This window comes from Ursus americanus, chromosome 21, assembly GCF_024610735.1.
Source record: "Ursus americanus isolate L20-20 chromosome 21, mUrsAme1.1.p, whole genome shotgun sequence".
Classification (NCBI taxonomy): Eukaryota; Metazoa; Chordata; class Mammalia; order Carnivora; family Ursidae; genus Ursus; species Ursus americanus.
In genome coordinates, this window is record NC_142147.1 from 53,360,644 (window position 1) to 53,482,539 (window position 121,896).

General features: G+C 41.4%; 6 protein-coding genes across 21 annotated transcripts; 1 reads left to right on the forward strand and 5 right to left on the reverse strand.

Annotated features, from left to right (window-relative positions):
* Positions 1 to 13,229: 13,229 nt before the first annotated feature.
* LOC123778004 (uncharacterized) lies at positions 13,230 to 27,904 on the reverse strand. The gene is made up of 6 exons (XM_045775142.2): positions 26,885 to 27,904; positions 25,902 to 26,016; positions 19,932 to 20,057; positions 17,051 to 17,177; positions 16,685 to 16,774; positions 13,230 to 15,998 (listed from the first exon to the last, which is right to left on the reverse strand). The coding sequence occupies exons 3-6, from the start codon at positions 19,953 to 19,955 to the stop codon at positions 14,158 to 14,160; spliced, it is 2,082 nt and encodes a 693-aa protein (XP_045631098.1). The 5' UTR covers positions 19,956 to 20,057; positions 25,902 to 26,016; positions 26,885 to 27,904; the 3' UTR covers positions 13,230 to 14,157.
* Positions 27,905 to 30,744: 2,840 nt separating this feature from the next.
* Positions 30,745 to 36,989, reverse strand: LOC123778053 (uncharacterized). Its single transcript, XM_087871181.1, has 2 exons — positions 36,897 to 36,989; positions 30,745 to 34,510 (listed from the first exon to the last, which is right to left on the reverse strand). The coding sequence occupies exons 1-2, from the start codon at positions 36,967 to 36,969 to the stop codon at positions 32,883 to 32,885; spliced, it is 1,701 nt and encodes a 566-aa protein (XP_087727307.1). The 5' UTR covers positions 36,970 to 36,989; the 3' UTR covers positions 30,745 to 32,882.
* Positions 36,990 to 45,920: 8,931 nt separating this feature from the next.
* ZNF577 (zinc finger protein 577) lies at positions 45,921 to 62,573 on the reverse strand. Of its 3 annotated transcripts, XM_087871194.1 has the most exons (7): positions 62,409 to 62,573; positions 61,324 to 61,414; positions 55,498 to 60,543; positions 54,351 to 54,553; positions 52,084 to 52,210; positions 51,719 to 51,814; positions 45,921 to 47,702 (listed from the first exon to the last, which is right to left on the reverse strand). In XM_087871194.1, the coding sequence occupies exons 4-7, from the start codon at positions 54,363 to 54,365 to the stop codon at positions 46,345 to 46,347; spliced, it is 1,596 nt and encodes a 531-aa protein (XP_087727320.1). In that variant the 5' UTR covers positions 54,366 to 54,553; positions 55,498 to 60,543; positions 61,324 to 61,414; positions 62,409 to 62,573; the 3' UTR covers positions 45,921 to 46,344. The 3 variants fall into 3 exon arrangements, with proteins under 3 accessions (XP_087727320.1, XP_045631173.1, XP_087727321.1); XM_045775217.2 differs by lacking the exon at positions 55,498 to 60,543; XM_087871195.1 differs by lacking the exons at positions 55,498 to 60,543; positions 61,324 to 61,414.
* Positions 62,574 to 62,619: 46 nt separating this feature from the next.
* ZNF613 (zinc finger protein 613) lies at positions 62,620 to 118,191 on the forward strand. 13 transcript variants are annotated; one of them, XM_087871163.1, is made up of 8 exons: positions 62,620 to 62,711; positions 64,282 to 64,408; positions 105,800 to 105,904; positions 107,595 to 107,751; positions 108,847 to 109,046; positions 110,293 to 110,463; positions 110,743 to 110,835; positions 115,718 to 118,191. In XM_087871163.1, exons 6-8 carry the CDS (start codon positions 110,325 to 110,327, stop codon positions 117,448 to 117,450), a joined length of 1,965 nt encoding a protein of 654 aa, XP_087727289.1. In that variant the 5' UTR covers positions 62,620 to 62,711; positions 64,282 to 64,408; positions 105,800 to 105,904; positions 107,595 to 107,751; positions 108,847 to 109,046; positions 110,293 to 110,324; the 3' UTR covers positions 117,451 to 118,191. The 13 variants fall into 13 exon arrangements, with proteins under 13 accessions (XP_087727289.1, XP_087727288.1, XP_087727296.1 ...); XM_087871165.1 differs by lacking the exon at positions 107,595 to 107,751 and adding an exon at positions 63,570 to 63,747 and having other exon boundaries at positions 62,628 to 62,711; XM_087871162.1 differs by lacking the exon at positions 107,595 to 107,751.
* On the reverse strand, positions 68,944 to 80,385 carry LOC123778045 (uncharacterized). Its single transcript, XM_045775210.2, is given in 5 exon segments — positions 68,944 to 70,228; positions 70,230 to 70,588; positions 76,835 to 76,936; positions 77,214 to 77,340; positions 80,302 to 80,385. Coding segments are annotated over 5 exon segments (1,926 nt in total). The 3' UTR covers positions 68,944 to 68,974.
* Positions 89,913 to 96,365, reverse strand: LOC123778046 (uncharacterized). Of its 2 annotated transcripts, XM_087871176.1 has the most exons (4): positions 96,185 to 96,365; positions 93,393 to 93,519; positions 93,007 to 93,099; positions 89,913 to 92,194 (listed from the first exon to the last, which is right to left on the reverse strand). In XM_087871176.1, exons 1-4 carry the CDS (start codon positions 96,197 to 96,199, stop codon positions 90,546 to 90,548), a joined length of 1,884 nt encoding a protein of 627 aa, XP_087727302.1. In that variant the 5' UTR covers positions 96,200 to 96,365; the 3' UTR covers positions 89,913 to 90,545. The 2 variants fall into 2 exon arrangements, with proteins under 2 accessions (XP_087727302.1, XP_045631167.2); XM_045775211.2 differs by lacking the exon at positions 96,185 to 96,365 and having other exon boundaries at positions 93,393 to 93,584.
* Positions 118,192 to 121,896: the final 3,705 nt, after the last annotated feature.

Sequence of the window (121,896 nt, forward strand, 5' to 3'; positions counted from 1 at the left end):
GATTTTTTATAACAAAACATCAGGAAAACACTAGGAAAAAAGCATATAATAAAATTTAATGCCCCTTAATGATGAAAACTCTTAGCAAATTAGGAATATAAGTAATCTGCCTTAATCTGAAAAATAGTATAAAACCTAAATAATAATAAACCTAATAATATAAAACCTAAAGCAAACATTATACTTAATGGTGAATTATTAAAAGTTTCTGCACTGAGACAATGAGACAAGGATGCCTATCACCATTTTTATTCAAATGGTACTGAAGATCCTAGCCAATGCAACTGGGCAACAAAAAGAAAAAAGAGGCAAAAATATTAGAAAGGAAGAAATTTATCATTGACAGAGGACATGATTTTGAATGTAGAAAATCCATAAGAATTATAAACTATTAGAATTCATAAATGAATTTCTCAATGGCACTGGCCATAGGATCAGTATTGATAAATCAACTGTATTTCATTTTTTTTTTTAAAGATTTTATTTATTTATTTGACAGAGATAGAGACAGCCAGCGAGAGAGGGAACACAAGCAGGGGGAGTGGGAGAGGAAGAAGCAGGCTCATAGCAGAGGAGCCTGATGTGGGGCTCGATCCCACAACGCCGGGATCACGCCCTGAGCCGAAGGCAGACGCTTAACCGTTGTGCCACCCAGGTGCCCCCCAACTGTATTTCATTTTTTAAAAAAGATTTATTTATTTACTCTAGAGAGAGGGAGAGAGAGAGAGCAGGGGAAGAGGGAGAGGGACAGAAGCAGATTCCCTGTTGAGAGGGGAGCCCAACACAAAGCTCGATCCCACAATCCTGAGGTCATGACCTGAGCCGAAACCAAGAGCTGCACGCTCAACTGACTGAGCCACCCAGGTGCCCCAATCAACTGTATTTCAATATACTAGTAGCCAACTACTAGCAAATGAAATTAAATAATACCATTCATAATTACAACAAAACAGCAAATGCCTAGAAATAATTCTTGAAAAAATTTGCAAGACCTCAATACTGAAAACCACAAAACTCTACTGAAACACATTAAAGAAAACATGAATGAATCCAAGAAAATACCACGTTCCTGGATTAGAAAATTCCATGATATAGGGGCACCTGGATGGCACAATTGTTTGAGCGTTTGACTCTTGGTTTTGGCTCAGATCATGATCTCATGGGTCATGGGATCAAGGCCTGTGTTGGGTTCTGTGCTCAGCAGGGAGTCTGCTTGAGATTCTCTCCCTCTGCCCCTCTCCCCACTTGTGTGCACACGCTCGCTCGCTCTCTCTCACCCCCTCTTTCTAAATAAATAAATTTTAAAAAATCTTAAAAAAGAGAAAATTCCACAGTATAAAAAGGTTGATTATCCCCGAAACTGATAGAGCCAAGCAACTCTGTATATCTGAGATTTCCTCCAATATCCTAGGAGGTGTTTTGTGGAAACTGACAAGCTGATTCTAAAATTTATAAGAAAATACTAAGGGCCAAAGCAACAAAGCAATGTGGAGAAGGGCCTGCAAGAGAGCAAGAACATTAGCAAGAAGAACAGTGAGGAGGCAGCTGCAGTGGTCCAAGTGACCTATGACAATGGCTCTGACTAGGGTGGTGCTGTGGAAATGAAGAATGACAGATCTGAGGACTCCTTTGTAAACAGAACCAACAGGATTTGCCCTCGGATGATGGGAAACACAGAGACCGATAAAAGTGTGAGAAATGGAGACAGGCCCATTGGCTTCTGTATTGTCTACAGCTGCTGTTGTGCTGTGTGGCAGAGTCGAGAAGTTGCAACTGAGGCTCTCTGGCCCACAAAGACTAATCATCTTACCCTTTACAGAAGTTTGCTGATCACTCATCTGAGAAGCCAGGAGAAGCTATTAACTGAAAGAGGGAAACTATGGAAGGAACAGGTTTCAGGTGAGATTAGGAGCTTGGTTTGGGAAACGATTAGCTGGACACACCTGTAGAGATGTGTACCTTAGAGATGTCAGGGAGTCAGTACGATACAGGAGGAGATGCTTACGGAAGAAGTGCAGGCTGGAGATATAAAGAGGAAGCCATCACCATACGAGTGCTGCTTAAACTATGACACTGGATGAGAACACTAAGGAGTGAGTACAAACAAAAAAGACGCAAGGAATGAGCCCTGAGACACTCTGGCTTTAAGATAAGAGGACGGGAGGGGCGCCTGGGTGGCACAGCGGTTAGGCGTCTGCCTTCGCTCAGGGCGTGATCCCGGTGATCCGGGATTGAGCCCCACATCAGGCTCTTCCGCTGTGAGCCTGCTTCTTCCTCTCCCACCCCCTGTGCTTGTGTTCCCTCTCTCGCTGGCTGTCTCTATCTCTGTCGAATAAATAAATAAAATCTTTAAAAAAAAAAAAAAGATAAGAGGACGGGAGACAAGACAAATGACAAAAAGAAGCTGAACCCTACAAGGGGCCAATAAGGCAGAAAATCCAGAGAGCACGGCATTCTGAACACCAAATGACAAGAGTATTTTAAGGAAGAAGTACCGACAATGCTAGATGTTGATGAAAGGTCCAGTAAAAACTGAGCGTGGGATTTAACAACATGAAGTCACTGGTGATCCTGATAAAAACCATTTTTGGAGGAAGGAGGAGATTAAAAGTTAACTGGAATGGGTTCAAATAAGAAAGGGAGGCGGGACTGGTGATACCGATTTTGGGCAACTCTTTTGGCTTTTGACGAAGACCTTGTGTCTAAGTGCCAGAAAGCATTTACTGACTGTGAGGAAATGTCTTAATGGAAAATGTACTTCGTAAAAAGGCCTGTTTCTCTTTTGATTACGGCTGCCATTAGCACCAGAGGAAAACTGGCAACTCCACTTGGAACCCCATGGTTTACATAGCAATGTTTCGACATTAAGCACTTTGAAGGACTCACCATCTGTATGTGCACCCATGCTCCACCCGGCTGCGTCTTAATCTTCTTTCTATGCCTCTTTCCCACCTGACTTTTACCATTTGTGTAGTGTTGCTCTTAATTACGTACATTCTAGAAATGTCCTCAAATCCTTTGGAAAGACAGCTCACCTGGGATTTGGTCATTTTTAGCTGCTCTCGGAAAATGGCCAGTGACTCCAACATCTGCTCAAATGACTTTTCCAGCTCTTCTCTGAATCTTGATAAGAGCTCTCTGGTCAAGAGAACCACCAGCGACAAGACACTGCTCGTTCAGGAACCTCTACCTCCTCCCATCATGGAATCTGTCTTTTCCCAGGTAGTGAGACCTGTGGATTTAAGGGGAATATTTACTTTAGATGGCATATCAACTACAGGCCCCGAATCTCTGCCTTTATTGCAGAGGACCTACCCTCACATAGAACTCTAGGCTGGGCCTTCTGTTAACTCTGATCAGGCTTCTGGGAACAAAAGTAACATTGAGTCTGACACCTTAAGTGGTTAGTTCAATCCAAAGGTTCTAGAAATAAAATGTCCAAGGCTGAGATGCTCTTAATATTCATAAATACATCCTACACGTACTTATGGATTGGTAACTTCCCTAGTTATTGTTACTGGACTTGAGTGCTTGCACCCAGCAATGGTGGAAATGAGGATGGACCCAAAATTTATTTTTTTTAAGATTTTATTTATTTATATGTTAGAGAGTGAGAGCACAGGCAGGGAGAGCAGTAGGCAGAGGGAGAAGCAGGCTCCCTGCTGAGCAGAGAGCCTAATTCGGGACTCGATCCCAGGACCCTGGGATCATGACCTGAGCTAACGCAGCTGCTTAACTAACTGAGCCACCCAGGTGTCCCTGGACCCAAAATTTAAAAGCACATGCCAGGCTCTATTGGGGCTTATGGTCAAGCACAAGGGAGGCAGCACAAAGGAAGGAATCCTTAGGCTGACTCCCTGAGGAGAGGTCAGGGAAAGTTTTTAAAGAAACTTCGGTGGAAAAAGCATGGAGAGGCAGAGATTTATTTATATCTGTACACTTAAAGGTCATGCCTCTTCATGTGCTGCATGTCTAACGTATTAAATCTCCACACACACACCCCACGTGATTTTTTAGTATTAAAATGAGGGTGAACGTCAGTGAAAGGTCAAATTGGGTAGCCATTGTGTCTCAGACTAGTTTGAACTGATCTGGGCTTGCTATTTGGCTGGTGCTTTGCTCTGCAAGAAAAGTGGTAATAGCCAGCAATGAGTTTCCCAGGAGCATAGACGCTTATTTTTGAGTTTTTGACTATATATTGAAATCTGCAACTTCAAAAGTATAGTCTATTGGGAAACATAATAACTAGTAGAAACTGAGTTTTGAGAACAACCCAAGAAAAGAAAATTACAGGCAAATATCATACATGAACACCAGTGATACTAGGCAAAGGAATCGTAAGTCAAATCCAGCAATGCAGAGAAAAGCTAATTTAGGATGTCATCATGGGTTTTATACCAGGAGTACAAAGTTGATTTATTTATATTTTTTTAAAGATTTATTTATTTATTTGAGAGAGAAAAAGAGAGCAGGGGGAGGGGAAGGAGAGGGAGAGAGAATCTCAAGCAGACTTGGTACTGGGCCTGACGCGGGGCCTGATCTCACAACCCTGAGATCAAGACCTGAGCTGAAACCAAGAGTTAGATGCTTAACTGACTGCACCACCCAGGCAACCCAGGAGTACAAAGTTGATTTAAAATCCTAGAGTCAATAAAGGTAATTCACAACAATCGAATAAGAAAAATCAAGATAACAAAAACATCTGAAAAAATTCAACTTACACTGATAACTAAAACAACAAAAAGAACAAAAATCTTAACAAAGTGGGACTAGAAGGAAACTTTCTTAGTCCAAAAAACAGTATTTATCAAAAAATCTACCTCAAATATCATACACTGAAAATTTTCCCCTACTGAGATCAAGAAGAAAAGGATGCCTACTAGCAGTATTTCCATTTTTCATTATATTGATTGTCCTGGCCAGGAAAAAACAAGGAAAAGAAAAAAAACCTGTAAGGATCGAAAAGATGAAACAGAACTGCAATAATTTGCCTTCGTTAGGATTGTTTACAAAGAAAAATTCAAAGACTTCGCAAATATATTAGTAAAACTAACAAAGTTTAATAACATAGCTAGATACATGATCAATATATAAAGTTTAATGCATTTCTATGTAGTAACAATAGCAATTGAAAATAAAGTTACTAAAAAAAATTTAACCATCTTTTTAAAAGTGTGCAAAATAAGTCACAGAATGTGAGAACATCTGCAACATATATCACCAACAAGGACTCGTATGTAGAAAATATAAAGAACTAACAAATCAATTTTTTTTAAGATTTTTTTTTTTTAATTTATTTGAAGAGAGAGAGACAGCCAGCAAGAGAGGGAACAGAAGCAGGGGGAGTGGGAGAGGAAGAAGCAGGCACATAGCGGAGGAGCCTGATGTGGGGCTCGATCTCATAACGCTGGGATAACGCCCTGAGCCAAAGGCAGACGCTTAACGACTGCGCCACCCAGGCGCCCCCTAACAAATCAATTTTTAAACAATGGGCAGATACAGGGCATCTGGCTGGCTCAGTTCGTAGGGCATGTAACTCAACCTCAGGGTTGTAAGTTCGAGCCCCACAATGGGTGTAGAGATTACTTAAAAATAAAATCTTAAAAAAATAAGGGGTACCTAGGTGGCTCAGTCGGTTGAGCGTCTGCCTTTGGCTCGGGTCATGAACTCAGGGTCCTGGGATCGAGCCCTACATTGGACTCCCTGCTCAGCAGGGAGTCTGCTTCTCCCTCTCCTTCTGCCCCTTTCTCTGCTCATGCCCTCTCTCTCTCTCAAATAAATAAATAAATAAAATCTTTTTTAAAAATCTTAAAATTAAAAATGGGCAGATAACCCAACAGAAACTGGGCAAAAGATTTGAAGAAGCATGTTATACAAATGAAATCCAACGTCCTTGAAACATAATAAAAGGGGCCCAGTCCTATTGATAATAAAGAAGATGTAAATTAAAACCACAGTAAGATACCACCACAATCCCAGTAGACGGACCAAAAGCAAAAGATCTGAAAATACAGAGGGTTGGCAAGGATTTAGAGCAAAATGAGCTTCCACACGCTGTTGATAGGGGTGCAAATTAGAAGAGCTCCTTCAAGAAAAACATGGTGTTAGCTAGTGAAGTTGACTGTTATGACCAAGCAACAAGTAAATATCTCAGAAAAACTTACGGAGACTAAACCAGGGTACGTATACCAGAATGTTCACAGTAACACAGTGCATAATAACCAAACATGAGAAACAATTCCAATGTCCATCCACAGTAAAATGGAAAAAAATTAACTGTGCCACATTAATAATATGAATGAATGAAATAAGAAACCAAAGATACATGTAATACAGATGAAGCTCATAAACATAATATTGAAGGAAAGAGGCAAGACACACAAAAATATAGCATGTGACTGTATGAACAGAAAGCAAATAAGAGAAACAGTTAAAAGTGCAACTGTCACCTACTGTTCCAGCTACTCTAGATGGAGTTCACTTAATGTTCACAGCCCTCAGAGTCACTATGAATTTAGTTTACACAAACGAGAAACTGGACACTCAGAGAGTTTAGGTAACTTTCCCAATGTTCTAGCTGGTATAATTGAGATATAAACCAAGACTTTAAAAATCCACATTCTTTCCACTAAAATCATTTGAAGATTTTGTGATTGCTTTCCTAAAAAATCTCGAGAGGAAAAAAAAAAAAAAAGGAAAAGTATGCATAATAATGAAAAATCAGCAATGGGCCCAGGAAGATTTTTTTTTAAGATTTATTTATTTATTTTTGAGAGAGAGAAAGAGAGAGTGAGTGCAAGCATGAGTGGGAGAAGGACAGAGGGAGAGAATCTTCAAGCAGACTCCCCAGTGAGCATGGAGCCCAATGCGGAGTTCAATCCCAGGACCCTGGGATCATGACCTGAGCTGAAGGCGGATGCTTAACCCACTGAGCCACTCAGGTGTTCCCAGATAGATATTTTAATTGCTTTTCTTCACAGAAAAATTAAAACAGAAGTCTAAATGGCAAAAAGAAGCACTTGCAATATAAGTAAAAATATAAGTATTAAAGACAAGATAAATATCCAGAACCTATATAATAAAACCAGAAAATTTTCTTGAGGAGCTGGAGAGAGAGAGACCAATTTGTATAAATATAAAATTATAGATTGTTCTGCCCAAATTTATGTATATTTTTAATGTGACACCAGGCAAAATTCCATAGTATAGCCACTTGATGGAATATTAAAAGTATTTTTTTAACTTTTAAAGAAGGATTTTAAAAAGAATATGGGAATGCATATATGATAAACTCAGTTTTAAGAAATTATTCAATTAATAACTTTTCAAAAAGCATAAAAATGCTAAAATAAAGGGGCTCCTGGATGGCTCAGTCAGTTAAGCATCTGACTCTTGATTTCATTCAGGTCATGATCTCATGGGTCCTGAAATGGAGCCCCAAGTCCCACCGGCGCTCAGTGGGGAGTCTGCTTGAGAATCTCTCTCTACTTCTCCCTCTGCCCTTCCCCCCCACTTGAGCAGTCTCTCTCTCTAATAAATAAATCTTTTTTTAAAAGCCTAAAATAAAAAACATAAGGAAAAGTTAACAATTGTTATCTCTAAGTAGCATATTTTGGGGAAACTGGCTTGTTTCTCCCTACCTGTTTCATGATCAACCAGAAAAGAAACACGCAAGTGAGATTTACAAAAACCCAAAGATAAAAGGCAGAAGCCACACCTTTCATAACACATATATTTTGCACATTAATTTAATCTAGTCACTTGAAAGTATTTTCATATTACATAGAACGAATAAGAAGAGAGTATGAGTTGGGGTCAAAGGAGAGTTGAAACAGCCCTTGCGTAGGTGACTGGGTATGATGGACCAAATTGTGTGTCAGCTATGAGAATCAAACCCCCAAAAAGCCTGTTCCCATTTTCTGAGCCGATGGAGTCAAATTTCTGAAAACCCCCTGCCCATCAAAATCTCCCCCAGTTCACACGTCTCAGACTTGTGCACAACCAGACAAGCTACTCAATTACAAACACAAACGAGGCTGTCCAACCACTCAAGCCCACACACTGCTATCTCATCCTGAAATAAGTCACCCCATTCAGGGACCCACCACATGCAGGTTATCGGACTCACATAGCCAACTAAACGCTGACCATCAGAAGTGCCCAAGGAGTAATCCCTAGCCCTCGCTGACCCCCTCCCGCGACACCTGCTCTCACACCCGAGCCACCTCTCCAGTCACTCATCACGGATCCTCCAGCCCACCGCCAAACGCCCGACACCCCCAGGCTGCCTTCATCAGTTAGGGACCCCACCACCGTCACTGAGCACTCGCTAAGCGCCGCACCTCCAAGCCAGCAACTGCAGACTCCTCAGCGCGCCACAGGAGGTTTAAAAGGACAGCACACACCACTTCCGCTTCCGGTCCCACACAGCGCCGACGGCTTCTCTCGTTCACTCCTGAGCAGGTGGAAGTAAAAGGCCGCATCCTTCCAAAGATTCGAACGTCGCCACTTGGCGAGTAGTACGGCCGCCCGCATTGATCGGCTTCACAATGGGAGCAGTCGTTTTGAAATAATGTGCGGGGTAGAAGCCTCCGCCGGCTTCTCCCGCTCTCGGTCTTGCTCCCTCGGGAAAGCCTTTCCCTACCGCACCTCTGCAGCACGCCGGGGCCGTTACGCATGCGCAGTGGCACGTCCAACCCGCCGCGCCTTCTCGGAGGCGGAGGGATTACCTCCAGCTGGGGAGGTGGTTGATCTTGCACTGGATCGCAGAATCCGGGAAGACCTCTGATGAAGGGCACGGGGCACAGTAGACATGTGCATTGAAGAGAAGTAACTCTAGGGTGTTGGAAGTAGAGGTCGTGGAAGAGGAGGCACCGGGGCCAGTAGAACCGGGAAGCAAACGTGAGGACAGGCCTGTGCGTGCCTGATCAGGTGAGGAAGAGGGACGAATGTCGGCCCGGGGGAGGAGGGGAGCCGGAGCTCAGCGGCAGGGGGCTTTGCAGGTGCAGAGGGCGGGGTCACAGAAGAGCGGAGGGTGAGGTGGGGGGACACTGTTGCGAATCCCAAACGCAGAAAAAGTTCAGAGGAGAGCTACTGCATTTCTGGAAGCATCTGGTGAGCTCTGCCAATCAAATTAACCAGCCCTACTCCAAACGCCAATCTGTTACACATCCTGGGAAATCAGAAAGCTAAAGTTATGTCATCAAAAAAATATATATATATATGCTTCACCTGAATGCCTCCAAACTATCTGTGGGTTGGAGATGGAGATGTCACATAAAGACCTTGCTTTTGAGTTCCTCTTCACACGGCTGAAGAGGATTTTTGTGAAACCCCAACGACAAAGTGGAGATCCATGCTCAAACGACTAGTCACGTTAATGTGACCTGCTGCCAGACCGCAGCAAAATGTCCTGGTATACACTTTTTTATTTTTTTAAGATTTTATTTGAGAGAGACCGAGATAGCAATAGAGATAGTGAGAGAGAGCAGGAGTGGGGAGGAGAGGGAGAAACAGGCTCCCCGCAGGGAGCCCCACCGCGTGCTCTGTCCCAGGACCCTGAGATCATGACCTGAGTCGAAGGGAGACGTTTAAGGACTGAGCCACCCAGCCGCCCCTGGTGTACACTTTTATAGCTCTTATCACTTAGGAAACCCCCAGTGTTTTAATTTCCACCATTTAATTTCTTAGGTTTGGTAATGATGTCATGATTATGCAGGGGATGCAATGATAATATAGAAGTAAGGTGTCGTAGTTATCTTTAATTTCAGATGATTCTGAAAGGATAAAGAGATAGATAACTAAATGGAAAATAGGTACATAACAAAATGGTGAATTTGCTGAATCTTTTTTATAGGTACATAGGGACCATTATTATTTAGATTTTCAACCTTCTTATACTTAAAAATTATTAGAATGCAAAGTTGGAAAAATGACAATTTCTTCTTTGACTCATGGAATATTTAGAATTGTTTCCTAATTTCCAAAATTATAGATTTCTAGCTAATTTTTGTCATTGACTTCTAAGTGTATGTGAGCTTAACAGAACATAATTGCACATTTAGTTCTTTGAAGTTTGTTGAAGTTTGCTTTATAGCCCATAACATGGCAAACATGGCAAACTTTGAGAAGAAGCGTTTGAAAATTCTGTGAATTTTGAGGATGTTGTATACAATACCTCCATTATACTGATTTTTATTAAGTATATTCAGAACTTTTATAAAAATTTTATCAGTTTCTTCTGTAATATACTGGCAGAAAGGGATTAAAATCTCCATGATTGTAAATTTGTCTCTTTTTATAAATCTTACATTTTTACTTTAGATAATTTGAGTCCCTGTCTAATGTATGAATTTAGCATTTCTTCCCATGATTACTGAGTGTCCCCTTACAGATTTTTTTCTTCTGATATTTAGTTGTACTAGTTTTGTCATGTTTAGTATTTGCATGAGATGTTTTTTCATAAAAGAAAATCCATTCTATATGTTTTATGTGGTTATTTCATTTAAAAAAAACCCAGTATTTTCATTTTATTTATCAAGTCTGACAAACTGTATATAAACCAGAGCATTTAATTCATTTACATTTAACTTACTAACAAATTTTTGTTTGATCCTACCTATATTTCGGCAGCTTATTGTTTCTTTATACTCTACTTTTTAGCCCTCTTTTGGGTTCATGATAATTTTTGATTTTTAGTCATTCTATTTTTGCACTTTACTTTTGCTTTGACTAATTGGAAGATATACACCCTGCTCCTAATCCTTAACGATTACTTTATTACTTTATTTATTTATTTATTTATTTTCCTTAATGATTACTTTAAACATGCATCCTGAACCATAACATACATTCTTAACAACACTCCAAGTTAATAACTTTATACTTCTTTAGGAAAATAGAAAGTACTTTACAACACTTTAATACAGGATACTTGCAATTTACATGCTGCTGTTGTCACGTAGTTCAAGTCTACGTAATTTTTAAAACAACACGATAGGATTATTTTTGCCTGTCATCTTTATTAAAGTTTACTACACTTTGACTATAATTACGTCACAGTGACAGGGTAAATTAATGTGAAGATAGCATGAATTAACTTTTATTACTATATATTTTAATTAATATTAATTATAGTTATTAATTGCTGTGCTGCCCTACCAAAGGATTACATAGCCCTTTCCTAAAGGCTTGGCCATGTGACTTTTTTTCAAGAAATGAATTGTGGGGGGAAGTAGAATGTATCACTGTCAGTCTTTAAGAGCCTGCAAATGGTTTGCCCTGTTGTCTTTTTCCTTTGCAGTAAGACACACAGGATTTCAAATGAACACTGCTCCTTCAGTCCGGGCTGTGAGGAAGACGTGGAGCCAATCTGTAGTCATTGTGTGGCACGAACTGAAAATACTATACTCCTGTAAACCACCACAATTGATAGGTTACTGATAGCAAGGCATTACGAAGCCTTTATTGACTGATACAGAACTGGTACCTAAAAGTGAGGTACCACCATAAAAATATAAAATGAATGCAGTGGGGGCACCTGGGTGGCTCAGTTGCTTGAGCAGTTTGAAGCCAGGCGGGGGTAAACTGTTACTAGGAGCTGAAAAGTTGGAGGCACATCTTACGTAGTGATAGGACATTTTGTAAAACACCGTTTTTACAAAATGACATGTCAAATGTCATTTGACAAAGGACATGTCACCTTTGACAACTTGGGTGATTCTAAATCAACCCATGGGCTTTGAATGAAGGGGATGGAAAACAAAATAATAGTCGCTTGCCTTGATGGCCATTCTCTGCAGGTGATGAGGAATTTCCATAAAGAGACGAGTTCAGAAAAGAATTAGCCAATTAGGAAGAGCTAAAATAAACATATCAGAAATTCCAATTATTTCAGGATGAGCAGATAACACATTAGGTCACAGCTCCATCTGGTAAAAGATAAGATTAAGGGCATTTTTGAGTGTAACAAAATTCAGCTAAAACTTCTTTGGCAATTTCGGATTAAGGTCCCTCCTAAACTCAGATGTAGTCTGTGCTCACTTCCTTTTTCTGTTTGGGTTAGCCTGTTGGTAGTACAAGACAGTCCCTCATATATCTGCTGTCCCAGCGGCAGGCACCATTGGTATAGGATGGAGGGTGTGTCTCAGATGTAAATGCTGACTTCTTCCTCAGTCTCCACTGTGGAGGCCTGACAAGTGTGAACACCTGCCTAAATAAATGTATCAGACCTGAAACTGAGACTCTCTCTATAGGTTTATATCCAAATTACTAGGTGTTATGAATTCTTTCCCTCCCTTCAAAAAAAAGTACGCTGACCTAACCTCCAGTACCTCAGAATGTGGCCGTATTTGGAAATGGAGTGTTTGCAGATGGAGTTAGTTTACGATGAAGTCCTGCAGTAGAGTGGGTCTCTCTAGTGACCGGTGGACTTATGAAGTGGCCACGTGATGACACAGAGGCACACAGGAGAAAAGCCTTCATCACAGATTGGAGGTCTGCAGCTGCAAGCGAAGGGATGACAAAAACTGCCCGCAGATCACCAGAAGCTAGGAAGAGGCAAGGAAGGATTTCCCAACAGGTTATAGAGGGAGCACGGCCCAGGTGACACCTTGATTTTATACTAGCCTCCAGACCAGAGACAATAAATTTCTGCTCTGTTGAGCCACTCAGTTTATAGTAGTTTGTAATGGCAGCCCTAGGAAGCTGATAAACTAGGTTTTATGAGAGAAAGCAGTGGGAAGCACATCTTACCATAGGTCTAAGCCACATTCCCCCTTTGAGCAATATCACCACCAAAGATTTTCATTTCTTTGAAAATGGCAGCTGCTTCCAATTTTTCAGAACTTCAGGGACAGAAGACTTGTGATTATTCATCACTCTCACATCTCAGTATTTTTTAAAGAGATTTTTAAGTAATCTCTACACCTAATGTGGGGCTCACACTCACAACCCCAAGATCAAGAGTCACATGCTCGGGGCACCTGGGTGGCTCAGTTGGTTAAGCATCTGGCTTCAGCTCAGGTTATGATCCAGGAGTCCTGGGATCAAGCCCCACATCAGGCTCCCTGCTCAGTGGGGAGCCTGCCTCTCCCTCTTCTCTGTCCCTCCCCCCTGCTCATGCTCTGTCAAGTAAATAAAATCTTTAAAACAAAAAAAAAAGTCACATGTTCCACTGACTGAGCCAGCCAGTCACCCCAAATCTCACTATTTTTAACGGATTTATTTTTACTGAGTGACAACCAGAAGACAATTTGTTTAAAAAAATTTATTATTCCAAAGGGCTAAAACTATTATCAGATCCACTTATGTACACCAGTAAAGAGTTTTTTTAAAAGTCTTAATATTAAGCCTAATGACTTCCCCTGCAATTTATAGGATATTAAAAAATTTACAATGTTGGTGTTTCTTGATGGATACTGCATATTACAAACAATTCTGTGGTATACAACTTTCCTTCATGACCTTGTGAAACCCAAAAATTACTATATACATGGACTACAAAAATAGACAGAAAGCAAATACATTCATCTTGGACCATTCTTCACTTCCTGTTTTGACTACCCAATATATTCAAACGTGAAACAAAGTGTCCTTTGGCATACTGAAGTTATTTGCTCTTCCTGACTACTTCATGTTATGTTTTCTATAAATAAATGGCAATGTGACAAGAGGAACGAAATTTTTGTTATAAAGTTTATACGTAAGCAACCTTTCCCAGCATCATCATACCACACTAATTCTCCTTAATAAGTGTTACCTGATGCACATTAACTTTCGACTCCATGCCAGAGGCATTCCTCATCGCAAGTCTTCAGTCATCTATTTTCTTTGGTATGAAAGCTCATTTGTTTGGAAGGCATTCCAGGATTCACAACATTTGTGAGGTCTTTTTTTTCCCCCACGGTGAAAACTATTAGATGACCATCAAAAACATCTGTTGCACTCAGCCTTCATTTCTGTGTGATGTATAATTGGATTTTCCATGTCAAGAAAAGATTTTTGACTTTTCACCTCTTTCATATGCCTTTCCCTAATGAAATGAGGCTACACTGGTAGTAGATAATTTTCTTATATTCACTGCATTTAAAAGATCTCTCTCCTGCATAAATTCTCTGAAACTGACACTGACCAAAAGTATCCTAACTTTCACAGCATTCATAGGGTGTGTCTTGTGTGATTTCTCTTGTATTCAGTGAGATCTGACATCTCACTGAAGTCTGTCCAGTGCTCACTGGGCTCCTGAGATTTCTTTCCAGCATGAATTTCCTCATGTGAAGTGAGAAAGAACTTGACAGAGAACGTTTTCCCACACTCATTACACTGATAAGGTTTCTGTCCTGCGTGACTTCTCTGATGGACACTGAGGTATGATTTCTCAAAAAAGGCTTTTCCACACTGAGTGCACTGATACGGTTTCTCTCCTGTGTGGCGTCTCTGATGTCTAATGAGCTGGGACTTCTGGTTGAAGATCTGACCACATGGAACACATCCATAGGGTTTCTCTCCGGTATGACACCGTTGATGGATAATAAGGTGGCTTTTTTGGCGGAAAGCTTTTCCACATTCATTGCACCCATGAGGTTTCTCTCCTGTATGAATCAGCTGATGTCTGCTGAGCATTGCCATACTGCTAAAGGCTTTTTGGCATTCAAGACACACAAAGGGTTTCTCTCCTGTATGTGTTCTCTGATGGACAATGAGCATTGCCTTCCGTATGAAAGCTTTTCCACATTCACTGCATTCATAGGGTTTCTCTCCCGTATGAGTTCGCTGATGGACAATGAGATGTGACTTGTCTATAAAAGCTTTTCCACAGTCACTGCATTCATAAGGCTTCTCTCCTGTATGAATTCTCTGATGTGTTATGAGGGATGACTTTTTATTAAAGGCTTTCCCACATTCCTTGCACTCATAAGGTTTCTCTCCTGTGTGAGTTCTTCGATGAACAATAAGCTGTGAATTGTCTATAAAAGCTTTTCCACATTCGCTGCATTCATAAGGCTTCTCTCCCGTATGGATTCTCTGATGTGTTATGAAGTGTGACTTTTTATTGAAGGCTTTCCCACATTCCTTGCATTCATAAGCTTTTCTTCCTGTATGATTCCTCTGATGTACAATAAGCTGTGACGTGTGTACAAAAGCTTTTCCGCACTCACTGCATTCATAAGGTTTCTCTCCTCTATGAATTCTCTGATGTACCAAGAGATGTGAGTTTTTATTGAAGGCTTTCCCGCATTCCTTGCATTCATACGATTTTTCTCCTGTGTGAGTTCGCTGGTGAACAGCAAGCTGAGACTTACTACAGAAGGTCTTCTCACATTCTCTACATCCATAGGGTCTGTCTCCTGTATGAGTTCTTTGATGGATAATCAGGTTTGACTTCTGCATAAAACCTTTCCCGCAATCACTACACTCAAAAGGTTTCTCTCCGGTATGTGTTCTATAATGCAATCTGAGCTTTGTCTTCTCCCTGTAAGCTTTTCCACACTCTTTGCATTCATAGGGTTTCTCTCCTGTATGAGTCCTGTGGTGGAGAATGAGATGATACTTTGTTCTGAAAGATTTTGGACACTCGATACATCCATACGGTTTCTCTCCTGTGTGAGTTCTCTGGTGTAGAGTGAGATGACATTTTGTACTGAAAGCTTTCTGACATTCAGGGCATCTGTACGGCTTCTCTCCTGTATGAGTTCTCTGGTGTATTATGAGCTTTGACTTATATCTGAAGGATTTTGGACACTCACTACATTCATAAGGTTTCCCTTCTGTATGAATTCTGTGATGTCTTTTAAGATTTTTCACCAGGCTGAAAGTCTTCACACAGAAATTATGTTCACTGTACTGGCCCTGAGTATGGCAGGTTTCATGGAGAGTATGGAAAAACGGTTTCCCATGGCTGTTTGGTTCATCAGAATTCATTTCTGCATAGTTTTTACTCTGGAATTTTGAATCTGACTTTAGTTTTATTCCTCTTGAGAAACATTGAAGGGGTCTTTCTACAAAAGGAACAAAGTTTTTGCTCAGAGAAAATATTTTTCCCAATGCCTCATTTTCACTATTTCCCTCCACAGATTCATCCTTCTCAATATTTTCCTGATACCAACCCTAAACTTGCCACAGTACTTCTAGGGGGAAAAAAATCGGTGATTCCTACCATTATGAAATGGGGGGGGATGGAATCTCAAGTCAATATCCAAAGAGAATGGAGAAACTGATACAGCAGGTGCACAATGTAAGTCAGAGATATGCAATAAAAGAAAGAGACAATAAGTAATGAACTGAAGACATGGTATCCTCAAACTTTGGAGGGAATCTATGAATATCTAAAAGCGTAACAGAAGAGCTATGCAAATATGGATATGATGTGGTGAAGGCAGGGTGTGTCTAACAAGCTGCAAAAGAAGAACTAAGCCAAAAAGGAAAGACCAAATGAAATAGGCCAAGATTTGACCCAGAGTAGATAAAAGGAGGCACATCTTCTGCTAGGTGGCTAGCAAATGAGTCATACATGGTGACAGAAGGAAACACCATTCACACTGATGACCTCTTTTCACTTGCTCTAAGTCACCTCTTAAGATTCAGACACTATGAGAAAAAAATGTTAAAATAACAAGGCTCCCAACACACCAATGATCAACTGTCACTTGGCTTCCACCAACTCCCACTGCCCTAGTGTACTCACCAGGACTACGCTGACTTGGGAATTCTCTCTCTACCATTCTTTGTTCTTTCTCCAAGTGGACCGTTGCTTCTGGCCTGGTGGCTTGATAACCTGTCAAGAGGTAATCCTAGAGAACTGAGCAGTATTAGGGCCTATGATGAAAAATTTAGTTTCAGGGAATAGACAGTACATCTAGCAAAACAGAAACTTTTCATTCAGAAAATGAAAGTAAGTACCGTCACTATTTGATCATAAAGAAAACAAGTTCTACCACCTACACAATTCCAAAATCACTAAGGATATCAGAGTACCCATAAATTCTATCAATGGGGGAAAAAAGGGCAATTAATGGGCTCATGGTGAGATATTTAGGGAAGTGGTCTTTACCCAATGACATTAGGTTGCTATAATTTTCCAACATCACCTCCCGGTAGAGGTTCCTCTGAACAGTGTCTAGTAGCTGCCATTCTTCCCAGGTGAAATCCACAGCCACATCACTGAATGACAACAAGCCCTGTAATAACATAATCCTTTTTAATCTGCAGTTAATATAATGGAATAAAATATAGAAGATATATAGGATATTATTCTGATTATTTTTACTATAGAAATTTGTAAACAAGTATTTCTCTATACCTAGTTTTGATTTATACTTTGCACGATAATAAATCTGTTAAAACTATCCTTTCTGCATTCTTTTATTTGTTTTTTTTTTTTTTTTTTAAGATTTTATTTATTTGTCAGAGAGAGAAAGAGAGAGAGCTAAGCAGGGGAAGCGGCAGGCAGAGCAGGTAGAACAGGCAGAGGGAGAAGCAGGCTCCCCGCTAAGCAGGGAGCCCAATGTGGGACCTGATCCCAGGACCCAGGATCATGACCTGAGCCAAAGGCAGTGGCTTAACCGACTGAGCCATCCAGGGGTCCCTTAAGATTTATTTATTTGAGAGAGAGCGAATTGGGGGAGGGGAGAGGGAGAGAGAGAATCTCAAGCAGACTCCCCTCTGAGCAGAGTGCCCAATGCGGGGCTTGATCTCACAACCCTGAGATCGTGACCTGAGCTGAACTCAAGAACTGGATGCTTAACTGAGCCACCTAGGCACGCCTCCTTTCTGCATTCTTCATTCACTTCTTCACTCATTAATTCACCCAATGTAAAATGTTGTTAAAACTTTACCCAAAAACCATCTGCAACCCACCTTAGAAGTATTTAATGTTTTTTGTTTTTTTTGTGGGGTTTTTAAAGATTTTATGTATTTATTTATCTGAGAGAGAGAGCACGAGCTGTGGGAGGGGCAGGGGGGAGGGAGAAGCAGACTCCCCGCCGAACAGGAAGCCTGACGCAGGGCTCTATTCCAGGACCCTGAAATCATGACCTGAGCCAAAGTCAGGCACTTAACTGACTGAGCCACCCAGGTGCCCCAGGAGCATTTAATGTTACCTACTATACACTGCAGTAAAAAAGGAAATAAAGCACAGTACTGACCAGGTAGCTTCTGATCTTGCAGAGTGGCAAGTACACTCCTTTACAGAGTTCATACATGGCAAGACATTAACAAGGGTTACAACAGAAGTATACTCAAGTTAAAATATGGGCGCAAGTAGGTGAGGAACTAATAGCTCTGAAGAAGAGGTCAAGCTGGACGAGGTACAGCATGTTTAGTGGTATGTTCCGTGGTACGAGCTGGAAGACATGGGAGCTGTGGGTCTTCCAGAGAAAGCATGTGTTAAAAGTGTTAAATACTGGGGCGCCTGGGTGGCTCAGTCGTTAAGCGTCTGCCTTCGGCTCAGGGCGTGATCCCGGCGTTCCGGGCTCGAGCCCCACATCAGGCTCTTCCGCTATGAGCCTGCTTCTCCCTCTCCCACTCCCCCTGCTTGTGTTCCCTCTCTCGCTGGCTGTCTCTATCTCTGTCGAATAAATAAATAAAATCTTTAAAAAAAAAAAAAAAGTGTTAAATACCATGCTGGGTTCAAAGGACTGCAAAAAGTTCAATGAAACAGAAGAGACCAAAGAGAACAGATGCCCAGGGTACAGGCAGCAACAGACCTTGGAGGAATTGCACAAATTTCCTGCAGACACTTGGTAGACACTGCAGTGCTTTTCATATACAAAAGTATGTTATGATCAGAACTGCCTTTTAGGGGGCACCTGGGTGGCTCAGTCGTTGGGCGTCTGCCTTCGGCTCAGGTCATGACCCCAGCGTCCTGGGATCAAACCCCACGTCGGGCTCCCTGCTCCGCTGCGAGCCTGCTTCTTCCTCTCCCACTCCCCCTGCTTGTGTTCCCTCTCTTGCTGGCTGGCTCTCTCTCTCTCTGTCAAATAAATAAATAAAATCTTTAAAAAAGAAAAAAAACCTGCCTTTTAGAAATTGTGCTATGTATTAAATCATGATACTCAAAAAAGCAAAAACAGAGCTCTTACTATGCGCTATATATTGTTGTAAACACTTTACATATGTTGACGCAACGATCTACACAATAACCCTTAGGTAGAAGTTACTCTTGTCTTTGGATAAGAGATTTTTAAAGTTTTCTACCTATGCCTTTTATATCTCCCACATTTCCTTAGAAAATGACCATTCACTGGGTCCACACTCTGGAGAAAAACAGAAGAGGAAGACCCATTAAAGACAGTTCTTCACATTTAATCTCTGGGAAATGGTTACTCAAAGTTCATGTGCTTCCTGCTTATATACACAGTAAATCTTATAACATGTTTTTATTCTCCTGTGATGGTTTCCAGTATTACCACAGAAATGTCTGCAACTCAGCTCTGGATCCTGCCACTTGTGTGGCAATGTTCCAGTTGTTAGCACCTTGCAACATGTGACATACAGATAAGATAGAACTCCCTCCCTGAGTGGCTACTCCAGATCATTATTCTGTCTCCCAGTCTAAGCACATCTCTCCCAGCTGCAATAGATCTATATACATCATTCACTTCGATTGTGTAATTTTTTAAACTGTTAACTATAGTTGTCACGCAATGTTACATTAGTTTCAGGTTTACAATATAGTGATTCAACAAGTCTGTAGTTATGCCATGCTCACCACAAGTGTAGCTACCATCTGTCACAGAGACACTATTACAATATCATTGATTATATTTCCTGTACCTTTTATTCCCATGATTTATTCATTCCATAATTGAAAGCCTATCTTCCCTTCCCCTTCACTCATTTCGCCCATCCCTCCCACCCCCTTACCAACTCTGGCAACCATCAGATTGTATATTTTTATAAACTTCTAGAAATCTAGGAAATAAACAGCTCACCTGGGACTTGGTCATTTTCAGCATTCAGGTGTCTCATCAAGGGTATCCTCAGCAAGGATGAATTTCTAGACTTGAGATCTACTTTTTTTCCTTTATAGGAAGTGCTTCATTCTCGGAAGCCAGCATCTGTGGATTCAAGGAAAGATCTGTTTGCGTGGAAATAATAATAAAAGCAGGTTCCTATACATGCAAGGAACTGTTTTAAGCATCTTCTTTTCTCACTTAACCCTCACAATCCAAGGGGGTAGACTATAATCATTCCATTTTAGAGAAAATGAAGAAAGGAAAGGTCAGGCACCTAGCTAAAAGCCACACAGTAACTGGTGTACCAAGGATTAAAACATAAACCCTCAGAATTGATAGAACCTCTGATTGCAGGGAAAATTACCAAATTATGAATGACCCTTTCATCTTAACAACTTGAAAAAGGGGGGGGAGGAACATGTCTAAAACAATTATTTTCTCACACAGAAGTCAGAGATGAAGGGAAACAAGGTGAGAAACCCTTGTGTGCCGCAGCTCACTGCCTGGAGACTTTCTAGGCCACAGCACAGGGAGAAGGAACCCCAAGAGTCTAGCAGTGTTGCTGAGTTAATGATACAGAATTCAAAGTCTGAGGAAGCAAAGATGACTAACACTTGCCAGGCAGTCTACCAGAGAAGAGAGGGAAAACACACTCTATAGAGGCGGAGGGTTCCTCTGAGTCGCTGGCTTAGCACTAATGAACTGGGAGGAAACTGCCAAGGCCACTGGAAAGGAGCAGGTGGAACGATTTCTGGCGCTCACATGAGATCAGGAATAGTTAGTGTTCCCACCAGCCTGAGTGGAAAGACCTTCTACTATGCCTGGTCTCACACTATGCAGAGGTCTCAGGAGAATATTACCTCAGAAATGGGGACAAAACAATCCCAGACAAAAGACTCTTGGCACCACCTAATAAAGCTTAAAAGAAAGCCTCCAAAGAATCAAACGGTTTCAAAGTAACTTGATTACCTCCCAGAACCAACCTCAAAAGTAGTTAAAGGAATAAAAGAAAATCCTTCAAACAACAATGTGAAACTTACAATATATGACATCCAATCAAAAATTACCAGACATGCGCAGAAGCAAGGAAACATGACCCATAGCTGGGGGAAAAAATCAAGCAAGAGAAACAGACAAAAATGGCCAAAGGGAGAGACCTGGTAGACCAGTACACCAAAAACGCTATTATATATACTCCATATATTCAACAAGTTAGAGATAAGCATGAGCATGATAAAAAATAATAAAATGTTTAACAAATGCTGTTGAAACAATAGGATATTCCTGTTTACCCCATACCAAAATTAACTCAATATATTATAGATTTAAGAATTGAAATTGTTAGGGTACCTGGTGGGCTCAGTTGGTAGAGCACGTGATTGTTGATCTTAGGATTGTGAGTTCAAGCCCCACGTTGGGCGTAGAGATTACTTAAAAAAAGAAACAGTGAAACTTCTAGAAGAAAGCACAGGAAAACTTTAAGTGACCTTGGATTAGGCAAAGATTTCTTGAACAGGGCACAGAACGCATATAAAAGAAAAAAACTGATAAATTAGACATCCTCAGTACCAAAAATTTTGATATTCTAAAGGCACTTGAAAAATGAAGGATCAAGCTACGGGCTAGAGTAAAATATTAACAAAATGCATACCTGACTAAAAGACTTCTAACTAAAAAATAAAAAGAACTTTTCCAACTTCACGAAAAAGACAATCTAGTAAAAAAGAAAAAAGATTTCAACAGTCATGTTCCCCCCCCAATCAAAAGTAGAGAGATGGCTAATGAACACACAAAAAGCTGCTTTAGGTTACACAACAAAAGCAAATTAAAACCTAAATAAAATGTTGCTACAAACCTGTTAGAATGGCGGTAAATTAATTAATTATTTATTTATTTATCAATCAGCTCTAGGCCCAACTTGGGGCTCAAACTCACAAGCCTGAGATCAAGAGTCATGTGCTCCACCATAAAACACTGAAAATACTAAGTACTGACTAGGATGTGAAGAAAAAGAACTCTCCTGCACCGCTGGCAGAAATACAAGGAGGTACAGCCACTCTGACTTGTACACGAATGCATATCACAGCTTTATTCAGAATATCCAAAACTGACCTCCCAAATCCAAAAAATCCATCAACCGGGGAATGAACATGCTGCGGCGTATCTGTGCCACCAATTATTACTCAAAAGCGGAGAGGAATAAACTAACGATAAATGGAAAATCATGGATGAAGATGAAAAGCATTATTTTAAGCGAAAAGAAGCCAAACACCAGCGACTGACAGAGTAGGCAGTTAGCTAGATATGAGGGGGAAACAAGTGATTTCTGACTGTAAAAGGGCGGAGGCCAAGCTCGAAACACCTGGGAAAGACCCCAGGGGATATGCCTGCGTTCTTCCCCGTGACCACTGCCCTAGAGTAACCTAGAGCTTTATTATAATACATTTCCATTATGATTTTAACTCCCCCTACCCGCCCCAAATGGCTGCCATGACAGTTCTGACAAGGACCATATAAAGGCCAAAAATTCCCCCAGTAGGTGGAGTCCATTAGATGACTGGCGGCAACCTCAGTCAGAAACCGCCCTAGCTATGACCCATAACCTAGCCAAACACAAAAGGGAAAAACAACCCCGACTCAGGGCACAGCTGCCACCTCTGGGCCTGCTCACTCTCCCATCTCAGGAATTTACTTTTGCTTAAACTGCTATTAAACCTTTGCCTGCTTAAAAGTTTGGCTCTGAATTCTTTCTTGGCGGAACTCAAAAACAGAGGCCAGGGAATGGGACTCGCATTGACACAACTACTTACTGTATAACTCAGGTTTTATGAGGTATTAGAATACATATAACTGTAGAAAGCACATAAATGATCACAAGGGAACAAAGGATGGGATCGTCTCAAATGGAAAGGGGAACCAAGAAACTGTTGGGGTTGAGGCAAGTAGAGGTTACACATTGGTATACCTTTGAGAAACCCATCAAATTTGCACATGAAGAACTGGTAAGAGTTACTGTAGGTAAATTATACCTTCAATTAAGCTAACATTGCCTACAAAATGCAAAACAAATACAGGCTGTCTGCCTCTGAAAACAAAGTGTGTGTCCTTAAACTCTGCAATGGAATCTCAAATACGTATCTCTTGATGAGACTTCATCTTCACACAAAATCCCAGCTGGATCTCTTACATAAACAGTGCTGTTAAAGGATTAATTCTGGCTATGAAAAAATTAATTTAACACCGAGTAATCTAGTGATGCCAGGACACCCTAGAAATATATTAACACAGTTTAATATTCTCAATATCACACTGCTGAGAACTCTGAAGGAAAATGCGACTCTGTGTCTTAGGCTACAGGGCAACTGAAGAAAACAGTACTGGATTTCAAGGACAATGTGAGAAAGACATTTACAGGCCAACTGCATATATTAACTTAGCTATAAAAAGCCTAAATAAAATACTAAGAAACCATATCCATTGATATATAGGAAGAATACTAAGAAAACCAAATACTGGAAGAATCATACTATGCACCGTTGACTTTATTCCAGGAATGCAAGGGTAGTGTAATAAGAACCATTTAATTATCTCAACAGATGAAGAAAAGACATGTAAGGAAAAACCGTACCCACCGACAATTCAAAGATTTATTTATTTGAGAGGGGCGGGGGAGAGGAAGAGGAGGAGACAGTCCTTGAACAGAATTCCTGCTGAGTACAGAGTCCAATATGGGGCTCAATCCCAGGACCCTGAGATCATGACCTGAGCCAAAATCAAAAGTCTACAGCTCAACTGACTGAGCCACCCAGGTGCCCCACCACTGACAATTAAAAATACATATATTACTAAACTAGAAACAGACAAGGAAGAGTATCTGAAAATAATCCACAGCATTTCTTTAAACTTAGGGACAGGGATAACCTCTCTCTGAGGTCAAAAATGTACCACAGATTAAAAACCTAAGCAATAAAATGGGAAAAATAAATTGAAGGAATGAAGATTGGAAAAGAAACAAAACTGTCATTATGCAACTGTTTTAATATCAACATAAACATTAATTGCAATTTCATATTCAAACAAACAATAAGATTTAAAAGGGGGAGAAAAAACAGTAATTTACAAGGTACCTGGGGGGGAAACTGTGCAAGACAGAAGTTTTATTATAGCAAAAGGAGGGGCACCTGGGTTGCTCAGTGGGTTAAGTGTCCGACTCTTTTTTTTATTTATTTATTTATTTATTTATTTATTTGACAGAGATAGAGACAGCCAGCGAGAGAGGGAACACAAGCAGGGGGAGTGGGAGAGGAAGAAGCAGGCTCCTACCGGAGGAGCCTGATGTGGGGCTCGATCCCATAGCGCCGGGATCACGCCCTGAGCCGAAGGCAGACACTTAACCGCTATGCCACCCAGGCGCCCCAAGTGTCCGACTCTTGATTTTGGCTCAGGTCATCATCTCAGGGTCATAAGAAAGAACCCCCAGTTGGGCTTCATGATCAGCGGGGAGTCTGTTTCTCCCTCTCCTTCTCCCTCTGACCCTCCCCCAACTCATGCACTCGCTCTCGAATGAATAAATAAAATCTTTTTAAAAATAAATAATTAAAAAAATATATTATTATAGCAAAAGAATACATCATAACCAGTCAAATGGAGAGAGACAATAGGGTAAGTGAGGTTTGGGATCCTCCCAAACCAGAAGCTTCCATTGTCCTATACCTCTGGAGTCAGGACACAATACCCATCCAGCATATCTACAAGTGACAATATCTAGGGTACTGCCAACCACAGCAGCTCACCTGAGCTTCAGTGTCTATAGCTTTTATTAGAATTTCATTAAGTAAACACGACTGATCTAATCACTGGTCATGTGACTCAACCTCCAGCACCCTTACTATCTCGGAGGTTGGGCCTGTATCACCAGGCTCAAAGGCCCAACCCTCTAATCACATGGCTGGTCTTTCTGGCATAAAGAACCCCATCCTGAGTCACCTCACTGGCATAACCATCTACAGACCCACCATGAATAACAAAGACACTCCTGTCACTCAGGACATTCCAACAATTTAAAGGCTATTTCCCAGGAATACAACTACATTGTATTTATGCAATGAAATTCATATTAATGAACCAAGCCTACATGCACAATGGATGAATCACAGACTTGAACTGAATCAAGACAAGCAAGCCTCAGAAGACCACATTATAATATCCTCATTATAAAACTTACAAACTCGAAAAACTAAAGAGTGTACTCCTACTACCGTTAAGAATATATCCATATACATGTAATAAAATTATACAAGCCCAGGGAATAATACATACTAATTTGTGAATAGTAGTTTCAAAGTTCGGGAGAGTTAGAAGGAGAGAGGCCAGGAAGATGGAACAAGGATGGAGACTTTTCCATTTTCAAATAATCAAATATGACCTTTATTAAATAAAACTATAAAGAAAAGCTGAGGCTAATCACTTTTCTCTAAATCGGACTATCATATTAGAAAAGAATGAAAGGATGATTTACCCACTGCCACTAAAGATGTAGAAAAACCTGGCACACTGTGTGGAAGCATAAGATAATGAAACATTATCGGGGCGTTTGGTTAAACTAAACCAGAAGCCTTTGAAAAACGCATTCGATCCAGCCTACTTTTACCCATTAAAAAAGGAAAAATTTCCATAAAATATAATTCAGTTTAAAAATACATTTCAAACCATTACAGATTAAGGTGATTTTTATCTGCTTTTATTGATGATAAGTATATAATTATATTGTGATAAACTGAAGAGAACTCCATTTAATATGAAACATAAATACAGAGTTAGAAAATATATACATATGTAAATGTTTATATATATAATTTAAAAAGTTAACAGAATCGTTTGAAATGTGAAAACTCCCATTATGAAAGCATACATTTAAATAATAGCTACCTTTTGTCAAGTACCTACCTGTTATGGACTTAATATTTATGTCCTCCAGGGGTGCCTGGCTGGCTCAGTCGGTAGAAGATGTGACTCTTGATCTGAGTTGTGAGTTCAAGCCCCACCTTGGGCGTGGAACCTACTTAAAAAAAAAAAAAAAAAACGTAGCCCCCAAACTCACGTGTATTTGGGAATAAGGCCTTTGGGAGGTAATTAGGTTAGATGGAAGTCATGAAGTTAGGGCCCTCAAAAGTACCTGTGAGATAGATATCAATGTGTTTGAATAGGAAAACAGAATTAAAAGAGTTTAGCACCATACGACAAATCACACAAACATGTAGCAAAACGGACATAAAAAGCTAGGGCTAGCTTTGCGCAATGGCAGCAGGGTTTATCCGAGGAGCGATTATTGCTAGCTGAAAAAGCTAGGACTGACACGATTTCATGCGCGTGCAAACGCACGTGTACACTGGCTGATACGCACGCACACATTCTAAGAGTTTATGGCGCGGGTTTTAACAACTCGTGGATCTATTCATGGCGGGTGAATCATTCCTGCTATTCTTTCGACTTTTCTGTATGCTTCAATTCAGCATAAAAAGCTGGGAAATATAACACCCCAATATACACACCCAAATGTCTCCCTGCGGCTCCTCGCGTTCCAAGCCCACCCACCTCTCCCACGAACACCCTGCACTTCGCTCTCGCACCCATGCACAGCCCCCACACACCTATTTTCACAGGGATCACGGGCCCCTCGGATGCTCAAACTTGGACCATAGGAACCTCAGATGACCCCCAATCCTTTCCTCACCGACCAGACCCCGATGGGCCCCTCGGTCAGTGGTTCTCCCAACGCCTCTAACTACGGCCTGGGGCGCGACCCGGAGCCCACCTGCCGCTGTCAGTAGGAATAGTCTTTCGTTCTAAATACCATTGCCAGCCCAAGCTTCCGCCAATGCCGCTGACAACCCCGAAGCCAACTGAAACAGCCCCCCACGAGTACCCACCACGAACCGCATCTCAAGTCGCAGAATTCCCACAGCGCGGGACCCTGAAAGCGGCCAGTAGAAACCTCACTAACCTCGACCGCGAAACTGTGACCTTACGCCGTGGGAACCCAAGCTTCGGTACGCCACTTCCGCTTCCGCTCATCTGGTCTGCGGGCCCGTGTCTCGGCATCCGTGGCACTCTGGAGTGAACGATCAGCCCACAAACCCTCATTCTGGCCCTGGTTAGAATTTTATCGCTGCGCAACATCGCCGCACCGATTTCGCTGCGTTGCCGGGGTAGCGGCCGTTGTGGACCGTGCGCCGCCATCTTGGATCGTGCGCCGTACGGAGAGCGAGATGGCCACCGTAAGCGACCGGAGCTGGTCGGCCTGACCAGAAAGGTGCAAATACAACCCATCCTCTCCCTTCCTTTCAAGACTTATCATCATCTCCAGTTCTTCCACTTCGGCAGCGGGTGTCAGCGCCATCGCGCATGCTTAGTAGGACTTAATCGCTCTCGCCTAGTCTTCGACCTGAGCGGAGCGCTAAGCCAATCACAGACCAGGCCTGAGCCGGAAATGGTTGCTCCCGCTCGGTCTCCTCGCCGTTTGGAAGCCGCTCGGAGGGCGCAGCCATATTGGGAAGCTCTGGATCCGTACAGCGAAGAGCTGACCTCGGGGCAGGGATCTGGGGGCGGCGAGGACCCTGGCTGCACATTTGAGAAAACGGGGATTAGGAGACTAGAAGTGGATCTGAAGGGGCAGAGGCGGCATGAGGATGTGTGCTTCGCGACCGGAAACGGTTGTGGACCAGACACTGGCAACCGCGATCCGCGCCAAAAGAATACTACTTGTATCTCGTCTCAAGATAAACTGGGTACAATAAAGAAGGATCCTCTGTATCCTCGTTACTCACAGCCCGCCCAGTCATTTGTTTTCGTGAATACTGTGTAATGATCCCAGCTGCATTATTTAGTGGATTTCCCCACTTCTAGGTGGAACCATCTCTATCCTAAGTCAGGTGTCCCTATCTGCGTGGCTCTGATTTTGGACGTTCTATTCCATTGTTTTCGCGTTTATCCCTGCGCCAGCACTTCTGTTTTAGCTATGGGAGCTTTCTAAGTCACAATCTGATAAAGCAAGGCCTCCTGCCATATTTTTTTTTCCTACACGCCTTTGTTCTTTAGGCCCTTTATATTTTCAAATAAAATTTTAACTCACCTTGTCAACTTCCACACACACAAAAAAAGTGTTCAGGATTTGTTTTGTTACTGCATTGAATCTATAAATCCTTTGAGTAAGTGACATCTCTACAATAATTAAGTCTTAAAATCCATGAACACTGTGTATCACTCCACTTAGTTAAATCTTTTTTTTTTTTTTTAAAGATTTTATTTATTTGACAAAGAGACAGCGAGAGAGGGAACACAAGCAGGGGGAGTGGGAGAGGAAGAAGCAGGCTCCCAGCCGAGGAGCCTGATGTGGGATTCGATCCCAGAACGCCGGGATCACGCCCTGAGCCGAAGGCAGACGCTTAAGGACTGCGCTACCCAGGCGCCCCCACTTAGTTAAATCTTTAATGTCTGTAAAGTTCTGAATGTTTCTTACAATAGTCTTACATGTTTTTATTAGAGTCGTTTCATGATACCTGACATTTTTAACGCTTTTGTAAACGATATTTTACAATTTCATTGTTTAACTCTGTTGGTAGTAGATAGAAATACAATTGATTTGTATATTGAAATTACACCAAGCAAAACTGATAAGCTGTCTTATTAATTCTAATCGTTTTTGTGACTATTGTGTTGTAAATTTTTAAAACTTCATATTTTCCCACTGCCTCAACATCCCCACAAACAGGCCCAGAGTACACCAATCAGGCGACCAGGTGTATCTCTGTAATAGCGTTCACTCCTGCACAAGTTCCTCCTCCTACCCTTCTGTTGACCTTGTGTCATTCAAACACACCGCTGAAATCTCCTACAGTCTTTTCTTGTGTACTCACCCAACAGGGCCCTTCCAAATAGGGGGTACTTCCTGACCTTCAGTAAGGGCATTTACTCACGGATCCTTGCTCTCACCTCATTTCCTTGGTTGAGACTGATCCCTTGGCACTCTCTCCTGAGCAAACTCCTTGCAGCAAGCAGTGACTCTGTGTCTCAGGACCTGTGAGTATAATAAACTTTTTTTCCTGCACCTCTCCTGTGTCCCCTCTCATTGCTGCACCTGGCTGACAGTTACCTAAAGGAACATAAAGCAGTTATTCTAGATTTTTACAAAAAGTCATATTCTCTTTATTATTTTTTTATTTGACAGAGAGATAGAGCCAGAGAGCATAAGCAGGGGGGAATGGCAGAGGGAGAAGGAGAAGCAGGCTTTCCGCTAAGCAGGGAGCCAGACAAGATGTGGGGCTCAATCCCAAACCCCTGGGATCATGACCTGAGCTGAAGGCAGACGCCCAACCGACTGAGCCACCCAGGTGTCCCCATATTCTCTTTAAATAATGAGTTCCCCCATTCTTTTCCATTTTTAAACCTTTATTTTTCCCTTTTGCAGTGGGTGAGACCTCCAGTCCAATGTTGAAAAGGTGTGATGATGCAGCATTGTCTTCCTGATTTCAAAGTTTGTCCTTTAAGTATGATGTTTATCAAAGATTTTTGTAAACTCCCTTTATCAAATTAAACCTTGCCTATGTGATTAAGTCTCCATAAAAAAAAAAAATCCATAAACAGTGTGCCTAGCTGCCTCAGTCAGTAGTGCATGCATCATTGCCTTAAGGGTTCAGGGACACTTGGCTGTTTTGGAAGAGTTTTGAGGTCCTTACAGCAAAGAAAATATTCCCTGGGCAAGGAAAAGGGGATCCAGCAAAAGGCGCCCCAAGGATGTCTCTAGCAAAGGAAAAAATCTAGAGAAGTGAAATTGACTCAAGAAAGCACTCCAGGTTTGTCTCCGTGAAGAGATCTAGACCATAGAAAATGAAGGGAGGGATGTTTTCTGGGACAAATAGGGCTTCTGGGACGTTCTATTGCTTGATCTGAGTGGTAGTGGATAGTTGTTCACACATAGCTGTTGCCATTTTATGTTAAACTGACACCTGCGTGTGTGACTGTTTAATATACTTTTCTGTATGGTATATTTTACAATACAAATGTTTTAATAATTGCACATACTCCACTTTACACAGCTGGAAATCAGAATGAATAGCTTTTTAGTTCTATGTCAACGACGACTGCTTATCACTACGTAATACTGCATCCAATTTAATAATCATCCTAGTAAACCCTTAAAAATTCTGATGTCCCAAAATTATTTCTGTCCAACTTTATTTCCATACTTCCATCAAGTATTTCAAAGAAAAAAATGACAAAGCATCAAGATAATATTAACATTTATGCAGTACTGTATTTATTTGATTGCCTTCTATATGAAGCCAAAAGTCTACATGACTAGGTCAATGTCATATAAATCTTTTCATCATCAGTACTTGGGTATGTGTCTGTCATGTTCTAGACATCCATGTACCTTTGCTTGAGTAAGTGAATAACTAGATTCTTTGAAGAAAAGAGAAATTGTTGTGAATGCATCATTAATAATTTGAGATTTTTTGTTCACCATTTAAGAGCAGAATCTTGGTGCTTGGGGATCTTGAAGCAACAATATCAGAGCGCTGAGGGAATCTACCAATTTGCCGTCTGTCTCTATAGATTTATCTATTCCTCACATTTCATATAAATAGGAATATAATATGTGGTCCTTTGTGTCTGGATTCTTTCACTTATCATGTTTTTGAGGCTTATGTTCTAACATTCAACAACACTTCACTTGTATAGGTCATCAATATCCCATTATGTATCAATATCCCATTTTTATTTATTCGACAGAGATAGAGACAGCCAGCGAGAGAGGGATCACAAGCAGGGGGAGTGGGAGAGGAAGAAGCAGGCTCATAGCGGAGGAGCCTGATGTGGGGCTTGATCCCATAACACCGGGATCACGCCCTGAGCCGAAGGCAGACGCTTAACCGCTGTGCCACCCAGGCGCCCCTATTTACATGAGATTTTATTACTTAATATTCTATGTCTATGCTGAGAATTTATTAAACCCTAAAAATTACGTTCCTTCATGTAATTCCAAAAAATAATAAAGTCAAATACATAAAGTCCATGTTATATAGTATACTCCACAATATAAGCCCTACAAACCTTTGTCACTATTCAACTTACTATTTTTTATATATTCAAATGGCACCATATTTGCAGTGAAAATGTCTAATATTTGTAGTAGAATATTCTCTGGAATCCTTTCTAAAACAATTATGTTAGGCCCTTACAAAATAATTTCATTCTATACATACTTTCCAAGTTTAGCTAATTATCCAAATCTAAAATGCCATCAAATATAGAGAAGCCATAACAACTAAATGAGGACATTCCACTGACTGTAACATGCATCACAACTGAAGATAGTCAGGTGTGAAGAAATAAATCCAGAAATACAAAAATAAAATACAATTAATCACTGATGCTTTTCCCACATTCACTGCTCTGTGTAGAGCAAATTCTATTTTTTAAGAGCTTATGATGCTTACTGACATCAAATCCTCCATAGAAAGCATTTTTAGTGACATAATCATAGTATTTCTATAATATATGATTCCTTAGGGATTTTTTAACTTTACTGAACCTAAAAATTGTTCCCTTGTCTGAGAATAGGATCCCTCTGCTATGTGAATTAAAAGCAGTTAAAAAGCTCTGAATTGTACCTTGTTTGAGAAAAGCATCAGCATCCTAGAAACTCTGACTGGAATGCAAGGGCTCTGGGTGAATGCTCTAACCTCTGCTTCTAGACTTCTTCCCAGCCTGCTCCTACCTACAGGTCCTGGACGTGAGCCGCATCCTCCCTCTGCATCCCTGTTGCAGACTAGCTGCCCCCACAGCTCACATCCTTCTATTCTGGCCATTTCTCCTGCCTAATGGGGCTTTGTGCAATTCGGAGTTTTTTTCCCATAAACTGACTTTTTATTTGTATAGCCTTTAGTCAATGGGAGATTTTTGTAATAAGAAACCAAGGACCTCCCTTCAGTCCTGAACAGGTTTTCCCTCTGATTCCAACTCAAAGCTTTATATACCTTTCTAGTTTACAACTCACTAAATGTGTGACTATACTTCACCCCCTTTACTATTCTACATTCTTTAAGTCATATTTTTGCTTTACATCTCAGAAAATGTGAAATGTAATCTGTTCAATAAAATACGAAATTACTGTAAAAGGCTCTGAATTGTAAATAAAGCACCGTAGATAATCACTGCAATTAATGACATTTCTTTCTTGATATGCAGTGAGTTTTGTGGCCAAAGGATTTATCTATTATATGATTTTGCTAGATAATTAGTGGCTTTGACATGTAGATGAAGGCTTTACTACATTTACTACATTAATAGGGGTTTCCTCCTACTTGAGTTTGCTGATGTAAGGAGGATATGCATTAACTGGAAACTGTACCACGGTCATAGCATCTGTAGGATCTCTCTCCTATACAAGATGGTCAAAGAGTTTTGACTTTCTAGAGGATGCTATCATTACCACAACATTCCTGAAATTTTTATGTACATTGAGATGCGATTTTTCTTGGCTTTTCTGCACTCACTGCAACTGCAGGGTCCCTCCCTTGAATGAATACCCTAATGTATAACAAATGTGATTTGAGAAGAATGATTTCCCACTTTCACTGAAACCACAGGTGTTGCCTCCTAAACTCACAGCCTGTGACTTCCAAATGAAATTTTTTTGACAATCATTGAATTTACAATGTTTCTCTCTTTTGGCGAGATCCCTGTGGTATACTGGGAGGAGTCTTCAGATTTAAGGCTTACAACTTTTCATTGCATCCATAAGGTTAATTTCCTACAGAAGTTCCAGAAAGGTCACTATAATCACAGCATTCATGGCATTTCTATTTAATATGAGTTCTCTGAGCAGATAGGACTAATCAAAAACTATTTCTCACATTCCTATAGTCATTGCATAGAGAATTTTCCTCGATGCTGAGTTTGCTGATGATTAATAAGAGCTGACTTCCGAAAGAAGGCTTTTTGACATTCATTGCATCCATAGGGCCTCTCTCCTGTGTGAGTTCTCCGGTGACCAATGAGAGTCGACAAAGTAGCAAACGCCTTCTTACAATCACAGCATTCATATGGTTTCTCTCCTGTATGAATTCTCTGATGTACAGTGAGATAGGATTTAGCCGTGAAGGCTTTATTACATACACCACATTTGAAAGGCTTCTCACCTGTATGGGTTCTCTGATGTATAATGAGAGTTGACTTACAGGACAAAACCTTCCCACATTCACGGCATCCATGAGATTTCACTTGTGCGTGACAATTTTGCAGATGGTTAGTAAGACCTGACTTCTGGATGAAAGCCTGTTGACATTCATTGCATCTGTATGGTCTCTCTCCTGTGTGAATTCGCTGGTGAATCATAAGATGTGCCTTAGTGGAGAAGGCCTTCTCACAATCTGAACATTTGTATGGTTTCTCTCCTGTATGAATTCTCTGATGGACAATAAGATGTGCCTTTGATGTGAAAGCTTTATCACATACACTGCATTTGAAGGGCTTCTCACCTGTATGGGTTCTCTGATGTATAATGAGTGTTGACTTAGAGGACAAAACCTTCCCACATTCACTGCATCCATGAGATTTCCCGAGTGCATGCTGAGTTTTCTTATGATTAGTGAGATCTGACTTCTGGACGAAGGTTTGTTGACATTGACTACATCCATATGGTCTCTCTCCTGTGTGAATTCGCTGATGTATCATGAGCTGAGCCTTTTTTGAGAAAGCTTTCTCACAATCTGAGCATTCATATGGTTTCTCTCCTGTGTGAGTTCTCTGATGCACAGTGAGATGTGTCCGAACCATGAAGGCCTTATCACATACTCTACATCTGAAAGGTCTCTCACCTGAATGAGTTCTCTGATGTAAAGTGAGTTTTGACTTCCAAGGAAAAGCTTTCCCGCATTTACTGCATGCATAGGATTTCCCTTCTCTGTGATGAGTTTTCTGATGATAGATGAGTGCTGACTTTGTAATGAACGCTTTTTGACATGGACTACATCCGTATGGTCTCTCTCCTGTGTGAATTCGCTGATGAATCATGAGCTGAGCCTTTTTCGAGAAGGCTTTCTCACAATCCGAGCATTCATATGGTTTCTGTCCTGTGGGAGTTCTCTGATGTACGGTCAGATGTGTCTGAACCATGAAGGCTTTATCACATACTCTGCATGTGAAAGGTCTCTCTCCTGAATGAGTTCTCTGATGTAAAGTGAGTTTTGACTTCCAAGGAAAAGGTTTCCTGCATTTACTGCATGCATAGGATTTCCTTTCCCTATGATGAGTTTTCTGATGACAGATGAGTGCTGACTTTGTAATGAAGGCTTTTTGACATTGATTGCACCCAAATGGTCTGTCCCCTGTGTGAGTCTGTTGATGAGTAATTAGTTCTAACTTACTGGGAAAGGCTTTCCTACAATCACAGCATTCATGGGATTTCTTTCCTGCATGAATTCTCTGAAGCACAGTCATGACTGGTTCACAAGCATTCACTGCACATTCATTGCATCCATATGGTTTCTTACCTAAAGGATTTGGGTCATAATCAGTGAGCTCTGACTTTTGAGTGAAAGCAAGTGTTCCCACAATAGAATGAGCAAGATAATAAGGAAAGGTCCAGAACAATATTTTTTTCCATTTACTATAAAAAACATTAATGAGACAATCAGTAAACTTTGAGTAAGCTCTGTATATTGGGTAATAGTTCTATATCAATGTCAATATTTGATTTTGATTTTTTTTTCTATTTTGGTTATGTGAAAAATTAACTTGTTTCTAGGAAATACACACTTAAGTATTTAGGGATAAAGAGTTCAGAAAAACAGGATGTGTGTATGTGTGTGAATGGAATAATACGTGGATAGAATGTGATAATGCAAATGTGATAAAATATTACCACCTGGGGAAATCTACAAAAAGAATATGTAAGCAACTTGTGTATAATTTTGGGACTTCTCACTAAGTCTAAACTATTCAGAAATAAACGTTTTCAAAGGTAGAAAAATGTAAAATAAAGGACCTTTATGTAAAGATATGTAGGAGTATTAGTTATAACAGCCTGAATGTGGAAGGGATAATTTGTTGTATGTTCACACAATGGCATCCTGCACAGTACTCTGGTACTCTTGATCTAGTTTACTGGTTACACAGTATACTGACTGTAAAAATTAACTGGGCTATACCCTTATAGCTATATATTTTTGTGTGTATATGTTATACTTCAAAATTTTTTACATAAGAAAGTAAGCAAACATTTAGGCAGGAGTCAGGAAATACTCACGTATAGGAGGATCCTGGAAGGAATTTGGATATTATACTAATAGTAACAGGATGCCATTCAAGGTAATAGTGGGAGAGAGATGATATGTCCCGATTTTCACTTTAAAAATGTCATCGTCTGTGTACATATATCAGTTATCACACTAACAAGGTCTTAAGTATTGTGACATAAATACTATTTTTAGGATTGTGGACTGTGCTTGGGAAAATCAGTAAAGCCCAGCTGTGGCATACAGCATTTTTTTGGTTTATACTGTAGATCTTTCCCTCTTTCCTCCAACTCAGAAGACTGTGCTTTCCATATGATGGTTTAATTATCTTCCATACCCAGATAATTGTCAGACCTGATGTCTTTATGAATCTGCATGTTTCTAAAGTTTGTTTTTGTCTTCATGAATTTTGGGGGGTGAGAGGATGGAAAAACTGACTTCTACTACTTTTTAAAAATAAATAATAAAAAAAGACCAAGAAATCTGGCTATTATGTGAAGAACAGAGAGAAGCAAGAGTAAAGCAGTGAGAGCATTCTCAAGAAAACTATAATAACTTTGGCAAAAGACAATGGATATTGGCGCTTGGGTGAAACAATAGTTACAGAAAGGAGTGGAGGACCTCCAGATACAATAAGGGGAAAGTACAGACTACACTCACTAATGGACTGGATCTGTGGTGTAAGTGAGAAGAGGAACCAAGAGTGACATGACGTTTGAAGTAGTTATTAGATCTTCAAGTGCAGAAATGAAATATCTAGGTGAATGTGTGTGGATAAAAGAAGGTCTGGGCTGGAGACAGAAATTTAGGGCTCATCAGCATATAACTAGTATTCTTAAGGCCATGAAAATGAAACCACACTAGGAACAAATGATAGAAATAGGCAAGGATGAAGCTTCATGCTCTGTGACTCTGGAGACTTTTGAAGATGCCCAGAGAAGGGAGAAAGTCCATTCATCAGGTGCAAACAATGACCAAAGAAAGATGCCAACATAAGTCTTGAACAAGTATCCTGGAGAAGCAGGTTAGAATGAAGAATCCTCGGCTTCTCACTCAAAGATAAGCATAATTAACCTCTCTTACTGATTCTTCTCTAATTCTTCATGCAACAGAAAGCAAACCTTTCCCAAGCTCTAATATATTTAGACACCACCACTGTGGTCAACATTCCCACCTTCCAGCTTGTTTTGATACATTTTCACATGGCCCACAGAAGTCCAAAAACCTGATCCCAGGATAAAAGGCTTCTGTGTTGACTAGAAGAACCGTTATGTCACTTGATCAGGTAAAAGGGGTGAAAACAAGAGCTGTAGAGAAAACAGGAAGGGGCATTGCCAGAGAGGAAGTAGAAGAGAAGAAGGAGGTCTGGAAGCTGCACAGGAAACATTCTACTGAACATGAATCAATCCAAAGCGAGAAAAAGAGGTGCACGTATCCCTTGAAACACCAGGCAAATGAGAGCCTCATTAATGATTTCTGTAATTACCTTGATTTACATTAATGATTCTGTAATTACTGAATATCTGTAATGACCTTTAAAGTTTTAGCCTTGTTAAAACACATTTGGAAGGGATCATCCCCTCCTGGCCAACCATGTTACTTTCAAAGTCTCACATTTTCCTGTTCTCAGTTGCTCACTTACCTGAAAAGTACTGACATTGCATTTCATCTTCTACGCTCCAAGACTCTTCTCCATGCTTGAAATTAAGGATCATATCTGGCTTGGTAGCTGCATAGCCTGTTCATGGGAAATGACAAAGACTTAGACACTTATAATTGGACTTTGTGGGGGATATCTAGGAAAAGCACAAAAGTCTCAGGAATTGACATATTTTCACCTTGAGAGATCAAATATCTATCAAAGGTGAGAGCACATAAGTTCTATCTGGAAACAGAAGACAGACTAAGAATCTATTGCCTATTAACTAAAGTCCAGTATCTTAAAGCTCTTTAGAAGCCAGGGCAACTGAAAATGGAAAGAAAGGCTATTGTCTGTGACACTCTGAATGACACGCAGCAATCATCTTTAACTATTGTCACAGGTTGCTAGAAGTCTCCAACATCATACCCAGATACAGATTCTTCTAAGCAGAACCTAGTAGCTGCGACTCTTCCCAGGTAAAGTTTACAGATAAATCCTCAGCTGATGTTAATCCCTCTAATAACACATTGTTCTTCAATTTGTGGTGATCATTACTGATGTGAAAAAGACCTCTAGATATACATTCTGGTTGTTTTTACCATAACTTACAAAGACTATGTCTTTGTGTAATAGTCATTATTCATTATGGAAAGAAGTAAAATACCATTAAATCTATCTTCCCATATTATCATATATATAGATGTGTCAAATCAACATGTCGTACATCTTAAATTTATACATCAAATATATTTCAATTAAAAACTCTATTGCAATCGTACACTTAATTATTGACTAACCTGACAAATTAAAAGTTTTTGAAAGGTATATCCATTAAATCCTACAGGTGAAATATCCCTGAAATAGAAATTGCTGAAAAATATTTTTATCTTTTTAAATTTTTATTTATTTTGAAAAACATTTTTAACATCTACGTAAAAGGTAGAGAACTAAGCGCTAACATAAAAACACAGCAAATATGGGCCCTCAAGGAGTATTTATCTTTTTTTCCAACTAAATACTAACTTTTATTTGTTTTTATTGAGGTATAATTGACACACAACATTAGTTTCAGGTGTGCACCATAATGATTTGCAATATATTTGTGAGATGACCGCCACAGTAAGTCCAGTTAGCGTTTATCACCATACATACAGTTACAGGGAAACATGTATCAACAGAAAGAACATACAATCAGACATGAAATGACTGTGCATCAGTAATTATCAGCACAGGATATGAATATGTTTTCGATATTTTGAGAAATAAAACATCCAAAATATGAGCGAAGAATGAGTTATTAAAATGACCATTCAGGGGCACCTGGCTGGCTCAGTCTGTAGAGCATGTGATGCTTGATTTTGGGGTTGTAAGTTCAAGCCCCGCATAGGGTGTGGAAATTACTTAAAATCTTTTTTAAAATGACCATTCAGTTGTATATCTGATGTTCAGATGTATATGAACCAGCAGAAAATTGAAAAGTTGACCCTTGAACAATGTGGAGGTTAGGGGCACCAACCCCCTGCTTTTGAAATTCCACGTATAACTTTTGACTCCCCCAAAACTTAACTACTAATAGCTTACCTTCGACCAGAAGCCTTGCTGATAACATAAACAGTTAATTGACAAGCATTTTATGTTTTATATGCTGTAGTCTTACAATAAAGTAAGCTAGAGAAAAGAAGTGTTATTAAGAAAATCACAAGAAATGGGGCCCCTGGGTGGCTCAATCAGTTAAGTGTCTCCCTTCAGCTCAGGTCATGATCTTGGGGACCTGGAATTGAGCCCTGCATCAGGCTCCCTGCTCGGCAGGTAGTCTACTTCTCCCTCTCCCTTTGCCCCTCCGCTCTGCTTGTTCTCTCTCTCTCTCAAATAAATAACATCTTTAAAAATAAATAAATAAAAATTAGTGTGAAATAAAGACATTTTTCATCACTAGAAGTCCAGTGCACTACACATTACACAGAGCCACTTGAAATAAACAAATTTTTTGAAATAAACACAATCTTATTTTTTACTTTTATTTTTAAAAGCTTATTTTTTTCTAATCTCTACACCCAAAATAGGGCTCAAACTCACCACCCTGAGATCAAGAGTCACATGCTCTTCTGACTGAGCCAGCCAGGCACCCCAAGGACATTTTTAAATGAAAAAATCTGAGAGAACTCACTGCTGAAAGACCTACACAGAGAAATCTTAAAGGATGTTTACAGTCTGAAAGAAAATTACACTAGTTGAAAACTCAGATCAACAGAAAAGTAGTGAACACCAGAAATGGTAAATAATGGGATATTTATAAGGTTTTCATTCTTCTCATTTTCCTTAAAGGGTAAAGTGTTTAGGAGAGGTCCATGGGCCAAATTCCGCTCCCTGCCTACTTTTTAAAGTTAAGTTTTATTGGTACATAGCCACATCCATCTGTTTACATATCTATGAATGCTTTCACTATAGAACAGATCATTTAACAGATTTAATAGAGACTGTATGGCCAGCCAAGCTGAAGATGTTTACTATCTAGTCCTTTATTGCCTAAGAATGAAATTAGTAATATTGTAAGGTGCATTTATAGCAATAAAAAACTAAAAGGTGGGGAAATGGTAGCTCAAAAGACAGGGAATGGACTTAAAAGGAATTATACTGCCATTAGGTTATTAAAATTTTGGAAGCGTGAAATAGAATGTGTGAATTACAAGTGCGAAGTAGGCAAGGTAAGATGTCATGTGTGAAACGAATAGTGTAAAATGGCATGATATTAATTCTAAGTCAGGGGCGCCTGGGTGGCTCAGTCGTTAAGCATCTGCCTTCGGCTGAGGTCATGATCCCAGGGCCCTGCTCAGTGGGACACCTGCTTCTCCCTCTCCCACTCCCCCTGCTGGTGTTCCCTCTCTTGCTGTGTCTCTCTCTGTCCAGTAAATAAATAAGATCTTTAAAAAAAAAAATCTAAGTCAACTTGATGAATTAAAGATGTCACACTGTGAGCTCTATAGTAACCACTAAAATAACAACAATAAAATAAACAATATTAATAAAACAAGAAATACTATTTAACCCAGCACAGTCTGCCCTTGAGGCACCAAAAATCACCATTCCATGTGCAAAATGCACTTTTCCCTGAGGACTGAGAATGAGACAAACTGTTCACTCCCACACTCTCCATCATACTAGAGAACCTCACAGTGTAATAATACAAGAAAAATAATAGGTTTAAAGATCAGAAAAGAATATTGTTGCTATTTGCAGACAACAGGATTGTGTATAAAGAAAACCCAAGAAAGTCTACAGAAAACTACCAAAACTTATGAATCTACCAAATTCACAAGATAAAATATCAAAATATTAAAAAATCAGTTGTATTTCTATATTAGCAATTGAAAATAAAACTAAAATATCAGTAAAAATGGCAACAAAAAATCCTAATACCCAAGAGTAAATCAAAGATGTACAAGATTGCTATGATGAAAAACACAAAACATTACTGAAACAAAGAATACCCAAACAAAAGCTGTATCATGTTCACGGATGGCAAGGCTCCCCATTGCTTATTATTATTATTTTTTACTAAGGTAGATTTTATATAAACACTACCAAAATTACCAAAGGCATTTTAAAGCAAGTAAACCAGCTAATTTTCATATTTATATGGAAAAGCAAAGGATGTAGAAAAGCCAAAACAATAGTGAAACAGAACAAAGTTGGAGAAGTTAATTATCTGATTTCAAGACTTAAGCTCCAAGAAATAATTATTTCCTCTAAGGGTCTGGTCTGATTTCTCCTTATGAATAATAGATATCATATAACTTTCAGTGTTTCTGATCTATTATTTGTATTAGGTAGAATTCTAAAGATGTCCCCTCAAGATTCCTGCCCCTTAGTTGTCCAATTGAACATGAATTTAGGTACTGTGTTTGGAGATGTAATTAAGGCTACTACTCAGCTGACTGTACACAGGGAGATGAACCTGGATTATCAGGGTGGGTACAATGTAATCACATATGCAGCTAGAAGCAGAAGAGAAAGATGCTTTAGGAAGGAAGCTGGAGAGACTGGAAGCATAAGAGGAATTCAACTGATTGCTAGAAGAGGACCACATGTAAAGCACCAGAAAGAATATAGGCAGCCTCTAAGAACAAAGACCAACCTGCAGCTGATAGCCAGTAAGGAAACAGGGGCTCACTCACATGGTCACAAGGGAATGGATTCTACAAAACCTGAATAAGATTGGAAGCAGTTTCTTCCCAGAGGCTTCTAATAAAAACTCTGTGGGTCCACACCTTGATTTATTTCAGTCTTAATGAAATCCAGGGCAGAGAAATTAGCCAAGCCAATCCAGGCTTCTGACTTAAAGAACGTGAGATAGGGGCGCTTGGGTGGCACAGCGGTTAAGCGTCTGCCTTCGGCTCAGGGCGTGATCCCGGCGTTATGGGATCGAGCCCCACATCAGGCTCCTCTGCTATGAGCCTGCTTCTTCCTCTCCCACTCCCCCTGCTTGTGTTCCCTCTCTCGCTGGTTGTCTCTCTCTCTGTCAAATAAATAAAATCTTTAAAAAAAAAAAATAAATAAATAAAGAACGTGAGATAATAAATTTGCACTGTTTTAAGTTGCTAAAAGTTTGTGAGAATTTGTTTTGGCACCAAGAGGAAACTAACACATTATCGATACTGGAAACATCAGAAAGTATTTGCAATTCAATTTAAATACATCATACATTCTTACATGTCTATTCACCTGTGTTCCTTTAAGCAAACTCAGTGGTCTACATCTCATTATTCTACCTTTGTCCTAATGTTGGTTTTATGGCTTATTTTTCCTTCAATTCTGAATTTAGGAATGTTTGTATGTTTCCATTGTTAATTATTTTTCTAAGCCTCTGCAAATCCATGACGATGAAGCGCAAAACACAGAAAAAAAAAAAACCCCACCAGGGCCTTGGTCATTTTCTTCTGTTCTTAGGAAATGGCCAGCATTTTTAGTCTACTGTCTTTTCTGGTTCTGAACATCTGACAAGAGAGCTCTATTAAGAATAAAGGAGGCATTTCAATGACAGGCTAGCTTTCAGAGTTTTTTTTCTAAGATTTTATTTATTTATTTGACAGAGATAGAGACAGCCAGCGAGAGAGGGAACACAAGCAGGGGGAGTGGGAGAGAAAGAAGCAGGCTCATAGCGGAAGAGCCTGATGTGGGGCTCGATCCCATAACGCCGGGATCACGCCCTGAGCCGATGGCAGACGCTCAACCGCTGTGCCACCCAGGCGCCCCTAGCTTTCAGAGTTTTGACAATTAGTCAACACCTCTCTTTTCATGAAGGATGAATTCTTTTTTTTTAGAGAGAGAGCATGTGAGTGTGTGTGGGGAGGGACAGAGGGAGAGAGAATCCCAAGCAGGCTCAAGGCTCAGTGTAGAGCCCAACACGGGGCTCAGTTCTGGGATCATGATCTGAGCCGAAATCAAGAGTTGGATGCTCAACTGACTAAGCAATCCAGGTGCCCCATGAAGGATGGATTCTTAAAAACACAAAGCTGGGGTTAGAAAATGGAGCCCTCAGAGAGCAGACTAATCAGTCCACACACCAACTAGGAATTTCTAGTCTTCTACCTTTACCCCTAAAACACAGATACAAAAATAGAGAAAGCAAAACCTGGAGTAACTGCTCCCCTATACAGAACCAGCACTGGGCAACTTGTTGTGGGGTAGTTGATTCTGGACTTCTTCTCTGAGATCTGGCAGGTTCTAAAATATAGAGACCCAAGCTCTAGACTAAAAATCAACACAAAGTAGGTGGAATCTGTAAATCTGTACAGATTGTGTTGTAGGTTCTAAAGTATGTAAATCAAATTTCTTTCTGCTGAAATCATCTTCCCATTCATAACAATACTATTTCAAAATTGCCTGCTTAGTCTTCAAGGCACTGCATGGCAGACATTGTTCCAGAAGTTTTCTGTTCGTGGTGACAGAGCTGGTAAGATGAGGCCAGGACAAGACACCCCATAGAACACACAGACACCCAAAGTTTTTCCTGGGGACCAGGAGGGGAAGGGATAGGATAAGGGGCAGAGAATGGTTCAGTAGGACCCACAATCAAATTCCCCTCCCAAGCTCCCAATATGGGGTCTATCTAGCCCCCTAGAGCAGGAGGAATGAGGACAAATACCTCCCACACAACAAAGGAGCTCTCTAGAGCCACCTCCTGCCCCAGCCACACAGCTGGACAGACCTACTAAGATCTGACCTTGTCCAAGGTGAGACACAGGATAATCTTGGAATTGACCCATTGAAAGCCAATTCCCTCACATGCTGCATAAAGAAGCCCCAGTCATCTTTGATAGGGTCTGACAGGCACCCTCTTCAATAGCCACTTGAACCCAGGCAGAATTCTCATGTGAAGAAAAATAGACAAAGACAGATGAACTGCTTGTCCCAGAACCCTGTGGCAGCCAAACAGCCAAGAAGTCCTAGCCATTAACTAGTAAGACAATGTATCCCAAACTGTATCTCCCAGAAAGCTGTGGCTCAGCACAGGTCCCTCAGTTCCCAGAAAAACCGGAGGGACTAGACAGAGACCAAACTACACTCCCCAACTTCAGCTGGGCTTGGGTCTCCTCCTCATGGGACCTGGTTCTCGCTGATGGAAATTACCTCCTTCTGACCTTCTGACCTCTTCCTGGGAGGCTGAACAACCTGGGGTTGGGGGCTTCAGTGGCTAGACTGGCCTCATCCACCCCTTTGCTCATGTGGAGAGAAATCCCACAGTAATTTTTATAATCCACTTGATACAACCTTCTTAAGCATACAGAATATTTAGAAATAGCTGTTTTGAACATAGTTTTCTGTTAATTCTGTCGCCCATATCAATTCTGGGTCTCTATTGACTTTTCTTCATGTTTATAGGTCCTAATTTCCTGTTTTGTTTTTTGCACACCTGGGTAGGTTTTGATGAGATGCCAGACATTGTGATTTTGACATTGTTGGTTTCCTTTGTTGATGGATTGCTTTCTATTCTTTAAATACTACTGGGCTTAGGTCTGGGAAGCAGTTAAACTACTTGGAAACAGTTCGGTTTTGTAGTAGCTTGCATTTATGCTTTGTCAGGAGGGTTCAGAGCAGCCGTTACTCTAGAGCCAATTTGAGTGACCTACTGAGGCACTATTTTTCTGAAGCTCCACTGTGATTTTCCAAATCTTGGAAGGGGTTTCTATTCCAACTGGTAGAAACAACTTACTCCCAACCTGTGCAAGTTCCAAGGACAGTTCTGCCTGTTCCTTTCCAGGGGTTCTTTCTCCAGCCCAGGGAGCTTCCTCACACATTTGTGCCGATCACAACTTCAAATCACATAGGGGAAATGCGCTCCTCTGGGTGCAGCTCTCTCCTCTCCTGTAACCTGCCCCCATAAATTTGAGCCACTGTGAAGTCTCCAAACCCTAAACTGCCTCAATTTGGAGAGACTGCCAGGATCTGATTAGATTCCCTCTCCTTATGCTACAGAATGGAAACTCTCTCCAGGCTGTAAGCTGGAGGTAGTCATAAGGCTCCCTTCCTTTGTTTCCTTTCTCTCGAGTTAGCTGTGCTGATCTATTACCCAATGTCTGAAAACAGGCCATTCATATATTTTGTCTGGTTTTTTTTGTTATTTAATGAGTATATACACTAACCATTTACTGTTAAAGAAAAAAGGTTGTTGGAATTGGCCGTGAAGAGTTCTGTTACTTGAGTGCATTATGGAATATGCGTTCTATACTCAGAATAGGATATGGTAATTCATACAATTTCAGAATAAATACAAATACATTTGGCAGCATTTGCAGCACATAAATCTCATGTTCCTTCAGTGCATTTAGGAGCTCTTTTCCAGTGCTCATCATTTGATTTACATATTTCAATAGTATTCCATGCTGGTCACATCTCATGACACAGGCGTAAGAGTCCCTGATTGTAGAAAAAAGTTACCGTATTTGGACCATAACGATCAAAGATAATTACTACTCTGTGAACACGATTCTCTAGATTTATTTAATGGTTAGGTAGGAATTTACTGTAGTATGAATTCTCTGAAATCTAATGTTTTTGTGGTAGACAGAATGGCCCTCCAAAGATGTTCATGCCCTAACCCCCAGAACCTGTAAATATGTTACATTACATGGCAAAAGGCATTTAAAATAAAAGATGCAATTAGGTATTTTAGGGCCATATGAACTGTTTCTAGAGTTTCATAGGCTCACAGAGAGGAACTGCGCCTCAGGACAAATCATAACCAGAGCCTCACCCAATACTTGATTTAGAGCTTGTGAGCTGATAAGATTTAGATGAAATGTTAGACTTTGAGTTGGTGCTGTAATAGGTTGAGACACTTGGAGGTGCTGAGAGACAGTGAATGTATTTTTCACGTGGTATGGACACAAATAATTGGGTGCCAGAGGTGGTCTGACGGAGGCAGAATAATAGCCCCCCAAAGATGTCCACATCCTAATCTCCAGGACCTGTGAATATGTCACAGTATAAGGCAAGGGGGAATCAAAGTAGGTGGAGTTAAGACTGCTAACTGCTGACTTTTAAAATAGGGAGGTTATCCTGGATTATCTGGGTGGGCCCAATGTAGTCACACAGGTCCTTAAATGTAGGAGAGGGAGGCAAGAGTCAGTGTCAGAATGATGGAAGAGTTGACCAGACATTGCTGGCTTTGAAGGTGGAGGGGTCTGCAAACCACAAATTTGGGCAGCTTCTAGCAGCTGGAAGGGCAAAGAAAAATGGGTTCTCCCTGTCAACCCCTTGTCCAGAGAGACCCATTTCAGACTTCAGACCTCCAGAGCTATACGATAATATTGTGTAGTTTTAAGCCACCGAATTTATGGTAATTTGTCATAGCAGCCATAAGAGACTAATAAAGTTGTGTCTCCATATTCACCATATTCATAGATTTTTGCTGCATAATGCAATTCCTAGTGTCCAAGATTTCATTTATTAGAGAAGTCTTTCCCAGATTCCCAAGGTATAAAATTGTGACACATTAGTTAGTCTGGCAATAGAATTCCCATCTCAGAATTTACATCTTTTATTGTTTTCAGGGGTTTCTCCTTCCTAGGAGTTCTTCCATATTTTACTGAAAATGTTGTCCATATGCAGTGTCTAGAGGTGTTTTTCTACACTTCTCTGATGTGATGAGGTAGAACTTATCATTGAAAACATCATCACATTCTTTCCTAATGTTCTGGTCCTGTGGGAATTCTTTGATTCCAATGGAGATATCACCTCCAGGAAAAGGCTTCCCCACAATAGCTGCATCTCTGCTCAGTGAGATTTCATAGATATTTAATAAGTCTGAATTTTCACAGACTTATCCTCCACCACCACTGCATCCATAGCATTTTTGTCCAAAAGGAACTGACATATAATGTGTGGAGGATTCTTGCTAAAGGCTTTTCTGGTATCAGATACATTCTGGTACCAGGGATTTTGTTTCCTACACAATGTCTGTAACATATAAGACATAATTTATTACAGATGGTGTTGTCAGATTCATTGAATTTGCAAGACTTATTCCCTGTGCAAATTCCCGATTATCTACTGAGGCCTGACTTCTTAGAAAAGGCTGTTCCACAAACACTACATTTCTACCCCCAAGGAACTCACTGAGGTTTAACAAGGGCTGAGTTCCCAAAGAAGGTATTTCCACAGGCACTGTGTTCATCTCGCTTTGCTCCTGTGCAAGATCACTCATGTATAAAGAGCCATGACTCCCTGAGGAAGGTTTCTCCACCTTCAGTGAATTTATAGCTTTCTCTCTTGTATGAGTTTTCTTATGTTTAATGAGGACTGACATGTGGGCAAAGGCTTTGCCACATTCACTGCATGCATATGGTCTCTCTCCAGTATGAGTTCGCTGGTGCTGAATGAGTTTTGACTTGCTCCTGAAGGCTTTTTCGCACTCACTGCATTCGTAAGGTTTCTCTCCCGTATGAATTCTCTGATGCTTGGTCAGGTCCGACTTAAAAAAGAAAGTTCTTCCACATTCACTGCATTTATACGGCTTCTCTCCTGTGTGAAGTCTCTGATGTGCAATGAGGTATGCCTTCTGGGAGAAGGCTTTCCCACATACACCGCATCCATAGAGTTTCTCTCCAGTGTGAGATCGCTGATGTCTATTGAGCCGGCACTTCCGGCTGAAGGCTTTGCCACATTCACTGCATCCGTAGGGTTTCTCTCCTGTATGAGTTCTCTGATGCACCATAAGCTGTGACTTTCTGGAGAAGGCTTTTCCACATTCATTACATTCATGGGGTTTCTCTCCAGTATGAGTTCTCTGGTGTTCAGTGAGCTGAATCTTCCTCATGAATGTTTTCCCACATTCATTACATCCGTGCGGCTTCTCTCCTCTTTCAGTTCTCTGATGCCTAATGAGCTGTGCCTTCCTGGAGAAGGCTTTTCCGCACTCACTGCATTCATGTGGTTTCTCTTCTGTATAAGTTTTTTGATGTTCGTTGAGCTGTGATTTAGCGCTACTGGGTTGAATGCATCCATGGCATTTAATTCCAGTAAGAGTTGTATCCTGCTGAGTGCAGACTGATGATTTCCCACATCCACTAAACTCATCAGAATCCTCTCTAGCATATCTTCTATTCTGGGTAACAAAACCTAAATGTGATTTCAAGCTTTTACAGTGTGACCCAAACTTATTGTGCCTTTGTGTTAAAGGAACAAGACTTTTGCATAAATCGAAATTATTTCCAAGTGCGTAACTTTGCTGATATCTTTCCAAAGTTTTACTCTCGTTTTGGTTTTCTGGGTGCCACTGCATATGGTCAATCTCCCATATTTCTTCTAGGAAAAAGAACAATGAAAACATCCATGATAATTTTAGGGGGAAAAATGTAAAAAAAAAAAAATGTCATGGTTTGGGCTAGCTCTTTATAAGATTCCTGTCTAAGAGAAATATACCCTATGCTCTGTGAAAAAAGACAATATTATAAAACAGCAAAGGGAAGAACAGCTACTTTAGAAACAACAATGGAAGGGGCGCCTGGGTGGCTCAGTTGTTAAGCGTCTGCCTTCGGCTCAGGGCGTGATCCCAGAGTCCTGGGATCAAGCCCCACATCGGACTCCTCCACTGGGAGCCTGCTTCTTCCTCTCCCACTCCCCCTGCTTGTGTTCCCTCTCTCGCTGGCTGTCTCTCTCTCTGTCAAATAAATAAATAAAATCTTTAAAAAAAAAAAAGAAAGAAAGAAACAACAATGGACAGCCTACAATGAAAAGTATACCTTGGGATTCTTTCCAAATACGACCTTGCAAAATGGAGACAGAAGTAAAAATAGAACCATACTGTGACTGGAATAGAACAAAAGAAGACAGAGGGGATGGATCCATTCATTCAACAAATATTGAATGTGCCGGTTTTCAGGAATATACTACAATATGATACTTGAACATCAGAATGATATATTAGAATATTAGAATTAGAATATATCAGTCACACTAAGGTAACTTATATAATCTGTCTCCATGGAGCTGTCATTCTAGTAACCAGAGAGAGAGCAAGATGGGGGGTTGAGAGGATCAACAAGTAACCAAAGAAATAAAAAAGTTACAGATTGTGCAAAATGGTATGTATGAAGGAGATGACAGAGTAGTGGCAGATTAATCTTAGATAAAATAGTCATCCACGAGACAAGGAAAGTTAAGGTGACATCATAGGATAAGAATGAGCAATGTTATGTAGATAACCTGATGAAGAAATTTGCAAGAAGGAACAGCCAATGCAAAAACCCAGAGGCAGAAAAACAGACACGACCGAGAAACATAAGAGAGGCTGGTGTACCTGGACTATCCTGAGCTTGAGTGGAGTGGAAATAGATAAGAATGAAAAGGGAGGGGGCGCCTGGGTGGCACAGCAGTTAAGCGTCTGCCTTCGGCTCAGGGCGTGATCCCGGCGTGATGGGATCGAGCCCCACATCAGGCTCTTCCGCTAGGAGCCTGCTTCTTCCTCTCCCACTCCCCCTGCTTGTGTTCCCTCTCTCGCTGGCTGTCTCTATCTCTGTCGAATAAATAAATAAAATCTTAGAAAAAAAAAAAAAAGAATGAAAAGGGAGGAAGAACTGAGACCATACAGATGACGTAGGAAGACTTTGTTAGAAATTAGGTTTTATACTAAGAGCAATGGCCATAAGCCACTGAACATTTTTTGGAAGGAATACAACCCATTCTGAATTAGTATTTCCCAAAATACCAATAATCACACAACTGCTATATGAAGAATGAACTGGAGAGATGAAGTTGTTGAGAGAATACACAAGAGGCTACAGCAGAGTTCAGGCAAGAGGTAACAGCAGCATCAGAGTGACTGACCACCATGCAGATGGAGAAATGTACAAGAACAAGGACACAGTACAGAGAAAGGAAGACAATGACAGGAGGAAAAGATAAGGCTCACTGTAAGAATGAATGCTAGAGGAAGAAAAGGGAATCAAGGATAGGTTTTCGATATGTGGCTTACGCATCTGTGTAGCTGCTGGTGCCATTGGATAAGATGAGGGCAATTAGGGAGAGAGGTTTGGCATTTGTGGGGAATCAAGTGCTCCATTTTGAGGGACACATCAGGTTTGAGATAATATATACATTCAAGAACAAATATGAAGGGGCGCCTGGGTGGCACAGCAGTTAAGCGTCTGCCTTCAGCTCCGGGCGTGATCCCGGCGTTATGGGATCGAGCCCCACGTCAGGCTCCTCTGCTATGAGCCTGCTTCTTCCTCTCCCACTCCCCCTGCTTGTGTTCCCTCTCTCGCTGGCTGTCTCTATCTCTGTCCAATAAATAAATAAAATCTTAAAAAAAAAAAAAGAACAAATATGAAGTATCCAGTTAGATCTATGAGTGTGGAGAAAGTTCTAGACTTCAGATAATTTTTTTTTTTAAGTGGGCCTGAAGCCCAATGAAGGCCTTGAATTCACAACCCTGAGATCAAGACCTGAGCTGAGATCAAGAGTCAGATGCTTAATCAACTCAATCCCTCAGGTGCCCCTTCAGATAACAATTTTAAGTCATGAGTATATAAACAGTACTCAAATATTTTGACTACAGAGAACCAGATAAGATAATGTAGGAAGAATGGACAGAGAAAGAGGAAGGCCCAGGTCAAGAAGTCCATGGATTCCAAGTCTTAAGAGTTTTGGGAGAGGGACAGGCAAAGAGAATATGAAAATTACATCCAGAGACATCAAACAAATGCTGATCAAACATAAACAGTGTGGGTTTTCATAACAAAGGACTGGAATTGGAAAATCAGAATGTAGGACCTACAGCATCTCATCCCAAGATTACTGAGGTAAAATATTCAACAACTGCCTCATTACTAAACCTTTCCCCTTTCATTCCACCTGCACACCAAAACTGAATTTATATAAAACACCAATCACCTACTTAGAGTAATACTGTAGTCAACACTTCAATTTTCTATGTAAAAATGATACAACTTCACCCAGTCCAATATATCCAGACACACAGATGTCCATCTAGAATTTTTTTTAAAAGATTTTATTTATTTGACACAGAGAGAGACAGCAGGAAAGGGAACACAAGCAGGGGGAGTGGGAGAGGGAGAAGCAGGCTTCCCACTGAGCAGGGAGCCTGATGTGGGGCTCGATCATGACCTGAGGTATGAGCCTGCTTCTTCCTCTCCCACTCCCCCTGCTTGTGTTCCCTCTTTTGCTGGCTATCTCTATCTCTGTCAAATAAATAAATAAAATCTTTAAAAAAAAAAAAAAAAAAAGAAAGAATACAGAAAATTCAAGGTAACTCACAGGTGACCAAGCACCTAACTCATACAGCAGCACAGCAGAACCTAAGTAAAATGCACTAGGAGTAAAAGTATTCACCAGGAGGAGAAATGATCTCAGGTTCCAACACCACAGCTGAAGGCAAGAGGACCTCACAGGATAATTATCCTCAGTGCTGGCAAAATACAGACTTAGAGGTCCGATCAGACTACAGAAGGGGAGATGTCAACTTGGGAATAACTGTCAGAGTACAGAGAGCTTAACTCCTCAAATATATATGAATACACTCTATCACGGTGAAGACATAATCTGGGAGAAAGGAGGACTCTGCTTTTGCAGACAGGAAGGAGGACATCAAAGGGCAGCTGCCGTGGAGGCTGGCAACATACAGGGGATTACACTGCAGATTAGACATTAGTAGAAGGGGTCAATTTGGGACTCTCCCGCAGAGAACAGAGAGCTTAGGCCTTGAGAATGAAACTTTTAATATGAGAATCAAGCAGAAGATTAAAAAAAAAAAAAACACCAAAAAACACAGAACATGGAAGTTGGGGAAGCAGAGGCTGAATAAGTAGATAAAGGTACCCTCAGAGACAAGGTACGTGTAGTTTTCAGATGACCTCAGGTGAGGTGGGTTGTCAGGGAGGGATTTCAGCCCTTTCGAAAGGGGCAAGGATGTGCAGAAGATGAGAACTGTGCCAAGTGCAAAGCCATCTGTATGGGAACAAGTCAGTGGGGAACAGGAGGTGGGAACGCTGCAGAAAAGGAAAGGGAGAAGACGTGCACAAGTGGGGCAGGAGGGAACCAGGTAAGAAATCTGGATCCTAGATGAGCCAAGACTGTAATCAGATCTAGAAATGAGAAAAAAAGGAAGACCTCATCCTTTAATAGCAGGCAAACAACAGCCCTAATAAAGAAGAGAGATACAGAAAGGAGTTGCTCAGATTTCTGTGTCACCAACTGGTGTAAGAAAAGTTCTCCACACAACACTTCCAAAGTGTTAACCTTTCACTGACCGACTGGAATTTTAGTGTCCTTTCTCCCCGTCTTCTTGGTTTTCACTCACTCACCTGGACAGGTTTGACTCTGAGCTGCTCCCTCTACCGTCCACGGTGGTCCTCCTTGCTCCGACTGGAAGAGTGAATCTAGTTTGCTAGCCTGATAACCTGTAAAATGGGAAATCATTGAAAACTTGGCACCAAGTATTTAAGCTTGGGGAATCTATGAAAACTGAGAAGGTCTGTACGTCATTTGTACTTCGGTAAAGCAAAAGCCTTTTCCTGGGGAAGGGAGAGCATATACACTCTAGTGCCAAAGAAGGGAATAAAAGTCTATCCCCCACAATGTGTTAGTCCAAACCAGGAGGTATTTCAGGGACAATACCGATTTTATTGAATGAGAAAGAAAAGGCCATGGATTGTGATGCTGTCCTCACCCACTGACACCAGATTCCTATAGTTCTCCAACATCACATCCCGGTATAGATCCTTCTGAGACGGAGCCAGTAACTGCCACTCCTCCCAGGAGAAGCCCACAGCCACGTCCTCAAATGACAACGATGCCTGTAACAACAAATGCCAATGCAGTCTAAGGTGGAACAGCTGATGCAGAAAAGAGGGACAGGAACACGTTCTCATCATTTTCTCATGATAAGTTATGCACACTCTGAGTATTTCACATACCACAGCACCGTGTGTCTTAGTCCACTCGGGTTCCTATAACAAAATACCAGACACTGCGTAGCCCACAAAAACAGAAATTTATTTCTCACAGTTGTGGAAGCTGGCAAGTCCCAGATCAAGGAGCCAGCATGGTCGCATTCTGGTGAGGGCCCCCTTCCTGGTCCAAAGGCCCTACCTCCTAACACATCATCTTTGAGGGTTAAGATTCCAACATATGAATTTTGTGGGGACACAAACATTCAGACGCCACCACCATGGAATTCTATTGATTGGTTTTCTTAGCCTAAAAGAGTACTAAGATAATCTTTGAAAAAAAATATTTGCAGAGACAAAACAATGTGGAGGAAGAATGTTCATTATTTGTTTATAACAGTGAAAAACTATCCATATCTACATGTTCATCAAAAGCAGACAAGGGAGTGCCTGGGTGACTCAGTTGGTTAAGTCTGACTCTTGATTTCAGCTCAGGTCATGATCTCAGGGTCGTGAGATTAAGCCCTGTGCCAGGCTCCGCACTGGACATGGAGTCTGCTTAAGATTCTCTCTTCCTCTCCCTCTGCTCCTCCCCACCCCTTGAGTGCATGAGTGCACGTGCGCTCTCTCTCCCTAAAAAATAAAATGGAAAACCTTAAAAAAAAAAAAAAAAGCAGTCGAGGATATATTGCAGTACCTCCATGCTATAATATACTACATGAACATTAAAATCAATTTGGTAGTGGGGCACCTGGCTGGCTCAGTCGGTAGAGCATGCGACTCTTGATCTCACGGTTATAAGTTCAAGCCCCACGTTATGTATAGAGATTACTTAAAAATAAAAAAAAAATAAAAATAAACCAATTTGGTAGATGTAAACCTATTGATGCCAATGATCTTCAAGGCACTCTCTTAAATAAAAAAAAGTGAAGTCCCCAAGTTGTATATATAATATGATCCCAGACATGTGAAAAAATCTTAATAATATGTACAATTATATATGTATAAGTACATATATTTATGCATATAAAAATGTGTATAAATATTTTCTACCACTTGTCAATTACACAAAGAGATTGACTGGAGACCCAAACTACTAACATCTATTACCTCTTGGGTTGGGCAGGAAGAGGTGAAAGGGGATAGATATTCTCTTTTGGTGTAAATACTTCTTTTTGTTTGAATCTTTTACATGCAAATGTAACCATGCATCATTTAAGTAATTAAAAATACCAATGCCAGACCAAGAATAATTGACTGCCTTCATTCTCTGAACCTGTGGTATAAAGGGAGCACTGCCACTATCTGTCCTCCAAGCTGTTATCAAAGAGTGGAACTTTCAGGTGTCTTCTGCCATATGACAGAATTCTTCTTCATGGAGGACCACTCAAAGGTCAAGATGTTTTAGCACATTCATTTTATTAAATAATTTAGGCTTTATTCCTAGGTAAAGTATGGACTGCCAGAAGCTTCTATCGTCCAGGTGCACTGCTTTTGAAGAATTTTGTCCAATCACGTTCTGCTTTGGCATTATCCCCTTAGCTTACTGTGAGGAACACAATGAGAAAAAGCCAAAGGAAACATCCTATGCCTTTATTACATGACTAATATTGAGAACACTGTCTAACCACAAAATCTCTGTGAAGAGCTAGGAAAAGAAATTTCTTAAACACTAAGAGCAATGAAATTACTTTCCCTGAAGAATTGGTTTGCTTTCTCCTCACAGACACCTCAAATCATGTAACTTCTCATGTTTTTCTTGTTATTACAGCTGCTAAGAAATGAGACAAATTCAAAGCTAAGGCAGCCCACAAGATCTTACACAGTCATTTACCTCAGTTCCATCCTTAAGGGCTTTGTATGAATCCTATGACCCATATATCTTGCTTCCTAACTTGCCCAGATTTTAAGATTATAGCCTAAACTTATTTTCCTACAGATCCTGATCTTTATCAACATACACTGTCTCATTTTATCAGACTGTGTTTTAGAAGCTTCCACAAATCCACTGGGAAACAAAGGACAAAATAGGTAAAATAAGCCTTACCCGGGCTGTGGTCATGTTTTCCTGTTCTAAAAAGAGAGGGCTAGCAACTGCAGGGTACGCTTTGTCTTCTGTCTGCTCTGGGCCTGCCTGGAAGTTATGGTCAGATATCTCAGGTCAGGCTGCTGCCAGAAATGATGACCTCCCAAGACTGGGACCTCCTCCTTCTTCCAGTACTGATAATGTCTTGTTCTGTAGACTAGAACCTGTGGATTCAAGAGCAAATTCATCTGTAAGAGGACATGTACCTGGGACCCCAGCTTTCTCTCGCCGTGCAGACTCACTCTAACAAGGGCCCCAACATTTCCTCTCTTTAACACCAGGGAAGCTTTTATATCATGGGGCCATGCTCAACAGGAAGACACGGGATGGGCGAGAGGAATGCCCCCCCCCCCACTTTTTGGGGCAAAGTTGGACTAGAATGGATGTGAAAGAGATGGGAAAGAAACCCAGCTCATGATTTTGTCTGTTGCCAAGTCTTCACACAGATCAGTTTTAGGAAAGATAATGAATACAAGTGGTGGCTCTGGAAACTGCCTTAAAACCACCTGTGCCCACACATTCCTAAAATTTTTGTTTATTGCACTGGAGCAATTATCCCATCTGAAGACCAAGGGACTGTAAAAATCATGAGCATAGTCTTATTTAATCCTCAATACTACTATAACGTAAGCATGGTCTCCATTTTAAATATAAGTAAGCTGAGGCTTGATCAGGTGAAGTGTGCTGTCCATGGTAACATCCTCCCTAAGCAGCAATGTGGGAATCTGAATCCACATCTGCCTCTCTCCATTATTATAGATTCCTTTACCAACAGCCTCACAATACAATTTTTTTTCTTTCTCATGCACTTTAATAATTTTACTCCCTGGGGCACCTGGGTGGCTCAGTCAGTTAGTGTCTGACTCTTGATTTCAACCCAGGTCATGATCTCAGGGTCCTGGAATCGAGCCCAGCACTGTTGGACTCCCTGCTCAGTGGGGAGTCTGCTTCTCCCTCTGCTCTTCCCCTCCCCCCCCCACTTGTGTTCTCTTTAAGAAATAAATAAAATCTTAAAAAAAAAAAAATAACTTTACTCCCTACCACATCATACTTGGAATGGCCATATGGTCATAATTGCAAAAACAGAACCCCTGGAACCAGTACTTACAATATTTGCTATGCACACCGAGCCAGCTCCTTCCACACAAGCCAGAATGCAAAGGCTGACCCATCCTTGCCTCAGCAGCACAGGTCAGAGATCAGTCTCCCCAAGGGCCAAGCCCTGGAGGCATGCTAGAAACTCACACTCTGAGGACACCAACACTATGAAGTCAATTTGAATTTTGCTTCACCCTGCAAGGCAGCAAATTATTCTCAAAGACTTTCTAGCTCTCCGGAATCCTCCATACCCAGAGAGCTCGTCTCTGACCCATTCTCTGGCCAACTGGTAAACACAGTGAACAAGGATACCTACCACTCCCATGTCTAATCCTGACAATGCTTTGTCCCAGTCTTGGCCCTTCAGCTAAGTCTCCCTGCAGTGCCAGCCTAAAAAGAATGGTATACAACTCAAATGTAGACCTCCATATGGGCAGGAGAGAGGTAGGAAGAAGTTAGACACGAATGAGTTTACAACTGAGATCTCTAGGATTGGAGATCAAGGACTCAACCACTTCCCAAAAGCTCCTTGGCAGACTTTCCCTCACACTTAACAGATCAGAGCTGCATCAAATGTTCATGCCTGGAACATAGCAATGAAACTGAAAATGGCAATGGAACTACCCTGATTTGTAGGACTAGTCTGCATTTCCTACTGAACTGAGGTTAAGGTCAAGTTCCCAGATGGATGGCTGTCTAAATAAAATAGCGATTTTCTTAACAAAAGGGGCATGGATGTCAGGTTGGCAGCCAAGAGTAGCCAGTAAAATAAATTAATAGGTTAGAAGAGAAAAGTCTAAATTGACATTGAAAAAGTAGCTCATAAAATTCAGTATTCCTTTTGTTATGAGCCTATTATAGCCTAGGAGTGGAGTGGCTACTTCCTTAGACTCATTACGGTACCCTGGGAAATAGATATTTGGTGTTTGCCCCAGGTTTCTGGCACACAGCTCCCAAAATCCTTGGAATCTCTGGAGTGACAAGAGTAGTTCTGCTATGCCAATGAGATTATTGGTAGCTGGGGGTCCACAGACAGCTTCAGGATGGGGGTGGTCCCCAGAAAGACCAAAGCATGATTAAGGGTTGGAACTTTCAGCCTCACCCCCTGGAACCTCTAGGAAATGGAGAAGGGCTGGAGATTGAATTTAATCACCAGTGGACCATATAATCGTGCCTATATAATCAACAAAATCTCCTAAATTACACGGTTTGGAGAGCTTCTGAGTTGAATGCTTTGAGGTGCCAAGAGGGTGGTGTACCCCAGCTCCATACGGGCAGAAGCTTCTGTGCTCAGGACCCTTCTGGACCTCACCCTATGTACCTCTTCATCTGGCTGTTCATTTGTATCTCTTATAATAAACTGGTAATAGTAAGTAAAGTATCTTCCTGAGTTCTGTGAGCTGTTCTAGCAAATTACTGAACTTGGGGGGGGTGTAGAAACCCCTGATTTACTTTTTTAAAAGACTTACTTATTTAAGAGAGAGAGAACAGGGGAGGGGCAAAGGAAGAGGAAGAGAGAGACTCTCAAGCAGACTCCAGCTGACTGCGGAGCCCAGTGTGGGGCTCGATCTCACCACCCTGAGATCATGACCTGAGCCAAAATCAAGAGTCAGATGCCTGACTGACTGAGCCACCAAATCCCTGAAACCCCTTATTTATAGCCAGTTGGTCAGAAGTACAAGTGGCAACCTGGGAATTGTGACTGGTATCTGAAATGTGGTCAGTCTTGCAAAACTGAGCCTTTAATCTGTGGGATCTACATGAATTCCTGGTAGTTAGCAACAAAACTGAGTTGAATTTTAGGACACCCAGTTGGTGTCCAGGGAGTTGGGAGAATTGGCTGGTGTGGGGACAAACTCCCACACATTTGATGTCAATAGTGTTGGGAGAAAAAAACAGCTTGCTGATAAAACAAGAACAAAATAAAATCCTATAAATCTCTTGTAAAAGGATATATCAAGTATAACACCATTTGCATAAACTTCTTAAATGCACACAGAAATAGAATATATATTGTTTGTAGAGACACACTTAAAGTCCAAAAATTATTATAATGTAAAATTTCAAGCTAGAGGTTACTTCTGGGGATGAAGAGGAAGGAATGGAGTTGGGACTTGTAATTGACATGTTAGTTGGAAATCACGCTGTCTTTCTTTCCAAAAGATAAGAGGAAAAAAGGAAAAACATCTAAAGCAAAACAAAACCAAAGCAAAAAACAAACAAAAAACACACCACTTTACATGCCCAATGGAGAGCCAGTGAGATGCTGGAAGCATTCCTATGAAGCATGGAAAGGACTAAGTCCCACCATGCTCATTCATCACTGGTCTTACCACATCGTTAGAAGAATCAAATAGCAGTGATCAATATGAAAGAAAAGAAGAGAAATTAACAACATTTGCACAGTATTACTGTAGACCCAGCAAACTCAAGTAATTGAAATAGACAAGAGTAAAAAAGAAGTTATGATGAACATAGTAATGTACAAAACTCCTCAAATAGCACTAAGTTGCACAACTGAAACTAATGTAACATTGTGTGTCAACTGTGCTAAAAAAAGTTTAGTCAGTGGTTGAAACTGACATGAAAATGACACATGAAAAATGATAATAGTCCTTTACATATATAAATACTATCTGTCCGTATTATTACTATTTTTGGTATAATTGACATGTGCTACTTTCAGGTGTACAATGTAACAATTCAATATCTGTATACATTATGAAATGGTCACCATAATAAGTCCAGTTAACATTTGTCACCATACAGTTATAAAATTTCAAATATGCAATATGGTATTCGTAATTACAGTCACCATTCTCTACATTACATCCCTATGACTTATTTATTCTATAACTGGAAGTTTATGTCTTTTGACCCTTTCACCCATTTCACCTACTCCCACACCCCAGCCTCTAGCAACCACCAATCTGTTCACTAGATCTATGAATTTGGTTTTTTCATTTTGTTTCATTTTTTAAGATTCCCTATATATAAGTGAGATCATACAGTATTTGTCTTTCTCTGATTTATTTCACTTAGCATAATGCAAGGTCCATCCATGTTGTTGCAAATGGCAAGGTTTCCTTCTTTCTTATGGCTGAATAATATTCCATTGTGTGTGTGTGTGTGTGTGTGTGTGTGTGTGTGTGTGTGTGTAAATGACTGAGCCACCCAGGCACCCCTCTAATACATGCATTTCTTTTTTTTTTTAAGATTTTATTTATTTATTTGACAGAGAGAGAGACAGCCAGTGAGAGAGGGAACACAAGCAGGGGGAGTGGGAGAGGAAGAAGCAGGCTCCCAGCAGAGGAGCCTGATGTGAGGCCCGATCCCACAACACTGGGATCATGCCCTGAGCCGAAGGCAGACGCTTAACAACTGAGCCACCCAGGTGCCCGAATACATGCATTTCTAATACATGTCTAAATTCCCTCCACTGATTGCTTCAGTTGAATTCAACAAAAGTTGACATGTAGGATTATTAAAATGCAATTCAGAACATTTCCACTGTAATTTTTTTTGAATCATGAATTACTTAGATGTGCATGGTATGCTTACCAAAAAATGGGAGATTTTCTAGTTATCATTTTGGTATTGCTTTATAAGTTTAATTCCACTGTAGTTGGAGAAAGTATTCTGTATCATTTCAATCCTTTGAAATTTGTTTAGACTGGCTTTATGGCCCACCATATGCTAAATTTTTTATAACTGTTCCATGTGCATTTGAAAAAAATCATTGGGTGGAGTGTTTTACACTGGTCAAGTTTGTTAATCAAGTTATCCTAATTCTTCAGGGGTTGGCAGTATAGTGGGCTGGTGACCTGTTTTTGTAAATAATGTTTTCCTGCAACACAGCCATACCTATTTATGTATTCTCTAGGCTACTTTCATCTTACTAGGGCAGAGATGAAAAGGTGCAGGACTATCTGCCCTGCAGAGCCTAAAATATTTACTCTCTCACTGCTCTTTACAGAAACTTTGCTGATCACTGTTAAACTATAGCCTTCTAGCTTTTTGTCTCCTTGTTCTCTGTTACTGAGTGAGGTATGCTAAGAACCTCCCATTATGACTGGGCATTTGTCCTTTCTCCTTGTACCTAGCATACCCTACACTTTAGGAATTCTACTAAGTATATACCCAACAGAACTTTCATGCATCAAAATGCATGTACAAAAATGTTCGTATCAGCATTATTTATAATAGACACAAGCCAGTAACAAGCAAAATGTCTATTAATAGTGGAATGCATAAATAATCACACCAAAGAATACCACAGAGCAATGGGAAAAAATGAACTACTGCTATATGCAACAACGTAAATGAATTTCACAACAAAATATTGAACAAAAGAAGCTAGATACAAAAGGACATGTACCCTATGATTCCACTTGTATAAAGTTTTTTTTTTAATATTTTATTTATTTGAGAGAGAGACAGAGAGAGAGAGCACAAGCAGGAGAAGCAGCAGAGGGAGAGGGAGAAGCAGACTCCCGGCTGAGCAGGGAACCCAGCAATACTGGGCTCGATCCCAGGACCCTGAGATCATGACCTAAGCTGAAATCAAGAATTGGACGCTTAACAGACTGAAGCCACCCAGGCGCCCCTCCATTTGTATAAAGTTAACAGCCAGGCAAATTTAATATGATGTTTCTAGGATAATAATTACCTCTGGAGAGAAGGGAGGAGATTAGGATGAGATGGGGCTCCTAGGGTGCTACAATATCCTATTTTTTCATTTTTAGTGTTATACTTGAAAAATACTCTTTAAAAAAAAGGACAGATCAGTTTCACTTATAAATGTAGAAGCAAAAAAATTTTAATTTTATTATGAAAAAGTTCAAGCCAAAGAAGAAGAAACAGTATAGTAAAACCCTATGTACAAAGAAAGAGGAGGGGTGCTTGGGTGGCTCAGTAGGTTAAGCATCCAACTCCTGATTTCGGCTCAGGTCATGATCTCAGGGTCATGGGATTGAGCCCCACATCGGGCTCCTTGCTGGGTGTGGAGCCTGCTTGAGATTCTCTCTCCCTCTGCCCCTGCCCACACATCCACTTTCTGAAAGAAAGAAAGGATAGTATAATCAAATTCCTCACATCCATTATATGCCTTCAAAAATTATCAACTCAAACCTAATTTTGTATTATCTACACTACCACTCATCTCCCTTCACCACTGGATTATTCTGAAGCAAATCCAAGACATCTTTTTATTTCTAGATGCAAAAATACTAAATAAAATTAGCAAATGGAACCCAGCCACATATTAAAAGAACAAATCACTATGGACAAGTATGGTTTCTTCCAGGAATATAAGACACTGGGAAATCTAGTAATCTATAAATCAAATATTAAATAAAGAGAGAGAAGAAAAATATAAATGAAAGTAATTTTTAAGTTATTTGAGGAGCTGCATTGTACAGCATGCTGATTACTGTTGAGACTGTATTATATAACTGAAAGCTGCTAAGACAGTAGATCTTAAATGTTTTCACCACATAAAAGAAATGGTAATTATGTGACATGATGCAGGTGTTAGCTAACCTGTGGTAGTAATTATTTTGCAATATATAAGTGTATTATATCAACACATTGACACCTTAAACTTACAGAATGTTATATGTCAATTGTATCTCAATAAAGCTGGGGGGAAAAATCTTGGAGAAAGAGGAATAAAAACTTGATAAATTATAGTTACCATTTATTCAGACTATACTAAGTGCCAGCACCACACTTTGTACTTGAAGAACATTTGCTAATTTAATCTTCATAAAAACTCTATGAAGTAGGAATTATGACAGCTTTTTTCACAAATAAACTGACTCAGACATTAACCTACCCAAGTCAGAGGCAGAAGCAGGTTCTTCTTACTTCACAGTTCATACACTTGCCACCTGGCCAAAATACTTGCAGGTAACAAAAATACTCAACTAGAAAATATAAAGGAATCAATGTATAAGCTAGTGGCAGTAATGTTAGTATTCTGAGGGGACAAAATAAGTATATCTTTTAATTTTTTGCTTTTGTGCATTATATAAAATTAGAAGAAACGAAAAAAGAGGGAGTGGGAGTGGTCATAAGGGGGGGGGGAATAAAACACACACCATGTACGATGACAACAACAGTATAAACTATTTAAGAATAAACATAAACAGATTGTCTAAAAAACATCTGGAAGTGTTTTCACCACCACAGCTGGTCAAGGAAACAAAACACTTGTGTTAAAGGAAATCCATCACATGTTCCTGAAAGTATTGGACCTATCCCCACATCAGTTTTACCCAAATTAAAGCATCCACGCGATAGAACATAACTGCAATAGTTTAAAACAAAAGAAAAGAAAGACGAAAACTTCCAAAGAGTTATAATATAGAAACAGCTGGCAGGACAGCAGATTCAAAATGTATAAAATTATACCAGTACCTACACAATGATCCCAACATTAAAATTGAAATACACTAAAATTTAACAAGAATTATTTTCTGGACTATTTAGGAATTCGAGCATGTCATTACATGGGTCGGAAGTAAAAATGAAAACATATTTTCTGCAAGAATATACAGTAAACATCGGCGCAAGAGGCCGGAAACCCCATCTTTAAAAGTAAGGATGTGGTAAGCATCAACAACAGAACTCCCCAAACGCTGTCCCCAACACCGACACGACTCCCGCTTCCCCTAACCAGACACTCCAAACCGCTACTCTCCCCCAAGTTCTCGTCCTAACACGGAACCTCACAAGCTCTCCCTCCACAGGGAACGCCCAGTGATCCTCCAACACAACCCCCTAGCGAGAATTCCCACTCGCTTCCCCCAACACCTACCCCAACCCGCTCCGGGACAAAAAAAAAAAAAAACAAAAAACCCACCCACAAACCCAACGCGCTCTCCCTGGCCGCGAAACGCTCCCAGAACCGACACTGACCTAGAGATAGCCTCGATCTTCACCGCTGGAGACAATCACCATACTACTTCCCCCAACACTTTGCCTCAGTGTCTACAGCCCCCGCGTCCCACCTCAGCAACTGACAGACCCTCAGAGGCGCCTTAGACGGCGGCCGACGAGGGCCAACGCGCGTTGTTCCAGAGACCCGGAATCTGGCGCTAGGCTCGGCCTGTGACGTCATATTGCAGCGCCGGCTCCAGGCCGTTCGCCGGGAGGGGATTCCGCACTTACTGCCCTGAGGCGGGCGTCCTCTCTGCGCCTTTCGCGGGAAGGCACTAGACGGTGAGAAGCTATTGGAAACGCTTTATTTCACCTTATTTCTAGGCCACTTTAGCCACTGGGCCGTGAATTTGTAACATTCACCAGGGGCGGTGCATCAGGCCTGCCCACATATCTCCTCAGGAGACCGGCCGAGATGGTCGCGGACTTTAAGAGACTTTCATTTAGAGGATAGGGAGAAGCTAAGTGGGCGCGGCCCGCGCTGAAGTTCACCAGGGAGGGAGTTCGAGCCGAGCCTGAGCAACAGTTGGAGGGGAACAGGCTAGTATCCTAAGAATGCTGGCGGGAGGGAGCTGTGTGGAGAAAGCGGCATTTGCGGCCAGGCTAGGTTTTAGAGAACCGCTGAAAAAGGCATTGCTCAGAGAGTGGGCAAACAGGATTATAAAGCTCTTGGTATGATTTGTGTGGGTGAAAACGGGGCACAAGGCTGATGGGGGTCAACAAGTGGCACAGCTACTAGAGAAGCGTGGCTCTCCCGTGGTTCTCTCCTCCGTGGTGGGAGGAATCAAAGACGCGGCAAGCTTTTCTTTCCCTAAAGATGAAAAATATCTTAAATCAAAAGCTCTGTAGGGCCCCTGGCTGGCTCAGTCATCGAGCGTGTGACTCTTGATCTTGGGGTGGTTGGGGGGGTAGATTGCACTTAAAAAATTTTTTAAATCTTAAAAAAAAAAAGTTTTGAGAAAAGTGGTTTTGTTCAGTACTGCAGCCCAACTGATTAAACTCATGAGCTCCCAGTGCAGAGCCCGCTCCCCAGGTACACAACCAGGCTTAGAGCGCCTTCCAATTAAAGGGATTATTCATTCATTCATTCGGATGTTTATAAAATGCCTACTATGTGGCAAACACTGTTCTGCATGCTAGGGATACAAAAGCCAGAAATGCACGCAAAAATACCCTTGGCGGAGCTTTACATTCTAGTGGAATGCAGAATGTAAAATTGCTGGTTTGAATATAAAGTTGCAAGAGTGTTATGATTCCCACCTACAACGTGACCTACATTGCCTGGCAGCCGGACGTAACCAAAGATAAGTAACCAAAGGTGATTATTCTTAAGATCTAGTGGAATTTGCTTTGCTAGGTTTTGCGTTTTTGAGGGACCCATACCCCTTTCTTCCTCCTAATTTCTCTCTCTGTAATGGGAATGTCTGTCCTACCATTGTATTTTGGAAGTGAGTAACTTCTCTAATTTTACAGGTTCACGGCTAGAGAGAAATTTTGCCTCAGGGTAAATTGCACCTGAAGGCTCACCCATATATGATTTAGATGAGACTTGGACTATACAGACTTTAGAGTTGATGCTGGGATGAGTTAAGACTTTGAGGGTTGTTGGAATGTATTTTGCATGCAAAAAGGTCATAAATTTGGCGGGGTAGGGGTGGAATATTCTGGACTGAATGTTTGTGTCCCCTCAGATTCACATGTAGAAGCCCTAACACCCAGTGTGGCTATATTTGGAGGTGGGACATCTAAGGCAGTAACTAAAGTTAAATGAGGTCCTAAGGGTGGGGCTCTGATCCCAGTGAGTTCAGTGTCCTTATTGGAAGAGACACCAGAGAACTCTTTCTTTGTGCAGAGGAACTGCAGAAATGCCTTGCAAGGGCATGGTGAGGAGGCAGCTAGATGTCTGCAAGCCGGGAAGAGTCCTGACCAGAAACCAAATCTACAGTAAACTTGACTGTGGACTTCTTGCCTCTGGAACTGTGAGAAAATGAATTTCTGTTTTTTCAAACACCCACTCTGTGGTATTTTGTTATGACAGCCAAAGCAGTCTAATACAATGGTGAATTACATTGCTTAGAAAATTCGACGAAATTTAACTTACTTTGCATTCTTTGGTTAAACCCAGTGTAGTCATGAAGTATTTATTTTTTATATATATTGCTTATATAAACAGAATCGTGGGAAACATTTGTGGGATTATGGTGGAAGGAACAAAAATTTGGATCAGGCAAATTTAACAATATGGGCTGACCATGAATTGCTTCTGGCTTTAATGTTTGAGCTCAGTTAGAATGGTTCTGCAGTTTGCTTGGTTGGTTGACTGAAACTGGACGCAAAGGTGGCTTACACTAAAGTTTAAATGCCAGAAATTTCTTCATATTTTGTAAAGATTCCAAAAGTATGTGGAGTTAGGAATACTAATGTGTAATTATCATGTAAAGCCAGTTTACCCATCCACTAAAAATATATCTCAGGAGCATCCAGAAGATAATTTCTTCAATGAAGCTGATCTGGCTACAGAAAATTGAAGTATATAAGATTCTGGTACTATACATGAAAAGGTATAATAACTTGAAGATACACTGATAAGTGAATGATACATGCTATAAACTCTAAAGGAACCACTTAAATAACAAAGTTATGCCTAATAAGCCAACAATGGAGATAATCATAAAATATAGTTACTCCAGGGGTGCCTGGGTGGCTCAGTCGGTTGAGCATCTGACTCTTGATTTCAGCTCAAGTCATGATTTCAGGTCCTGGGATCAAGCCCTGCGTTGGGTTCCCCACTCAGTGGGGAATCTGTCTGTCTCCCTCTCCCTTGCCCCTCCCCCTGAAATAAATCTTTTAAAAAAATATATAGTTACTCCCAAAGAAGGTAGAAAATGACAAAAAGGGGAGCAAAACCAGATGGATAAATAACAAATTGCACATTGTTAATTTGAACCTAACCACATTAATTATGAATGATCAAAATACCCTAGTAAAAAGAGATTATCAATTAGACAAAAATTTAAGGTCCAACTACTCTACTTTTTAAAAATTTTATCTATTTATTTGACAGAGAGCACAAGCAGGGGAGTGGCAGGCAGAGGAAGAGGGAGAAGCAGGCTCCCCACTGAGCAAGGAGCCCAGTGTGGGGCTCAGTCCCAGGACCCCAGGATCATGACCTGAGCAGAAGGCAGATGCTTAACCGACTGAACCACCCCGGCGCCACTAGAAACTTACTTTAAATATTAGGTTAAAAGTAAACCGTGTTGAGGCACCTGGCTGGGTCCGTTGGGGTTGTGAGTTCAAGGCCCATGTTAGATGTAGATATTACTTAAATAAAAGCTTAAAAAAAAGTAAGCCATATTAAATAGAGATATGAAAGCTATAAAAAGAAAGGCCCAATTCAAATTTCTAAAGATAAAAATTACAACTTCTGAGATAAAACATACATTTGATGGGATTAATAGGAGATTAGACATTGTATAAGAAAAAATTAGTGAACTTCATGGGGCGCCTGGGTGGCTCAGTCGTTAAGCATCTGCCTTCGGCTCAGGGCATGATCCTGGTGTTCTGGGATCGAGTCCCACGTCAGGCTCCTCCACTGGAAACCTGCTTCTTCCTCTCCCACTCCCCCTGCTTGTGTTCCCTCTCTGGCTGGGTGTCTCTATCTCTGTCAAATAAATAAATAAAATCTTTAAAAAAAAAAAAGAAAAGAAAAAGAAAAAATTAGTGAACTTCAAAGACACAGCAATAGAAACTATCCAAAATGAAAAACAGGTTGGGGTGGGTGGAGAGTCTAAAACCTAGGAACAGTATTTTAACCTATTTGTGTATGCAAAAGGAAAGATCAGTGAATTTTATGACAAGCCAAAAGAAACTCAAGTACAAAAGCTTTTATTAAAAAGAGAAAAAGTGCTTAGAGAACCTGAACTCAAACAAAAGAGAAAAGCCTTGAGTTCTTGGTGGGGGGGGGATGGGGGGGGATCGGGGGGGGAGGGTAAAAGGTATTATGAAGAATGCCTAGTGGAAATTGTTAACTGCCCACCACTCTCTGATCAAGATAGTGAATAAACAATATTCTGGGAGGGTTTATAAAATATGAAGTAAAACATGTCTTATAACCCCAACACATTGTTATTAACATGTTAATCATTCCTCTATGTTTTTGATCTAATGGAATACAGCTATAACTATACAGTTACAGTTTGCTCAGTCTAGCATATATGTCCGCTTTAGTCACTTCTGATTGGTTTCAACACTGGTCACATTTTCCTGACCTATAAGTTTTGGCTGGATGACAAACACTGTCAACTTTATTATGCGGCAGTGGGGAGAGCAGGAGAGATCAGGATATTTTTGCACCCCTATATTCTTAAAGCTTGTTTTGGGATACATTGAGGTTACTTGAAAACAGCTTGGACCTCTCTGGCCCTGTTTAATTACTGAGTTAGTTAATTTTTTCCTGGCCCTGCTTTAAATCTTCATTAAGCAAGACCCGACTGCTTATTGAATGAGAGTCAGTCAATTAATATTTATCAAGTACCTACTCTATATCACATATTCTTCTAGCCATCTTGTGTATAGGGGTTAACAGAAGTTCCCTACCCTCAAGAAGCTTAGTCTAACTTTTACAGTGTGTAACTTACATTCAAGACCTTATACTTGAGCATAAACCTATAAAGTAGATACTGTAATATGCTTTGTATCGAAATTGATACAGTAATGTTTATACATGACCCAAGGTCTTTATATTCCATATCAAAATCTTTAACAATTGAGATGTTCTCTCCAAGTGATTCTAGTGGTGTTTATGTCATTGATTTTAAAAAATCACCTGTCTAAATGCCATTAAAATACCTCATCTACTGACAGGCCTCTACTTTCTCTCTGAGATCTAATCTAATGCCCTTTTTCAGATTGCAGTTTTTCCAGCAGGGGACTTGGTCTGAACCTCTTCCTGTATTAGTTTTATGCCAGCCCCTACCATTACCCCTGACTACGTTCAACTAATTATACATATCAGGAGTGCCTAGGTGACTCAATTGAGCGTCCAACTTTTGATCTCGGGGTCCTGAGTTTAAGCCCCATGCTGGGCTCCACAATGCACATGGAGCCTACTTTAAAAAAAAAATTACACATACTAGATTCTGAAAATACTTTCCAGGCTGGTTACGGGTCTCTAGTGTTTCAGTCCAGCACTAAATTCAGCCTGCTCTTCCAGCTTCTATGCCTATTTCAGGTCCAGTTCAAAGTCTCTCTGGCTTGATGCAGTACATCAGGCCAGGGTTGATTCTATGAAGATCTACTTTTCTCTTCCTTGTGTATGTAGGACTGAGTCCCTCTGAGCTGAGAGAAAATGGGACTAGATGCCAGGAAGAATGTCAGGGTGGTTCCATCATTGAGGCAAAAGGTAGGGTTAGATAGCGTACTACCTCCAAGGGAAGAGTGCAACTGGATAGTTATCTATGAGTTTAGAACTTCCAATTCCCAGCATTCTGAGAATAATAATTTTATTAATCCAGGAAGGAGGAGAACTAGGATGGAGGTAGTCATCTTAATCTGTATTCAAATTGCCTACCTTACTTTTTTATGTTTTCCAAAAAAATTACCAAGAGCTGTGTTGGAATGTATTTTGTTATTTATTTTATAAGTTTAAGTTACTAATTGTCCTTGGGCTTTTAGTCCATTTTGCAAACATGGTTTCTCTACCTTTTCAAGTTTAGAAAATTTTAAAAATCACTTTTACGACGACATTGTATAATGGTTGGTCTTACCTTTAAATTCAATTTATGTTCATTCAAAGACATTCAGTTATATTCATGAGTTTAATAGATTCATTTCATTTTTGAAGGACTTCAGTTGCCTGAAATAAAACTTAAATCTAAAGCCAAAGAAATGCAACAGTTAACCATCATATGATATTGGGTGGGAACTGAAGATAATTTTAGAAAAAGAATCCACAAATGGGAAAAGTGAATATAATGTGATAATGTTAACCATTGATGTAGGGCAGAGACTAACTCCTCTAAATTATGGAATCATTAACATGGTAACTGGGAATGTGGTTCAAGGTATCCTGTCTGAAAAAGCCCATCAGGTGTATCATGTGATGTACAGGTCAAGTTGGAAAAGGTACATAAAGCTCTCAAACATTTCTCACTTTCAGAAGCCTTCTTTGCTTCACAAGAACTTTAGTATTTTGTTAAAGGTATTTCACAATTAGTGGATTAACAGCGTTTTCTCTGTGATTTCATCTGCTAATGGATAAGGCAGAACGTACCACTGAAAATCCTGCCACATTCACTGCCTTCTAACAGTTTCTCCCCAGTATGAACGGACACATATTGAGGGTAAGGACTTTTCCACCGTCATATTTCTACTCACTATAAGCTCACTGATGATCTGTGGTGATCACTGATGACAGACGGGGTCTGTTTTCCAAAAAACAGCTTTCCTAGCCTCTGCATTCATAGGCTTTCTGTTTATATATAACCATATAATCAGCTAGACATTATTGCTCAAGGCTTTTCCAAATTGAATGTACCAGTTTTTTCCTATGTGTTTTTTGTGACATAAAATAAGATGTAATTGACCACTGAAGGCACGACCACATTTACTGCATTCATAAGGCTTCTTTCTTGTACAGACTCTCTGATATCTCCTGAGGGTGCACATCTGACAACTGATTGTCCCACTATGACTGCATTCCTATCTGTGAGGAACCCACTGATGTTTGATGAGGTCTGAGAGATCATAGAAGGCATCTGCACAGTCACCGTATTAACAGGGCTTTTCTCCTGAGTGAATTCACTGGTATTTAATAAGCTGTGACCCTCTGTGGAAGAATATTCAACCTTCACTGAATTTACATGTTTCTCTCTTGTGTGTATTCTCTTATGTTTAACAAGGCATGACATGTGGGAGAAAGCTTTCCCACACTCATTGCATGCATAGGGTCTCTCTCCTGTATGAGTTCTTTGATGGACAGTGAGCATTGTCTTTGTAGTGAAGGCTTTCCCACAGTCACTGCATTTATAGGGTTTCTCTCCTGTGTGAATTCTCTGATGTTTAATGAGTCCTGATTGCTGTGAACAAGATTTTCCACATTCAGTACATACAAAGGGAGTCTTTCCTGTATGAAATCGCTGATGTGCTATGAGGCATGCCTTCTGGCTGAAGGCCTTACCACATTCAGTGCACCTATAGGGTTTCTCTCCAGTGTGAGTTCGCTGATGTATAAGGAGATTGCCTTTCTGAATGAAACCTTTTCCACATTCACTGCATATGTAAGATTTCTCTCCTGTATGGGTTTTCTGATGTAGAATGAGTTGTGATTTTCTGGAGAAACCTTTTCCACATTCATTGCATTGATGGGGCCTTTCTCCTCTTTCATTTCTCTGATGTATAATCAGCTCTGCCTTCCTGCAGAAGGCTTTGCCACATTCAGGACATTCATAAGGTTTCTCTCCTGTATGAGTTCTCTGGTGTTCTGTTAGCTTGAACTTTCTGGAGAATGCCTTCCCACATACACTGCATCCACGTGGTTTATTTCCTTTATGAGTCTTCTGATGTTCAGTAAGCTGAAATGTCCTGAGGAAGGTTTTCCCACACTCACAGCACTCATAGGGTTTCTCTCCTTTGTGAGTTTGCTGATGTTCAGTGAGCTTGAACTTCTTGGAAAAGGTTCTCCCACATACACTACATCCATGGGGTTTCTTTCCCATATGAATTGTCTTATGTTCTGTGAGCCAAGACTTCTTGAGGAAGGCTTTCCCACATTCAGTACATTCGTGGGCTTTCTCTGTTTTTGTGTGTTTGATGATGTTTAATGAATTGTGACTTAGAGCTGATGGGTCTTCTACTTTCATGAAATTTAATTTCAGTATGAGTTTGCTTATGATTAGCACAGGGAAAGGATCTCCCATCTCCACTATACTCAGCAGGCTCTTTTATGTCATAGCTTCTACTTTGGTTGATTAAATCTAAGTGTGGCTTCAAAGTTTTTCCGTGTAAATGAAACCGATCGTGATTTGGCCTGAAAGGAAAATGACTTTTGCTCTGATGAACAATATTTCCACATGTGTTCAGTTCATAACACTGTTCTTTTCTCTTTGGCACTTTTGGGTTTTGTAAGTGCTGAGGCAGATGATAATCAACTTTCTGAATTTCTAGGAAAGAAGAGAATCCTTCTGTGACCATCATATGGAATAAAACTGCTCCAAAAATACTGTTTGGGGGGGCTCCTGGGTCACAGTTGGTTAAGCGTACAACTCTTGGTTTCAGCTCAGGTAGTAATCTCAGGGCTGTGAGATCAGGCCCCAGGTCAGGCTCCACACTGAGCATGGAGTTTGCTTAAGACCCCCTCTCCCTGGGGTGCCTGGGTGGCTCAGTTAGTTAAGAGTCCTTGATCTCGGCTCAGGTCTAAGGGTTGTGAGATCTAAGGGTTGTGAGATCAAGTCCCTCATCGGGCTCTGTGCTCAGCGGGAAGTCAGCTTCTCTCTCCCTCTCCTCCCTCCCCCTGCATGCATGCTCTCTAAAATAAATCTTTAAAAAAAGAAAAAGGCTGTCTCTCCCTCTGCCCCCACTCCCCCACTCTTGCTCTCTTGTGTGCTCTCTAAAATAAATCAATACATCTTAAAAAAAATATATTGTGGGATGGCTGGCTCTTTAGTGGGAAACCTATGATATCAACCAAAAAGAAATTCCAAGTATATCCTTATATATATTCCTTATCTCTTTAAAAAACACACACACACACACAAAACACTTTTAGGGGTGCTTGGGTGGCTCAGTTGGTTAAGCATCCAACTCTTGATTTGGCTCAGGTCATGATCTCAGAGTTGTGAGACTGAGCTCCACGTCAGAATCTGCTCTGGACATGGAGCCTGCTTAAGATTCTCTCTCTCCCTACGCCCCTCCCCTCTCTCTCCCTCTCTAAATAAATAAAGCTTAAAAAAAACTTTTAGAATTGTAGTTAAATACACATAAGATAATATTTAGCATTTTAACTATTTTTAAGTGTACAGTTCCGTGTCATTAAGTACATTCACATTGTGGTGCAGCCATCACCACTATTCATCTCTAAAACATTTTCATCTTCCCCAACTGAAAAACACTGTACTTGTTAAACACTAACTTCTCATCTGTTGGAAATGTTTAAAAATTGGTACTCATTAAACACTAATTCCTTATCTGTTAGAAATGTTTAAAAACACAATAATATAAAACACAAACAAATCAAAAGATGACAGCTATCAGTGTAAAACAGGGTAAATTCACAGTGAATCAAGATTTGTCTGCTTTATGGCACCTAGGTGGCTCAGTCGGGTAAACAACTGCCTTTGGCTCAGGTCATGATCCCAGAGTCCTGGGATCGAGCCCTACATCGGGCTCCTTGCTCAGTGGGGAGCCTGCTTCTCCCCTGCCTGCCAGTCCCCCTACTTGTGCTTGCTCTCTACCTCTCTCTGTCAAACAAACAAACAAACAAACAAACAAATAAAATTGTCTGCTTTATACGTAGGACCCTGGAGACAGTAAAATACAAGGAAGTCACTAGGAGCATCAGATCACAGAGGCTGGAGAGACACCTGATTCAAAATGGTGACAGATGGCTATTCACTCATTCCATACATTCTTCTTAAGTGGCTAGTACCGTATACCAGGCATAGTCCTAGTGTTAGGAAACACAAAAATATTCTTTATTTTCACTGAAGTCAGATTGTAGGGGTGGAAAGAGAAACAATAAACACGCAAGAAAAAGAATAAAGTAGGCAGTTGCAAATGTAACCCTGGTTTGAGGAAGCATAGGAAATGAAAATTCGAAGAAATCTGGATGTTTTGAAGGGTGGCGGTAGAAAAACATTTCTGTGTTTCCCACTAATTTCAGTCTCCTTTACTGTGTGTTAGGACTGCAGTTCATCAGCTAGGGTCACAATAGCACTCTTTGCATAAAGACATAGCCACAGAATACCCATATTCTAATAAAACCAGACTTTCCGAGGATTATATTGAAAATCCCTTCAATAAAAACCTGGCATTTAAGAAATGCTTGACAGAGAGATGGAAAAGTGTGGTCTCTCCCCAGCCTAGCTATAGTCGTTTGATGAAGAAATAAATGGATGACTAAGCTGCATTTTCTTGCACAAGGAGGAATGAAAAACAGGCCCTTGACTCAAGAGTGGGACTCAAGTATCTCCACATCATACAGATACAGTATCTTTAGGAGTGGCTGGTGTGACTGGCACACAAAGTATAATGGGAATTCAGAGAAGAAAGATAATACTATATTTTTGTGTAGCATAAACCACTCATGGAAAGAATTCAAAGTGAAAGAATACCTATTGTTTGAGTGGGAAGAACAAACAAAAAATGACATCCTTATCCCTGAGTTCTTATCTTGATGCTTCAGCAGCTCTCAAGACAATGTTTATGGCTTTGTCTTTCACGAAACACTTGCTTATCACGTGCTTTCTCCCTACCATATTTGTTACACACTCATGTGTTGGTCCCTAATTGTCCAAGACTCTTGTTTTCTTTATCTGGATCTAGTCCCGAGAAGATCTCATCTGGTCCAGATTTCTATCTCCACACCTAACCTCTCCCTGAACTTTCCAGGTACATCAAACTGTAGCAGAGAGCTCTGCTTGGATGTTAACAAGCACATCTTACTTAGAATCTCCATTATACAACTCCTGATTTCCCAGCCCAAATCTCCTCCACGTATCTTCCCTGTCACAGCATATGACAACTCCACTCAGGCCAAAAATTCTTAGCATCATCATTCATCGTTTTTTTTCCTATTCCATGTTATGGACTGAATTTTGTTCCCCAAGGAGATATATTCAATTGCTAACCCCCTGGTACCTGCGAATGTGACCTTTTTTGGAAATAGTCTTTGCAGATATAATCAAGTTAAGATGAGGTCATACTGGATGAGGCTGGGCCAATGACTGGTATCTTTATAAGGAAAGGGAGATTTGGACACAGACAAAGAAATATGCACAGAAATGACCATGTGATGACAGATAAAAAGATTGGAAAGATGTTTCTACAAGTCAAGGAAGGCCAAGAATTTCCAACAAGCACCAGAAACTAGAAAGAAGCAAGAAAAGATTCCTATCTCTACTCTGGAGGAAACATGACCTTGATTTCTGACTTTTAGCATCTAGAACTATTAAAGAATAAATTTCTGTTGTTTTAAGCCACCCAGTTTGTAATATTTATTATGCAGCCATAAGAAACTAACATACCTGATATCTACTTTGATGGCAAATTCAATCAGCCTTCACACACACACACACACACACACACACACACACACACACACACATATATATATATCTCCAGAATCTTCCAGTACCCCTCAAGCCTAGTGAAGTCACCAACAACTAGGTCTCCTATCTGGCTTTTTGCTTCAACTCCTGCCCTATACCAGGATAGGATTGACTATACCCATAGTGAAAGTGACACTTCTAAAATATAAATTATATTATCTTCCAAATGTTTCCTTACTTCACCAGAGTAAAATCAAGTCCTTGAAATGGACTATAAGGCCCTATGTGACCAACCAACCTATCACTACTACTCCATTGACTTCATCTCTAATAATTTTCCCTTTTGCTCACTCTGCTCTATCCACACAGGTTTCCTTGATGTTCTTCAAACACACTCTTGCCTCTAGCTCTGCACTTCCCATTCTCTTCATTTTTCATCCAGGAAACCTACTCATGTCACTCATCCTCTGCTAACAGGCATCTTCTATTATACAGGCATTCCTATTCGTAAAAGGGCAGGCCCCAACCCCATCACCCACTATTCCACTATGCCAATGGATTGGTGTTCACAGCCCTTTTCACCACTAGACACAGTTTCTATGTATTTTTGCCATATTTTAAATTCTGATAAAATACACGTAACACAAAATTTATCATCTTAACCACTCTGAGGTTACGGTTCAGTGGTATTAAAGATATTCAAATGTTATGTAACCATCATCACTATCTATCTCCATTATTCTTTTCATCTTATAAAACTGAAACTGCATATTTGTTTTTGTTATATTTATGCCTCCTCCTTTTTGAGTGTAGAGACTTAGGTCTTTGAAAGAAGTGAAATTTGTGTCATGGATGGTAATATGGTCAACTGGGACTTAATGTCATCATTCTATGGGGAGAAAAAGGAAAGCTTTAGGGAAAAGAATCCATCAACGAAATCTAACTTGAACTAAGAAAGATTAAAATTAACAAACATACAAAGGAATTACAGTAAAGCGGACATGAGGCTTTAGGCTAGGAACTGAGAATGAGAAATTATATAAAGATCTTTCCTAATTAAAGAAGAGGAATAGCAGACACCTTAAATACCCCAGAGAGCAGACAAGCCTCAAGGTAATCCCAGCATGGCCAGGATTTAAGATGTATAAAAGTAGAAGAGAATCTCAATATTTTATTGTTATTTTTTTATTTTTTATTTTTTTTAAAGATTTTTATTTATTTTATTTGAAAGAGAGAGAGACAGGCAGCGAGAGAGGGAACACAAGCAGGGGGAGTGGGAGAGGAAGAAGCAGGCTCCCAGCGGAAGAGCCTGACATGGGGCTCGATCTCAGGACTCTGGGATCACGCCCTGAGCCAAAGGCAGACACTTAATGATTGAGCCACCCAGGTGCCCCAATTTTTTTTTTTAAGATTTTATTTATTTATTTATTTGACAGAGACACAGCCAGCAAGAAAGGGAACACAAGCAGGGGGACTGGGAGAGAAGCAGGCTCCCAGCAGAGCAGGGAGCTCGATGCAGGGCTCGATCCCAGGACCCTGGGATCACGGCCTGGGCTGAAGGCAGATGCTTAACAACTAAGCCACCCAGGCGCCCTGAGAATCTCAAATTTTAAAAAGATGATGGGGCACCTGGGTGGTGCTGTTGCCTGGGCATCCAGCTCTTGGCTTTGGCTCAGGTCTGATCTTGGGGTTGTGAGATCAAGCCCTGTGTTGGGCTCTGCGCTCAGTGCAGAGTCTGCTTGGGTTTCTCTCTCTCCCCTCTGCCCCTCCCCTGGCTCACTTGAGCTCGTTCTCTCTCTGGAATAAATAAATCTTAAAAAAGAAAATGATGAAACTGGAAACTAATATGTCAGTTATACCTCAACAAAAACCCAGGAAATATTTTTTTAAAACTTTAATAAAGAAGATAGGAAGGGAATTTCTTACAGGAAGACCATTCTCCTTTGTAAGTGTGAACTCTGAGGGAGCTGCCATGGAAACAGGCTGGCTACAGTTGACCCTTGAACAACACAGGGGTTGGGATGTCAACCCTCTGGGCAGTCAAAAATGTAACTTTGACTCCCCGAAAACATAAATAGTAATAGCCTGTTGACCAGAAGCCTTACCAATACGAAACAGTCAGCACATATTTTGTATGTTATACATAATATATATAGTATTTTTACAATAAAATAAGCAGAGGAAACAAAATGTTATTAAGAAAATCATAAAGAAGAGGGGCGCCTGTGTGGCTCAGTCAGTTAAGCTTAAGCGTCTGCCTTCAGCTCAGATCATGATCCTGGGATCGAGCCCCGCATCAGACTTTCTGCTCAGCAGGGAGTCTGCTTCTCCCTCCACACCTCCCCCTGGCTCGTGCTTGTGCTCTCTCTGAAATAAATAAAATCTTAAAAATTATATATAAAAAAAGAAAATCATAAAAAGATAGTTATTTATAGTAGTGTATGGGAAAAAATCCATGCAGTTCAAACTCATGTTCAAGGGTCAACTGTATATAGATTAGACAATGTTAAAGGAGATCTCAACTTGGAAATCTCCACAGAGGACAAGAACTCAACATTTTGAATAAAATAAGATTTTAAGGCCTTTGAGATAGAGCAGAAAATAAAAGGAGAACCCTTAAAGAAGCTCAGAGTGGGGAAAGAGAAAAAGAAGCAGATTAAGTGTATATTAATAAACCAGGTTACCATGGGGGCAAGGCATCCTAGATGGGGCTGGATGTTAGAGAGGGAAATAAGTATTTCCCAATGGGGCAGGAAGTTGTATTAGTCAGAAGACAACAATGAATTCAAAGTTTTCTCTTAGCAGAGAGACACAGAAAGAGGAATTGCATAGCAAGAGAGGTGAAAGGAACTCTGACAAGTGAAGAAGAATGGGAAGATGTGGAAATCTAAGCAAGAATAATCCTAGGGGTTTAAGAAGAAATAAGGAGGGATTAGTTCCAAAAAGAGACAAAAGAGTGTATTTTCCTCTAAATTCCCACAAAGAAAAAGCTCTCATATGGGGAGAGGGATACATAATTCAATTTCTGTATCCTCAGACACCCTCACCATTATGATGCCTTCTCTAAATGACAAGAAAGTGACTTCCACAGCCTCCCCTGGACCCCCCCAGCCCCTGCCTTGCTGGTTTTCTCTCACTTACGTGGATGGGTTTGACTTTGGACTTCATCTTCATCTTCTAAAATCCATGGTGGTTCTCCTTGTTCCAATTCAGAGAGTACATCTGGTTGGCTGGCTTGATACCCTGTTTATGGGAAATGACAGAAGACTTAGGCTCATTAGATTGCACTGGGCTCTGCAAGGATACGAGAATAGTATATGTTAGGGACTACACAATTTGCATGTTCACAAATCAAAGGCTTTTCTCTAAGATAAGGAGAGGTTATACCTTCTCTTCAGGGGCCAGGGAGGGAACAGAGAATCTACACTTCAGAGCAGCACAGATATGCCACAACTCAGAAGCTAAGAGAGGAAAGGCCACTGACTGGGCACCGTCTGAGTGACAGGGGAGCTGTCCTCACCCACTGACACCAGGTTCCTATAGTTCTCCAACATCACATCCCAGTATAGCTCCTTCCGGGTGGGGGCCAGGAGCTCCCACTCCTCCCAGGTGAAGTCCACGGCCACATCCTCCAGTGTCAGCGATTCCTGTAACGACAGATCCTGTTTAATATGAGCACTTCCCTTTTATTGAAATGGAAGGTGTGAGATAATAGGAAATATATATACTGGCCTCTGCCCCTGGTTCCTGGCAGAGCTCCTAAAACTCCTATAATTTCCTAGGTGATAAGGGCCCTAGGATCATCTTCTGTTCTATATTTAACCCCAGTTTCTCACACAGGGCTCCTGAAACCCTTATATATTCCTAAGCGTTAAGAACAGTATGAGTGTCTTTGTTCTAATGGGGCAACTGGTTGGGCTCCTAGATAGTGCTGGTCACCAGAAAGACCAAGCCATGATTAGAAGCTTGGAACTTTCGAGGGCGCCTGCGTGGCTGTCGGTTTAGCGTCTAACTCCTGGTTTTGGCTCAGGTCATGATCTTGTGGTCGCAGGATCAAGCCCTGTATGGGGCTCCACAGTCTGCTTCAAATGCTCACTCCCTCACCTTCTGTTTCTTTCTCTGTTCGTGCTTGCTCGTTCTGTCTAAAATAAATTTAAAAAAAAAAAAAAAAACTTGGAACTTTCAGACCTGCCCCCCCCATTCTCTTGAGAAGGGAGAGGGGCTGGAAATAGATGTAATGATCAGTCATGCCTAGGTGAGGAAGCTTCCGTAAAACAGCAAAAGTATAGGGTTCGGAGAGCTTCTGGGTTGCTAAACATGTAGAGGTGCTGGGTGAGTGGTACCTGGAGAGGGCATGGAAGCACCATGTTCCTTCCCACATACCTCACCCGACATATCTCTTCCACCTGATTGTTTATCTCTATCCTTTATCATCATATCCTTTTATAATAAACTGGTAAATGTGTTTCCCGAGTTCTGTGAACCACTCTAGCAAATTAACTGAACCTGAATTTGAACCCAAGGAAGGGTTGTGGAGAACTTCCAATTTGTAGTCAAGTCAGACAGAAGTTGTTAGTAACCTGGGGAGCTACTGTTTCCAGTTCACATCTGAGTGGGGAAGAGTCTTGTGGGAGTGAGCCCTTAACCTGGGATCTGACACACTAATTCCAGGTAGATAGTGTCAGAATTGATTTGAATTGTAGACAACCCAGCTGGTGTCAGAAAATTGCTTGGGGGGAGTGGAAATCCCCACACATCTGGCATCAGAAGTGATATAAGTGTGGTAGTGATGTGAGAGTAAAGGGGACACAGAAGGGCGAGGTTTTCCCCACTCGAGAAATGTGAAGGAAGTTGTTCTGCTCATTTTCACATTGTAGGCTACCTCGGTATTCTTTTTTTATTTCAGTTAATCACAAAAGTAGAAAGTCATTAAAATATTCCGTCATCCTTTCATTCAACAAATCACAGATTTCTGTAATATGCAGCCATTAAATCCTCTCGCTAGCCTGAGATCATTTGCAATATATGTGTTTTAGCACCTTTTTGTCAATCAAACTGTACTAAATGCTAGTGACATCAGAATGACATAGTATAATTTCACTCATGTAAAAATGTCTTAATCGAGGGGCGCCTGGGTGGCACAGTCATTAAGCGTCTGCCTTTGGCTCAGGGCGTGATCCTGGCATTCTGGGATCAAGCCCCACGTCAGGCTCCTCCGCTGGGAGCCTGCTTCTTCCTTTCCCACTCCCCCTGCTTGTGTTCCCTCTCTCAGCTGGCTGTCTCTCTCAGTCAAATAAATAAATAAAATCTTAAAAAAAAAAGTCTTAATAGATGTATTTACCTACACAGATTCTTGTATATGTATGCACACACATGCATGCACATATAAACCCATAGATATAGATGTCCACACAGGTAAATGCCCAGAACACAGGAGCACACAACCAAGCATTTGTTTATGATGTGTCAGAGAAGTAAGGGGGGGAAATGTATGGAGGGGAATTTTATCACTATGTGTACTAGATAATGACTCTTTTACATTGAAAATGTGTCCTGAGACTGGTTCTTTCTTTCTTTCTTTTTTTTTTTTTTAAGATTTTATTTATTTATTTGACAGAGAGAGAGGCAGAGAGAGGGAATACAAGCAGGGGGAGAGGGAGAGGGAGAAGCAGGCTTCCCACTGAGCAAGGAGCCTGATGCGGGGCTCGATCCCAGAATGCTGGAACCGGGACCTGAGCTGAAGGCAGACGCTTAACGACTAAGCCACCCAGGTGCTCTGAGACTGGTTCTTTCTGACACCAAATATGTGGTGTCTTTTACAGTACCAATTTTCCAAGTCTCTCATTCTCCAACACTGGGTGTCCTTTAATTCAATCCTATCTGACACTAATTACTCCTACCACTCACGAAATAAGAGGGATTTAGGAGCTCTGCCAGGAACGGAAACAAAGACCAAATATATATATACATACACACAGACACACACACACACACACACACACACACACACACACACATTTTATTGTGCCACAGTGAGTCATTTGTGTAATTAAAATAAAGGCAGTAAAAAGGTGGGAGGTAACCACTAGATTTTGAACACAGAAGTAAAGGCTCTGTATTTTCTGAGATAAGCTGAAGTTCCAAAATAACCTTTGTGGATCTCAACAACCCAAGCCATTACCAGACAATAGAACTTGTAACTCCCTATGGCCAAATCTGTACTCAACCACCAGTTTAGCCACCTGTTTACAGAGGAATTCTGGAAACGTACAAACTTGCCATTTTACTGGCACCTTAGGTTCTACTCAAGGATAAATCCAGATGGCAGCAAGGGCGGGTATGCAAGTCACGAGGCTGTGGGCTCCTCAAAACCTGTCTACTGAATTCTACTTGATCGGGTCCCACCAGGGACTCAGAATAATCATGTGAGCAACAGCCATGCTGGTACATCGATTAGGAGAAGGCTGCTGAGGACACAGAGCTCACCATATCACCTCTGGAAAGAAACCATCAAAAACTGTTCCTAAGACTTAAGTGCCATGAAGTGGTGACCTCTCCTGAGGAACTGATCCGCTTTGTCCTGAGTCAGTGCCTATGATGTAACTTACTCTGATTTTCCGGTTGCAGTGGCTCTCAGAGGTAGGAGAAGCACTCTGATGGCTTATGTCACCAGCAGGATCCTGCAGAGCCATATGCTATATTCCAGCACTGGTCATGTAGGAACTCTAGGAACATGTTCCTGATCCCACTCTGTCCTGATTTTGAAGGTATAGTCTATTTCTCCCCAGAGCCCATTTTCCCCAATTTATGCTTTTTATTTAGTTGAACTGATTTTTTTCAGGCCTCCACAAATCCACGAAGGACTCAAATTATCAATAAAACAAACCAAAAGTCACCTGGGCTTTCATCATTTTCTTCTGTAAGAAATGCCAAGTAAGAGGGATGTTAGTCTCTTCTGATCTGCACTAATTTTCTGTTCAGAAATCTCAAGTCTTAGGACGAGGATGTCCCACAAATGCCAAATGCAACTCCAGAAGCCTCCTGCTCGTGTTTTACTGGATCTCTCTTACTCCTGGGAATCCAGGACCTGGGGATGAAGAACAAGTTCATTTTGGATGACACATTCGCTCTGGGCCCAGATGCTGACACTGCTGCTGTGCACCCACCTTAAGTCAAAGCCAGTAATTGTAACTGTCTCTTTACTTGGTGCCCCCAAAGGCTATATAACCCCGGGGAAATAAAACATAACAGTCTGAATGTGGGGGAAGTATGCCTTTCTTCTGTGAAGTAGAAGTAGCATGAGTGAGAAAGGGAAGGTGGAAAAGAAAGGTTAGTTTGTGGACATATTTTCCCTTAAAATCCACACCCATTTGTACTGGGTTGAATGGTGACCCCCCCCCCCAAAAAAAAAGATATGAACCTATGAATGTGACTTCATGTGGAAAATTACATCTTTGCAGGTATAATTAAGGATCTTGAGATAAGAAAATCCAGAAGTATCCAGATGGGCCCTAAATCCAAGTCCCCTTGTACCAGACACAGAGGGAAGATGAGACCATCTGAAGACAGAGGCAGAGAGTAGAGACATGTTGCCACAAACCAAGGAACACCTGGAGAATCTGTTAGAAGAGGAGAAGGAAGTGAATGGATGTTAGGCAGATGCGTTGCGAATACCCAAGACCACCCCCAGGTTCAGTGATTAAGTAGGACTCACAGGCCTCAGCATATAATTTATTACCACAAAAACATACAAAGCAAAATCAGCAGAGAGAAAAGGTCCATATGGCAAAATCTGGAGGAAATTAGGTGCCAGCTCCCAAGAGCCAGCTCCCAAGAGTCCTGTCTCCATGAAGTCACACAGGATATACTTATTTCCGCTAGCAACAGGTTGTGATAACACACGTGAAATGTGTTAGCTTATTAGAGACAAGTGCCCATGGCTTTTTACTGGGGGTTCATATAGGCCCCCACTGCCTAACACATACCAAAATCCCAGAATCCCAGAGGAGACCAGGTGTTTAGGATAAACTATATATATATTTAAAGATTTTATTTATTTGACAGCCCAGGGGAGCAGGCGAGGGGAGCAGGAGAGGGAGAAGCAGCTCCCCGCTGAGCAGGGAGCCTGATGCGGGGCTCCATCCCAGGACCCTGAATCATGCCCTGAGCTGGAGGCAGATGCTTAACTGACTGAGCCACCCAGGCACCCCAACCATACTGTTTGAAAGGACAGTTATGCACAGTGAGCCATTCAATAGAGAATGATGAGAACCCTCCCTAAATCGAAGTTCCCAGATGTCAGGCAAGGGGCAATCTTGTAAGCAGGACTTTCTAAGAGCTTGTTGCCTCTTCTGCAACAGCAAGTAACCAACAGTGTCTGCTACAATATATTTGTAGGTTAGAAAAGTCCTATGATCACCAAAATTTACGCTGAGGAAAACATGACATAAAATTCCAACAGCTATTTCAAATTTGAGCTCTTGGTGGGTTAGGAATTTATTACTTCCACAACAAAACACTACCTATAATTTTTTTTAATACGTACATATACTACCATTCTCATCTGTTTCTAAAACACACACAGAAAAAGAGGATGTATTGTTCGTGAATACATTCACATCTAGGAAAAGCATGAAGATATGTATGATATAAAACAAGATAGCAGTTATTATGGGGAGGAAAGAAAGACTGCTCCCCCCACTGCTTCAGGTCAATCCCAAATCCAGGTTGTTACCTGCACTTCTGACCAGTTGGCTATAAATCAGTTTCCACGACCTCCTTGGGTTCAATTAATCTGCTAAAGTGGCTCACAGAAGTCAGAGAAACATTTTACTTACATTACCAGCTTATTATAAGATGATGTAACTCAGGAACAGTCAGACGGAAGAGATGTAGAGGGTATGGGGAAAGGGCAAGGAGCTTCCATGCCACTCTCCAGGTTTGCCACTCTCCCGGGACCTGCACGAGTTCTCCCACCCGGAAGCTCTCTGTTCCGTGGCCTGTGGGGTTTTTAATGGAGGCTTTGTTACACAGGCATGATTAACTCATGGGCCATTGGCGATTGATTCCACCTCCAGACCGAAGCCCTCCACGGAGGTTATGGGGATGGACTGAAAGTCCAACCCTCTAATCACATGGTTGGTTCCCCTGGCAACTAGCCCCCACTCACAGGTGCTTTCTAAAAGTCTCATTAATATAACAAAAGACACCTTAAATACTCTTAAGGCTTAGAAATTCCCAAGGATTTTAAGAGCTCTTGCCAGGAAGGAGGAAAACTAAATATATATTTATTATAAATCACAAATCACAGTGACACCCAAGTAATCCAGTAAGAGCAAGAATCCAGGTTAAAAGCCAGATTTTAAAAGCCAGGTTAAACGCTGGTTGGATGAGTATGTGAACAAGTGAGCGAACGAATGGCACTTCCTGACACAATGCTTCGCAAATCCACAAACACAATAGCAAGAATAAGGACAGGAGCACTTCGGTAACATTCTATTCATGAATTCTATTTAAAAATAGTAACTAGGCATTTACACTACACTCTTTTCCCTTAAAACCTATTGAAAGCAATCAAAAGAATTGGGCCCGGGGCGCCTGGGTAGCACAGTCGTTAAGCGTCTGCCTTCGACTCAGGGCGTGATCCCGGCGTTATGGGATCGAGCCCCACATCAGGCTCCTCTGCTGGAAGCCTGCTTCTTCCTCTCCCACTCCCCCTGCTTGTGTTCCCTCTCCCGCTGGCTGTCTCTGTCAAATAAATAAATAAAATCTTAAAAAAAAAAAATCCAGATTCATTCCATCCCAAAATCCACACACTTGTCACTGGGCCAGTAGTATTTGGAGATGGGTGGGGCCGAGAAGTATAAATAACTGATAGAGCAAATCGGTAAAATGTTACATTAAAGGCACAATCTAGATGGTGGGTATATGTTCACAGTAAAACTCATTCAACTTCTCTGTGTTGGAATTTTTCATAAAGAGATATTGTTTTCATAATTTCATAATAAAATTTTGAGCTGGAAAAAGCTATCAGTAATAAAGGTTTGGTGAAGTGACCAAAACAAAATAATGTTTAATAATGTTTTTATTTAATTTTATTTTTTTTACATTTTTCTTTTAAGTAACCTCTCCACCCAATGTGGATCTCAAACTTACAGCCTCAAGATCAAAAGTTGCATGCTCTATGACTGACCCAGCCAGGCGCCCCTAATAATATTTTTAAATTGTTTTACCAACTAAAGAAAATTAGGAGAAAAGAAAAATGAGAAATGAAAGGTTGGTTAAAAAGACACTATTTACAAATGCAACAAAGGCAAAAAAAAAAAAAAACAGGAAGAAGAGTCAGGGAAATACACCACTGGGTAAATGCCAAATCCTAAAAGTAATGACTAAATATTTCAAATATTCCAAAGCCATCCAAATAGATGCAAGTATTTAATCAGATTCTAGTCACAATGTCACTCCTTCTCTTACCTGTTTGTGTGTTAGTGTAGCCATTACAAAAATTCTTTTTTTTAAGATAGATTTATTTATTTATTTATTTATTTATTTATTTATTTATTTATTTATTTATTTATTTTTATTTATTTTTTTGACAGAGATAGAGACAGCCAGCGAGAGAGGGAACACAAGCAGGGGGAGTGGGAGAGGAAGAAGCAGGCCCATAGCAGAAGAGCCTGATGTGGGGCTCGGTCCCATAACGCCGGGATCCCGCCCTGAGCCGAAGGCAAACGCTTAACCACTGTGCCACCCAGGCGCCCCCATTACAAAAATTCTTAATAAGAGAATTTGTTTTATGGAAATGCTTAGAATGTGAAAGTAACTTAAAAAAGCAGATTATCCCAGTGATTCCAGTTTATCTGAATTATGAAAATTAAGCAGAGAAAATAAAAGACAAAACTGAAACATACTATTTGAATAAGCAGTATTTTTGGAAAATAGAATTGGAAGGCTAGAAATGTTGTTTTACTGGTGTCATAATCTGAAAGCAAATATCCAGGTAAACTAGCGGTGAGAAGGCAAGTCAGAAAACTTACCGGTTTAGATTTGCTTAATCCTTGATCTACCTAAAATTCTTATCTGTGGGGACGAAAGGAGCGGGTGATGTGGGGGCCTAAGGAGACTTGCAAACTAGTCCTGGGAGAGGAACTGGACTGAAGGCGGGAGGGGGGGGTGGATGATAAAGGTCATCAGGTGTCTCACTGTCGGCTCCTCCATCACTGAGCCCCGCATTCAGTGCAGACAACGCTTTCACTGACAAATACCCACTCCCCTCCAGTTCTCAATCGCGGAGCCCAAACTCTGACCTCACGAGTCTCAGACCTGGAATGACTGACCATCGCAGCCCCCAACCTAGTAGCAAAGGCATCCCAGCCTCAGAGCCACGGACGCCCACAGAGCTTCTCCCCTCCTTAACCTCTTCCGCTGACCTGGGTCTCCCCCGAACTCACTTCGATCTCCAGCTACCACACCTCACCTCTGCGAACTCCTCGGTTCCCGGCCGCAAGCCCAGCTCCCGGGAACCCGCTACGTTGGCCGCGGGGCCCGGAACGACTCCACTTCCGGCGTCTTCTCAGGCTGGGGCGGCTCCCTGAGCTCTCCCGCGGTGAGCGTCGGCCGTGCGAAGGCCCCGGCCGTCCTCGCGCCGCTCACCGGGGCCTAGAGGCCGTGCACCGGCTCGTTGCTGTGCACCAGCTTGTTCCCGCCCCGCCACTTCAGCCCCTGCGCCGCGGCGCTGGGAGTTACAGATAACGCTGCGCAAACTGCACGGACGGACGAGAAACTCTCGGAAACGAGCGTCCCTGAGCGCAGCCATGTTGGCGAATGTTAGGGGTCCGTACAGCGGGGATCACGCCCCGGGAAAGAGGCTATGGGAGCGTCTCATAGGCTGGAATCTAAGTGGGCATCTCCGCCAGTGAGATTAGGCATGGAGGGTGTGCGTGAGGCTCACAATATAAATTCACAGTCAAGGCCACCTTTTGTTCCAGGCCTGTCTGGAAAACACCAAGTGTTGAAATTTGAAAGTGTGGTCTATGAAGTAAGTGGATACAAAAGCAGCTATGATGCTGTCGTAGCTTAAGCAATGTGGTGCGGATGGTTTTCTAAGGAATCACATGCAAGCATTCTTGATGGCAGTGCCATCCGATCTTAGCGCAGCTGCCTGCAACTAATGTTACTGGAAGAGTATTCTGGAGCGTGCTGTTTTGTCACTTTGGTGCGTTGGCCCGCGCTTTCTGCGCCTGCCTTCCCTTCTCTCTGCTCTCTAATCCAGGCTGCCCCACCTGCAGGAATAGTGAGCTAGGACAGAGACAAATCAAGTACAGTCACAACCTTTTAAGACAGTATAAATCGGCTAACTATAACTTTATAGAAATGTCCAAAACCTATTAAAATTATCCATTCCAGTAGGAGTTGCTGTGAATTTTTTGGGGGAAGATAAAATATCTGAGAATTGGCTCATCCACAAATTGGTCAATTTCCAACTTAAAATGTATCTTGGGGGGCCTAGGTGGTTCAGTGGGTTAAGTGGCTTGCTTTCCGCTCAGGTCATGATCTGGGCGTCGTGGGATAGAGGCGCATGTGAGGCTCCGGCTCAGCGGGGAGTCGGCTTCAGGATTCTCTCTCACACGCACACTCTCCTCTCGCTCAAATAAATAAATCTTTTTAAAAAATATAGTATCTGGGGGGTGCCTGGCTGACTCAGTCCGTAGACTGTGTGACTCTTGATCTGAGTCTGAGACCCTGGTTGAGTGTAGAGATTAAATTTTTTAAATGTATCTTTTAATGTTAATTCAGAGTTGCCTCTTCTGTGAATATTTGCCCATTGATTTTTATTCTTGTCATTTTCTTATTGATTTGTAAGAGTCCTTTATATAATCTTAAGTTTTCATCTTTTTAAAATTTATTACAAATATATTCTCTCAATGTGCAGCTTGTTTTTACTGTTTTTTATGTATATTATATGAAATACCTCAACGTAGATGAAATTTAATGATCTTTCCCATTATAGTTTCTATCTATTTCTTTTCTTTCTTTCTTGGGGTGGGGTGGGGTGGTAAGGAGCTGAGGGAGAAGGAGAGAGAGAATCTTAAGCAGGTTCCATGTACAGCTCAAAGCCTGACGTGGAGCTCCATCTCATGACCCTGAGATCATGACCTGAGCTGAAATCCAGAGTCCCATACCTAATGGATTCAACCAATTAGGCACCCCACTACCTAGTTTTTTTAAAGAAATCCTTCCCCACATTAAGCTCAAAAACATTCTCTTGTATTTTCTTCTAAAACTTTTCGAGTTTTGCTCTGCGTATTTAGGGTTCCAGGGGTCAGCAAACTGCACCCTATGGGCAAAATCCAGCCCACAGCCTTTTTGGCTTTGACCTTAAGATTAGTTTTTAAATTTTTGAAGGATTGGGATGCCTGGGTGGCTCAGTCATTAATTGTCTGCCTTTGGCTCAGGTCATGATCCTAGGGACCTGGAATTGAGCCCCGCATTGGGCTCCTTCCTCAAGGGGGAGCCTGATCCCTCTGCTTGTCTGCACGCGCTCTCGCTGGCAAATAAATAAATAATAAAATCTTTTTAAAAAATAAATAAATAAAATTTTAAAGGGTTAAATAAATGGAGATTGTATGTTTCCTGCAAAGCCTAAAATACTGTCTGGCCCTATATTAATCAAATAAGTTCACTGACTTTTAGTCTAATACATAAAGCATTGATTTGTGTAGGGTGTCACTTAGACACACTTTTTCTGTAGGATAACCAATTATCCTAGCAGTCTTTTAAAAATAACTGCCATTCGGGCACCAGGCTGGCTCAGTCAGTAGAGCTTGAGACTCTTGATTTCAGGGTTGTAAGTTCCAGCCCCACATTGGGTGTGGAGATCACTTAAAAATAAAAATCTTAAAAAATAACACAACAATAACTGCCATAGGGAGTTTGGCTAGCCTTTGTCCCTGGTTCCTAAGAAAGAGGTAACTTCTAAACCTTTATAATTTCCTGAGTGATAGGAGTGTCCTTGTTATACATGAAGGGCCCTCAAACCACAAGATAATTTCTGCTAAGGAGATGACTCAGGATAGGAGCTGGCTAGCCAGAAAAATCAACCATTTCATTAGAAGATTGAGGCCTTGGGGCACCTGAGTGGCTCAGTCGTTAAGCGTCTGCCTTCGGCTCAGGGCGTGATCCTGGCGTTCTGGGATCGAGCCCCACATCAGGCCCCTCCGCTGGGAGCCTGCTTCTTCCTCTCCCACTCCCCCTGCTTGTGTTCCCTCTCTCGCTGGCTGGCTGTCTCTCTGTCAAATAAATAAATAAAATCTTAAAAAAAAAAAAGAAGAAGAAGAAGATTGAGGCCTTAAGCCATATGGTATCAGTCTTACCTCCAGGGAGTGGAGGAGGCTGGAGATTGAATTTAACCTGAAATCGATCATGTCTGTGTGATAAAACCCAAATAAAACCTCTGGGTAGGAAGTTCAGGTGAAATTCCCTGATTGGCAATACTCTTTTGAGTATGTCATTTCTCAGTGCTGGGTGGGTAATGCATCTCAGAGGATGATGGAAGATTTAGGTTTACAACCTTCACAGACTTTTTCCTATTTGTCTCTTTTTTTGGTGGTTCTAATTTGTATCCTTATGCTACAATAAAACTGGAATAAGAGATGGGGCGCCTGGGTGTGTCAGTCGGGTAAGCGTCTGCCTTTGGCTCAGGTCATGATCCCAGCATCCTGGAATCGAGCCCCGCATGGAGCTCCACGTGGAACACGGCCTTGGGCTCCCTGGAGCCTGCTTCTCCCTCTGCCTCTGCTCCTCCCCCTCGCTCATGCTCTCTTGCTCTCATGTGCACATGCTCTCTTTCAAAATGAATAAATAAAATCTTTTTAAAAAACTGGAATAAGAGGGGCACCTGGGTAGCGCAGTCATTAAGCGTCTGCCTTCGGCTCAGGGCGTGATCCCGGCGTTATGGGATTGAGCCTCACATCGGGCTCCTCTGCTATGAGCCTGCTTCTTCCTCTCCCACTCCCCCTGCTTGTGTTCCCTCTCTCGCTGGCTGTCTCTATCTCTGTCAAATAAATAAATTTAAAAAAATCTTTAAAAAAAAAAAAGAAAAATAATTTACGAGACTTTCCAGCTACATTTCTAGAAAGGGATTAATAAAAACACCTCTAAAGTTTCACTTATGCTCTTTGAAAGGGATGTGTACCTTGTACAGGAGACGGGAAATAGGAGCTTACTTTATTTGACTATAGGAACAAGTTACATTGTCCAATCAAGCAGTAGCAGGACCAATGCTAGTATTTAATTTCTGTCTTCTGATATCAGGCATGATCTCTCAAACTCTTTAGAATTCAAAAGGGTATAAAACTTGTGAATACTCATTATCTTCAAACCCTAAATATCTGATTGGTTTAGAAGAAACAAAATTCTTTATTACAGATACTTCTACTGTATTTCATCCAACCTAAGATACCTTTGATTGTGTGATACACCATTATTTTGTGTACTAAGTTCTCCATTTAAATCTTTTTTTTTTAAGGATTTTATTTATTTGACAGAAAGACACGGTGAGAGGGAACACAAACAGGCGGAGTGGGAGAGGGAGAAGTGGGCTTCCTGCTGAGCAGGGAGCCCGATGCGGGGCTCGATCCTAGGACCCTGGGATCATGACCTAAGCTGAAGGCAGACACTTAACGACTGAGCCACCCAGGCGCCCCTCCATTTAAATCTGCCAAGTCATCAACTGTGTGCTGCATTCTAATTTCATTGTTAATTATGTGTAGGGGGAAATTCTACCTTGGAATCAATGAAAAAAACATTTTACTCAAGGAACTTTCAAAATCTTCTAGGCCCATTTACAAATACCAGGAAATGGGTGGCAGGGGAGGAGATATTCAGTATTTTATTAAGATTCCTTACTAAAATAATGAACCATGTAGTTCAATTACAACTTATATAGCACTGTAATGATATAAAGATTAAATGCAGACTATTCTATTGGCAAGTTTTGTGTATTTTTTTTTTTAAAGATTTTATTTATTTATTTGACAGAGATAGAGACAGCCAGCGAGAGAGGGAACACAAGCAGGGGGAGTGGGAGAGGAAGAAGCAGGCTCATAGCAGAGGAGCCTGATGTGGGACTCGATCCCATAACGCCGGGATCACGCCCTGAGCCGAAGGCAGATGCTTAACCGCTGTGCCACCCAGGCGCCCCAAGTTTTGTGTACATTTAAGTACATGTACTAGGGAGTCACAATTGCTATGCTAACACATGCAATTCTCAATTATGAACAATCATTTTAATATTAAAAATAGATGTAAAACACATGTTCTCACATAGTTCTGATATAATATTTGCTGTGTTTTCTGACAAGTGTATTTATTTACATACTTAAAATTTTCCATAATGCTGATTATGTCACAATTATATTTACATACTTAAAATTTTCCATAATGCTGATTATGTCACAATTACAGGAAATGACATCCCACATGATAACCATAAAAGAGGATACTCCAGGTTCACTGAAGTATAGAATTTTTTCCTCAGTGTCAATTCTCTGATACCGCTGCATGCCAACAACATCCTCACAATCAATACACACACACAGACACACACAGACACACACACACACATTCCCTCCTATTTGTTCCTTCTGGCTACATTCAGTTGACATGTGTGAAGGAAGGTATTTCCTCCTGTCTGGCATTCTGCCTAGTACCATTCTCTTATAAGCATGAGGTGTGAGTCTGGAGGGGGGGAAAAAGTGTGTCCACGTCCGTAGTCTTAAGGTTTCACTCCTATGTAAACTCTGGTGTAATCAGCTATTCACTTTCAATGACAACTTCTGGATATTCACTTCATTCATGATTTCTCTCCTCTATGAGTTTTCTGGTGTAAAATGAGGCTGAATTTGTGGGAGAAAGTTTTCCAACACTCACTGCATCCATAAGGTTTCTCTCCTGTGTGAGTTCTTTGATGTATAATAAGATGTGACTTCTGGGCAAAAGATTTCTGACATTCACTGCATTCATGGGGTTTCTCTCCTGTATGTGTCTTCTGATGTAAAACGAGGCTAAACTTGATAGGAAAAGTTTTCCCACATTCACTGCATCCATAGGGTTTCTCTCCTGTATGGATTCTCTGATGAATAATAAGGCTAAACTTGTGAGAGAAAGTTTTCCCACACTGGAGGCATTCATAAGGTTTCTCTCCCGAGTGAATTCTCTGATGAATAAGGAGATAGGACTTCCGGCTGAAGGCTTTGTGGCATTCATTGCATTCATAAGGTTTTTCTCCGGTGTGAGACCTCTGATGAATAGTGAGGTGTGACTTTTGGGTAAAAGCTTTCTGGCACTGCCTGCATTCATAAGGTTTCTCACCTGTATGTGTTCTTTGGTGTAGAATGAGACTAAACTTGATGGAGAACGTTTTTCCACATTCAGTGCACCCATAGGGTTTCTCTCCTGTATGAGTTCTCCAGTGAGTATTGAGGAGTGACTTTACACTAAAGCCTTTTCCACATTCGCTGCAGTGATAAGGTTTCTCTCCTGTGTGAGTTCTCTGATGTCTAATGAGCTCAGATCTCTGGATGAAGGCTTTTCCACATTCACTGCACCCATAAGGTTTTTCCCCTGTATGAGTTTTTTGATGTAAAATGAGGCTAAACTTAAGGGGGAATGTTTTCCCACATTCATCACAGCCATAGGGTTTCTCTCCTGTGTGAGATCTCTGATGAACAATGAGCTGTGACTTGTTGCTGAAGCTTTTCTCACACTCACCACATCTGTAGGGCTTCTCTCCTGTATGAGTTCTTTGATGTGAAGTGAGTTGTGACTTATCGCTGAAGCTTTTCTGACATATACGACATTCAAACCGTTTCTCTCCTGTGTGAGTTCTCTGATGTTTATTAAGGCAATACTTATCAGTAAAAGCTTTCCCACATCTATTGCATCCATAAGTTTTCTCTCCTGTATGGATTCTCTGGTGTAAAATGAGATGGGATTTCCGGCTGAAGGCTTTCTCACATCTACTGCAACCATAGGGTTCCTCTCCGGTGTGTGTTCGCTGATGCTTAATGAGGTCTGACTTCTGGGAAAAGGCTCTCCTGCAGTCACGGCAGTTATACTGTTTCTCTCCTGTTCGAGTTTTCCAATGTTTAATAAGCTGTGACTTATGGCTGAAAGCCTTTAAATGTTCATTATATTCATTGTATTTTTCTCCAGTATAAATTTTCTCATGCTTAGTATAAAGAAAGACTTCGTCATAGCCATTAAATTCAACTTTCTTTCTTGCATAGCTTTTATTCTGAATAATGTACTCTAAACTAGGTTTCAAATGTTTCCCAAGTATGTCAAATGTATGGTATCTTTGTGCTAAAGGGACATCAAAGTTTAGGCTTAGAGACAATATTTTTCTAAATGCATTATTTTCGTGGTGACTCTCCATAGTTTCAAGGTTGCCTTGATTTTCTTTGTGCCCATCTGTATGACAATCAACTTCCCAGGTGTCTTCTAGAAAGGAGACCAATGAGCCACAATGACCATGTAATAGAATTCCATAGCAAAGGCCAAGCAGAGAAGAGGAAATGAGGCTGGGTATACAATGAAAGTCTGAGACATTTGTAAGTGGAAGGAGAAAAAAAAAAATGGAATAAACTATAGAATGTGGAGACAAGGGACAATTTACAAATGCTGAGTATATTAGATAAGAGAGCTATAACCATGAATAATGGGGATGGAGATGAGGAGAAGGCAGGTAAACTGAGGATGCCAGGGAGAAAGATTAGGAGAACAAGTTCCAAGATGAATTAAAGTGGAATATGATCCAAATACATAAGAGAAGGAAATGTATTCTTTTTATTTTTTTGGAAACTTTTTTTTTTTTTTTAAGTAGGCTCCACACCCTACATGGGGCTTGAACTCACAACCCTGAACACACTCTACCAAAGGAGCCAGTCAGGCGCCCCCAGAAATGTATTCTTTTAAAAACCAAGCAAAAGAATCCTAATATGGAGAGATTAAAAGGTAGAGTCAAGGGGCGCCTGGGTGGCTCAGTCGGTTAAGTGTCTGACTCTTGATCTCAGTTCAGGTCTTGATCCTCAGGGTCGTGAATTCAAGCCCTGTCTTGGGTTCCATCCTGGGCATGGAGCCTACTTAAAAAAAAAAGGGAGCCAATATTAATGTATGTGGGAACTTATGTTCCCTGTGCTGTCACACTAAGAGCTTAAAAACTTCAAGATTTCACCAAACAATAGGTGCCTCACTGTTTCTGACCAAACAAGAATTTCCCTCCATTTATGTCACAGGGCTGGTTTTTCACTCACCTGGATGACTCTGACTCTGGATTTCTTCCTCTGTTATCCATGGTGTTCCATTTTCCAACTGGTAGAATGCATCTGCTTTGGTAACTTGGTACCCTACTCAAGGAAAATTATAGCAGATCCATGGACCCAAATACTTGGGCCACAAGGCCTCTGAAAAATGGGGAAGGTTATATTTAAGGGCCTGTACAATTTGGATCGTAGCCAAATAATGGCCTTTTACTTTGGGCGTGAAAGAAAAGCACTGTTAGAGGCCAGGAGGTACTAAAATCTATGATATATGAATTCAAGTTCAAAAAAGTAAGGTACTTGTAAGGCGCCACACATTTCATCACTGAGAAAGGAAAGGCAATTGATTGCCTACATTACCCTGGGAAAGCTCTGCTTACCCACTGATACTAGGTTGCTATAATTTTCCAACATCACATCTTGATACAGGTTCTTCTGAACGGGGTCCAGTAGCTGCCACTCCTCCCATGTGAAAACCACAGCCACATCCTTGAATGACAGTGACCCCTGAAATAGAACATTCCTATTCATTTCTAAAGGGATTATCATTGGTTAATACTGTGAAGATAAGTATAATATAATAATTTATCCTATGGTAAGTCATTTGACTGCTTTCTGTATAACTAGCGTTGCATTATGCTTTGTAGGAAAAACTGTTTTTTTATTTAAAATATCCTGTCTTTATGCTTCCAGTCATTCATTGATGTACAAGTTCCCTCTTTCACAAAAGAGAAATAGAATAGAACATCCTCAAATCCTTTAATCTAGGAACTATCTACAATCTGTGTGAATGCACCCATAGTCAGAGACTGCACTAGATACTCCTTTGTATATAAGATTCTCTCCTACCCTGAAGGAGCATACTAGCTTGCAGAGAGAGGAATGCAAGTGCATGAGAATACAACACATTTACATAAGGCGAGAAAGAAATGTACACCACGTGGGCACCAATGGGGAGGAGAAAAATTATAAAGGTTGAACTTCAGAGAGGGGAGGAGGGCAGTGAATGGAATTCAAGAAAGAAGTAACATGAATGACAGCACAGTGAAAAACCATGAGCATTTAAAACACTACAAATACATTTCTTCCTGAGTTGTGAAGTCAAATGACTGAATTTAGAGTAGGTAGAACACACTATAGGCACTCAAAAATTTTTTCACTTATTATTTTTGTTAGTTAAATGTTGATAGGGATAGACTTCCGAGGTACTCGGTTAAGTGCATTTAATAAGTTACAGAAAGTACATAAACTGTAACGTCAGTTATGACAATGGGTATTAGGTTCTGTGTGGTAAAGCATTGACTCAGCAGGCCTGGGTTCCCCAAGCACTGCATGCTCCAAAGAAAGGCCTGTCTTCAGGAGAACCGGCCCCTGACTTGGTCCTGGGAGATAACTTCTGAACCCCTGTAATATCCAGCCCTCTACAGGTGTTTTCACATTCCTGAAACCTTGGGCTATGCTCTATCAGTTTGAATTTTGGGGGCTGGCGACTCAGTAGCGGAGGTTAGTCATGTATGCTGAATGCCTGTGTTGACTGACTCCCAATAAGATCCTAGGCACCACGGGGCATGTGAGCTTCCCTGGATGGCAACACTTCCCACCTGTTGTTACACATCACTGCTGGGACAATGAAATGCTATTCAAGCCACTCCACTGTGCAAGGACAACCGTAAGCTGGTGCCTGGTCTCTCCTGGACTTTCTGTGTCTTTTGCCTTTGTTGACTTTAGTCTGTATCTTTTCACTATAATAATTCATACCTGTGAGAGCTTTTTTTGAGTCCTTTTGATTTCTTTCAGAGAATCATTGAACCTGAGGGTTGGCCAAGGACCCCCCCCCAACTCAAATATATACAAATTCATAGTTACATATTTAAATCCTGACAGGGGAAGTCAAAAGAATACACCTAAGTTATTATATAGTTTATCTTGAGGATGATGAAAAAGGATTAATAGAGGACTTAAGTGTTTAGCTCTAGAAACTTCTGTACTATTTGAAACTTTGAAACTGAGAACACTTTAAGCTTTACTAATGTAATTGGAATTTTAATTTAAAAAAATTTTTTTGGAATTTTTTTAAAATAGAAGAAATGGATTATGAACTGAGATTATGAAGGAAACATTCTAAAACTTTGCTAATAGATGTAACTTGGAAATGTTTGCTAATGAATATAAATTGGGGTTTCTCAGCCTCAACCCTACTGACATTTTGGGCTGGATAACTTTTTGTGGTGGAGGCCTGTACCATGTGTTGTGGAATGTTTAGCAGCATCCCTGGCCTCTATTTACTACATCCTATTAGCAGTTATGACAATAAAAAACGTCTCCAGACATTGTCAAATGTCCCCTGGGCAGACAAAATCATCCCGAATTGAAAACCACTGATTTAAAGAAAAAACTGAATTTTGAGGGCTGTTTGTGGAAGACCAAATGATGGTCTTAGAATCCATCCATTTTTCTTGATAATCTAGATATTATCCCTGGATAAAGTCAGACCACCAGGAGCCTATGGAATTGAACTACTAATACTAAAGACAAGTGTGCAGCTCGATTTTATGAACTGTTTAGAATTTTCTGGGTCATAATCTATTTTCGAACTTAAAATAACTTGTACATTGGGGCACCTGGGTGGCTCAGTCAGTTGAGCATCTGCCTTCAGCTTGGATCATGGTCCCAGGGTCCTGGTCTCTATCGCTATCTCTGTGTCTCTCTCTCAAATAAATAAATAAAATCTGTAAAAATAATAATAATAATTTATATAAACATACGATTTACATATTCTCATTGCAACCTGGCTGTGAAGTTAATCCTTTGTCTATTTTTCCCCAAATACTTTTTTTTTTAAAGATTTTATTCATTTATTTGACAGAGAGAGAAACAGCCAACGAGAGAGGGAACACAAGCAGGGGGAGTGGGAGAGGAAGACGTAGGCTCCCAGCAGAGCAGGGAGCCCAATGTGGGGCATGATCCCTGAGCCGAAGGCAGATGCTTAATGACTGAGCCACCCAGGCGCCCCTATTTTTTCCCAAATTCTGACATTTATCTCTTCATGCTATATCTGGTATAGAGTAGTCCTCATAAATACTGAATAAACATATTCTTTTAATACATGTATTATAAGTCTCTTCAAACCCAGGGAAGGCCTAATGGAAAATAAATATATAAATAAACTCACTTGGGACTTGGACATTTTCTGGAGCCCTTAGCTACCATCAGAAAGTCTAATATATGCTCTGTTGTTGATTCTGGGCTCTATTCTGAAGCTCTAGTTCAAGGTCTCTGGTCAAGGATGCAGTGTTGATCTTCATACCTTCACTTTCTTCCCTCATAGGAACTATTTTATCCCAGGAAGCCAGGACCTGGGGATGAATATAATAGATTTTTCTGAGTTGTTTGAGTCCTTATTTGTATGTGTATATGTATTTTAGATATACACAAATACATATATATATATATATATATATATATATATATATATATAAATTTATGTTTTCTTTAGATCGTAGGTTAATATGATAGTCTAAAGAAAAAAGTAATATATAACCTGATGACTTATTTTTCAATAAACATATAATTATTTTATAACAAAGAAACATAAACAAAGCTGTCATCGTTAAATTATGTAATTTTACCAAAACTGTACTCAAAACTAAATCTGCACTTAGAGAAAGACCATTATCAAAGAAACACTGGGGGGAAAATCCAATGAGAAATTTTTAAAATCCTAAAAAATCCAGAGAAACAGGTATAAATACTGGAATACTGCTTGCTAACCTGTCTTGGGTATCTACTGGGTGATCTTTAACTGTATGAGTAGTTAGCACTGTTTATTTTTTGTTTTCGTTTAACAAATGGGAAAAGAGTCTCAGAGAGGTTGAGAAACTTGCTCTAAGTTCACATAGTAAAGTGGCAGAATGTGGATAAAACCCTTAGGTCTGCCCAAATCCAAAGTCCATATTTTTTTCTCTGAGTTAAACTTACCTGCAGGTGTTCTAACTGCTTACCTGGAAAACCTACAAGAATCGATTAGTAATTACATTTGTTATAAGAGTTCAGTAAAGAAAGGGAAGATTTTTTTTTAATTAGCTGCTTTTATATCTACCAGAAAATAAAAAATAAAATAACCATTGCAGACCCTCAAAGACAAGAAAGGAAGCTGCCCCAAGCACTGACCTCCCCACAAGCCACGCCATTCACTGACCACCCCTAAAGATCAATCACTGACCCCTCCCCCCAAGTACATCCCAAACACTGACTTAAGCAAAGACATCAAAAGCACTAAACTATCTACCAAAGATGTCTCAATCACTGAACCCCCACCCCCAACCCCATGAATATTCCCACCATGGACACTGGCATTAGTAAACCCTCCCAAGGACCTCCTGATCATTGACATGTTCCAAGGATTCTTCAGTCACTGACCTTTTTCCAAGGATGCTCCAATTGCTGACATGCCCCTCAAGGCCGTCCTAAGTACCAATCTTCCCCATAATTCCTTTTCAGACACTGACACAACCTCAAAGACACCCCCATTCCTGACTTCTTTCATGAACACCCCAAACACTGACCTCCCATCATTCGTCATCAATCAGTGACCTTACCTGAAAGATGCCCCTGTCACTGACCTATCCCAAGCGCATCCAAATCACTGACTCACTGTTTAGGTAACGCCAATGACTGATTTGCCTTCAAGACCGCCCCAGTCACTGACCTCCCCTACAAAGCAATACCCCAAGCCCTAACAACTTTCTCCAGGCCACTCCAGGCCACTCCAGTCCCTGACCATCCCCAGGCCTGCACCATTTCCAACTACCCCGCTCCCTCAATCACAGAATACATCCCCCACCCCACAGCGGCTTGCTTCTCTCATGGACAACCCAAGCCTCCCCTACCATTAACTCCAAATCTCCACAAACCTCGCTCAACCTTACTCCGCTCCCAAAAGGCGAAACTGAGACCCCTTAAGAGAGCCTTCGCGCACCAGTTGGGTGGGTGCAAAGAGCCACGGTCCATCACTTCGGCTTCAGACTCACAAACGCTACTGTTCCACCTCACAAAGTCAAGTTTAACGTCTGTGGCATCCGAGTCTACAGGCTGCCAAACCACCACCCCGGAGGCATCCTTGCACAGTGGAAGATTCCGTTCGGCTTTCGGTCTTTAGACAAAGACAGTACAAGAGAGTATGGCGGCGCCCTGTTGGCCGATTTATGTGGGAGCCGCCATATTGGAAGACCTGTCGTACAACTCATTTTTCTGCCCGAGAGGACAGTACTAGCCCCGGTACGTCAGTTGTGAGCGACACAAAGGGCGATGCGCACGCTCCCGTCTCTATGGATGTCTTAGGCGCACCAAGCCCAAAGGCCGTGGACTCCGCTTTGCGGGCGGAGCGCGCCAAGCAGCAAAACTTTGTAGCGGGCACGGCCATCTTGAAAGAGATGCACATGTCCGTACAGGAGTGGGCGTCCTCCTTTAAGGAGTGGAAAGCATTGGAGCAACTTTAGGGAATGCTTATACAGAATGGTTTAGAGTTCCGAGAAGCCAAAGTTGTACGACAAAGGCGGTAGGCCTCGCTGTGGGCACAGAGTAAACTAATGTAGTTTAAGGAAAAGATTTTTTCTTGCCAGGAACGGTGGTGGTGGTTAGGTGACATCTCCAGGGTGAAAGGCGAGAGGGCTAGTGGGAAAGTAGAGCTAGTAGTGAGGGAGGGGCTATGCTCTTCGTAAGGTAGAGGGTAGAGAAATGTGGGGATAGACTAGAAATTGTTGGAAGAAATTTCTTAACAGATTTTTATATCAACTCAAATGTTTTCACATTTAATTTCTAGTGAAGTAATTATCATAATTGGAATTGAGTTAAAGAGAATGAAAAATATTTATTGGGTAGATAATTCTAGATTGTTGTCCCAAACCGGTTCTACTGATGAATACATTTTACTGGCTGCTATCCTTTTTCAAAAACTGGACTCTGGGGAGGTGGGGCCTGGATGGCTCAGTCAGTTAAGCGTCTGCTTTCAGTTCCGGGTCCTGGGATTGAGCCCCAGGCCAGAGGGCTCTCTTTCAAACCTGCTTTTCCCTCTCCCTCTGCACCCCCCACCCCCGCTTGTGCTCTCATGCTCATGCTCTCTCTCAAATAAATAAATAAAATCCTAAAAAAAAAAAAAGAAAAAAGAAAAAAGAACTTGATACTAAAATGAATAGCTAATTTATATTAGGCGTATAGACATTTTTTGAACAGGGAACTACTTCAGGTGTAGTAATTACGTTATCTTGCTTAGTACTCTGAAAGCTGATGTGGAACTGGTGTCTGGATTGAACAGCCAAGAAAAAATTCTTGAAACATCTTTGGTGTAAATAGGTGGTTTTATTAATGCATGGGGACAGGACCCTTGGGCAGAAAGAGATGCACTGGGAGTGTGAGGAGCAATTGATTATATACTTTCAATTTGTAAGAGGGTTAGGGATAGCATAAATCTCTAAGGAATTTTGGAAGCAAGGTTTCCAGGACTTTGAGGGGGCTAGCTATTGTTAGGAAAAGGTCATTTATTACTGTCTAATAAAACCTTAGTCACGATGATGTGGGAAACAAAGGCAGAAGAAAAATTATTAAATTTCCTTACTACTTGCAGCCCACTGACAAGCCCTTGAGGTGGGCTGAGTTACATTTCTGTAGGGACTCAACCACCTGGATGTTGACACTTTGCTAAGGTCAAGAGGCAATCTTAGCCCAACCCCGAGGATCCTGTAAGTCTACTTTGACATATAAAAATTCCTTTGGAAACTTCCTTTATCTCTACCTTTCCCCCCAAGATACATGTTGGCAATAATCCCCCAAGTATATGACCCACCAATATACATCTGAGGAGTCTCATTGAGTAAGAGACAGGCAGGGGTGTGTAGGAAGAGATAGGTAGGGAGCTAGGTGATCAGGTGCACAGAAATCCTGGTCAGTTCTAAATAAAAGACTGTTGGTGGAGGCCCACTTTGGCAACCCTGTCAGGACCCCTCTCAATCCTGAGAGCTTCTTCTGTGTGCTTGCTTAATAAAACTCTATCACTTTACTTAATCTCCTTTGTCGGCAAGATTCATTCTTTGAACCTGTGAGACAAGAACTTCACTCTCCTGCTTCATTGAGACTCTTCAGATGTACATCAGTGGGCCGTATGCTTGGCAGATGATTGCTAACATATATCTTGGGGGTTAGAGATAAAGGAAGTTTCCAAATGAATTTTTGTATGTTGAAGTAGAGTTACAGGATCCTGGGGGTGGGGGGGTTGGGCTAGGATCTCCTTTTGCCCTTAGCAAAGTAATAACACTGAGGCAGTTGAGTTCCTAGAGGAAGGTCACTCTGCCTGTCTGAAGGACTTGTCAATAGATATAAGTTTTAAGGAAATTTAATTTTTTTTCTTTTGCCTTTCTTCTCCACATCAAAAGCTACTGATGATGACTTTAAATATTACCCTCACTTCACACATGGGGGGGAAAAGGCCAAGTCTATCAGAATGCCCATTTCCTCAGTATCTCATCAATCTTTTAATCTTTGCCCATCTTAAGGGTGAATAAAAACCTTACTTCAGGGGCACCTGGGTGGCACAGTAGGTTGGCTGTCCAACTCTTGGTTTCAGCTCAGGTCATGATCTCACGGTTGGGAGATTGAGCCCTGTGTCAGGCTCCATGCTCAGCGTGGAGTCGGCTTCAGACACTCTCTCCCTCTCCCTCTATCCCTCCCCCCTCTCAAATAAATAAATCTTTTGTGTTTTTTTTTTAAGATTTTATTTATTTATTTGACAGAGAGAAAGAGAGAGAGAGCGAGAGTGCACAAGCAGGGGGAGCGGCAGGCAGAGGGAAAGGTAGAAGCAGGCTGAATCCTGCAGGGCTCAATCCCAGGACCCTGGGATCATGACCCAAGCTGAAGGCAGATGCTCAATGGACTAAGCCACCCAAGTGCCTCTGAAATAAATAAATCTTTTTTTAAAACTTATTTCTGTTTTTCTTTAATCTTGTAAGTTTCTTGTTTACTTCCACCCCCCCCCCATTTTAAGTTGGTCAACTTTTTCTTAATTGTATTGTGGGTATTTGTAACAATTATTCTACCCCCATTCTCCTATATTGACAGACACCCTAGTTTGGGGCTATTATGAATAAAGGAGCAATGAATTTTCTTGTGTAAGTCTTCCTAAGGACATATCATTTCAGTGTTTTTGAGTAAATATATAGGAGTGGAATTGCTGCCTCATGTGGTTCTCAGTTTTTAGTTATTTACTTAAGTAATCTCTACACCCAACATTCTGGGGATTCTGACTGAGCCACCCAAGCGCCCCATGGTTTTATTTTGCAATTCTCTTAAGCTTAAGAGTAAGTTTTGAAAGGAGTTTTACTCTTTTAAAGTTTGTAAAAGTTTAAGTAATATGGATATACTAGTAGTTGATTTTTAATTTGGGGGCTTTATCCACAGATTTATCGTAAAGGAAACTTCAGAACGAATCCTGCAAATACAGTTCTCTGCACATAGGAATTTCCTTTTCCTCATTCTTCTAGGAGTTACATGTTAATTTTGGTTGGATTAGATTTGGTATTTACATTATGATGAATATGTGAATAGTATTTATAGCTCAGCCATGTAGTGTACAATGATTATTTTTCCTTTCTTGTACAATTTTTTTTTTAAAGATTTTATTCATTTATTTGACAGAGAGAGAGACAGCCAGCGAGAGAGGGAACACAAGCAGGGGGAGTGGGAGAGGAAGAAGCAAGCTCATAGCGGAGGAGCCTGATGTGGGGCTCGATCCCATAATGCCAGGATCACGCCCTGAGCCGAAGGCACACGCTTAACCGCTGTGCCACCCAGGTGCCCTTTCTTGTACAATTTTTAATTCTTCCTGGAGTTGTCTTATTTATTCCTTCCAGAAATTCTGGCCCTTGGTTCTCAGAAAGCCCGCCCTTGGCACTAGCTCCACGTGGGAGCCCGCTACCCTCCTGTGAATAACTTGCCACCTGAACACTGGCTTGGGACTGCTCTCCTCACTTTTCTGGGCGGTAACTGAGGCTCGGTTTCTTCCAGTCGCTGTTTTTCACTTCCTTGGATAGCTTTATCATTCTCCCTGTACAGTGAGTGTTTCTCCAGATACTTTTTTTTTGTCCTCAAAAATCTTCCTCTCTGCCTCCATATCCAGTCAGAAGCGTTCCTAGGGTATTTGTCCTTTGGCCTTTACGTTTGCTTTTCTTCTTCCGTGAAAGACTTTTTATTTTTGTACGATACCTAAGATGGCTGCGCCTTGTGTGTTTTCCAAATCTTTCTTCGTGCAAAGTGGATTACTTTTCTTGCCAGCCCGCTGAGGTGTAGATAGCCTACCCCATGTTTGCCTTGTGTAAGTTTGAGTTTCTGAAAATCCGTGCAGTTTGCAGCGCAGGATTTAAGGTGCAAGAAATGGGAGTATTTTCGGTAGGTTTTCTCTGTTCGAGCCTTACCTGGGTATTCTGCCCAAAACGGCCACTTCGCCTTCTGTACCTCGATTATTGAAAGATGGCCGCATACGGGACCAATGGCCAGATGGGCGCAGACATATTGACTCTAGGAAAAGCCGGAAGTCCAGACGGCCGTGCTCCGCAGAAACGCCTCTGGCCCTCGTCGGCCTCCGTCACCGGCGCGGAGGCCGGGCATGGGCGCGGCAGGAGTATTCGCGGAAGTGCAGCTTGTAGGAGGTCGCGGTGGGGTCACTAGAAAATCAGGTCTGTGTGTGATACGGTTTGTGGAACAGGATGAGAGGTCTAAGGTGATTGTGGGTTCCCGAGTGGGTGGAGGCGTGGGTTCCGTTGGGGAGAGGAAGCAAGTGGAAGCCCGCGACGGGGAGTCTGTGGGTGCGGTGGCTTTGGAGTCGGTTCTGAAGGATTGTGGGGGTCAGTGATTACAGGTGTGTGGAGATCGACGTTTCCGAGTCGGTGGTCAGGGTTTGGTTTCTGTCTGTAGCGCCCAGTGATTGAGGACTAGGGAGGGGGGTGGTTTTTGTCAGTGAAAGCGGTGTCCACTTCAGATTCGGGTTTTAGCTTGCGGCTCAGCGACGAGCGGGGGCGCGCGGTCAGCGAACTCTAGTGTTTCGGGATTATTCCGGGGGTGGGGGAGGTCCAGGTGTGTCGGCTGTTGAGCGGTTTGTGGCAGCTGAAGCACGTGGGTGGGTGGGTGGGTTGAGGTTCCAATGTTTCTTTCCCTCCAATCCAAGCCCCTAGTTTGCCTTTAGCTTTACACATCTCCGCTCGACCCCGTAGTTACGAGAGCTTTGCTGGAGATGGAGGATTAAAGACAACCAAAGTGGTTTCTACTAAAGATGAGGATTTTGCCCTTTCTGCAGGTACACTGTGTGCACGCATACGCACGCACACACACTTGGAAATGTTTCTTTTCGGTGCCATTGTAACACAAGTAAAGTAACATTGCTGTTACCCCAGTTTTGCTCCCCAGTGCTAATATTCGTTAACCTTTTTTTTCCATTTATTTCCCCTTCAGTCTTTATTTTTCGATGTTTCAGTTCCAGTAACCTCCTGAAACACTGGCATTGTTTGCCTCAATATTTAGTTTCATGTCATAAATACCATATGATACACAAAATTTTTTTTCATTAAAAATTGTTTGTTTTTTTAACTTCTGTAACAGTCAGGAGGCAAATCTGTGCCAAAATGACTGGAATCACTTAGTCTCTGCATTCATTTAGATAGAATTTAAAGATGTTTAAGTAATCTCTACACCCAAGCTGGGGCTCAGACTCACAACCCTGAGATCAAGAGTTGCATGCTTCACCCACCAAGCCAGCCAGGTGCCCCTAGATATAATTTAAATACTTAAATATTCCGTTAATCATTTTTGAAAGCAGGTTATGATTCTCCATTTACCTGTGCATGTGGTTTCCTGTCCGTCGTGCCCACCTTGATCTTCAATTTTTTTGCCATTGTGAATGGTGTTTTCAACTTTTTGTTCTCTTTCAATTTACTATCTCTTAGAAGAGCAATTACATTAAAAATACTTATTTTGTTTCTGCTTACTTCACTGAATTCTTAGTATTATGAGCGTCCCATTCCCAATGATTTTTATTTGAACATTCAAACATAGTTTAAAGAATTTTATGTTTGAGCACCTCTTATGCCTACCACGTAGATTTTCTCATCATGATTTTGTTTCCTTTATTCCATATCTATCCGTATATCACTTCTCAATCCCTAGTCTACCTTTTTACGTTTTTAAACATGTTTTTCGAAGTAAGTAGCAGACATTTAAATATTTCTCCCTAAATGTTTCGCAAGCATATAATTAGAGTTCCACCTGTAGCAACCACTAATCTTTATGTCTCTATCGATTCGCCTGTCCTGGACATTTCATGTCAATGATGCAAATGCAGTCATATGCTGTGTGCACTTTTCTGATTGGTTTCTTTCACTTAATGTAAGAGGCTTATCCATGTGGTAACATGTATGTGTACTTCATTCCTTTTTTATACCTGAATAATATCCCATTGTGCGGATATAGCGTTTTGTTTATCCTTTCATCAGCTGAAGAATATTTGGGTTTTTTCCACATTTTGGCTCTTATAAATAATGCTCCTATAAACATTTGTGTATAAATTTTTTTTAAATGCCAGTGTAATTAACATAGTGTTGATTAATTTGTACAATATTCAACAATCCCATGTATTACTCAGTGCTTATCAAGATAAGTGTACTCTTAATCCCCTTCATCTATTTCACCAATCCCCCCACCCACCTCCCCTCTGGTAGCCATCAGTTTGTTCTCAATAGTTAAGAGTTTGTTTTTTGGTTTTTCTCTCTCTCTCTTTAAAGTTTATTTAAGTACCCTCTGCACCCAACGGGGCTTGAACCCATGACCCAAAGATCAGGAGTTGCAGGTTTTTTCAACTGAGTCAGCCAGATGCCTTGGTTTGTCTCTCTTTCTCTCTCTCTCTCTCTTTTTTTTGTTCATTTGTTTTGTTCCTTAAGTTCCACATATGAATGAAATCATACGGTATTTGTCTTTCTCTGACTGGCTTATTTCACTTAGCATTATATTCTGTCGATCCATCCATATTGTTGCAAACGGCAAGATTTCATTCTTTTTTATGGCTGAATAATATAACATGTATATTATATGTATACCATATAATACCAATATATACCATATATACTAATAGTATTCCATTATATATATATATTATGTTATGTATACAATATGTTATATATAGTTATAATATATGTGTTATAATATTGTATACACACACACACATATATACACACCACATTTTCTTTATCCATTCATCTATCAGTGGACATTTAATTTGCTTCCATAATTTGTTTATTGTATATAATGCTGCAGTAAACCTAGGGGTGCATATATCCCTTTGAGTTAGTGTTTTCATATTCTCTGGGTAAATACCCAGTAGTGCAATTACTGGATCATAAGTTTGTTCTATTTTTTTTTTAAGATTTTATTTATTTATTGACAGAGAGAGCCAGCGAGAGAGGGAACACAAGCAGGGGAAGTGGGAGAGGAAGAAGCAGGCTCCCAGCGGAGGAGCCTGATGTGGGGTTCGATCCCATAACGTCGGGATCACGCCCTGAGCCGAAGGCAGACGCTTAACGACTGCGCCACCCAGGCGCCCCGGTTCTATTTTTAATCTTTAGAGGAATGTTGTTATGTCTTCCATGATGGTTACACTAGTTTGCATTCCCACTAGCAGTGCATGCGGGTTCCTATTTTTCCACGTCCTCGCCAATACTTGTTTCTTGTGTTTTTGATTTTATTATCCTGACAGGTATGAGGTGATATCTCATTGGGTTTTGTGTGTACAAACTTTTGTGTGGACATGCTTTTACTTCTTCTGGATATAAACCTGGTCTGGAATTGCTGGGTATAAATGGTAAGTGGTAATTTGTTTAACTGTTGGAGGAACTACCAGACTATTTTCCAAAGTGACTGCACCATTTCACATTTCCATTAGCAGTTATGAAAGTTCCATTTCTTCCACATACTCACCAACACTTGTTATTTCCCTTTTTTTTTTTTTACTATATCCATTGTAGTGAGTGTGAGTGGTATTTCAATTTGTATTTGTATTCTCTGAAGAATGATACTGAGCATCTTTTCATGTGCTTATCCTATGCATAACTTGAGGTATATATATTTTCACTAAATATTAGAATTTCTAATAGCTGCATAATATTTCACTGGATGTGTGTACTTTTATTCATTCAATGAATTCTCTGTTAGCAGACCTAATAATACTTGTATATCAACTTTGCATGCTTGTGCCAATATTTCCTTTCCAAAGATTCCTAGATTCCAAAGATCCCCAAAGAAATCCAACGTGGCTTTCTGGGATTCTAGCAAAATCTCTATTGATATTCAGTACAAAGTGTTAAACCATTCCCCTAAAATAGTCAGTCATGTAACACTTCTATAAGAAATGTGTGTTTTGGAATGCTACCAACTTGTTTATTTATTTATTTTCAAGTAATCTCTACACCCAAAATGTGGCTCGAACTCATGACCCTGAGATCAGGAGTCACATGCTTTTCTCCCTGAGCCAGCCAAGCACCCCAAAAATGCTATCAACTTTTAGATATAAGGTCTGTAATCAGCCTTCTGACTAAAAACTTATTTTTTTACATCAGAAATATAATTTATTTAATACATAGAATGTAAGATGGAAAACTTATTTTTGATACATGTTCACTGAAATCTCTGAAGTTCTGACTCTTATTTAATCATATTGGGGGAACTTTTAATAATTTCCTTCCTTGTCTCTGATACTGATTATTTTTATTTGATTCTTTATTGAATTAACTGAGTAGCATTTCTAGAAGAGTTATACATAATGGTGGTGTTACTGCTCATCCTTGTCTTGTTCTTGACTTTAGAGAAAATGCTTTATTGTTCTGCTGAAGATATGTAGGACATATTGGATTTTTTTTATTGAGGTGAAATTCACAAAACAAAATTAACTATTTTAAAATGAACAATTCAGTGGGTTTTAGTAAACATATAACATTGCGCAACCACCACTTCTATCTAGTTCCAGAACATTTTTATCTCCCTGAGGGAAATCCTGTACCAATTAAGCAGTCACTCCCCACTGTCTCCTCCCCCAGACCCTGACAACTACCAGTCTGCCTTCAGTTTCTGTGGATTTGCCCATTCTGGATATTTCATATAAGTGGAATCATACAATATGTGACATTTTGTGTCTGGCTTCTTTCACCTAGTGTGTATCATGATTGTGTATTGTGTTCTGGGGTGTTCCTTCAGTGCTTGGCCAGGCCGTTTCATTTATAGCCCTGCCTTAACCTTCCTTTCCTGCTTGCATTGAGTGTAGAGATCAGCCAGAGGGAAAGCTTAGGAAAGGAAAATGCCCTGCGCCTGTACTTGGCTTTATAAATTCCCCTGTATGCCCTGGGGCTTTTGAATGGCTTAAGTTCCCTAAGAAACTCTCTTCCCAACTTTTTCTCCAGGCCGGGCCGTTCAGCTGCGCGTCAACGGTCATCTTTTGTCCCGGGCAGCTGGAGGTTGTTGGTCCACCTTACATTGTTCTTTTTTTTTTTTTTTTTCAGATTTTATTTATTTATTTATTTAGAGAGTGCACACGAATGGGGGGAAGAGCAGAGGAAGAGGGAGAGAGAATCTCAAGCAGACTCCACGCTGAGTGCGGAGCCCGACATGGGGCTTGATCCCACAACCCTGAGGTCAGGACCTGAACCGAAATCAAGGGTCAGTCGCTTATCCAACTGAGCCACCCAGGCACCCCCACCTTACGTTGTTTTTGAGAAACATCCACTGCTTTTCCATCTTGTGTGAGGTCCAAATTAAAGGGATGAGCACATTGCATTAGTCCTTAGGGTAGGCCTCACAGTTTGGAACAGATAAACACAATGCTTGGCAAATAAAGTCTGCTCTACTCATTCCAGGACCAGGCACCAGAGTCCCCCACTGGGAATGCTGGTTCCCATCTCTAGGACTATGACCAAACTGGGGAGGGGGTGAAGCAAGGGCAAATAAAAATGACACAGAGCTTTCCTCCCATTTTTAAGTCGCCTTGTTCTTGATGGAGTGATCACTCTGCTGCTATAAACCTGTGATGGTTGTTCAGAGTCGTGATAAAGGTTTTGTTTTGTTCTCTATTCTGACAGTCCTTACTTGTTGTTTCAGTGTTTCTGTGGAGGCACGCGGCCTTGGAACTTCCCACTCTGCCATTTTCGTTCAGTGGCATTTTCCTCCATGATGTACATGGTTACGATTAATTTTGTTTTGTCTTTTAGGTCATTGGTGCTTTTTTAAAGAAATAAACTGACTGCAGATTTAGTTTAAATGATGGCCTCTAATCCACCCTCCTTTCCTGCCCAGACATAATTTTTTTCTATTGGTTTGCCTTTGTTTCCTTTCACATGATGATTAGTGAAAATGGTTTGTTAGGTCATGTTTTGCTGAGCACATTTGTCTGCAAACTGAGGTGTGTATAAAAACTTTTGTCCATGAGCACACTTGGTCTTAAAGGAATAGATGTCCAAATCCTCACCTGTTTTACGTGTTCTCCTTCCGAAAACTGACTTGTGTGAGAACCCGTCTGCTGTGGGGTGTTATGCTATGCTGGTTCTCCTTTCTTGGCTCCCTTTCACGGACTCCACTCCACTGCATAGAAGAAAGTGTTCACATATTCACAGTCTGGTGTTTCATTGCTCCAGAGTGCAGTAGCCTCTGGGATTTCAAATAAAGGGACAGATGGCCTTGAAGTGCAGTGAGGGGCAGTAGCAGGAATAACACTGGGTCCAGAGGGAAATGTGCACTCAAAGTGAATTTACATTTCAGCCCACAGGTCCTACTCTAGGAGCAAGATCCAACAAGTAAAGCAAGGACGAGGTCTCAGGACCTGCGTGTGGTCATTGTGGGGTCACCATTGACCAGAGACCAAGATTTCAGGAATTGAGGGGAATTCAAGAAGAAACTAAACACACAATTCCCCATTACTGGCTGTTTTCCAGTAACAGAAGAAAATGATTAAGGACCAGGTGACTTTGTTTTATTCCTTCCTTCAATCTGTGATTGATTTCTGGAGGACTTTAAAACTCAGTTGACTTACGTGGAAAAGTATAAATTGGTAAACTAGGACTTGTGCCGGAACATACTGTGCAGACATAGACTTAGATTCCAACTTCAGTATCAAGGCAAATAGGATCAGGAATGTATTGTTCAGGGGCGCCTGGGTGGTACAGCGGTTGGGCGTCTGCCTTCGGCTCAGGGCGTGATCCCAGCGTTATGGGATCGAGCCCCATGTCAGCCTCCTCTGCTATGAGCCTGCTTCTTCCTCTTCCACTCCCCCTGCTTCTGTTCCCTCTCTCGCTGGCTGTCTCTATCTCTGTCAAATAAATAAATAAAATCTTAAAAAAAAAAAAAAAGAATGTATTGTTCATAGGATCCACACTAAATGACTAATGTTAGAACATCACAGGTGACTGGAGCGTCCTACAGGCTACGCTAGCTTTCAGCTTATACCTCTGGTGGCCATCACAGTTAGAGAATCATGATGATCACAGCATATGCAGTGATGGAAGAGAAAGCAGCCTGGTTCCACAAGGATGTCACTATATATTTCATGGCACTTGGGTGTCAGGACTTTTCTTTAATGGTGCTTCCTAGACGTTGTATGGTAGACAGTGTCCTTAGCTTCAGATTTCTCCTCAGTGCAAAAGAAGGTTTCTTGACGAGCTCTTTGAGAATAGACTAGGAGAACTCAGTGGGCACAGTTCTTCCTGGGATCTTAACAAGGTGACCCATGGACCCAGCCTTGAGGCTGGCAGGGTTAATGTAGAAATAAACCCTAGGTGACCTAAGAAAAATGCTCCTGTTCAAAGCGAATTCCTACTGCCTCCTCTTTTATTACCTTTTAAAATTTAACCCTGTAAAGGTCCCTGAATATATCTTAAAGATAAAAAAATTCCAGTGATTACGAAGTCTAGAGCAAAAGTAAGATTCTTCTTCATGTATATGTAGAGCTAATGCTTCACGTACATATATTGCAAATGTTTTCAGTTTCGCAGGGGAATTTAATGGCTACTTATTACAGAAACTTGTGATTTGTTGAATGCTACTGTATGATTACGGAATATTTTGTTATATACAGAATTGAATGTGGATGTATTTTTGATTCTATAACAATGTAGTTTAAAAAAAAAAATCAAAACACCTAAATGTATAGATGTAGCCTATGTGGGGAATATGAGCACAGCAACTTCCTTTATATGCCTTCCATTTCAGTAACTAGAGGAACACGCACATGAAACAGGGCCATGTTGTTATGGGGATCGCTGACACTGGAGGATGTGGCCGTGGACTTCACCTGGGAGGAGTGGCAGCTCCTGGCCCCTGCCCAGAAGAACCTGTACCGGGATGTGATGTTGGAGAACTATAGGAACCTGGTGTCAGTGGGTGAGGACAGCTACCCTGGGTCACTTAGGGGGTCCCCATCATTGGCCTTTCCTCTCGTAGCTTCTGAGAGCTCTGGCATGTCTGCGCCACTCAGAAGTATAGAGTCTCAGTCCCTTCTCTGGCCCCAGAATGGAGGCTATCATGTGCCCGTCCTGAGAGAAGACCTTTAACTTTGCTGATCTGCAAATTGCGTGGCTCCTAAAATATAACATTGTTCTGTGTTGGCAGAGCCCAGCCCAGTTCACAGAGCCTCCCTCCTCTCTCATTTCCTGTGAACAGGGTACGTGGCCAGCAAGCCTGACGCACTCTCCAGATTGGAACAAGAGGAACTGTGGACGACAGAAGATGAAATCCACAGTCGATTCCATCCAGGTGAGAGAAAACCAACAAGGAAGGTGGTGAGGAAGTCGTCTTTAGTCACTCAGAGGTGTCACAGCTGCCAGGGTGTCTGAGGACATGTGAACAGAGCTCTAGGAATCTCCCCGAGAAGCGCTCTTTTTCCTTGAGGTGCTTGGAGCCCTTATCTCTTCTTGGGTTCAATCCCTGTTTGTTTCATACAGATCTCCACTAATTTTCTCTCTAGTTTTCTTTTTAGAATTCTCAACTCTTACCACCCTTCTTCTCCCAGCACTATATCGCCACCTGTTCCTTCTGCTTCTCTTGCTATGAAAGTCTGTCTTCCACACCTCTCTCCAAAGAGAAATGTTTGATTTGAGCACCGTCTGCTGACTGCTGCCCTTTCCTGCCCCTTTGGATAATGTCAATTTCCTTTCTTAATATTCACCTCCATTTTTGATTGGGAGTTAGAATTTCAACAATGTGAATTTGGGGGGGACATAAACATTCAGTCCACAGTACCTGCTGTTCTTTAAGTCTTACATCCTGGCTGTGTAGGAAAACCTCATGGGTCTTCTTTACTCTGACACCATGACCACACACACAGTACTTCTGACACCACGTGTTGACAGTTTTCCTCACACCAAGCAGTTCTTTGCAGCACCAGCCAGGTGTCCTACAATTGACCTCAATTCTGATGTTATCATTACATGGGGAAGCATAAGATCCCACAGGTTAAGGGCTCTGTCACATTAGATTGCCCCCCACTTACTTACTTACTTTCTTTCTTTCTTTCTTTCTTTCTTTCTTTCTTTCTTTCTTTCTTTCTAAAAGATTTTATTTATTTATTTGACAGAGCACAAGCAGGGGGAGGAGCAGGCAGAGGGAGAGGGAAAAACAGGCTCTTCGGTGAACAGGGAGTCTGACGTGGGGCTCGAACCCAGGGCCCTGGGATCATGACCCGAGCCAAAGGCAGATGCTTAACCAACTGAGCCACCCAGGCGCCCATATTTTTTATTTTTTATTTTTCTGGAAAGAATAATCACACTTACTGATTAAGGAAAAGGGTATTCTTTTTTTACACCCCCCCCCACTCTTTAGATATCAATCACAATTAGTAGGTCCCCTGGTTACTCACAACGTCTGTCTGTCTAGGCTACAATTCAGAGGTTCCCATGACTTTCTCCCCCTTGGATTTGATTGCTTGCTGCAACAGCTCAGAAAACTCAGGGAAATACTTGCTGTTTACCAGTTTATTATAAAAGGATATGATAAAGGATATGAACGAACATCCAGAGGAAGAGATGCATAGGGTGAGGTATGTGGAAAAGGGCATGGAAGCTCCAGGCCCCAGTCTCCCAGCACCTCCATGTGTTCAGCAATATGGAAGCTCCCTGAAGCCCGTGCTCCTGGAATTTTCTGGAGGCTTCCTCACAGGCATGATCAGTCATTAACTCTGTCTCCAACCCCCTCCCCTCTCTGGAGGATGGAAGGTGGGGCTGAAAGTTCCAAACTTCTAATCATGGCTTGGTCTTTCTGCTGACCAGCCCCCATCCAGCAGCCCACTCAGAGTCACCTTATTAGAACGAAAGACCCTCTTATCAACCCAGGAAATTCGAAGGGATTTATGAGGCCTGTGTCAAGAGCCAAGGTCAGAAACAAAGATGAGAACAGAAGATGCTCTGAGTGCTCTTATCACTTAGGAAATTGTAAGAGTTGTAGGGGCTCTCTGTGGGAACCAGGGGCGGTGAAGTGTGTTTTTCCTAGACACTTCCATAACCTTCTCAGCTCCCTTATGTAGAGTATTTGCTATTCCTGTTGATTTCTTAAAATTTGTCATTGATTGTTCCCAGCCCAGACCACATCATTAAACCCCATGCCTGCTTTGCTGTAATTTCCTTGTATAATTGTTCATTCTGATCATTACTGTAGTCCGTGTTAAATGAAGCTGCTGGATTCATTCCCTTGAATCTTTCCTTTTCCTTATGATAATCAGTAACAGTAAGTCCCAACTAATCATATTACCAGTCTTTTTTTTTTTTTTTTTTTAAGATTTTATTTATTTGAGAGAGAGAGGGAGAACATGAGTGGTGGGAGGGGTAGAGGGAGAGGGAGAGGCAGACTCCCTGCTGAGCAGGGAGCCTAGGGTGGGGCTTGATACCAGGACCCCTGGATCATGACCTGAGCCAAAGCCAGACGCTTAACTGACTGAACCACCCAGGTGCCCCATATTACCAGTCTAATAGGATGGAAATTTCTCTTTGATAAACAATATCCATGATACAGCTCTTGCTTATATAGAGTTTGCTTCCCTCTTCCTAAAGTCAAGGTCAGCTATATTTGAAGGAGTCTCCTTAATGTGTTCCATACATGAGGATCTTTGTTTTAAATATTTTTGCTTACCTTAAATGTTATTTTTGTTTTGTTTTATTTTGTTTTTGGTAGCCTCTTACACACAGGCCCTGACAGTTGTGAACAACAGCAGCAACAACAAAATTCTTTTTGGGAGATGAGTTTGTATGAGGAGAAACAAAATTAAGCAAAATAAACAAATATGATGTCTTGTGATAAAAAGTTCCAGGAAGATCCGTGGGACAGCAGTGGAATAGTGCGCAAAGCCCTGGAGCTGCTCTAGCACCTGGGAGTCTACCTGGGGCCTCTAATCTTAGCTCTTTAGGGAGTGGGAATATGTCTTTGGTAAGATGCCTTTGAGCAGCTGTATGAGGGATGTGAGGCCTCAGGTGAATTGAGCTCCAAGTAGACAAAATGGTGAGTTCAAAGGCCCAAAGCTCGGGTACCTGGATGGCTTAGTTGGTTAAGCTTCTGCCTTTGGCTCAGGTCGTGATCCCGGGGTTCTGGGATCAAGGCCCACGTCAGGCTCCCTGCTTGCTTCTCCCTCTCCTGCCCCCTCACTTGTGCTCTTTCTTGCTCTCTCTCTCAAATAAATAAAATCTTTAAAAAAAAAAAAAAAGATGAAAATCAAAGGCCCAAGGCAGGAGGGTGTTTGTAGAACCTCAGGGAAGCCCCTATGAATACAGGGAAGGGAGCCAGAGGGCGTGGCTGGCGATCATGCAGAGATAACGGCAGTGGTGTAGTGGCTGGAGTTGGGAGTAAACAGCTCATGTAGGACCATGGAAGGACATTTCACGGGCTTGATATTTTTAAATAATGAGAGAAGAAAACAATAGGGAGTTTTCAGTAGAAGACATATATGAAATCATACTCAGAATGATGGCTTTGGCTCTTCATAGAAAGGAGACAGTAGCAGATAGGGGTTGATGCCTGAAACCAGCTGGGAACCTGTCGCCATAGTCCAGGACACCTGCGGAGAGAGGATGAGGGTTGGTCAGCTTCCGAATGTGTTTATAAAGAGGGCAGAAATGATTTCCTACTGAAGTAGATAGAGGGTGTGAGAGAAAATACAAAAGCAGGATGCTGGTAAGTCTTTTTGGTGCGAGTCTGCGAAGAGGGAGTTGCCATTTCTGAGATGAAGAGGCTGTGTGGAGAAGGTGTGGTTTGAGAAGTCAGGGGCTCTGTTTTGGACATTGTACGTCGTCAGACCATGCTTGTGCACATCCAGGTGCAACATGCTGTCTTTGGATGTACCTGAGTCGTCCAGGGAGAGTTTAGGACTAGAGATAGAAATACGGATTGAGTAGATCTCCTGTGATAGGTGTACAGATTAAGAAGAGCCTTGGACAACTAGCAATCAGAACAATGACTATTTGTTAAATGCAGGGTTTCCTAATATGGTACCCAGACCCCTTTTGAGAGTGTGCTTTTTTTAGATTTGGGTGATGGCCTGGGCTAGTCTACATACAGTGCCATAAGCAGGCCTTCATGAGCCTAGGTGGTGAACCAGAATCTTTGTATGTGCTGGAAAGAATTGAATTTAGTGAGAAGTAAAGCAATATATTCTAGGAGTAAGATTTTAGTACCAAATAGAGGACATGTAATATGTAGAGGTTCAGCTTTTGAATGAGGCTTTTTTTTTTTTTTAAGAGCGCACACGTGAGTGGGAGGAGGGGCTGAGGGAGAGAGAGAATCTTATCTTTCTTTTTTTTTTTTTTTAAAGATTTTATTTATTTATTTATCTGACAGAGATAGAGACAGCCAGCGAGAGAGGGAACACATGCAGGAGGAGTGGGAGAGGAAGAAGCAGGCTCACAGCAGAGGAGCCTGATGTGAGGCTCGATCCCATAACGCCGGGATCATGCCCTAAGCCGAAGGCAGACGTGGAACCGCTGTGCCACCCAGGCGCCCGAGAGAGAGAATCTTAAGCAGGCTCCACGCTCAGCATGGAGCCCAATTCGGGGGTTGATCTCACAATCCCGAAATCATGACCTTAGCTGAAATCAAGAGTTGGATGTCCAGGTGACTGAGCCACCCAGGCACCCCTTGAATGAAGCATCTTGTGCTATAGTTCTGGGCTGTGTAAAGTTAATTGTCAAAATGAACAGTAAAGCGGGGCACCTGGGTGGCTCAGTAGGTTAATTGTCTGACTTCGGCTCAGGTCATGATCTCAGGGTCCTGGGTTCAAGCCCATGTTGGGCTCTGTGCTCAGAGTGGTGTCTGCTTGAGATTCTCCCTCTCCCTCTGCCCCTCCTGCTTGTGCTCTCTCTCCCACTCTCTAAAATAAATAAATAAATCTTTAAAAAAAAAAAAGGCAGCAAATCTATGTTTATTCATTTTGAATGATCTAACTTTGTCTATGCAACTGTTCTTAACTTGTATTTTCTTTGCTTATATTATTGTGTTTAATCATTGTCCAAGTGATAACAAACATATTTACTTGGACTTTCTTTAAAATGAGGTCATAGTGTTATCAATAAAGAGCCAGGCTACACAAAGCCATTTGTGGAAGAGTTTTATTATATACCAAGCTCATGGAAAGATTCATTCTTCTCTTCTTTCCTAGAGATCAAGAAAGATGATGGTCATCTACAGGGGCCCTTGCAAAATCAAAGATGTCTAAAGAGAATGAAACAATGCCATGAACATAATGCATTTGGAAACATCATTCATCAGAGTAAAAGTAATTTTCCCTTAAGGCAAAATCATGATATCTTTGACTTACGTGGGGAAACACTGAAATCAAATTTAAGTTTAGTCAACCAGGACAGAAGCCATGAAGTAAAGAACCTCACTGAGGTTAATGGAGATATGAAATCCTTCTCCCATACAAAGCATCACCGGTATTGTATTGAAATTAAACTTCCTGAATGTGGGAATTCTATGAATACAAATTCTCAATTCAGCAAGCATCAAAGAACTCAAAAGATAGAGAAACCCCATGTATGCAGTGAATGTGGGAAAGGCTTCTTTAAAAAGTCTCGGCTCATGGATCATCAGAGAGTTCACACGGGAGAGAAGCCTCATGGGTGCAGCATATGCGGGAAAGCCTTTTCCAGAAAGTCCAGACTCACTGAACATCAGAAAACTCACGTAGGAGAGAAGCGGTATGAATGCTCTGAATGTGACAAAGCATTCCCCAAAAAATCACGGCTACTCATGCATCAGAAAACTCATACAGGAGAGAAACCCTATGTGTGCAGTGAGTGTGGAAAAGGCTTCATCAAGAAGTCTCGGCTCATTAACCATCAGAGAGTTCACACAGGAGAGAAGCCTCACGGATGCAGTCTGTGTGACAAAGCATTCTCCAGAAAGTCCAGGCTCATTGAACACCAGAGAACTCATACGGGAGAAAAACCTTATGAATGCACTGAATGTGACAAAACGTTCCGCTGGAAGTCACAGCTCAATGCCCATCAGAAGACTCATACAGGAGAGAAATCGTATATATGCAGTGATTGTGGAAAAGGCTTCATTCAGAAGGGCAATCTCATTGTACATCAGCGAACGCATACTGGGGAGAAGCCTTATATATGCAGTGAGTGTGGGAAAGGTTTCATTCAGAAGGGCAATCTCCTTATACATCAACGAACTCACACTGGAGAGAAACCCTACGTATGCACCGAATGTGGGAAAGGCTTTAGCCAGAAGACATGCCTCATATCACATCAGCGATTTCACACTGGAAAGACGCCCTTTGTGTGTACTGAGTGTGGAAAATCCTGTTCACACAAGTCTGGTCTCATTAACCACCAGAGAATTCACACAGGAGAGAAACCGTATACCTGCAGTGACTGTGGGAAGGCTTTTAGAGATAAGTCGTGCCTTAACCGACACCGGAGAACTCATACAGGAGAGAGGCCCTATGGATGTGCTGACTGTGGGAAGGCTTTCTCTCACCTGTCATGCCTTGTTTACCATAAGGGAATGTTGCATGCAAGAGAGAAGGGTGCACGTTCAGGCGCGTTGGAGAATCCTTTCTCAGAGAGCCAGAGCTCATCCCTTTCAAACGATAGCATGCAGAAGAAAGACCCTGTTAACATGGTGTCCGTGCAGATGCCTTCTGTAGCAGCTCAGACTTCCTTACACCTCCGTGGGCTCCTAGCGGATAGGAACATAGCCACTGTGGGACAGCCAGGTGCCAGGTGCACACCGTCAGCAGATAACAGAATTTGCACAGAGAAACCTTTTGAATGCAGTGAATGTGGTCGTGCCTTCACTGATCAGTTACGTCATATTCTATGTCACAAAAAGCACCCAGGAATAAAGTGTGATACGATCAAGGTGGAAAACCCTTGACTAAAACCTAGCTCATTATGTGGTTGATAAGCGTATATGGAGACAAATAGTATAAAGACCAGGAATAGTATAAAGATCGGGAAAGCCTTTGTGGAAAGACAGACCTTACTGGTGCTTTATAGGTCACATATCATCAGTGAGCTCGTAGCTGGTAGAAATACAATGACCCTGGAAAACCCCTTCCCCAGAAGTAAGACTTCAGTGGGCGGCAGAGAGTTCACACAGAACGGTTGGAAGAGCTCTGAAGGCAGTGAATGTGGCAGGGTTGTCAGTGCAGCATTCTGCCTCATCAGTTGGCAGAGGAAATCCTACAGAAGCAAAACTCTGAACACGCCAACCGTGGAACATCTTTGGCAAAGTACCAGAAAACACGTAAAGCAAATAAGCCCTGTGAAAATGAATAATTTAGAGATTTCTGTCACCAGTCTAACATCATTTTACGTCAGATAATGTACATAGTGTACATTTTAGGACACTATACCTTGAATCAAACTCACTGATACGATGGTCGCTCTTTAATTCGAAGGAGGTGGTATATACTGCACATTAATTGTTAGAGTTATAACAGTGCACTCCCTCCCTTTTTAGGGGGAGGGCGTGAATCTTTCATTCCCACCACGATCGTTATATGGTTAGCTCTTGTGTTTCTTCGGTTCTAAATTTATTCAGTTTATTTTAGGCTACTAAAGTAAGTCCTTCCACCTTCAAAGGGAAAGTGAATACATTTGATTCAATAATATACTCTAGTGTGTTTGGATGTGTTTAACTTTGTTAATCACCCAAAGGAACAACTGCTCAGAACTCACGAATAACCTATCAGCCAGGTTCTTTCCCTAGAAGATAGTTCCCACCCGATACACACACCACTCAGAAAAACTTTCGTCAACTGTTTCCTTTACCTGGTTCTGTTCTGGAACCTACAGATGCTGACAGTGATGAACTGAACAAAAGTCCTTGCTGCGTTTGAGCTGGCATTTTTTTAAAAAAAGATTTTATTTATTTATTTGAGAGAGCACAGGGAGGGGAAGTAGAAGGCAGAGAGAGAGGGAGAAGCAGGGAGCCTGATGTGGGGCTGGATCCCAGGACCCTAGGATCATAACCTTAGCTGAAGGCAGACACTTAACCGAGTGAGCCACTCATGTGCCCCTAAGCCAGCATTTTTTTTTTAAAGCTGGATTATATGTATGTAGCAATTTGACCATCCAGCAAATGTAATCGAAGGATGTATACACCTACATCAGTTGAAAAGGACATACCATAGAAGGTACAAAATATCCCGGTAATTTCTTATTCAAGGGGCATATTATGGAGAGGGAGTGGGAAAGGATTCACTTAGTTTTAGGTATGTAAAATAGGTTATGGAGACTTTTTAAAAAGATTCATATCTCTCCACTTGAATTATAAATGTCTGGATAGTTTATAATAGTCATATATTCCCCAGCACATAGCAAAATAGAAATGAATAACATAGCTTTGAAAGGTGATTGAAAGTGAATGCATGCCCTAAATGAATGACCTAACAGACTAATCAACCAAACATATTTTTGTTACTGAACGAAAGGAGCTATGGGACAGAAATTTCAAAGATCAATATTATCCCAAGAAACATTAAAAAAAAAAAAAAACCTGAATAGAGGCCTCTGGCAAATAGAAGGGGCAGATCAGCGAAGGAATAGGATCCACAGAAAAGCCCAATTAATGGAAGAAAATTTAAAAATTGAGGACTGTGTTAGATGGGTGAAGGTGAGATTCCGTCAGATGTGGAGAAGAACCCAGACTATGGTCCACAGTATGCCACTTGTTAGAGTTGCCAGCATCTCAGGGATCCCGGCTTCTCTGTGATGCGATGAATGGAGACATGATGTAGCATCATCCTTATTGTGGGAATGGGGCTTGTGTCATCTCTTCTGTACTCAGGGTTCTTTCCCTTGGTTCAGTAAAGATCTGTCCAGCTTAGAAGCTGGAAGTTCTGTTTATAGGGGAAAAAGTGGAAATTCGCCAGGAAGTGGCTGTTTTCATAATTGAATCCCAAACTCGTGAGTAAATTCACTACTAGAAACTTTTTTTTTTTTTTTTGAGCATCTGCACTGTGCCAGGCCCTGTTGTAGACATGGGATACTCTGGTGAACAAAACATGCAAAATAATGGCCTCTAACAGGATGGATGTGGGGAGATGGTCTTCAAAGAACTAGAAATGGATTCTTCCTGGACTCGGTCTTCAGGTCCTCTCCGCCCCTTGTCTTGTGAATCTGCATGTCGTATCATGCTGGTCAGCATCCTCCTTAAATCTGCAGTCAGGGCCCCTGAATGGGCTGCCTGGTCTACCCTGAACCTGAGGACCAGGTGCTGAACTCACCTTTCCAAGGTGGCATCCCAGGTAAATAAGACATTTTAGTGGGATAGAGTCCATATTATTCTCTTTGAGAAGGCTGTCTCAGCTTACATCCTACGGCTCCACGCCCTCACCTTCATAAAAAACAGTTCTAACTAACACTAAGTGTGCCATTTGCCAAATGATAACCACATTGTTTTGTTACTTAGTAATCTGAGATGCTCCATTTCCATCTTGGTGTATTTTAGGGAACTGGTTTTGTACATTTGAAGCCTCATCACTTTCTCCTTGGTCCAGGAACCACGTGAGATCTCAGCTGTTGCACATGGTCATGAGTGAGGGTACTGAGAACAGGGTCTGCTGGGGTCACTCTGCCTTGTCTGGTTCAGTGGGGGTGGGTGTATTATCTGCTTGGGCTGTCATAATGAAGCACAGACCGGGTGGTCGAAACAATAGACATTTCTGGCTCACAGTTCTGGAGGCTGAAGTGTGAGATCAAGGTCCACAGGGTTGGTTCCTTCCAAGGTCTCTCCTTGGCAACTCCTCACCTCCAAGACAGTCGTCCCTTTGTGTGTGTCTGGGTCCGAATTTCTTCTTGTAAGGAGACCAGTTATATTGGATTAGGACCCAGCCTATGTGACCTCGTTTCCACTGAATTATCTCTTCAAAGACCCTGTCTCCAAATACAGTCACATTCTGAGGTACTGGAGGTTATTTGAACATAAGGATTGGTGGGGAGAGGGGAGGAATGGTGGTATTTGTCCATGAATGCCATTCAAATTTGGAAATTTATATTGGGCTAATTGATGGAGCTGGCAGGTCATCAGTAAATGGTGGTGTCTTTTCCAGGTTTGAGGATCAATACAGGACCATATATCAGTATATGCGAAGGTCCATGTGTAGCCAGCTGGTTGAGAGGCTGAAGCTTTGGAGGCCCAGGACCTCTGGGCTGTTGGAATAGACCTGACGAATGCTACTTTCCCCTCAGTCCTTCAAAATCCCTCTTCAAGGACTAGTTACGTGTGTATATATACACGTACATATATTACATACACACGAACACATGCATTTTCTGGAAAAGCAGTTTGTCCTTGGGGAACAATGATGGGACATACCCACTATCAGTAACAGGAGTGATTCCACTGTATTTTTTCTTTTAATTTTAATTTTTTAAAATATTTATTTGAGAGAGAGGATGTGAAGTGAGGGGAGGGGCAGAGGGAGAGAGAGAATCCCAAGCAGACTCCAGGCTGAGCACAGAGCCCGACATGGGGCTTGATCTCGGAACTCTGAGATCATGACCCAAGCCAAAATCAAGAGTTGGACGCTCAGCCAACTGAGCCACTCAGGGACCCCAGATTCCATTGTCTGGAAAGTGATTTAGGCTGGAAAATGAAGTGAAAGCTCTTCAGCTGTTCCTCGTGGAGGACCATGGAGGTTCAAGTGAAAAGGAGAGTTGAGTTTTGGATGATGTGCCTTGAATTTCTCTAAAAGTTGCATTCACTGATTTCTGCCCACAGTATGCCTGCCTTTGGGCTGTGTACCTTTTCCTCTGATAATGTTACAAAGAGTCATTTAGGAAGTTTTTGGGGCTTGGACTAGATTGCCTTGGTATCGAGATCCAGGCTGGGGGATAAGGGGCCCTGTGAATTTGGAGGATGCAGGAAAATTGTAGAAAGTGATTAAGGTTAAGTTTGTTCCTGAGCAAGATATTTGAGTCCAAAGGCTTAGTGTGACATAATAAATACATATTTGGTCTCTGCTCCGAGTTCCTGACTCTAGAATTCCTAAAACCCTTGTAATCTCCTGAGCAATGGGAGTGATAGGAGTATTTTACACAGAGCTGTTAAACTCCTTGGAACTTCCTGGTGCTAGAAGTGTCTTTTGTTCTAATAAGGTGACTCTTGGTGGGCTCCTGGATGTCTCCTGGATTGGGGCTGTTTACCACAAAGACCACCACCCCTGACTAGAAGCTTGCAACTTTCAGGGAAGGCAAAGGGCCTAGAGATCGGGTTAATCCTTCCTTCCTTCCTTCCTTCCTTCCTTCCTTCCTTCCTTCCTTCCTTCCTTCCTTCCTTCCTTTTTTCTCTTTGTTTCTTCTACCTACTTACCTA

Coding starts and splice junctions, on each gene's coding strand:
- ZNF577 (XM_087871195.1), bottom strand. Junction 51,815..52,083: donor TAGGAATCTGGTGTCAGTGG/GTGAGGACAGCA, acceptor CCCATTTTACAG/GTTATCAGGCTAGCAAACTA. Junction 47,703..51,718: donor TCAGAGTCAAACCTGTCCAG/GTGAGTGAGTGA, acceptor TCTTTTTCCTAG/AAGAAATATGGGAGATTGAC.
- LOC123778053 (XM_087871181.1), bottom strand. CDS start 36,969: ATGATCCTTAATTTCAAGCATGGAGAAGAGTCTTGGAGCGTAGAAGAT. Junction 34,511..36,896: donor GCAATGTCAGTACTTTTCAG/GTAAGTGAGCAA, acceptor CAAATCCTTTAG/GTAAGAAACCATATGGATGC.
- LOC123778004 (XM_045775142.2), bottom strand. CDS start 19,955: ATGCTGAAAATGACCAAGTCCCAG. Junction 17,178..19,931: donor TGAAAATGACCAAGTCCCAG/GTGAGCTGTTTA, acceptor ATGTTATTACAG/GGCTTGTTGTCATTCAGTGA. Junction 16,775..17,050: donor TAGCAACCTAATGTCATTGG/GTAAAGACCACT, acceptor ACCTCTTGACAG/GTTATCAAGCCACCAGGCCA.
- ZNF613 (XM_087871163.1), top strand. CDS start 110,325: ATGTTGTTATGGGGATCGCTGACACTGGAGGATGTGGCCGTGGACTTC. Junction 110,464..110,742: donor TAGGAACCTGGTGTCAGTGG/GTGAGGACAGCT, acceptor TCCTGTGAACAG/GGTACGTGGCCAGCAAGCCT. Junction 110,836..115,717: donor CCACAGTCGATTCCATCCAG/GTGAGAGAAAAC, acceptor CTTCTTTCCTAG/AGATCAAGAAAGATGATGGT.
- LOC123778046 (XM_045775211.2), bottom strand. CDS start 93,561: ATGATAATCCCTTTAGAAATGAATAGGAATGTTCTATTTCAGGGGTCA. Junction 93,100..93,392: donor TAGCAACCTAGTATCAGTGG/GTAAGCAGAGCT, acceptor TTCCTTGAGTAG/GGTACCAAGTTACCAAAGCA. Junction 92,195..93,006: donor CCAGAGTCAGAGTCATCCAG/GTGAGTGAAAAA, acceptor TCTCCTTTCTAG/AAGACACCTGGGAAGTTGAT.